This window comes from Lissotriton vulgaris, chromosome 5 (genome assembly GCF_964263255.1).
Source record: "Lissotriton vulgaris chromosome 5, aLisVul1.2, whole genome shotgun sequence".
Lineage (NCBI taxonomy): Eukaryota > Metazoa > Chordata > Amphibia > Caudata > Salamandridae > Lissotriton > Lissotriton vulgaris.
Window position 1 is genome coordinate 1,747,480,512 of NC_141693.1, and position 144,179 is coordinate 1,747,624,690.

Genomic DNA, 144,179 nt, shown 5'->3' on the forward strand with positions numbered 1-144,179 from the left:
GGTTGTAAATCTGGTACACAGCGTTCTGTTTTACTTTGCTTTCCTTTCTATCATGTAGAGGATCCTGGGTAAATATAACGGTTTCTGTAAACCAGTACCTTTCAACCCTAAACTCAAACTGCTTACTGCCTGTTACCATAGTAACAGTTCATGGAACACTTAAGTGAGCACAGAGGTTAGAAGTTCACAACACAATGTTGCTAATCGAAACAGTTACTGTGCTGGAGTTTTAAAAGTTTTCCATAGGAACATTTAGTCGTGGCTATAGACTCTGGTAAAGAGCTGGTAAAGAGTTAGCCTCAGTATCATACTTCTAGTTATAAATATAATTTCTATTTTTAAATGTTTTATAACAATATGATTATCACACTAAATATTAGTGAAATGTTGTCAGAAAAAGAAGACATAAATACTTTTGTTTTATTAGTTTTATTAAAATATCAATAAATAACTAGAGACGTAACTTTAACATAACAATATAATAAATAACTAGTAACATAACTTTAACATAACAATATAATAAACAAAATGCGAGATGGACTCCAATGGAAGAAGGGAAGGTAATCTGCAAAACAAAAATGAAAATAAGTGTTCAAAATTAGATCGATGTGTCTAAATGAGGTCAAACATTACAAGTTAAGGTAATCGTTGGAGATATTTTTTAATTTGCACATCTGCAGTGTGCCTGATACATTCCACCTCTCTTATAGGCTCGCGTTCAAGAGGTGTCTGTACGGAAGTGCCTACTGCTTCAGATTCACAGTATGGATCAACAGGTCTTTAAAATGATTCAGAGATGAGATAGAATTAGGTGAGAGATCAAGTCATTATACAGGACAATATTCTTTGGGGCTTATTTACAAGCCCCTTGCACAACTTTTGCATTACTTTTCCCAAGTTAAAAGTGATGCAAAAGTGGCACAAGGGGCTTGTAAATAAGCCCTTTTATTTCTAACACATTTAATTGGAGGCATTGTATATTTAGGCCGCTATGCTTACCTTGTGTAAACACTGTTACCAACAGAGTTCACAACTTGAACTCAGCTTTGGTTGTACACGGCAGAGAGGACAGCAGCGTCCATAACTTTGAAAATGAAAGAGAAATGATGTGAGAGAGATTGAGAGAGAGAAAGAGAGAAAAAACAACATTAAAACGTGAGAGAGAGAAAGTTATAGATGGAGCAGTTAATACTGGAGAAAATCTTCATAGCTCACCTTTTGCCTTCGTTGTGTGTCCAAGCACGTGCTGGTTCACAGTGCACCCTTCAGTTTAGTGTTCTGAAAGATAGTATATAGAGAAAGTAATAGCATAGCACATACGACTGCACAAGTATATTTTTGGTTTATTTATTTGTACACTCAGGATAATGTATTTCATTAACTTCCACTGTAAGGAGGTGTCTGTGCGCTGTTTTTCTTCCAAAGTACTATATCCTATGCACTCCCACTGCAGATCGGGGAGTTCTCAATATTGCATACCTAGACTGTTGCACCCCATTTACTCGCAGAGTCCGGAGGTGAGTGCTTTTTCTTGCGAACTCAGAGGCAGTTTTACAAGCTCCTTGCGCCACTTTTCCCATGTTAAAAGTCACACAAAAGTGGCGCAAGGGGCTTGTAAATTTGCCGCTCAGACTGTTGTAACCTATCTATTCTCCCTGCTCAAAGGTATTTGTACATTCCTACGCAGTGATGCTGCTGCACACTACCCACTTTCTTCTTTCACAGATGACTTGTCGTTGTTTTAGAAACAAGCTTCTTTGCTCACCTTGTGCCATTGGCGTGATTCAAAGAGGGTGCACCACGTGTCGAAGCAGCTTTTTCAGACGTTGTTACGATGGCCACGCATCATCGCAGAATCCACAAACGTAGAGTTTTGGAGGTGTTTGGGGGTGGGGGATGACGCCAATTTGTGAAACAAAACCTGTAAGATAAAAAGGAAGATAAGATTGTGAATCATTTGTTTATGAAAGAAGAGTGGAAGTGAGAGAGTGACTGAAAAGAATATTCGCAGCTTACCTTTCTGTCACTGGTGTGTTTTTCACCACGTGCCAGGACATAATGCACCCTGAAGCTCTACATATAAAAGATAGTTAAAGAAACATGTTATGATTGGTATTTGTTACTATCTTAATGTGGAGTAGAATCACTTTGCACTTTCACGCACCTTCCCTCCCGCATTTAAAAACAACAATTTGTACAGTTTATATACCAAACATTTGACCGATTATAAAAACATTCCTGCTATTGTAAAAAAATGTTTTTAATGCAATAAGATACAGTATATAGGACTGCGTACACCTAAATTTCTGGAACGCTTTTTTGTATCCAGTGTGCTACACCCCATCAACTCCCTCCGATGCACACCCAAAACTCACTGCTCACCTTTTCGTGGATAGGACACCTTCTACGTCATGCAGTCCTGCTCTGCCACCAAGAAATCTAATATATGGTGCTGAGTCTTGATATCGGTATGACTAACTTCATACTCGTGCTCCCATCATCATCGCAGGTTCTTCACCAGCTCAGTCCTTGCGGTACCACTAACTCAGTGACCAAAGAGGCCACGCACCTAGTGGTGGGCCCTTGTAGTCGGTGGTTCGGGCCTACAATAGGCGTCCAAACCACCAGGATGGACCATCACCACGATTGGGAAGGGAGCAACTCTAAAATATCGTATAGCGCGTGTTCTCCGTCTTTCTTATTGGTTGGGTCACATTTGTAGTGATGCATGTGCTAGATGGGTGTGGTGTGGGTGTATAGCAGGCATGAGGGAGTGTGTGTGTGTGTGTGCCGTTTTTGACAACTAGACCTGGAAATAAGAAATCAGTACAATGGAAATCTGGGCAATGTTGCGTTTTTTTTTTTCCTGGAAGAGTAAGCGAAGTGCGCTGGTCTGACGTATGCCAGTGCTGCGTGAGAATCTGAACCATGATTCCAGAGCTATGGGCGTGGTTCTGTTGTGAGTTATATGAAAAATCAAGTGAATCTGGTGTCCGTTTTGGATGTGCTGACGTCACCCGTGTCTTAAAAGCAAATGTATCATTATGTCTGTAAATTTCCACACATGGCCAATATAAAAGGTACGGGGTAACACTGTGTTGTACCTTCCGTTATATTACTCTCCCATATCTTTTACCTCATTGCCTTTATTGTTGTATTAGCGCTGTTGTATTTCTTCCCTTTCTGTACTGGGACATTCAAGTCACTATGAGTCACCATGGAACTCCCATTTGGTATAAATGTGTACGGGGTATCACTGACTCTATATTCATTCATAGTTGCACACATAAAAGATGGTGGACATGACGCATTTCTGTGATTATGAATGTTTGTTGTACATTCAGTGGAGTGTTGTACCTTTAGTAATACAGGGCTGTGAACGCTTTAAGTTGCAGTTTTTGGCACATGAAGGACAGCTAATATATATACGTATGTGGTCATTCAGGTATGCTGTCAAACTTGGTGCTGGAAATCAGTGATCGAGGCTTGGAATTGGTCCACATCCTGTTATTGTAGACTAATGACGTAATCTACGCGTGCCTGAAAATGTACTTTAAATACGGTGCTCAGGTAAATTGCTAATATAGTTTTGGGTTGATTTTGCGCTATATAAATATGCTAAAAAAATAATTTACAAAAGGAGGAATAGTCCACACTTACTGTCAGAGGTAAGATGGTTGCATACGCTATTTATAGCACAATATAATGTGGTAGAGTGTAGAAGACGCATTTTAGAAACAAAATACATACACAGACACAGATAGATAGTTGAAGTGGGTACAGGCACATGTGCTCAACTCCATTTTATTATGTTGCTGTTGGTAAGAAGTAGAATAGCAATCATGATATCATACACAGATATTCAATTGTAAACGGTTTATGACTTCTGCTGTACTAAGGTAGGAGCACTATATGTGAAATAATACACAGAAGATTCTATCGTAAAGGGTTCATGAGTTGTAGTACACTGAGGTAGGGGCGGTTTATGTAGAGTCTGCGATGAGGCATGGTTCAAGCAGAGCGCACTGGTAAGAATGTCTTTTGGCAACTGAATTTTGCCCTAATAAGGCCAAGTGGCGATTATTTATGGTGCACTGAGTAAGTGGTACGTGTGGTGCTCAGCGTGTGCTCACCCTGCGATGATGCGTGGTTCAAGCGGTCTGTACTCAAAATATTGAGTGTTGCATACTGGTCTGCATCAATTTTGAGGTTAAAAAAAACTACCATTGATGGTTATCAACTGCTCTGCAAACTAGGTATACTGATTGCTCCCCATAACAAATTAAATGATTGCATTTCCCGCAGTGCATTCTAAGTTACTCAAAATGGGGACGTATGTCTGGTGGCGATGTTAAAGGTGATACCCCAGAGGTACTTGATATTACCGGTGGTGGAGGTACATTTTGGTGTTGTGTTGTACTTTCTTTGTAAACATAGTTCACAGGATGTAGGGATTAAAGGTGCTTGTGCATACTAGCAGTGCCATAGGAATATTTTTTGTCTGTGTCTTAAATAAATCAAGGCTAAATTCTCTACTGTCTGTAGTGTAGATACAAGGCTGAATTGAAGTTGTAAACCCTGTTGTCCTCAGTGTAGATCTTAGGGTGGACTGCATCATCTGCAATCATGATTGAAGTGGAAGATAGAACATATATGCAGCGTAAATTGTATTATTCAACTAAATCTATAGGTTATATAAAATATGTTTTTGAAGGAAGCATAATAAAGGGATATTGTGTAGGGTTTGATAGGTGTTATACATAGTTTGTTTTGCACTGAGTTAGTGGTATCTGAAACAACGAGGTTCTGTGGAGCCTGCAATGATGCACGGTCCGGGCAGGCCAAACTGATAGTAATGTTTTTTGTCTTGTGAATTCTGCCTTAGTACAGCCACATGATAATGATTTTTGGTGCACTGAGTTAGTAGTACATTTGGCGCTTAGCGTGTACGTATCCTGCGATGATGCATGGTCGGAGGGTACAGTAATTGGACTAATGTGTTTTGTCGATTGAATTTTGCATGAATTCCATTTAAAAGGGAAAGTATGTCTCATTGCTGACATAAAACTGATCACTCTTCTTACTGATGATTTATGGTGCACTGAGTTAGTAGTATCTTTGGCGCTGAGCTTGCACGTATCCTGCGATAATGTGTAGTGCAGGGGACCGTACTTGGAGCAATGTTTTTTTGCCTAGTGAATTCTGCTTTAATAAGGCTATGGGGAGATGACTTGTGGTGCAGTGAGTTAGTGGTACCGAAAGAACTCAGTGCGTGCGAATCCTGCGATGATTCGTAGTTAGGGGGGGGGGGGGGGGGGTTGCAGTGGAATAATATCTTGTCTACTGGAATGCGTCATGTACAATCGCATTCTACCTTAATCGTGAGCCCTCACAATGTAGATCTAAGGCAATAGTCATCACTGACATCAAGAAATAGTTTTTGTCGAATCGTTTAACAAAACTGTTTCTGACTTAAAAAATCAAGGCTAACTTGAATGGTGTCCGTAGTGTAGATGGAAAACTGAATTCAAGTTGTGAACCCTGCTGTACGCAGTGTAGATCGAAAGCAGTAGTCATACAAACATCGAGGAAAGCTTTTTTATCACATACCTTAACAAAATATGAGGATATAGTACAATTGTCTCTGCCTTAAATAAATCTAGAATGAATTTAATGTTGTCTGTACTACTTAAGCACTTCTGGCATCAAGTGGTAAACTCTGTTGATCGCAGTGTACATTTGAAAGCAGTACTCAGTACAGACATTGAGGAATGTTTTTTGTTGCATCTTTTAAGTAAATTGTCTCTGCCTTACATTAAATCAAGGCTAACTTGAAACATGTTGACCAATAAATATCTATGACGGATAGTAAATCCTTTCACACTATCCAAGTAACTTTTACTCTATGGTAGTCTCATATCGTTATACCACAAACTCTCCTAATGAAAAAGGAAAAATAAAGATACACACAGAGCAGAACAAATGTCAGCATATTAGAAAACATCAAAATGTGTGTAAAATAGTGTACCACAGTACGGTTTAATTTGACTCACCCTTAACCGTTATGGAGTAGACCTCACCTCGCCTGGCGCTCGCTCAGGGCTAAGACATAGCAGCAGTGTTTCCGGTTGTTGCAATGAACCAATCATCGTCAGACATTTTTGGCAAAACACAAACAAGCGGCTCCTCTCTGGTCCGCAAATGGCCGTCTTAGGCCGCCCAAACGGATATGCTCACCACCTTCCCCTCGGCTCAGATGACAGACCGAGGCAACGACGGACAGGTTGGTGATACACTATCCAGACTCTTCAAAACTAGGCTCGAGATCCCCCCCTTTTTTGAGACCCACATTTCATGTCAGACTTACTAATAACGAATTTCCAACATGCGGGATACGCTTCTCGAGACACATTTCTAAGATCAAAATACTTGTGTCCCTCTCTTCCACACCCTCTTTACGCTACAATCGTACACACTTGTGAAGAGAGGTGTATGGAAATCTTCCTCATTTCATCCAAGCGCCTTAAAGTCACATCAACCAGAGGTGTCATGTATCCGTCTCTATCTCTGTGCCTTTACTACAATCTTGCCAGCAGTCATTGCCTACATTGAGTTACACCACAAGTATCGCACTTATTGGCGATGTCCATACATGTTATTTTTTTCATGTTTCTTTACCCTTGTTTAGAGTGTGGCCTCTTAGCCCAGAGCGAGCGCCAGGCGGGGTGAGGTCTTCTCCATAACGTTTAAGGGTGAGTCAAATTAAACCGTACCGTGGTACACTATTTTACACACAGTTTGATGTTTTCTAATATGCTGACATTTGTTCTGCTCTGTGTGTATCTTTATTTTTCCTATTTCCTTAGGAGAGTTTGTGGCATAACGATATGAGACTACCATAGAGTAAAAGTTTACCGGTAGGTCTACATCATCTTCACTTATTGGCGTTTGAATCACTGTTGCAGTAGTGTACATCATAGGTCCTGATGAAAGCCTGTCTAGGCTGAAACATGTTGACCAATAAATATCTATGACGGATAGTAATTCCGTTCACACTATCCTCACTCTGCTTTTAATCATGCTGTAATGATGGTCACACCCAATAAAGCAGTTTCTTGTCATCATAACAGGTATTTTTAAGTTTCACCACATTCACTTTTCACACTTTCTTGAGCACTGCAACCTTTTCCCTTCAGCCTACTAATTCTACCTACTGGCTGTCCTTCTCACTGGAGGATCCGTTACTAGCACTCCTCGAAAGAGATCTGATGAGGTGGCTAGCGGATCCAGTTTTTAATTTTCAACCCAGATGACGAGGCTCCGCCAATGGGTGGGCTGATGGGTATTTTCATACTCCCCTCTCTCCTCTGGACTATCCTTTCTACACACTACAATTGAGTGTTTAGCATCCCGATAGGATTTTCAGAGACCCTTAGCATCTTTCTTGTTGTTGTTTAATTGTTTAGTTGGAGGACAGGATGTAAGCTGGTCTATAAACATCACTTCCCCTCGGACCCCCTTCAAATTTTGTTCTTTGTAGTTTTACAGTACAATTGTCTCTGCCTTAAATAAATCTAGAATGAATTTAATGTTGTCTGTACTGCTTAAGCACTTCTGGTATCAAGTGGTGAACTCTGTTGATCGCAGTGTTCATTTGAAGGCAGTACTCAGTACAGACATTGAGAAATGTTTTTGGTCGCATCATTTAAGAAAATTGCCTCTGCCTTACATAAATCAAGGCTAACTTGAATGCTCTTGGTAATGTAGATGGAAAGCTGAATTCAAGTTGTGAACGAAGGCAGTAGTTGACACAGACATCGAGGAATGCTTTTGGTCACTTATTTTAACAAAATCTGAGGACATAGTACAATTGTCTCTGCCGTAACTAAATCGAGACTGAATTCAATGTTGTCTGTAGTGCTTCTGTGCTTCTGGTATCAAGTAGTGAACTCTATTGATCGCAGTGTACATTTGAAGGCAGTACTCAGTACAGACATTGAGGCATGTTTTTTGTCGCATCTTTTAACAAAATTGTCTCTGTCTTACATAAATCAAGGCTAATTTAATGCTGTCCGTAGTGTGGATGCAAAGCTGAATTCAAGTTGTGAACCCTGCTGTCTGAAGTGTAGATGGAAGGCTGCAGTCAGCACAGTTATAGACAAATTATTTTTGTCACATCCTTTTACAAAATCGGAAGACATAGAGTACAATTGTCTCTACCTTAAATAAAGCAAGGCTTAATTCAATGCTGTCCGTAGTGTAGATGAAAAGCTGAAATCAAGTTGTGAACCCTGCTGTCCACAGTGGAGATCGAAGGTGCTGTGGCATTGAGTTCGGAATGGGCCTGTATCGAGGAGGCACATGGTCATGGCGGCAGGGTGAGGACCGTCGCTGTGGCGGAATCTCTTCTCTTTGCAGAAGTGAACCACGCCCAAGGAGTAGGGTAATTATTTATAGTCTTACGCCCAATTTGCGTACGTTGGAGCAGCCCACTCCGCTTCTGCTATAAGGGAGGGGGGGACACAACACAGCTACATGGCCAAAATATTCCCCAATGTATGGGATAATATGGTTGCGTCCATCGTGCAGTACACTACAAGTATCAATAGCATATCTACACACGGAAACATTTTTGGTTTCTATAGTGTGTTGTGTGTAGCATATCATTGGTAGTTTTAGCAGTGTGTACATTATTGTTGATGTGCGAGATCCTTCCCTTGTACATAGTTGATTGCCACATCTTTGAACATTGAGCTAGTGTGCTGTTGAGGGAATATATTATCTTGGGAAGGTCCGTTGTCCTGTTTTGCGCTGTGTCTGAGGTAGTAGGGAGGGGTCGGTCAGGGGGGTGGTTCTTTCGGTCGTGGCGCTAAGTGTTTTTTTTTTGTTGGGTGTTGGAAGTGCATAATTAGTACCTCTATTACATATTTGTCTTTAGATATGGGTGTGAGTTGGATGTAATTCACACAGTACATAGTCAACGTTCTTAGACTAGTTAAATGTTGATATTAATTTGTTAGTAGTAAATGGAACGATCACCTTTTTTTGGATAGCATTGTAGAATTGGTTTGTTTTTGAAAGTTTGGGAAGTGGTGTTTTTGGGGGGGTTTTCTACGAGAACGCCTGGTTTGTATATTATTATTGTTAGTTGTGGTTCTGGTTTGTAGAAATTTTCTTGGAGGAAAGAATACATTCAAGAGTGGTAATATTTGTAGTTTTTACTGCATTGAGAATGAGATGATAATTGAAAAAGATGGAAAAAAAACAGATATGCTTATTGAAGATTATAAATAGGAATTATCATTTAAAAAACCTAAGAAGTTCACTGAAAAAACTATAGGTTTCAAACAGGTGATAGTTAGGAATTATCATTTAAAAAACCTTAGAAATTCACTGAAGAAACCATATGTTTCAGGCAATTAATATAGTTAGGAATTAGCATTTAAAAAACCTTAGAAAGTCATTGGAAAAAACATAGATTTCAGGGGCGTTATAGTTAGCTGGACATTTCTCTCATACAAAACCATTGAAATTCCCCTGTTATAGTTAGTTCAGCTAACTAAGGCTCATGAACCCGCAGTGCACTGCTGATGACGTCACATATTACATCACTCATTACATGGTCAGTGATATGCTATGTGGGGTAAATAGCAGGGCATGACGAGGGTATGAGCTATAGTTACCTTAGGACATGCCTTCTTAATGCACTGTTATCCTTGCATATGACATCACTTATACCATTTCACATCTAAGCTTTCACTTATGACATCTCAATTGAGATGATCTTTCAGAAGACTTTGCCTGGTAGAGTCTCGAATTATAGTTAATCTAGTATGGCAAGTGAGGTGAGAACACTGTACGGAGGTGCATGGCTTATAGTAATTTGAAGGTAGTGTGTTAAGTTGAAATGTAAGTTACAAGTCAAACTGTGTGCATAGGTGCACAACATAGTAATTAGAAGGTGAAGTGTTAATTCTAAATTTAAGTTATAACTATAACTTCAACATTTCTAATGTTTGTGTAGTTTAAGTATGGTTAGTATGGAAAGAATAAATACAGTTTTCCTAATTATAACTTATAAGCGCTAACCTTTGTTATTTTTTTAATGAAATATATTGTTTTTTATGCTTGTAATGAAAATGTGTTTCAAATCATTGTGACAGAGTCCTGGGGTCCCCAACCCCACAAAGCTGCTCCTGCTTGGTAGGAGAGCAAAGTATTTACCAGCCTGTGCTCTCAGGCAAGGTAATGCTTTGATTGTTCCCAACCTGTGGGTGCAAACAAAACTGCTCCCATGGGGTTGGAACAATGTCAGCTCCCGCTGGACCCACAATGGGTGAAAGCTGGGGAGCCAGATTGGTTGAGGGGCCCTGGGCCTCTCCCCATAGCCGCCAACTTGGGAGGTGGGACTCGCCATAGGTAGATGCCGGTGGGCACACCACTTTAATATAAAAACAAAGAAAATGCTGGTGTGGCTGCAGAGGCTCTGAGGCACCCCCTGCGGCCCGTAGAAATGAATAATCATACGGGGTGCCCCTGGTGGGCACTAGGGCACCCCACTTTAAAAAGAAAATGATTGGCTCTAGTTTGTGGTGTGTCCGGGTGGGCTCCGGAGGGGCACATCACCTTAAGCAACAAGCCGGCTCCACCAGGAGCAGGGATTTGGCGGACGCCTCAGGGCTCCCCGCAGCCCTTTATAAAAAACAGAACAGTTGATGTCCCAGTTAGTAGTACCGGGGCAACCAGAAACAAAATTTAAAATATGAAAAATTAATAATAAATGAGTGGCCACAATCGCTCATTTATTATTCACTCCTCCTTCGTGGAGCCCCCCATAATGCCCTGGGAGGGCTATTTCCATATATTTTGTTTTTGTGATGTCCATAAAAGGGGCAGGAACATTACCAACATTGTTTTAATGTTGTGGGGGGCTGTAGGCAGTTCTGCTGCACCCCTCAACATCACTTGAAAAAAACAGTAAGTCTCCTGGGTCATTGAAACCATGACACTAGGAGAACTTACCATATATTTCAAAAGTATTTCTCAGGCTTCAGTTTTTTCTCAGCAGCTGGGATTGCAGCGTCACCTAGGGCTGGTTGTTTGGTTACAGTTTATGGGATACAGTGTATCTCATAAACTACAAGGCCTTTATGTGGTTGTTTTTGTTATTGCATTTTTTGGATGTTAAAACGTAGAAGGAAAATATATTGTTTGATTTTTTTTAAGGAAAACCAATATATCTCTGGCTATTATTTTCACATTTTGCACCCCAAAATGTAAGAATAAAAACTATGTAAAAAGAATGAGTCACAGAGATGTTGTTTAATAAAAATGCATTAAATATTTATTACGTAATGAATTATAATAAGCATTTTATTGCGTGTATTTTCTAAATATATATTTGATTACAATGATTACCCATTTTTGGAGAAAGATGATAGATCTGCTTTATAAATAGGATGATGGGTTAAAGGATAGGGTGTTGGTTGTTGGGTTTTGGGCAGTCAATGCCCTGCTGCACAGGGGGAGAGTTGGCTTTACTTATGGTAATAAAATATTATGTTAAAAAAACTAGAAATTCACAGAAATAAAACAAAAGTCAGTGTAATATTATAGTTAGGTAAATGTTCAGTAGCAATGTCATGTTTAAAGTCTAAAAACCACATAAATTCACCAGTTGTAGTTACCTCAAGTAACTATAACTTGTCTCCTGTGTTAACTATAACTCGCATCTTCGCCATGCACTGCTAATCACCCCACATAGTACATCACTCATGGCTACCTTTATGACATCATTGATAATATTACTGAAACATTTCCAATGAAGTTATTGATTAGAAAACTATGCTTGATGGGATGAAAGTTATAATTACCAAAGGGCATGAGGTACAGTTACTTGATTGAGATAAATTTAACTATATCTGGTGAATTTCTGTGTTTACAGTTTTAAACATTACGTTACTACTGAGCACCTAACTATAACGTTACTTAAACCTTTGTTTTTTTCAGTGAATATATATACATATAATTAATCTTCGTTTCACCTCATATGTTAGTGAGAAAGAGGTAGAGTTCCTTGATCTGACTATTTATGTGGTGGATGGGACTCTTCAAACCAAAATATTCAGGAAGAGCACTGCTTGCAACACGGTGCTGCATGCTTAAAGCTTCAACCCAACAAAGCTTAAAAGCAGTATACCCTATGCAGAGAATCTCCGCATGCTAAGGAACTGCAGCAATGCTGAAGAGCTCCATATTGCCCAAACAGAGTTAGCAGGGAGATTCTTAAGGAAAGGGTATAGCAAAACAACATTGAAGTTTGCCAGAGTAAAGACCAATATTAGTCCCAGAGAAGCCAATTTTTGCAGAGGGGAAGTGGAAGAACACGCAAAGTGACACAGGGCAAACCATAAGGTTCATCACAGGGTTCAGTGAACAAGACCAAAAAAATTAGTGCAATTTTCCAAAATCACTGGCACTTGATTTACAGTGACCCGATCTTAGGTCCCATGATACACAAAAGACCTTTGTTGACATTCCGGAGTGCCCGGTCCATTAGAAAGGATTTAGTTAACAACACTCCTGGAAAAAAAACAGCAGGAGACTTGGCTAAGTGGGAGCAAAGGGTTCAGACATTGCCACAAGTGAAAGGCATACAATTATGGAGTAAACACAATGGAGGTGCCTCTGCCAGTTTTAGCCACCTACATGCAGGAGTGAGTATGCCATCTATGCACTTAGATGTAGCTGTCACAAATTATACATTGGAATGACCATATAAGTGTACACCAAGGTATCCTTCCAAGCCATTAAGCACAAGGATCAAATGTATCCGGTGGCACGACATTTTGAGCAGGTCCACAACAGTGACGTTAACAACCTAGAATATTTTGTGCTAAACCAAGTGCAAGCGAGACCAAGGAGAGGCAACAGAGAGAAGTATCTGAGGAAGTTAGAATCCAGATACATCTTGAGATTCAACACAAAGCTTCTAATGGCTCAACATGGAAGAGGATTTATATGTCCACCTGTAACATGTCTTTATGAGAAGGAGGGGGTTGTTTTAGGTGTTATCCTTAAATCCTCACATTTAGTCCTCCGTTGAGGATAGAAGCAAGCTTTGAAATAGAGGTGGCTAATGCAAATAATTTCCCAAAATGATTCAGACAATGATTTTAAGTTTGTGTATTTTTTAGTCTGTTTGGGGAAACATGTGTGTGTGTTTGCTTTTGTTTATGTTAGTGTTTCTGTTGCCGCATTTCAGTTTTAATGCAAAAGAAAAGAAGTAAGATTACTGTTTATCTGCATAGCACTTATGAATGACTGGGTGACAATGGCTACTTTTTATTGATCATTTTTTATTTCAGCAGAGAATTTTATAAAAATAACAACAATGACCTGAACCAGAGCTTCACTCACAACATGAGTGAGTGTGAATTTGAGTTTTTAGACCTGTGTGGAAAAAAATGGGGCCAGAAAGTTACCACTACCCTGTTTACAAATCCTACTGTGGGTAATAGCATGCTACACACCCAGAGCTTCCATTCAAGCTCCCTAAAAAGTAATATACCTTTTGAGGAGCTGTACAGAGCGAGGAGAATATGTAGCACAGAAACTGAATATGCTAACACATAAGTTGAAATATTGTCAGGCTTTAGGCAAAGAGGATATACTGTTGGCATATTTGAAGGCTGCAGCAGGAAGGGCACGGAAATGTAGACGTGAAGAAGCACTTTTTCAGAACAAAGAAAAAATGAAAAAGAGGGGAGGCAGCATGTCACTGAACATAGAATAATTACAACCTACAATAGACAGCATCTACAGGTTAGAGCTGCCCCTAACCACCATTGTCATTTGGTGCAAAATTAACCATTAATAGGTACTAAGGTCACTAGACGCCCATTGATAACTTATAGTCTATGTAGGATTGTCTTGCCAAAAGCGAGGTCAACAACACAAAAGTGCCAGAGACATGGTTGAAACCCAAGAATGTGTTTTTCAAATGTAAAAGTTGCAAGGCATGCAGACAGGAAGAAATCTCTAACAGATTGTGTAGGCAATGGAGTGCTATAAAGGAAAGGATTACCTGCAAGCCCAGTTTTGTGATATACATGCTTACATGTCCATGCTCTAGAAAATATATAGGGAGTACCACTCTCCCACCGTATAAGAGAATGCTACAGCATATGAGGGTAATATGTAATGCAAATATCACATACTTGGTGCCCAAACATTTTGAGAAAGAGCACCAAAGCGATGAAACCAAACTAAAATATAGTGCGCTTATTGATTTACCTAAACAACAAAGGGGAGACAACAGAGAACAAAGATTAACAAGATTAGAAGCTAAATTAATTTTGGATATGGACAGCAGACAACCTAATGGGTTAACTGTCGATGATGAACTGTATCGTTCTTTCTAATTAACAGCAACTATGTGAAATCCTTAGACCCTTCATGATTTTTTAAGTATACCATTATATTGAATTGTATTTTATAATTATAATGTCATTTTTTGTAGATGCTATATCATGAAGGACTGGATGAAATTGATTTTCCGTGCAAATGTATGTGAGGATGGATTCTTTCGGGAGGACACATGCAGTAGAAGGACGTTAATTTGTGTATCGTTTCCTCATTACCTGTGTGTCATGTATTCCATATCGACTGGGATGCAGCATATAAGATACATTTCTCTCGTGGTGCTAATTACCCACTAGGCTGTTAAAAGAAAAAAAAATACAAGAAAATCTCCTAATTTACCAAGGATATTTGAGCATTTTAATTTTCTGAGAAGGTAGTGACATAACTGTACAAAACAGTAAAATCAATAGTGCTATACTTGAATTTAAAGAACATACCAATATTATTTGGTAATATCCTTTAATTTAATTTCTAAATTTGTTTCTCTTGGTGATTGTAATACATGTTTAATATTTGTTGGCATGCTATTTAGCATTATATACTGTGATTAGTGAACACTCCAAGATGGCAAAATGTATAGCCATGGTGGTCCAGTCCTTTACTTATGTCTACATTTTATGTTTGCACAATGATTGGTGTAAAGTGGTTTAAATGGAATTGAAAACAATGGCGTCACTATTGTGAAATAGGCTTATGACGAAATGCATAGATATGCGTGGCCATTAAGTGCAGATTGTGTAAAAAATAGCTGAAGTGCCATCCTATTCATTCATGGGGAAGAGGTGTTTATATATATATATATATATATATGGAATTTTTCCTGTGAAAGGCAACTTGTATACAAGTTTGGCGGCTGATTCAAAAGTGTAATTTGGCCAAGAACTACATTGAAGGATTAACCTGACATTAGGTGAACAGTAAGGGTGGATTCTGGGTACTGTGGTCCGAGTTACACAGTTATGTTAAAGACATTAATGAAACAGCACAGTGTTGGGAGACAGATATGATGGAAATACTACATTTTCAAGGAATTGTCCTGAGGTAATTGGAATGTACTTACTGACACTGTCTGTGAAGTGAAAAACGAACTATGAATATATTTGAAAACCCACTGTCACCTTAAATTCGAACTGATGGGTACTAGTCCCTCTTCAATGTTTGGAGTTACGTTTTTTTAAGTGCTAACGAACCCATCCCAAGTAATGCTGCATATGATTAAGCCTTGTGGAGGTGAAACGCGTTATGCAAAACTGTCTCCATTAAAGAGATTAAACAGCACGGTTGGAGTGGCCTGTCTCGAGTTACTTACTGTAGCTTGTATTTGGTGAGATATATATATATATATATTCACTTAAAAAACCATATGTTTCAGGTCATATATAGTTAGGTATTAGCATTTAAAAAACTGTGCAAATTCACTGAAAAAACCATAGGTTTCAGGTCATATATAGTTATGAATTAGCATTTAAAAAAACATTGTAATTGCTCCTATATAGTTAGTTGTACTAACTATATTTTGCGCACCCGCAATCCACTGCTGATGATGTCACATATTACATCATTCATGACATGGTCAGTGACATCACTGATGACATCACTGATGACATCTCAAATGACATCACTGATGACATCTTGAACAATCATGTTCCCCCATGGCTAAGATATATAGACAACCTTTTCTTAATTTGGAGGGGGTCGGAGGAACTAGCCATACAGTTTATCGAAAAACTGAATGTTAACCATCTAAACCTTGAATTTACTGCTCATACGAGCAAGGAATCGGTTGTCTTTTTGGACACGGAGGTCTTTATATCCAATGGCGCCGTGTCCACTAGACTTTATCGCAAGCCCACTGCGGGTAATTCACTGTTGCATGCATCTAGTCACCACCCCCAGCACTTAATCCACAGCATCCCCTATGGGGAGATGCTCAGGATCAAGCGCATATGCAGCACTGAAGATGAATGCAAATTAGCCCAGGAGGCATGTAAAAAGAGATTCCTTTTAAGATGTTACAATGCATCGATTATAGACAAGGCCATTCATAAAACCAGAGACCTTAGCAGGGAACAGGCATTAACGCCAATTAGGGTTGAACCCCAGACATCCAAGGTCAGAGTCATCTTGACCTTTAATAAACAACATGGTGCTATTAGAAAAATCTTTAAGCGACATTGGGGGTTATTCCTAAGGGACCCAATAATTGGGGGGGATCTGACTCAGCACAATCGGTTGCCACAATTGACCTTTAGAAAAGCAAGGTCCATGGGGAATTGCCTCGTGAAAAGCAATCCTGAGATCAAAGCACCTTCTAACTGGTTATCCAAACAAAAGGGTTTTTTCAAATGCCTAATTTGCAAAGCATGCAAACACGCGAAAAATGGAAAAACATATAACACCCCTTTTTTACCTCGACCAGTTAAAATAAGAAAAAGAATTACCTGCAAAACAGAATATGTTGTATATGTTTTAGAATGCCCATGTGCACTACGATACGTGGGCAGTACAAAACTGCCCGTGCACAGAAGAGTCCTTAAGCATATTCGTGCAATTGCCAATAAAGATCAAGCATATCCTGTAGTGAGGCACTTCGAGGTAGTTCAAGTTCAAGTTCAAGTTCAGTGATTTGTATAGCGCACTACTCACCCAGAGGGTCTCAAGGCGCTTGGGGGAGGGTGGGTGCGTTACTTATCGAATAGCCAGGTTTTTAGCTGCTTTCTGAAGGAGGGGTGGTTCTGTGTGAGGCGGAGGTGATTGGGGAGAGAGTTCCAGGTTTTGGCCGCTAAGTAGGAGAAAGATCTTCCTCCCATGGTGGATCTATTGATGCGCGGAATTGTGGCGAGAGCTTTATTGGATGAACGTAGTTGGCGGGTGGGTGTGTAGAAGGACATTCGTTTGTTGAGGCATTTGGGTCCTATGTCGTGGAGGGCCTTGTGTGCGTGGGTGCGTGGGTGAGGAGACGGAACGTAATTCTTTTGTTGATGGGAAGCCAGTGGAGATCTTTCAGGTGGCCGGAAATGTGAGCTTGGCGGGGGATGTCCAGTATGAGTCTGGCTGAGGCGTTTTGGATGCGTTGGAGTTTCTTCTGTAGTTTGGCAGTGGTTCCGGCGTAAAGGGTGTTTCCATAATCTAGTCGGCTAGTGACTAGTGCGTGGGTGACTTTCTTTCTTGTTTCGGTGGGGATCCAGCGGCAAATTTTTTTGAGCATTCGTAGGATGTTGAAACATGATGATGAGACGGCGTTGACTTGTTTGGTCATCGAGAGGGAGGAGTCTAGGATGAAGCCCAGGTTACGAGCGTGATCAGTAGGTATGGGTGCTGTGCCCAGAGCTGGAGGCCACCATGAGTTGTCCCATGCAGAGGGGGATGATCCTAAGATGAGGACTTCTGTGTTGTCCGAGTTTAGTTTTAGACAGCTGTTCTTCATCCATACGGCTACTTCTTTCATTCCCTCGTGTAGGTTGGTTTTGGCGGTGTTAGGGTCTTTGGTGAGGGAGAGAATTAGCTGGGTGTCGTCGTCGTAGGAAATGATGTTGAGGTTGTGTTGTCGCACGATGGATGCGAGGGGACTCATGTACACGTTGAAGAGGGTGGGACTGAGTGATGATCCTTGTGGTACGCCGCAGATGACTTTGGTGGCCTCAGATTTGAAAGGGGGGAGGCGGACTCTCTGGGTTCTTCCGTCGAGGAACGAGATGATCCAGTCCAATGCTTTTCCTTGTATTTCGACGTTACTGAGGCGTTGTATGAGGGTGTTATGACAGACTGTGTCGAAGGCAGCGGAGAGGTCTAGTAGGATGAGGGCAACTGTCTCTCCGTTGTCCAGTAGCGTTCGGATGTCGTCAGTAGCGGCGATGAGGGCGGTTTCGGTGCTGTGTTTGGCTCTGAAGCCGGACTGTGAGGGGTCAAATGAGTTGTGGGATAGAGAGTCGCAGAGGTCTTGGGAGGGAGTGATGTCGTTGGTGCCGGCGGTGGGGTTGGTAAATTCTTTGACGATGTTGAATAGTTCCTTGCTGTTGTGGGTGTTGTTGTCGAGTCGATCCTTGAGTGCTGATTTTTTGGTGGATCGGATCAATTGGTGGTGTTTGCGAGTGGCGTCCTTGAAGGTGGTGAGGTTGTTGGTGGTTGGGTTTTTTCTCCAAGTTTTCTCGAGGGTACGACATAGCTTCTTGGATTTCTTAAGGTCATCGTTGAACCAGGGGGCCTTTTTGTTACCTTGTTTGATCTATATATATATATATATATATATATATATATATATATATATATATATATTTGAATGTTCTGAGGAGGTGGTTGTGAGGTACCATTTTGTCCTACCTTCATGTCCAATTTCCATTGGCTTTTGTCATGAGCCAGCATGGCCTTCAGCTCCTTCTGGCAAATGGCCTTCATTTCCACATAAGTAAGAGGCTTGCCAGGGCAGACAGATCCACCTCTGCACTTCCAAAAATCAAATTTATTTGATCCATAAATAAATAAATAAATCCTATCTTAGTCGTAAATGAACAAAACTACATCCTGGCAATTAAAAATCCTTTTTTGACCACAAATAGTGAGAATTGTTAGGGCTGAATGGTAACAAAGTTTTATCCAACTGGTGAACACCAGTGTCAGAAATTGGGTTGTTAATTAATGAAAGGCTACCCATGTCAATTTAGCAAACACAATTGTATTAGGTTATAACCAGGGTATTGACATTATGTGATTCTGCATAAATAAGGATTTGCCGCATTTGTCACATAATCCATCTTCTGCTGCATACTTTAACAAAAACCTTTCCTAAAGGTTGAATAATCACCTTTCAGTACCCTAATGCTGTATTTGAGTGTTTAAGTGACAATAACAGCCTTTGCTAAGACAGTTTGAAAATGGTTAAACTGTCAAAATAATGAAAACTGTCACAAAATGTGCCACATTACATCACATCATTTTTCTTTTTTCCTGCTAATTTAGTCAACTCAGCTACATACTTTTGTCTTCACCTGCCATATAACTCCAGTTGCTTTGTTAAAAACACAGTTGTAATAGAATCTTTGATCAATCCTTGGAAGCAATGGCACAAGAAGCAGGCAATTTCACAGAGAAATGTGTTTTTAGTTGCAGCAGTACCACACAACTCTAAAGTTAACACACAACACAATAAAAAAAAATGACTCTTAATGTGCCCAACTGTAGTATTCCTTTAAAAAAAACTTCATCTCTGCTGAATGTTTTATTTAATCGAATAACATTATGAGGAACCTAGGGTGAATTTACTCATTATGGCTTTCAAACAAGTGTGACAACTCACATTAACATCTAACAAAGTATCAGTTATTCTGTTATTTTTAATACAATTCTAAAAGCAATAAAAATTAAAAAAAACAGTATTAAGCAAAAAGACACAGAAATGTGTCAATTATAGTAGGAGGAATTTGGGGTATGGAGTTGTAAAGTTTACAGGTAAATGGTTAAAAAATGGCAAAAGGAAGAATGAAGATTCAATAGTAGCTTTCAGATTATGGGAATTACTCATAAGAAGCAATTAGAAGTTGCCTTGCACAATAAATGAAAACAATGAAAAGTTACCTGCAAACACAGACATTTCTGCCGGACAGAGTCTTAGGGCCTGATTTAGATCTTGATGGTCTTACTGCCATCCCGCCTCAGCGGCGGTCCAAAGTACTCCATCGAGTGGATGGCAGCCAGCCCACCCACTCGCCGTATTTAGATGTTTTGGCAATAGGCAGGAGACTGCCACATCAACAGGTTGTTGGCTAACAGTAATTTGACCACGCCAATTTAGCTGTTCCCATTGTACTAGCGGCAGAGTCCTGAAGCAGTTGGGCAATGTTGGCATGGAGAAAGGTAAGTACTGCATCTCACTTCATATATATGTTGCAAATATGTCAATATGGCCATGTAGGTAATGTGAGCTGGGCATTGTTTTTACATATAGCAGTACATCCCAAAAACATACACACACAATTACCTGTACATGCACACCCACCGCAAAAGCCTACCTTAAAATTCGTTGACAACGGGGTGGCTAAGCATCGTGATCAAGTAGCAGCAGCACAGCAAAGACCTGGATAATGGTGTTGAAGACGGTGGTATTGCCTTGAAAAAAGATGAGTTTTCACCTCATTTTCTTTGTTTCCCCCAACCTGAGTTTGGAGATTTCCTCACCACAGTTGCCTTGAGGGAAAGGCACTTTGTAATCTGGACAGCGGGAATCTCTGTGGGACTGCCTCCAGCAGACGTTTCAGCCTTTAAAGCCACCGACGCGGGAACCAGATCTAAAAACAGTTGGGCGGACCGGCAAATTTGTGGCAGAAAGACCACCAAAACAGCAACAGCAGAACCAGCTGCGCCAAAATCTAAATCAAGCCCTTAATCTTTTATGCTATCACACACCAATGTGGTCAGCTGGCCCTTTTTAGAGCATTGAGCCCTTCTGCCATTTCTGTCCCTGTAGCAGTTTCAGACCCTGGGATGCAGGAGGAATTGTTTCTTCTTTTCCCAGCAATTAGTCAGAAGTGTCTTTCTTCCAGATGATTCTTCTTTGCTGCAAGCATGTTCTGGGACAGTGGTAGTGAGGCACCAGTTTGCTGCAAACATTCCCATGGTCTCTAATTGAAAATGGTTCCAGCCTTCCTCTGGATGCAAGCGTCTTATCCTAATTCAATCTGTTCCCCCATGAAGATGAGGATTTCCCTCTGTCAGTGGAACTAGATCACTTGTGGTGCTTCTGGATGATTTCAGTTCTTGAAATCCCCATTTGGGCTCTCCTGTTCAAAAGAAAGAGCTGTGAATGCTGTGCTTTGTGTTGTCCATGTTTGCTACCCCTCCAAATCTCCACATGACTAATCTCTGCTTAGCGGCTACTGTTAATGCCACTCTAGTCTTATTGCTCCTGAGAGAGTCATTAACAGTAAGCATGGGCGCAAAATCCATTCCGCTCGCGGATTTTGCGGATTTTCGGCAAATTCGCGATCCGCGAATTCCCGCAAATTTGCCAAAAATCTGTGAATCCGCGAACGGAACGGATTCGGGGGGCAAAAGTTCAAGCTTCAAGCTTGTAACTATTTTAGAACGGCGCGTGCAAGCTGCCAGCACCATTCTAAAATAGTTACTAAGTTAGCTTCAACAGGAAGCACTAATAGATAAAATGCAGGTGCTCGAGCACCTGCTTTATTTTATCTATTAGTGCTTCAAGATGAAGCTAACTTAGTAACTATTTTAGAATGGCGCTGGCAGCTTGCTGGCGCCATTATAAAATAAAACAGGAGTGGGGCAGAGGGCAGAAGGTCACAGAGTGGGGCAGAGGGCAGAAGGGCACAGCAACGAGTGGGGCAGAGGGCAGAAGGACACAACAACGAGTGGGGCAGAGGGCAGAAGGGGACAACAACGAGTGGGGCAGGGGGCAGAATGGCACAAAAACCAGTGGGGCAGAGGGCAGAAGGGCACAAAAAACGAGAGGGTGGCAGTGATGAACCAGAGGGCGCATCGCGGTCTCGCACAAAAAAAAACCAAGTGAACACGCCAAGCGCCCCGCGAACACGCAAAAATAAAAAAATCCGCAAATTCGCACAAATTCGCAAATTATGCTGATTGCGAATTCGCAAAATTCGCCCATGCTTAATTAACAGCCAACAAGCATGTGTATGCAGCCCTTGGAGAAGGACCAACTGGCAAACAAGTTCTAAACCAGCTTGTTTTCAGACAGCCCAAAGAACACTTTAAAAACGTTATTTTCCAACTAATTGTTTCAAAATCTATGTTCACCATGAGATCAGGTTTTTAATAAGAGGTAAATGATAACTATGATGGAACGCTCTATCATTATTCAAGGCAAAGAGACAATAACATTCATAACTAGGCCTGCTCATGAGAAGTGTAGTTTTATCTGCACAGTGAAAACCTGCTTTTTGTAACTGTTCACTCTAGAGACATACTTATAATTAATATGTAACCTATCTCCCTTTGCCTTATTAAGCACCCAGCCCTAAGGGATACAATGGCACATGTTAGGGGTTACTAAGATCATTTATGAGTCGATTTTCAGACATGGAAAACCCCTCTTCTTTGCCAGGAAACAATGGAGTGTTCTCAACTGCAGTCCAGCCAGGTATCACTGAAATAGTAACGATGCATACAATATTGAAACACTAAAATATTGTAAAATAAATAGTGTTAATAAAAAGGCCTCCTTCCTATATTGAACTAATAAAACCACACATATCAAGAAAACAAATATGATTGTTAAAAATATCAATTTTCACATATATCGAAATCACAAATATCGGAATTAAAAATATTGTCACCTATATATAAACATATAATAGGTTAAAGATATTGCTTCACATATTATTGACCACAATAATATTGCCGGAATAATTAAAATGTAGCGAATAATTCAAAAACACTGTTTACGTAAAGCGATTAAAGTTCACATAAAACATTTTATAAACATGTTTAAATAAAAAAAATATATATTATATCACCAAAATATTTACAATTCTCACCAAATATATAATTAAATTCATAACAATATAACCAAAGAAATATTTTCATTCACTCCAAACATTTATACATCAACTTAAATTATTATGTAGATATTTATATATATAAAATTATATAAACTATGTAGACTATATATATCAAACATTATCAAAAAGACCCTAATTAGTGTCCATAGAATCAAACTATAAACAACCTTAACCAATAAATCCGGCAAACAATTAAACCAATATAAAAGGCACACTAATTGTATCAACTAAATACTTCTAAAACAACAGATGCTAAAAGACAAGGAAACTCTACATTCTCTGACACTTAAAGAAGAAATACATACATCTCAACATCTACGCAGCCAAGTAAGTAAAACTTAATTTTAAGCTAAAACTTACTTGTAAAATAGTAAATACTTAACAAAACACTCTCCAATTTCTATCTCTTTACATGTAGTGCCTAAAAGAAAAAAACACCTATCACTAAGCAGCAACAAACATAAAACAAAGTAAGTATACAGAAGTAATTTAAAAATATAAACTCACCCCAACAGTTAGTAAAAATAAAACTAACGACCTCCACCTCTACAAACTTACAACAAATAGACATTTAAACTGAAACTTGTGTTTTTTTCTTCCAATACAAAAGAAAGCACCTGCTCCAAATTACAACACCCCAACCAAAAAGCTGAAAGACTGTGTGACACATCTAAAAAGAACATACATGCGAGTATAAACAATAGAAGTAGTTGCATAATTTCATGTGTAAAAAACAAACATATAGACAGTTTTTTTTATTTATACTACTTTCTGATAAAATGACACAACAAACAAAATATATAACATTCGAGAATGGAAATCAATTAGTAAGTCCCATGGGTTACTCCTACAACCAAGAAAGTGCATCGACAGAAAATGTGAATTTGAAATGTACCAAATATTATTCTAATACATGCTATGGGAGAGCCTCTACAAAGGATCACGTTTTAATTAATGTAAGAGAACATGACCACCCTTCAAATGCGACCCAAACAAGCTTTCAGGAACCCACAACCAAAATCCTACTTCAAGCCCCTAAGTGCATCACAAGCCAACTACCACCTATACAGACTTTAAAATGTTTAATTGCATGAAATAAAAAATCCACCACCGATACTCCTCCTGTCCCTAGAAGATACCATACGTAGAAATATATGAACATTTAATAGTGACACTTAATGAGGAACCGTTCCTTTTATATGACAACCTAAACAAGGAAAAACAAATCCTTATATTGTTTGCAGGAAAAAACTTACTAAAACTAAGGGCCTCATTTAGTTCTTGGTGGTAATGCCTGCAACCCACCGCAGTCCCAAGTGCTCAGTCGAGCTGACAGCGGTCTGTCCGCCATATTTAGATGTTGCTATAAGGAACAAAGGTCTCTGAGTGAACATGAACGGGATAATACTCTAAGTGCACAGTAATAATGCACAAGGAGTATTCGATCAATCAGCCAGTTTATTTATATAAAAAAATGATTAAAATAGATTCTATAGGCGTATATACCCCTACGGGCACAACACAACAGGTATTGCATAAACAAACAGGCAAAAGAACAGGTGTGTGACATCAAGAATTATATAGAATAAGAAAAAACACACTTATCATTAAAGAAAACACTACTCCATCCAAGGAACAATTTTGCATATTCATGCGGTCAGAGTGATTTAGTCGATGACGTTTCGATCCCCTAATCATATGGGATAATCATCAGGAAAATACAATGTTTGCCTGGCTACATATTTTGAATATAAATTAGTAAATACACATGCCATGCTGTGTAAAAGGCCAACTTGGATGACATACTATGCGTACAAACATGCGCAACAACTGAGAATCAGTAGGTGGTCAATTTACCTAATCAAGAATGAAAATCGCGTTCCCATACAAGGTATCAATAGGGGTGCCAAGGTTTAATGATCCAACAAGTGAAGAATGAACCTCTCAATCGAGGGCTTCTCAGAAAGGAATGCAGCCAGCCAATGCCTATAATTGGAGCTTCTCAATAGAGGGGCTTCATAATAGGAGACTGAAAAATTAATGCGTTAATCAACCAGTGCATGTATAACTAGGACTCTAATAAACACCCAATTCAAATGGGTCCACAACGTACCATGGGCCAGGGCTCAAACAACCAACTTGAAGCCACTGGATGGCTACAAGTAGCCATCCAAGTAGCACCCAGTAGTAACAATTCAGCTGCCGTTGAATAAACAAGGCTCAATTCCAGAGATCCATAGTCAAGGACAGATGAAATCTATGAACACAACCCAAGGAAAAGGGAGGCCAAATGGAAATAATTAGAAGGGCAGACATGGTGATATATATAAAGTGAAAAGACAACAATGCTGCACCTATGCAATACAATATTGGAGGCCCAATCCAAAAAAAATACAACCAATAGAGAATATTGACACTGTAGGATATGCCTGAAGCTAGTGCCGCTTCATGTATATGACGGGGACAAAAGAAAGACACACAAGGGCTAGTGGCAGATTCTAATACGGAACCCACATAACCAAACAGTTGTGACTGGCAGTCATGCTTACTGCTGTGCACTGTACGGGAACTGAGTAGGCAGGCAATCATCCAATGTAAGGGTAGTGTGCATGTAAAGGATATAGAAATTAATGAGGAACGTAGCATAAAGGTCCTTAGACTAACCTCGTAATGTGGCGGCTATATTGGAGGCAGGTCCGAGAGCGGAGAGGCATATAGTTAAAGGGAGTGAGTAAGATAATTAGGAAGGAACATTTCTTGTGCTGATGTACCAAGGAAAACATACAGGAAATTATAAGCAGTTGGGTCCATATAATAATGGAGCATACAGATAAGGGAAGAATGTGTTTTTCCAAAAAGGGCCACATGACCCTTACATGTAGAGAACCATTAACCTAGTTTTCCATCAAACATGAACCATTAACTTAGGTTAAAGCATATCATAAGTACAGTGTTTCAGAAAACAAAATATTGAGGTTGGCATTCCTTTAAGGCGCTGATTACAATTACAGAATCGGGTGGGTGCATCAGGGCAGTCTCCCGAACGCCCAATTATGAGTTGGGCTGTGGGACCACCACAGTCCCTCTCCAGATGCTAGGGAACCGCCGTTCTCTGGTGGTGTTGCAGCAGTCATGAGGCCACAATATGTGGCCCGCCAAACATCTTGCGCGTTTCTTCTGTGCCGGCAGTTTCATCGAAGTTACTCCTCCATAAACACCAAGGCGAAGAGGAAACAAAGGGGGCCCTGCATGGCCCGCTGTGCCTCCTCTGCATGGGGATGCTCACAGGGCGGCACAACATATGCCCCCCTGTGTGCATGCGCCCAAGTTCCTCGATGGCATGGTCTTTTCAGGTCATGCTGTGCCAGAACTGTTTTTGGAATACCCATTTCGTTGCCCATTTTTGGAGTATGAATGGCAAAAACAAGCCCACCAGACAAGAGGAAACTCTTAATCTGACGGGAAGTCTGACCATGGCGTTAGAGGTGCGGGGGAAGACGGACCCGGCGCCGTACCACCAGAGTTGCAATCGGGCCCTCAGTGTTCTCAATGCAGTTTGACATTTCCATGAGTGGAACTTGCTGGGAACTTGCAGTGCATACTCTATCTCTGGACATATACAAGAGTACAGAATATCACAGAAATCTAAAATAAACAGTTAGCAAGGAGATTCATATGAGAGCAGTCCAATCCTCAAGGGGGTTGACACCGCTGAGGACACTGTCTGTTTTCTGGATCCATTTTAATTCCTCTTTAATGAGAATCGCTGTGAGGTCACTTCCACAGTCTGGTATTTTGACCAAATCAATTATCATTCAATCAAAGCATATGGAGTTACTCCAACAGTCTGCACAAAAAATCTGTTTCCAACTGCCTTTTCGTGGTGGTCTTTCTGACACAAAAAGGATGTCAGATATTCCGACGGGAGTACCTGCCTTGGCACCACCTCCATTTGGGATTGCGATTCCGATCGCCGCCCTGTAGACATCAGCTGTCCTGTTCTGTCAGAGGCGGCGGTCTTCCCCTCAACTGCTTAGGATTCGCATTGAAATTCCGTGGTCAGGCTGAAGGCCTGTTGGGGGTCGGACCGCCACCGACAGCGGTGGTGTACGGTCCGACTGGCATCATAATCAGGGCCTAAGTGTTGAATATGCTACAAACAACCAATTTGTCTTTGAAATAATAAACAAATGACAGCACTAGCCCATGTCCCTATCACAGAGGTAGCTAACCACTACAATTTACTAACTGAAACCAATTTCTACCAACAAAACAAAGAGAAACTAAGTCCCCTAATGGATTATTTGGAAGACACTTGGGTTGGCAGACTGCATTGCACGAGACACAGTTACCAACCCAAATTCCAAATATCAAGTTAGAATGACTATGAGAGCACCTTGGCACAGAAAGCAAAAACAAACAACACAGTAGAAGGATGGCACACTGCCTTCCAATGCACACTAGCAGAACCCAACCTACACTCTATAAATTAATAGAAGCATTACAAAAAGAGCATAGCTACAAACAACTAAGAATGGAAAATGCAAAAATAAACCAAATCTAATAGACATCCCTTGAAGCAATCCAAAGTACCTGGGAACCATAAAAAAAACGAAAAACAATAAACTCTTAGAAACCCCCCAAAAACTGAAATCAAAGTTAAAAATAAAGGCTTATTTTAAATCAAAAGTGATTCCCTTGCGAAAAAAAGGTAACTCCCAATGCCCATAGGACACGTTTGTTGACAAAAAACTGTGAAGTAAACAAGAAATCCCACACGTAAAAAACATAATATTTCCAAAAATAAAGAAAATACGTAACATAACATAATGTAATGTAAAATAATGATACATTACAAAAACAGTGTATGTAAACCGCAACCTAACATTAGTAAAACATATTACTATTAATACAATGAAATGTACAAAAAACCACAAACAACACTATGACTAATCATACACTCTGTAGCCCCAAAAGCCCTTAAAAAAACCTTAAAAAAGGACCACCCTGTTCTGACTAACAGCAGTACCTCCTTACTGTGACCTGAATCCTGGAAAATGTATTTTAAATGACACAAATAGACTACAAAATATATGGTAGTGGTAAAATTTGTTGCCACTAAATGAAAATAAAAAAAGACTATCTCCTCATAGAATGAAAGGGAAAATATGTAAAAATGTTGAATATATGTGTTACAGAAATGTGAACAGATATATTAAACAAGTAAAACATGTCACAGATGTTATAAATAAAAATTTTAAAAAGTGTAAAGTATGAATTAAATAATAGTATTAAATATATACAATTATTTAACGTATAAAAAACATTTCTGATAACATGATGTTGAAAATATGCATTTTTGGGAGGTATTGGACACTAAAGGGGTTATATTTACTATTACCACTCCAGTGTAACCCAGTTTGGGGAAGGTGTTGGATACTAAAGGGTTAACATTTACTATTCCCATTCCAGTCTAAAATAATTTGGAGAACGTTTTGGACCATAAAAGGGTGACACTTATATTTCCACTCCAATCTATACCAATATGGGGAAGGTGTTAGAGACTAAAGGGGTGCCATTTACTATTCCCACTCCAATCTATACCAATTTGGAGAAGGTGTTAGACACCATACAGGTGAAATTAGCTATTTCCACTATGATGTATAACATTTTATGCAAAATGCTACAAGCAAAAATATCTTTATACACAATCACTACTCCATACTCTCACAAAGGTTTGTATATAGAAAAGAAACTAAAATGTGCTTCAAAACACACAAATCAAAACAAAAAACTTATATCTTAAACATTAACATATAAAGATTATCTTTAACACTATTAATAATTGACATACTTTTTGATTACTTACTACCATTTCTAAACTTTAAACCATAAAATAAAAATAAAAACTCATAATCTAAAATTATCAAGCATAGAAATAAAAAGAAATGCATAATACCAATTTTTTAAATATAAATAAATTGCTTGCACAGCAGCTTTATAATTTTGAACATAATACATTAAAAATATGTAATTATATTTTTGTTCAAAAACAACTTTAAAAAGATGTTGGTACCATTTTTTAAATTAATTTACTTTATTAAATTCAATTTTAATACATATTTTAAATGTTAATATTTGTTTTATTTACATATGTATTTTACTATTTGCAATACAAATATTGTTTTACATTTATTATAATTCATATATATATTGTACTTAAATATAAATATGACTGATAACATTTATTATTTTAATACAATTTATTTATATATTTTACTATATTGTCTCCCCCCTGCTAATTGCAATGAAAGCCAAATTACTGCCTACAATAGCGTACGGGAGCATTCTGCACCACGGGAAAAGCGCCACCCTCCTGGACGAAATACAAACTAAAGTCTATAAGCGGGTCTTCTTGTTACCGAATAATTCTTCCCCAGCACAAGTTAGACTTGAATTTGGATTACAATCTCAAGTTTTACTGAAAAAATATGAGGCCATTAAATTCTGGTACTATGTCTGGAGGAACAAAGAGAACAAAATGAATGGTGCACTTTGGGGAGCGATCCAGACAAGCCCGAACTCTGAGTACTTAAAATATCTAAAGCTCTCACTAGAGGAAACTGAGCTCGGAGCACTGTGGGAAACAAAACTCCCAGCCCCTTCGTTTAACCAGGTAGTCAAAAGGACTGCCAAGAAGCACTCGTTCCTCAGCGACAAAATCATTTTTAGTACCCGGTCTCACGCCTGGATGACTATTAAATCGTACACAAGGACAGCACCAGCCCCTTATCTAGACACAGCATTTTCGTTGAACTTTAAACATAAATTCCTCCATTTAAGGCTGGGCATTTTACCCACACGACTAGACCAACCTAGATGGAGACCACAAGTAACAACGGAATGTGATCTCTGCGGTGCAGGTAACCAAGACTTTATACACATAGTCTGTATCTGCCCAACCATGTACCACAGACGGCGGCACTGGCTTAAGGACAAACTCAACGAGCTAGGAGTCCGTACCTGCTGATCCGCGATAGTCCAGGCCTTATGCTCAGCGGACGCCCAACTGATCTGTAGATTAGTAAAATTCCTGGACAGTTTCGCGGAGAAAACAAGGCACACTGCCGCTTGCCGAACCCCTAATTGAGATTTAATACCATTGTTGATAGATAAACCTGTATCGCAGCAAATCCTGCTATGACTGGTCGGACTCCTTGTAACGTAACCTTTCTTTTAACTCCTTTCCCTCTCCTTTTCCGATTTATTTCCTTGCTAATATTTTAAGAATTTTGTTTTAAATGTTGTAGTATGCTACAAATTGTAATGGTTTTAATTAACCGAACAATAAAGAATTTACTTACTTACTTACTTACATATTTTACTATATTAATTTGCATTTCATTTAAATAAATAACATTAAATCTACGTTAAAATATCAACCTTTTAAAAATCTCCCCGCCCTTATCCCATAAAAAACTATTATACTGCTGCTATTAAAAAAATAAAATAAAATATATATATATATGTATATATATATATATATATATATATATATATATATATATATATATATATATATATATATATATATATATATTAATTTTATACATGAATCCAACTGATAACACAAATTTTACCAATTTCATAATCAATAAATGATCTCAGGATAAAGCACACTACTGTAAATTACATACAAAATAATACTTAAATATGATATTACATATAATAATATTTTCTAAATTGATATTTGTTACGATATTGTAAACAACACTTAAAACGATATTTTGACCTTTGATATTCCTATTGACCATATTTTTAACATCCTGAAATGTTTGACACAATTGCATTTTCTGCACCTGCATGCCATGGCCTTACTTGTAAGTGAAATAAGCCAATTGGGTGTAGCCAATTTAAAAGTGCAGTTTGGGGGACACAGCATGTGCACAGTGACACTGACTGGCAGTCTCATAATACACATTCATAATACCAGCAAAACTAAGGTCCAAAAAAGGAGAAGGGGCAGTGTTACATACACAGAAAAGACGAATTTGCTGCAATGATAAATGCCAGATAGTGTTCTAACTTCATGCCTGGTTGGACTCTCTCTTCACATAATGAGGATTGAACCTGCCGCGGACCGTGGAGGGAGTTCCGTGGGGCAGACTGGCGGGACGGTGGAGGGGCAGGGTGAGGGTTGGGAAACACCGGAATATGGATGATTGGAGATAGGTAAATAATTAAATTAATAAAACAAATTTTGTAGCGTGCCCTGCATCGCATTTTGAGATGCGAGATGCAGGGCACGCAACGAAATTCATTTTTTAAATTTAATTGTTTACTTACCTGCAATCATCCATATTCCGGTGTTTACCACCCCCCACCTTGGCCCTCCCCACCCCGCCTGTCCGCCCCATGGAACTCCCTCCACGGGCAGCGGCTGATTGTAACAGAAAATCAATGGATATTCCAGGACTTAGCACTGGGCAGAAAATGTCTCAAAGTATTTTACAAAAAGAAATAGAGAAATATAGACATGATTCATCCATTAAAAAACCTTTCTGCTCCAGTACTAATGATCAGTTAATATCTGCTTAATTGTAATACTGATACCATAAAATGAGGCACTGCACCCCCAAGGAATCTCGTTTTCCTGGATTAGTATGAGTTTTTGATACGCTGATCCTGACACAAGTAAGATCAAAAGGCTTCACAAGCAGGTGACTGACAAACTTAGCTTCCAGATGCGGATAAATGATGAAAGTGTTGGCAGCGAACACGGGGATAGAATCATGGGCTAGAACCTTAATGAGCAATTATAAAAGGGCGATTGTATCTATCTGTATTTCATCTTTTTCTTCTGCATTTCATCATAGTATGCAACCCCCCCCCCACGTGCACACACAGGACATTCACTCCTTTAGTCGCTCACCCATTTCATTCTTCCCTGCCTCTGGAGGCATTAAATCCAATCAGCCTAACAGAGACCAGTATAAAGAGTTGTTTTCTCAGTCTCAGTACCCTAATGTGCACGTTGCATAATTTAAGGGTGGTACATTTAATACAAAGTGGCACATGTAGCAAAGTTAGACCGGTGGGGTTGGCTAGCTTACATAAATAATTCCTAAAAGAGCTCCAGTCTGGCCTAGAACCAACTCTGTCTACATTCTTAGACCAAAACGTAGCTTGAATTGAATTTGTCTAGGGCCGGACAGGCTTTGTCCTCCATTTCCCTGGTGGACCTGGAGAGCCTTGTAGACCAGTATTGAAAGCCCAGGGCCAGTCCTGGTGCCTCTGTCACTTTATCCACGAGATTATTTGCAGAAGGCATGGGGTGGCGTAAAGAGAGAGAGTTAGAGAGAAAGAGAGAAAAAGAGAGAGAGAGATAGAGCGAGAGAGAGAGGGAGAGAGATGGGGCAGGTAGAGAGGAAGTGATCAGATAGGAAGAGAGAGGAGGGAAGGGGAGATGGATTGAAAGAGTTATAGCGCCAGGAGACGGAGACAGGAGGGCTGGTTTGAGCGTTTTTGCCATGTCGGCTTTTAGTTTCCCAGTCCGGCCTTGAATGTGTCTCAGCAGCAGCTATATAATCCGATCATAGCAATGAAAGGAGCAAGTTGCAACAATATTGTCATTTGAGTCTTATCTCGTATTTTAGGGCCGTCCTCTCTCTGTTTTGGCCCATTGCTATTTTTGTTTTACATTTTGTACAAACACATACCACTCTGTCCCAAACGCATATCTTGTTAATGCAAAACAAACTTATTTTGAGTTTTACAAAATGCTAAAATATTAGAAAGTTGATATAAATCATAACAATCACTTCACAATTGAAATTTGGCCTATGATGCTTGAAATATTGAACAAAAAGATTAGCAATGACAAATCCCCACTTCGGCCTTGTTTAAATCGTTTTTGCTCCAGTTTTCACCACTGTGCCTGTTCAACTCCCCCTTTTGTACCGCTTTGTTCGCCATAAGTTAGCAGGGTATGCTCAGACGTGAGTCCCTTGCTCACTTTGCCACTGGATTCAAGCAAGCCGGGCTGAAGACGGCTGGAATGCCAGAAACCGGTCCTAGGAAGCTTGAATCCGGTCCTGGGAAGGCATGGCTTGGCAGTTCGGGCTGGACTGTTCCCATGAGGCAAAAGGTCAGACTGATTTGCATATGGCCATGTCTGAACTGGGGTGGCAGAGTGGGCTAAAGAACGGTGATGGATTAAACCCAGATCTGTTGACTGGGTGTGAGTGTTTGATTGGTTCAGATGCTCCGTCCATCACCACCCCCTTTTGTACCGCTTTGTTCACCATAAGTTGGCAGGGTATGCTCAGAAGTGAGTCCCTTGCTCACTTTGCCACTGGATTCAAGCAAGCCTGGCTGAAGACTGCTGTAATGCCAGAAACCGGTCGTAGGAAGCTTGAATCCGGTCCAGGGAAGGCATGGCTTGGCAGTTCGGGCTGGACTGTTCCCATGAGGCAAAGGTCAGACTGATTTGCATATGGCCATGTCTGAACTGGGGTGGCAGAGTGGGCTAAAGAACGGTGATGGATTAAACCCAGATCTGTTGACTGGGTGTGAGTGTTTGATTGGTTCAGATGCTCCGTCCATCACCACCCCCTTTTGTACCGCTTTGTTCACCATAAGTTGGCAGGGTATGCTCAGACGTGAGTCCCTTGCTCACTTTGCCACTGGATTCAAGCAAGCCTGGCTGAAGACTGCTGTAATGCCAGAAACCGGTCGTAGGAAGCTTGAATCCGGTCCAGGGAAGGCATGGCTTGGCAGTTCGGTCTGGACTGTTCCCATGAGGCACAGGGTCAGACTGATTTGCATATGCCCATGTCTGAACTGGGGTGGCAGAGTGGGCTAAAGAACAATGATGGATTAAACCCTGATCTGTTGACTGGGTGTGAGTGTTTGATTGGTTCAGATGCTTCGTCCATCACCACCCCATTTTGTACCGAGTTGTTCGCCATAAGTTGGCAGGGTATGCTCAGACGTGAGTCCCTTGCTCACTTTGCCACTGGATTCAAGCAAGCCTGGCTGAAGACTGCTGTAATGCTTGAAACCGGACTAAGAAGCTTGAATCCGGTCCAGGGAAGGCATGGCTTGGCAGTTCGGGCTGGACTGTTCCTATGAGGCACAGGGTCAGATTGATTTTGCATATGGCCATGTCTGAACTGGGGTGGCAGAGTGGGCTAAAGAACGGTGATGGATTAAACCCAGATCTGTTGACTGGGTGTGAGTGTTTGATTGGTTCAGATGCTCCGTCCATCACCACCCACTTTTGTACCGCTCTGATTCGAAACAAAGCACACAAATTGTAAAATAAAAAAACAGGTTCTTAAACTGTTTATCCCCAATACTCAGTACAGCCCAAGTCTAAATCAGGGTTGTAAATCCAGTGTAAATGTAAATTGAGTCTGCAAGTTTGTTGATTTAATTTACAACAGGATTATGAGCCTCAAACAAAAATTAAATATGTCTTTGATTTGCAGAAAGCTAGGGCCATGATTGTATGTCAGAATTACGCATGCGTTTAGAACGCATACCTATTTCAAGTCGTCATTAGTACTAACATGTCTGAACAATGCATTTCTTTTGCAAGCAAGTTGTTACGACTTGCCCTAGGGGCGCTGGACTGTGGACTAGTATGATTCACTAATCCAACTCCAGTCTGTGCATCAGTAGGGAAGGTGATGGATTTTTAATCCAACACCTCTGCACCAATGCGCCCCCTAAAGCAAGTCGTTGTAATGACTTTCGTGCTAAACGAATGTGTGTTAATAACACGTTTGTTCAATTGCTGGCGCTGTAAAGGCACAGCGTGATTCTGGTGTCATGTTAAAGGCTGTTTCCCTAGGGCCATATGTACAAAATCTTTTTTTGAGGTCGCAAATTGCCTGATTTGCAGAATCAGGCCATTTGTCACAGCAAAAGAGGGCTTTAAAATGTACAAAAGCGAAATTGCGATTCGGTAACCTGTTACTGAATCACAATTTCCTTTTTTGAATTAGTATTTGAAAGAGACGTGTTTAAGGCATCCCTTCCTAATACCAATTTGTAGTGGTATGTATGAATGTTTTGCAGCCAAATTATGGTTGCAAAGCATTAATTTTTTACCAACACCTGAAGGGTGGTTGTAACCATTCGCAAAGGAGAAGGGGTCCCCATGGGAGCCCTTCCTTTTTGTGAATGTTGCTACAAATATTTTCCAAGGGCAGGCAGAGGTCCCACTGACCACTGTCTACTCTTAAATAAGGAAACTTAAACATTTCATTTTTTTCTTTTTAAACGCATCTCGTTTTTCTTGAAGGAAAATGGGAAGGAAAATGGGCTGCAATTAAAAAAAAAGTTTACTTTATGAAAAAGGAGTCTCAGACATGGTGGTCTGCTGACACCAGCAGACCGTCATCCCTGTGATTGCTGCAATTTCTAATGGGCTGCAAAACTGCGACCTACTTCATCAATATTCAAGAGGTAGGTCTATCATGACCACATTAGGAATTGCTATTCCCAACTTCTATGTTTCTGTACATTAGGAATTGTGATTTCTTAATTACAATTCGCAAAGAATTGCAATTTGGAAATAGCAATCCTTGCCTTCTGTACACATGGCCCCCTAGCCTGTGGATGTCAGAGAGCTCAACTTGAGTGCTCCACTTAACCCATGGCTAGCAGAGGACAACAAACTAAGCTACCCACTAACTGGATCATTTTGCAAAAACTGAATCTCCCAATACTAAGATACACTTTGGCATAGCTCAATGATGAGTGGTCCTCTATGTTTTTGTGGTCCGCTCTGCTTTAATTTATATTTTGCAGAAACAAAGCCCAAAATGGTGTTTTCTACAAATGCAAAAAATAATTTCGCTGGCAGTCTCGTTGTATTCTCCTTTAGCATGAGTACCATTGTTGATTTTTCACACTTGCATCTGGCACTCCTTGAATGGTGGACCCTGGCTGGAAGTTTACATCAGGAGGTGCTCCTCATCACAAATGGCAGGGCTGTGGCGGGTGGGGCTTAGCCATTGGGTGACCACTGGTTCCCTTACCTCTAAATAAGGCAGAGAAGCCATAGATTTGGTGGGGCAGACAGGGCTCCTAGTATTCCAAACCCTAAATGAGGTCCTCAGTGGAGTACCAAAACAAATAAAAAAAATTAAAAAACTTGAACTAAACTTGAGGCCTCATAGTGACATTTTAAGGTTTCTGGGGTCCTATACAAAACATATTTTGAGTGCCCCTGTGTACAACAACTTTTAATTTTATTACCCATTTCCTGCTAATTCGAGCCCCAGTGAGGCCAAACAATACTTTGTTTTTCTTTAACAGGATTACACACAAGCAAATGTAATGTGTTTTGCATTCTTAGGAAGACATTGAGTACAGAGACAGAGTGAGAGGCAGGTAGGGGTAGGGAGAGAGATTTAGACAGAGTAATAGAATAGACAGAGGTCAAATTGCGTGGAAGTTCACTTGTTCAGGGCACCGCTTGGAAAGTGGGAGCCCTGGGCAATTGCCTACCTTGGCCAGGCCTTAAAATGTAATTGCTGCCCAGGTATCTTTTTCAACCCTCCACCAGAGCCTCCACCAACGAAAGCGGCCAAGCAGCTTGAAAGATACTGTAAATCCCCTTAACTCTCGATTCCTTAATCGCCAACGCATGCAGAATGTAACTTTGATGATTTGTGTATTATTCAATCACGTTTTTCCTGGCAACATGATGTGTTTATACAAGAAATTATACAGACATTGTTGCTCAATATGTAGGCTGTTTAAAGCGTTCCTTTGTTCGGCACAGTTGTGATTTCTCTTGCAGCTACAGTACATTACCTCTAAGAGGGCATTTAATTCTGTTAATAGTCAAATAATGGCTGCCATCTTTCAGTGTAATGAAAGGGGGGAGCGTGGTAAAGTGCTGCGTGGGAGGCGCCCTTACAAATGTTGCAAACACATCCTGGGGCATCTCTGCAGGAATCGCCTACAGCCATCTCTGCTGCTACCTTTACAATGTGGGCAGGCATGGGCAGACTAGAGGGTTTCACTGAGACCTTGCAGCACACTTAACACGGAGAGAGGGGAGCAGAATATAATGAAGGCACTACGCACAGTTAAGAAAAACATACTAGCTCTCCGCACTACAAGGTAGGCTTTGCAATATCCATACCACCATATGCATATGTACAAATCTATCCCCAAAAACTCTCATGGTCTGGGACTGCCGGCCACCCCCCGCCTTAGCATGCAGACCAAAGTTACACATTCTATAGACCAACAACAGAATTCTTTGGAAGGCAGGGGGTCTCGAGCCCGAGACCTCCCGGCCGTATTTATTAAAATATGAAACAAAATTACAATTTTTAATAAAATTAACATTTAGCGAATTATTAAATGCACACATCAGAACATTAGATTTACATCCATTTTGACAGGGTATGATGCGCTAACCTTAACAAGTATCTAATACAGCGTGGTTCCTAACCGAATCTAACATCCTGATATTAAATTTGCATTTTTAATAATTTCTGGTCATACGGCAAGGTCGCTAACCGGTGTCAGATCCTTTTAACAGCTACGCTCTCACGTCCGAGATGCGCATGCGCAACCAGGGCCCGTTTACCGGCGTGCGCTCCCTGAACTCCATTTAACCATAACAGGAGGGCCCTTACACTCGCGCACCTTGATGACGTCATAGTGTATGTGAGGGGTAGCTACCAGCCTGAGGAAAGCGTAGACTCCCTCCCCCGCACCCTTGTAAGCGATGGATATCCTGCCCCTGAAGTTCTGGGAGAGACCAGTGGCCCCTCCCCCTGGGCGGCCCCTTTCGTGAATGGAACCGCCCCCCCTAAGGACCTTAAATTGCTGCTCACCGATTATGACCTTACCGTCAGACCCACATAATAAATACGACAGTTACTAGACTAAATAGGGAAATGAGGCCTAAGGAGAAAAGGAGTTAATGCAACCACAATATACATCCAGCAAACATATACATATTAACATCGCCTGTAACGTGGGAAAAAAGGCCTAAGGAGGAAAAGCTTTATGCTTACGACATTGCATATCATTACACCGTATATCTACCAGTGTCCATACCAGAATTCTGCTACCAGGGGATAGAGGATGGGGAAAATGAACGGCCCCCTCAGTGGGGCGAGGAGCGAGCCTGGGAAGCGCGGGCGCAAAGAGGACGCTTCCCGCGCTTCCCAGGCTCTTAACCCCATCTATGCCGGGTCCCGCCCCCCTGCCCCGGAAGCGCAAAAACTGCTTCCGGGGCACGGGCGTGACGCGCAAGCCAACCAGGATCGGGGGAAACCGGGGTGGCCGGGCCCAGCCATGTGCGCGTGGGGGCCGATTGCCCCCCCTTTTCTCATGGTCTGGGACTGCCGGCCACCCCCCGCCTTAGCATGCAGACCAAAGTTACACATTCTATAGACCAACAACAGAATTCTTTGGAAGGCAGGGGGTCTCGAGCCCGAGACCCCCCGGCCGTATTTATTAAAATATGAAACAAAATTAAAAATTTTAATAAAATTAACATTTAGCGAATTATTAAATGCACACATCAGAACATTAGATTTACATCCATTTTGACAGTGTATGATGGGCTAACCTTAACAAGTATCTAATACAGCGTGGTTCCTAACCGAATCTAACATCCTGATATTAAATTTGCATTTTTTATATTTTCTGGTCGTACGGCAAGGTCGCTAACCGGTGTCAGATCCTTTTAACAGCTACACTCTCACGTCCGAGATGCGCATGCGCAACCAGGGCCCGTTTACCCGCGTGCGCTCCCTGAACTCCATTTAACCATAACAGGAGGGCCCTTACACTCGCACACCTTGATGGCGTCATAGTGTATGTGAGGGGTGGCTACCAGCCTGAGGAAAGCGTAGACTCCCTCCCCCACACCCTTGTAAGCGATGGATATCCTGCCCCTGAAGTTCTGGGAGGGAGAGACCAGTGGCGGCCCCTTTCGTGAATGGAACCGCCCCCCCCCCCCTAAGGACCTTAAATTGCTGCTCACCGATTATGACCTTACCGCCACAGGCCAGCATAGTTGACTGACTATCTAGCGAGCCTGGGAAGCGTGGGCGCAAAGAGGACGCTTCCCGCGCTCCCCAGGCTCTTAACCCCTCCTATGCCACGGTCCCGCCCCCCTGCCCCGGAAGCACAAAAACTGCTTCCGGGGCACGGGCGTGACGCGCAAGCCAACCAGGATCGGCGGAAAGAGGGGGGGCCGGGCCCAGCCATATGCGTGTGGGGGCCGATTGGCCCCCCCTTTTCTAATTATGCTCACTCTCTACCGCCTAAATCACGTATAGTATAGTATAGTATAGTATAGTATAGTATAGTATAGTATAGTATAGTATAGTATAGTATAGTATCGTTTGTTGTTCTTCCCACCACGCTTCATTTTCACAGTCAACCCATGGCCAGTCTACAGAGGGTAATCCCTTCTTGAGAAAGTTTGGGATAGCAAGGCATGATACCTGCCAACTCACACTGTGCCACCGTGTGCCACATGATTTTAGCTCCCCTCACACGATGAGGAGCCGAAATGGTGGCAGGAAAAACGATCTGAAAACAACTGTAAACAGTGGATTTTCACCTCGTTTTGGGAAGCGGTAAGCAGTTGTTGTCCATTAAGAGATAGGACATGGGTGACAGCCTCAATGACTCTGTGTTTTTATTTTTCTGGGGGAGGCACAGGGAGAAGGTGCTTGGAGAGGGGCAGAGTGCCTCTTATGCAGCTCTCGGCGTGAGGCCCGCACCCTTTAAGGCCCTGCCTCCCCTCACATGGTGGCATCATGTAAGTTGGCAGGTATGAGGCATGATAAATACCTTTCCAATGTAATAGGTGTTGTTTAAAAGTGCTATATTCGATGGGATCGCAGAAATCCGAACCCATCACAGGCGGAGTGTTGTATCTGTCTGTCTGTCTGTCTGTCTGTCTGTCTGTCTGTCTGTCTTTCTGTCTGTCTCTTTGAGTATCTTATAGATCAGGAGGAGGCCCGTGGTGAAAAGCGAAGCCATATGGGACAGTGGCGTAACATTAGTCTCTGCAGCCCACACAGAAGCCCCTGACCTGAGTGCTCTTGACTGGGTAGGGGTTGGTGTGCAGGAGCACCTCCATGCACTTTGCAGAGGACTCCTTCAAGTGTTGTTACACCACTGCTATGGGATCTTTAGAAGATTACAAAAAGTGACTGGTTGGAAAGCCAGGAGAGCACAGGGAGCAATGACCCCTCTTTCATTTAGGTTGTGTGTTTGACCAGCAGGAGAGGATCTATGGAAGAGCAGAATTGTGTACTCAGAAGAGGTAGCCAAGGGGGGGCGTGGCTTGGATGCCGCGCAAGATGGCCGGCTAGGTGCTGAGCTCCGCCGCACCGTTTACCTCACAGCCTTCTTTCCCGATGTGAACGGGACACTACCTACGCCTCTTTTCCAGACTTTTACGTCGGAACATCGTGGGAACGAGCAGAGCGGCTTTGCGGCTTTTGGAGTGCCGCTTTTCATCTCTTCCGCGATGTTTTCTACCGTCCCTCACGGAGCCGCCATCTTAGCGGTTCAGTGAGCTGCCGGACCTCCGCTTCCACCACCCGCCAAGACGACCTCTGCTGCCATGCCTCATTCAGCATTAACGACCTTGGGGGTGAGCAAGTACACTTTTTGGTGACTGTTTTTCTCCGTTGTGCTTACTTTTGCACTTTCTCTTCTGAGGAGCGTCTGCTCGAGCTCTGCTCATGAGGCTCCCTCTGTGAGACCCGCTTCCTCAGGCGCTTTGCCACTTCAGTGTTCATAACTGACGGTGTACCACGGCTGGCCTCCATCACTGTGTACTGACTTTCTGCCTCACAGCTTATTTCTTCAATGTCATGTTCAGCGCCCTTTCTCTTCAATACTACCAGCATACACACCATTCAACTCGCCGGCGCTTTCCAATGCAATTTACCAGCGCTTCCTCAGGCAGATAATTTCATGTTATTTACCTAATTTTTTGGCGCATTTAGATCAAATACCTCTCCTGCTCTTTCTGCGCTAGTTTCTCATACCAAGTATGCTTTGAACTGGATAAGTGTTTTTTGGTGCAACCCTGTCATATTCAGCTCATTGACACAAGCAGTCATTTCTATGGTGAGACTACGTAAGCCCCAATTTGTCTTTACGCCCTCGGTGAATACTTCGGTGGTTTCTTCATCTGGTACAAATAAATTGCATTGTTCTACAAAAATGTCTTCTCAAAAATCATCTTTGGCTCATACACCTGCCAGTAAGCCTTCTCCACCTGCTACGTCGGGCAAACGCCTTAAACAAAATTCTCCTACACCAGAGGATAATCCTTCAACCTCTTCTATAGATCAAATTTTGGAAGAGCTGCGAGCAATGCGTCCCTTTGTTGAAAAAACAAGCACGGATATGCAGTTTTTGAAGGACAAGTGGGAGAACATGGATGCCCGAATTTCTACTGTCGAACAGCATATCCCTGAGCTTCAATCCAACACGCAACGTATTGTTGCCTTAGAAAAGACTGTCCTCTCTCTACAAAAGCACACAGAGGATTTGAAAAATCGCAATAGGAGGAACAACCTCCGTATTTACAATTTGCCGGAAAATCTTGTGGGTGACAATCCAGTATCTTTCTTTACCACTTTTCTGCCGAAACTTCTGGACTTACCCCCCTCTACCTCCATTAGTATACAGAGGGCTCATAGACTAGGCGCAAGAACGGATTCTTCTTCTAAACCTCGTGGAGTCATCATCCTATTTTTGAAGTACACAGACCTCCTTCTGATTCTTTCAGCAGCAAGGAACAAGAAACAAGTGACTTGGCAAGGTCAACGAGTTTACTTATCTCAAGATGTCTCTAATGTTACTGCCTCCAGACGTAAATAATTTTTAGCTATGCGTCCCTCTCTGCGCTCTCTGGGTGCAAGATATGGCCTGTTTCACCCTTGTACTCTCAGAGTCACTTACCGGAATAAGACTTGGTCATTTCAGGATCCTGGTGAACTAAGAAATTTTCTCTTTCTGCAGAGTGAAAAGGGGATGGACGCCTCCTCTTCTACTCTGAATAGTGGCTGAACTCTGGCTTTTGTTGTCTCCATGTCCTGTCTTCTACTAGCGTTTTTTTAAGTTCATGCGCTTCTCTGTACTCTTTATCTTTATCTTCCTCTTACTTTTCTTATCTCGCTTATCTTCTTTCTTCATATCTCTTCTTCTTTACATGTCTTATATATACTTACTTTCTCTTTCTACATTCTGGTTCTAGATCATATTTACCATGTTCCATATGTTAACAATTTCTTTTTTCTTTTCCCCAGACGGATATGTGTGTTGGACGTTCCCTTCACCATCTTGTTTCATCCTTTGTTCCTTTATGTGAGGTCTCGGTGTGGTTCTGCTCCTGATCCTGGTCCATCCGTCTTGTAACGCATCACCACTTCCCCACCTTCCTCCTGTGTGTACTTCCCCTTCCAGGTATGTTCATTACAGTCATCCTTTTGGATTTGTACTGTCTTCTATGCCTTCTCTCTTTTCTTCCTTCTTCCTCTTTTGATGCTCTTCTTTCCCTTTCCCTACCCCTCTCCCCTTGCCCTTTTCTTTTTCATCCTCTACCTATCCTTCCTTCTATCTTTTTGATGAACTTTATGATTATTACTTTTCTAAAGTTTGAATTATTAAATGTACAGTATGTTTTTGCATTTTTCAATTTTGATCAGTTTACTACTCTTTCACCTTCAAAGTTGTTTCATGGAATGTGAAAGGATTTAATCACCCTATCAAAAGGCAAAGAGTACTCTCACACCTATCCTCTTACAATCCAGATATTGTTCTTATTCAAGAAACCCACCTCTCAGATATTGAATCCTTAAAACTAAAGCGATTGTGGGTTGGAACTGTTTTATTCTCTCCTGCCTCTCAAAAAAAGAACGGGGTGGCTATTTTGATTCACAAACGCCTTCAGTGTAAAGTATTATTAGAAGAAAAAGATGATGAGGGGCGTTGGATTTTGGCTAAACTACTCATTAATGCTATCCCAATTACGGTGTTCAATGTTTATGGCCCTACATGTTTTGACTCCTCTTTTTGGCCCTCTATTACAGCAAAATGTGTTCAATATAAGGATGATTCTTTCCTATTGGGTGGAGACTGTAATCAGATCGTTGATCCCTTTTTAGACCGTAGATCTTCTGTTCGTTTTTCCCCTCACAAACCACATAAACAATTCCTTGACACTATCACTCAAACTCATCTTGTAGACTCATGGAGACTCACTCACCCAGATGTTATGGACTTTTCCTTTTTCTCTCCTCCTCATGCTTCTTTCTCTCATTTGGACTACATTTTTCTATCTTCATCTCTATCTCAACACCTTATATCCTCTTCTATTGAGCCTATTGTTATCTCTGACCATGCTCCTATTATTACTGTTTTTGACCTTCTTCCTCCTACTCCTAAATCTTCCCGTTGGCGTTTTAACCCTTCTCTTCTTGCTGATCCTCTTTTTTCTTCCTCTTTTCGTTCTTTCGCTTTTGAATTTTTTCAACTTAACTCTACACCTGATACCCCCCCTCATATTCTTTGGGATTCCTTCAAGGCCACAGCCCGAGGTTTTATCATTGATTTTGTCTCTAAAAAGAAGAAAAAATTCCTTCAAAAGCGTAAAGTTACCCTTGCACACATTAAATCGCTGGAACATCAATTCTATACTTCCTCTACTAAACATATGTCTCCTGAACTTCTTAAGGCTAAGATTGCTTTTAACAAGCTTACTACAGATTCAGCCTCCTCTTTTCTCCTCCGGAGCAGCGCACGATACTATGGAAGTCGCAATAAATCAGGTAAATTATTGGCTAACCATCTAAAATCGCGTAAAGAACGAACTAATATTGACTCTATCTATTCCCCCTCTAATATTCTTCTTCATACAGATGCAGAAATTTTGGAACAATTTCACTCTTTCTATGAATCTTTATATACTCCTGAGAACCCCCCTACCCCAGAGCTTATTCAATCTTATTTTGATAACATACCTCAACCAGATACCTCCCACCTTAATTTTTCGGCCGTTGATACTGATCTCACTATTTCAGAGTTGTCCACTGCTTTATCTTCCCTCACTAAAGGCAAGACTCCAGGACCTGACGGCTTTCCAGTTGAATTTTACCTACATTTTTCAGATCTCCTTTTGCCTAAACTTCTATCTCTTTTTCAGTCTTTTTGTTCTACTGGATTAGCCCAAGGCTCATTTCAGGATGCTACCATATGCCTTATTCCTAAAGACGGTAGAGACCCTAAATTTTGTAAAAACTATCGACCTATATCTTTAGTTAATGTAGATTATAAGATTTTTGCAAAATTATTAGCTCTTCGCCTTGACCCGCTCCTACCATATCTCATAGGGAAAGAACAATGTGGTTTTGTTAAGGGCCGCCTTACTTCGGATAACTCCAGACTCTTCCTTAATGTTTTAAGTAAAGCCCCCTCACTATCAATTCCCATTGCAGCCATTTCAGTAGATGCTGAGAAAGCCTTTGATCGGGTTGACTGGTCCTTTCTCATGGCTTCCTTAAAATGGCATGGCTTCAGTTCTAAATTTATATCTTATATCTCTTTGATCTATTCTATGCCCAAGGCCTCTGTTCTCGTCAATGGCCAACTCACTTCCCCATTCACGCTTCAACGCGGAGTTCGTCAGGGCTGTCCTTTGTCACCTCTTTTATTTATTTTGGCACTTGAACCCTTCCTTACTTCCATACGTAATAATCCCTCCATTTCTGGATTCCCGTATGGTAAACATCACCTTAAAATATCTGCATATGCTGATGATATCCTTTTATTTATTTCAGACCCAGTCACCTCTATTCCCTCCTTATTAAGTGAATTTGAAAAATTCTCTTTGGTTTCAGGTTATAAAATAAATTCTGACAAAACAGAAATCCTTCCCTTAACCAAATTTTGCCTTCCCCACTTCTTCACAGCCACCGGCTTTGCTTGGAATTCTAAGAAAATTAAATATCTTGGTGTTCTTTTTTCCAACTCTATTTCCTCTTCTATTCAACTTAACATGAATGCGGTCATATCTAGAATAGCATCACTACTCTCTTCTTGGAATCCTCTATTCCTATCCTGGTGGGGTTGTCTTGATTCCATCAGGATGATGATTGCCCCGATTTTGATCTACTTATTATCCATGCTTCCAATTCGTATTCCAAATTTATATTTCCGCCGCATTGATTCTGTTTTATCCAAATTTCTCTGGAAACAAAAAAAGGCTCGTATATCTCTCTTACACCTCCGTAAATCTAAACTTAATGGTGGAACCAACTTTCCAGACTTTCGCCTTTACCACAAGTCCTTCTCACTTCGACAAGCTTCCCGCTGGTTATCTCAGGAAACCTCCCCTTTTTCTCCCCTCTGGCTTTCTGTCGAACAAGAGTTATTGCTTCCTTACTCTTTACAAGAGGTAATTCGCTTCACTTCTAAAGCCCCATGTCTTAACCCCCTTTTATTCAAACATACCTCTTCTCTTTTACGGCCTTTAGTCTCATCTACTTCGGTCTCTCAGGAATCCTTCCTACTATTACCTATATGGTACAACTCTCTCATATTAATACATAACAGACCTATTGCATGGCCCTCATGGAGAGCGAAAGGTATCATCTGGGTACGTCATCTTTTTGATGGCTCATCCCCCTGCTCGTTTCCTAAATTCCAATCTCAATTCCACTGCCCTCCTTCTTTTGCAAAGAAATTCCTCATCCTTATGGAAATCATTCTAGATTGTTATTATTCTCTTCCTTCTGAAAGCCTACCAGCCTCGTCTCCCTCTCTACTCACCGTCCTCTCTACTACTCCTAAAGCTTCCCTTATTTATCGGTATTTCTCAGCCCCTGACCCGGACCGTCTCAAATCGAAATTGGAATTGTCTTGGGAGAAGGATTTGGGTTCCTCATGGTCAACTTCTCTTTGGGACAAAATATGGGCCAGATCTTTGAAGATTTCCCGTACTGCCTCTCTTACTCAATCCCTCTTTTTCTTCTATCACAGACTTTACCTTTCTCCTCTTTCTATTTCTCGCTTTCAATCCAACTCTGTACCTAATTGTTGGACCTGTAATGCTCCCAATGCAGATCTTCTACACCTTTTCTTCCTCTGTCCCCCAGTTCGCATTTTTTGGACTCAGATATGTTCTCGCCTCTCCCGTATTTTCAACATCTCTATTCATTTTTCTACCTCTTTCAGACGATTTGGATCTCCCTCCACATTCCCACGGTCTTTTTGATCTCATGCTAGCCCTTGCACTGCAGCACATTGTTTCTAATTGGAAATCCTTGAACACTTTGTCTCTAACTTGTTGGTGGAATTTAGTATGTCAATCACATAGACTTGATGTTGCCTTTGCCTCCTCCTGCAAACCCTCCCGAAATGTTGAACTTTACTGGTTACCTCTCACTTTATATTTAGATCGATCTGCCAAAAAGACATACTCTCCACTTTCCTCAGATAATTTCAAACCCCCTTGAACACATGTACTCTTGCCTGTAGTTTAGGATATTTTTCGATTTCACTATTGTGATTTTTTAGCTTTATACATGTTTCCTTTTTGCTAAAGTTCTGATTTCAAGTAATTGCTAAATATTGTGTATTTTACTGTACTTTCTGACTGACATCCATTGTATTTTCAATTTTCAATTTTTTATTCATTCTCTCTGATATTACCATGCTTTTTTATTTCCCTCCCTCCCCTCCCCCCCTCCTCCCCGTAAAATAATTCAAAATGCTTTGCTTTTCATTGTGATATGGGTTACTTATGTTTAATGTATCCCATCCTTTAGCCTTTTTCTTATATTTTGCTGATGTCACCTTATTGTAATATCTGATTTTACTCTAATAAAGCGTTCAAACATAAAAAAAAAAGAAGAGGTAGCCAAGCAATTTCTTGCGATCTGCTATGTCAAATGAGTCAGCTTGTATCTTTTATGTTCATTCTAAAATGTAGATTTTGTCGATGGTAAATAAAGGTGGGAAGGTGTATATGTACTTGGTAGAGGTGGGTGAGCTAACAAATTACCAGGCAGAGCTGAGCCAGAGCCGGGCCCAGGGTCTTGCTTGGCTCATAGAGCCTATGCAGGAGCATGCAACAAACATCACGTTAATATGAATTAAGGCTCTTAAAATTCAAAAAGGTGTTTTTCTTTAATGCGTGGATGCTTTGACATTAATACTTCACATGAACGGCCAAAGCGGCCAACATTGGACCTGGGGAGCCAGGTTTGAGTCTCAGCGTCAGCTCAACATCCTGTGGTTCTGGGCAAATCACTTAATCTCCTGGTGCCTACTAAAAATGAATGTCTCGTGTGTAATGTACTGATGCTCATTTAAAGCACTCCAATCACTTTGCATCTCGATGGAGACAGCCCAAGATATTTGGTGGTTGCAGGTGAATTCTAAGTTTGATTTAATTTTGAAATGTATATAGCGCTCGAATGCCCAGGGGCATCTAGGCGCTACAACAGAGGAATCTGCTGGAAATGAGCAGTAGGAGGTAGGATTTAGTTTGAGAAAAGCCAAGTTGTCAGTGCTTTTTTGAAAGAGAGTAATGTTGGGCAATTTTTTATGGCTAGACGGAGTACGTTCCACAGTTTTACGGTGTTCAGGAGAAAGCTGCTTCCTCCCCAGCAAAATTTTCTGAATTTGGGTGTCTGGAGAAGTTTGCTCTGAGCTGAGAGAAGCATTCCACCAGGATGGTCCCATGAGAAATGCTGTTTCAAGTGCGCAAGTCCTGTTGCATGTACAGCTTTGTAGGCTAGACACAAGGCTTTGAATTCTGACCTCGTTTTCACAGGGAGCCAGTGTAGTTGTTTTAAGCCTTGGCACACAGACTGGAACTTAGGGATATTGAGCAACATACTGACAGCAGCGTTTTGAACCCGCTGCAGTTTGAGCATGTGCTGTTTCTGAAGGCCCAAGTAAAGGGCACTTCCATAGTCCAGTCTGACCGTTGCTAAAGTTGTTACGAATATTTTTACTGCATCTTGGGGAATGAGCGGTCTCACTTTCTGGATTAATTTTAGTGTTAAGTGAACCTGAGAGGCGACTTTATTGGTTTGATGTTGAAAGGTAAGTCTGTTGTCGAAGATGAATCCCAGATTTTTGACCTTATGCACTGGAGTGGGAAGGGTTCCCATGTCCAGAGGCCACCAGTTCTGAGAACAAAAGGGGGTATCGGATCCCAACAGGAGAACCTCTGTTTTACTTCCGTTAAGCTTTAGGCAGTTTGCGCTCATCCACTGGTCTACGCGGGACATACATTGATTGAAGCGAGCAGCCGTTTTCTCCAGATTGCTTGAGATGGATACTACAATCTGGGTATCGTCCGCGTAGGACACCAGTGAGAAGCCAAACTGCCTGATGACGTCAGCTAAGGGGGTGACGTATAGATTGAACAAAGTAGGGCTCAGGGAGGAGCCCTGCGGCACCCCACATGGAAGTATGAATTGTTCTGAGCGGTATTCGCCGATCTGAACAAATTGCAGCCTGTTGTTTAAGTAGGATTTAATCAGACTTAGCGCTGAGTTCTTAACTCCCACCTTCTGTAGCCTTTTGATGAGAATGTCATGGTTCACAGTGTCAAAGGCTGCCGAAAGATCCAATAGGATCAAGGCGGCCTTTGCACTGGAATCCAGCGTGGAGCGTAGCTCTTCTGCTGCCATGACCAGGGCAGTCTCCGTGCCGTGCTCTTGACGGAAGCTGTATTGCAAAGAATCCAGCAGATTTTCCAAGGACAAGAAGGCAGTGAGTTGGGAGTTTATGGTCTTCTTAAGGACCTTAGCTGGAAAAAGGATCCTCACTATAGGTCTATAATTATTGTGGTCACTAGGATCCAAATTTGATTTTTTCAAAAAGGGTAGGATAGAAACCTTCTTTCATGCATCTGGGAAAATGCCTGACCTGAGAATCTCAAAAAGTAGGCTGAGTTGCTCACTGATGTCATCAGATGCCAGTTGGAATATTTTAGGAGGGCATGGGTCTGATGGTTCCCCAGATTTAACTGATCTGACTGTATGTGAGATTTGGTCTGCATTGGGTGGAACAAAGGAGTTCAGATCGTGACCAGGTCGTAGGGGAGATATGGTGGAGTGATTCGCTTGAGGATCAATACCCTTTTCTGTGAGGGAGTCAAAGATGGATAACACATTGTCCCTAAAGAAACCTGCTAAACAATTGCAGAATGCCACAATGCTCTTCTTTATTGGTGGAGCGGGTAGTGTACTAGTTAAAGTATTTTACTTGAGTTGCCAGTCTGCCTAATTTTCTCTGTAAAGCAGCCACTTTTTTTGTCCAGGATACATGTTTTCTATTTGCTCAAAGACTGTGTATATGCAATTTTTTCGGCTTCTGCGTCGTTTTTTCTCCAGCGCCTCTCTGATTTTCTGCTGTCATGCGGCAGACTGTTCTCCCTATTCCACCAAGAGTTCACAGTATTTTTTCTTTGCATTGTAGTCCCAAATGTATAAGTACAACTAAGACTACCAGAATGTAAAGCAAAATCCTGGTTAGCTGCTTACTTATGGGTCTAGGAAACGTGAAAACCCTACCTTTGGAGGGAAGGACTACACTAAGGCCGAGAACAGCTTTTACGGATTTGGTCTGCAGTTCCCTGTGGGCGTATCCACAGTTAGAGTACTGGGAAGAATAAGGGAAGAAACGTGGCCTTAGGGCCAAGACTACTGGTTTTAGAACTAGAGAACCATGTATAAGTCTCAGCCTCAGCTCCACATCCTATGATTCTGGAAAATTCACGTAATCTTCTCCGTGCCTTAAAAAACGCATGCAAATTTAAAGGGGGACAGTCAGATGGCTTACTTTTGACCGTCCGTACTTCTTCAGAGGAAGATTTACACCAGAGGAGCAAATTTTTCTTCATGACCCGAAATTGGGTAGGCAGACCAAGAGTTTGGTGGACAGGGTACTCTGTTGCGATGGAGTACCCTGTTCACCAAATTCTATACCGGGTACTTAGTTGTTAACAGAAAAGCAAATGCAACTAAATTTATAAGCACAGAGATCACTACCACTTCCATTTATTTTGAGCAACTTGAGACATCAAATGATCAATACATGACTCAAAGAGCAGTTCTTACTGCCTCTTATTGCTACAGCGCTAGTCATTGATTTTGCTTAAGCAGGTGTAATGGAGAGGGTGGAATAAAGAAGGAGCATTATGCAATGACCTGGTTCAACTATCAAACCCTAAAATGATTGTACAGTCACTATAATAACCTACAATAAAATGCAATCTTAGCTGCAGCTCACACAACAATACTAGTTACAATTTGACCATTCACACACACTGATGAACAGTTGATAAATTACGACGCACAGCAGGTGTCTCTTCCTTTCAATCAATCATTCTTGATCCTGTGACTTTTACTACATGAGTCCAAAATTTTGTCACCAACTTTTACCTTTATTTAATGTATTATTATATTATCTGGAAAAAAGGACTCCTTTTGGTTTCTTGAACAAAATATGCATGGATCTCCTGGAAATAGATAATATGGATGCCAATTAAATGGCATTCTGTTAGTGTAAAAATTCCCTCAAGGGTTATGAAGTACTTTTATGAAATGAACTTGTTATTAAAACACTTTTGGGGTATGCCACAGCCAAATCTATGCCATTGCAATATTTGCATCCCTCAATATTTGCATCCTTATATTTGATTGAGTGGCTATTGGCTAAATTGCTAAAACCCAAATATTTTATTCCAGTACCTAACCATACATAGCATTTCACCAGGAATATGGGAAGAATCCAATTAGACAACGTTATACGGTCTAATATTTAATGGCTACAAACTAACTTCAAACATTTTCTTCAGTTATTTTCTTTTAAGTCAGAGATACTCTGTCTCTCTACATTTCATTTGTATGTTCCAGCGTTTTAAGTAAATGTTTTTGGCAAAAACAGTTCACACACTCCTTTCTGAAAAATTCATGAAATGATTAAAAAATGCCTCATCTATAATCTGAAAAATTCATGAAATGATTAAAAAATGCCTCATCTATAATTCTCCACCAGTGGACAATAACTGTTCCAAAACATCTTGATTCAATTCCTTCATCTGTGCTTTCTGCTTTTGTTTTGGGGTACTGTGGATACAATTTTTTTCAATATGTTCAATTTGTGCCTCTCTAAATGCAGTTTATTCCTATAATCTAGGCGTCAGATGAGGTATCAAAAGTTTTCACACTATGGCTCAGATTTGATAAGATTTTGCGTTGGTGGTGCATCACTTTTGTGGTGCAGTCCGATGCAAAATCCTTTCATAATAATAATAATAATGATATGATTTGTTATGCTCATGGTTACTCCAGAACAGAGTGTCCCAACACTATGGAGCAGACACAATAAGCACTGGATAACCCAGATTAAGGAGGAGCTTAATCTAAACCGAAGAACCAAGGGGCATATGTACAAGCCACTATCGCCACGGAACGTCACTTCTTGATACGTTTCCGTGGCGATAGGGGCCTCGCCTTATTTACAAGGCAGCGTTAAGCCACTTAATGTGGCTTAATGCTGCCTTGTAAATAAGGCCCCCTTTCACGCTATGCTTAGTATGAAAGGAGTGGGCAGTGAGTGTTGCAGTGGGTGTTCCACCGCAACATCCATTGATTTTGACTGTGACCCCAATTTACAAGGGCAGCGTAAATAGGAGGCAGCACCAAAATTAAGACCAGGGAAAACTGGTCTTAACTTGGCGAAACGAGGAGACATGCTTTTTTTCTCCTCGTTTTTGCTTTTTCCGTGTGTGCTGCCTTGTGCAGCACACATGGAAAAAGCAAAACGCCTTGGATTTTTTATGAGTATGAAGTTGTCCCTTCCTGCACATAAACAATTCTTTAAAAAAATAAAATGTTGTAACTTCCATGTGTGCTGCATTAAGCAGCACACATAGAAGTGACAAAATGGCATTTCAGGACTGTTTATGTGCAGGAAGGGACACCTTCCTACACATAAACAATCCTCCCCTGCGTTGGCGCTACACTGCTAAGTGTAGCACCAGCGCAGTGGGAAACGCAAGGCTGCACCATATCCTAGTAAATATGGTGCAGTCTTGCATTTCTGAAGTGGCGGAGTGAGGCGTTAAGCCATGACGCCTAAGGCCTCACTCCGCCACCTCCTCATACATATGCCCCAGGTTTTTCGTTTCTTAAGGAAATGAAGTTCAGAAGACGCCTGCTGAACTTTCATAGGCAGGGCATTCCATACTTTAGGAGCCAAATAAAGGAGCTACCTCTCACTTTTGCCATTTTGAATTTTGGGACAGCTGCACGTTTCGCTGCAGCTGATCTCAGGTTTCTGGTGGGTACAAAGATATTCACCTTTGACTGAAGATAGTGAGGACCATGAGAAGAAAGAACCTTAAAACAAAAACAAAGTGCTTCGAAAATGACTCTATGTTTTATTGGGTGCCAGTGTAGTTTCCACAACACGGATCTCATAGAAGCTCGCTTGGGAAGCTACAACAGTGCCTGAGCCGATGTGCTCTGGACCCTTTGTAATTTCTTAAGACAGGTCTGAGCCACACACCTTTAGGCATTTACTAAGCATGCAAAATTGACTTTCGTGGCTTGTGTGGTTTAGTAATTGCATAGTAATGAAATGCAGTGTACAGCATTGCCTTGCATTACTTTGCACCGAGAAGGCATTACATGGGTGAAGAATGGGGATTGCCATGCAAAATGGTGCACCTACTCGACAGAGGTGGAACAGGGAGAAATATCTTTATTTCTCCTAGTATCTTCCTCTTTCCATGGCTGCTGCATTCTGCAGCCCAAAAAGAAAGAGGAATATGACGCTAAAGATTGATTTATGTGCAGGCGCACACAAAGAATCCTTCCCTTAACAAAGATACCCTTTCGCCTGCGTTAGCGCTAGGCAGCAAAAAGTGCGCCAGCGCTAGGAGAGAGCAGAAGTGCTAGGAGAAAGGCACATTTATGTTCTCTGCCTTTCACACAACCCAGTGCTGCAAAAAGTAAACCTGGGCCTATATCTTTCTACTCATATCTTCTGGGATTGCACTAAATTACTGTAAACATTTGGAGTATTAGTTGAGGGGGGTGAGAACCAGTCTCAAATAATACTCACAATTGTTGTCGGTGAACCATTAAAGTCACAGAAAGAAACCTGTGTTTAACCCTTGGGAGCTTAGCACAAACCAGCCAGGCTTAACATAGAGGCAATTTATAAATATTTATGTACTACTCAAGCAGTAATGAAGTGAAAACGCAACACAAGAAAAATTCCAAACCAAATTAGAAAAATAGACAGTATTTTAATAATAATTTTAATAAATTAGATGACACTAAATGAGAAAAATGTAATAAGTAGAATCATAGATATGAATTTTTAAAGTCTGTATTTTGTATTGTATACAGACTTTAAAAATTCATATCTATGATTCTACTTATTACATTTTCACAATACTACAATAGGAACATTTTACAATATTCTTTTGATTAAAACTTACGATGACCTTGAAAAAACCGAAACAAAATGGCGGCTAAATTAAATAATCCTAATGTCGACATAGATAGAGTGTTGGAGATGAGTCACAATCTCTTTATGGCTAGTAATTTGAAAGCACAGCTCTTCAAAACCCTATTTGACCTCTATTATACCCCGGACAAATTGTTCCTTTGGGGCAAAAGAGAGAATGGCCTGTGTCCCAGATGTTCACAAGGACCCGCGACTCTTATCCACATGTTTAGCAACTGCTCTGAGCTGGTCTTAATTAAAAGTATGATCTCAACCTTTTGGGAAGAGCTATTTGACCACAAATTAACCGAGTCGGAAACTCTTTTCTTATTGGGACATGATAACTCCTTAAAACTATTGAAGACAGAAGAAAGACTGCTATTTATCGGTACAGCTGTATTAAGGTTAATTTTGTCTGCTCACTGGAAAGAGCCCGACCCCCCCAGCTTTCAGATGTGGCTAGCTAGATTTTTTGCGGTTTATAGCTATGAAGTGGCCATTTATGATACCAGAGGATTTAAATCAAAGAAACGGGGGGATGCAATTTGGCTGCCAGTCACTAAATGGAAAGCAGGCCTAACCCCCGCTTCTGAGACTATTTGATTTGGCTGATCCCATTTAAATACGGTTAATGATTTTGTCGGATGGGATTTTTTTACATCTTGCCCTAGATAACACTTTCTCACACCCCTTTTCTTCCCCTTGCTGTTTTGTGCCATTTTTTCCCCTGTGTTTTTTCTCTCATTTAGTTATGTATCTCTCAAGTGTTTATACGGTATTGTATTTATAATCATTACTCCATGATCTTGTCTTATCTGCGTGTTGCTATTATGTTCTGCTGTTTTTTTACAATGTCTCTTGCTGTTTCCTGATTCAAATAAAATTTACAAAAAAAAAAAATGAATTTTTAAAGTCTGAATTGAAATAATACCAACAAGTATACAGCACCAACTACGGTTATCTGGTCACGCTAGACTGGGTCAAAGTCAAAAGTTAACCTCAACTGCTATGGAGCACAGTTTCATCCTGATAGAAAGTTTACCTTCTCACTTAGAAACGTGTATGTAGAAAAAGTGGTAATTGGTGGGGCAAACTGTGAGCTGGATTCAAATCAGGGCTCGGTGATGGTAGGCAGCTGAACAATGGGGTCCCGATGTGGTCATCGATCAAGGTGGGAAAGCTCGAGCAGTCAAAGTTCGATGTACATTTTATGGAAGGCCTTGACATCTATGGGATGCTCCTAATGTAGCTCTCTACATTTGGATTTAGAAGCTTTTCGGGAAATCATATCTCTTTCAGTGGGGCACACCAGCAATCTGGGCCTACCTGCGATTTGAAATTGATGGGTGCAACTTCGACGGTGATCCATGTCTCCATTGCTTCTCCTGGTAGAAAGTTGTCAAAAAGTGTTTATGTCCCATTTCTTGCAGTTTGGGGGCATGAGGAGCACACTCTAATACCAGCTAGGCATCCAGGACTTGGGAAGCACCACTTGGTGGTTAGGATTCAATGCAGCAAAGGCCAGCATCAGGGTCCAGGGAAAGTCCACTTGGAGGTTAGCTGGGTAATTTCAGAGGGAGAGGCCTCTGGAAGCTCGCTGTATCTCTGTAACTCAAACCAGAAGGCAGCCAACTGACCCTTGGAGTTACTCTGGGTCTTGGACTCACCACATACAGGTCCAATCTTCCTTCAGATTATCGGCCAGCAGGTCTGGGAGTGTTCTGAGGAGGGTACTGGTGATGCCACATTGCTCACTTTGCCACTGGATTCAAGCTAGCATGGCTGATGAGGGGTGTTACCCTGAAACTGGACTCAGTATGCTTGTTTCCGGTTCAGGGAAAACCTGGCTTGGCAGTTCGGGCTGGACTGTTCCAATGAGGCACAGGGTCAAGGCTTATTTGCATATAGCTGGGTCTGAACTGAGGTGGCGAAGTGAACTAAAGAACGATGATGGATTCAACCCTGATCTGTGACTGGGGTGAGTGTCTGAAAAGTTTCAGCGCTCAGTCCATCATCTCCATGTGTTTGCGATGTCACATTCATGCCCAGTGCCAGCCTGTGGGTGGGGGAAACTCCTGGTCACTCCCTAACCAATGGGGTTTAAATTCCTATGGGTGACCCTACCCACTTTTTCAGCACTTCTTGGTGTTTTAATGTAAACCACACCTTTGTACCCCTCACTTTCTTAACCTACTGTTAGACCTATCAGCCTTGGGGAGGTCTTTCCCCAAAGTTTTTACCTTCTCCTTTCCTGTTTCAATAAATTAGTTTTTGTTGGCCTTAGGACTCTATGCAGTTTACCACGGCTAACCAGTGATAAAATGATTGTGCCCACTCCCTAAAACATGGTACAATCGGCTTACACCTGACTGTCGTATTTTATTTATATATAGGTGCCTTAGTAAAGAGGAATACCATAGACCCAGGGCTGGTAAATTAAAAACTACTAGGGCACTGCAGCACTTATTCTACCACCCACTCAAGTACCCCTTTAAAACATGTCCTATCTCTGCCATTGCAGCCTGTGAGCAGTATTAAACTGTCAATTTGACTTGGCAAAATACACTTTTGTGGGGAGAAAACTCCAGAGGTTTCCTCCACTTTGAAGCTGGAACCAGGTATGCAATTAGGATTTTAGGCCAACTCTTCAATTCACTTCTGGACCTGTGGAAGGACTCTTGGAGGGCTGCCCTGCTGCCTGAGGGCAGCTATGTACTTCAGAGGACTGCCCTGTCGCACCAAGAGGACTGCCCTGCTGTCTGATCCCTGCCCTGAACCCTGGGAGGACTATCCTCCTGCTTGAGACCTGTTTTAATGCTTGAACACTAGACTTCCAGAGTAACTCCAAGCGCTAGTGCGGCCTCCTGATCAGAGCCTCAGGGACAGAAAAGACCCTAACCATCTTGAATCCACACCAGGACCCAGCCTGAGCGAGTCCTGACCCTTCAAGTAGTGCCGCTCCACTCCTAGACCCAAGGAATCCATGATGAAGGCACCCAGATAGCCCAAATCCAAACCTTGGGATTTAAAAAAAGTCGGTCAAAAAGTGCTCTGTGAACTGAGAGGAGACCGGGATCTACCTGCTCACCGATTCACCCAAGGTACATCACCGGTTGGCCTGACTTCCCTGCTGTTCCGTCTACGTCCTTCTCTGTAGCAGCAAATCCTTTTCAGTGGCTCTTCGCAGAAGGGGTATCCAACCTGATCGAGCTCTCATTGTCTACGTCCTGCTAGAGGTTTTCAACTTCCATAAAAGGTACCAAGTCTGAACATAGAAATCTTCACGGCGACTTTTTCTAGTGGCTCCTTGACTATGACAGCTCTTCCTCGGACACTGCCAGCTGGCTTGCTTAGCTGAACATTACCTTCTCTGACATTTTTCTTCAAAAATTCTTCTAAGTTGACGATAAGCGGGACCTGGCCCAATCCACTTACTGTATCCGAACAGCGCTCCATCGAGGTAATCCATAACTTTCCACATTGTACTGGTTTTGCGTGACTAGATGCCCATGGGTGGTGCTTTGATCTTACAGGTGCCATCTTTAACTTTGAACTTAAACAAATTAATTACTCTAGTTCTATTGATTGGGTTTTTGTTGTTTTGGTGTCAATTCATTTATTATAATTCACTCTAGTTGTATACATTAGTGTTGGAATTTTCTTGTGGTGTGTTCTCACTTTATTACTGTTTAAGTGCTGCATAAATTCTTTACACATTGCCCCCAGGTTAAGCCTGACTACGTTTGTGCAAAGCTACTAGAGGGTTAAGTACAGTTTAACTTAGTGACATTTGTGATTCACTCTGACAAGGATTGTGGCAGTTGCTTGAGAAGGGCTCACACCCCCCTCAACACATAACCCAATTTCTCACACCCAACATGGCAGAATCTGTTCTCCCCTGGTCGGTGCTCTCTCCCTCCACCCAGAGCTGTGGCTATGATAAAGGGCCTCGTGGTCACTTAAAACCAATTCTGGGGCAACTCCCGCTTACACTGGGTTTGTAAATTGTAAATTGATACTTGTATAGCGCACTACTCACCCACAAGGGTCTCAAGGCGCTTGTACGAATACCGCTGTGGAACCCGTCCTGGCTTTCCCTGTGAGGCGTCCACTCCTGGGCACCCCCAGGGTGAAGGCCAGGCATCCTTAGCGTTGTGGGGGCCGTTGTGGAGATTAAGCAAGCTATTGCCCAGAGTTGCAGAGTGGGACTCTATGATTGGAATAGGCATCGAGGCGAGAATTATCAGGTCCGTGGAATTTTGAGCCCAAGACCCGCCGAGGCAGGGAATTGAACCCTGGTCCCGGACTAGACCTCTGCATCAGGGTCTGCCACTCTAACCATTGAGCCACACTTCTCCACCGGTTTGGAGGCATGTTGGCTAGTAAGACAAAAGGGAAGCAGGCCTAGGTGTGAGCTTTTTCTCCCAGTGACAGTGAAGGCATCCTCTGAAGTTCAGAAAGGGGCTGGGCACAGCCCCTAGGCCATCCTGCTCAAGGAAGGAAAATACCTCCACACAACCAACCAGACATAATGCAATTTTATTCAACTTGCTTTACCCTGTTGAGATGTAGCCTCCATTAATAAGAATGTAAACTTTCACTGCAACGGATCCCCTTTTAGAGTAATGTTGACATATTGTTGGGCACCCTCGTTTAGCTGAAAATCTTTTAAATCATGTACCCCCAATTAGTGTTGAAAGATGCAAGAACACAAAATTTAGCAATGGCTAGAGTATAACTGAATATCAAACCACGAAGGTAACCTCTCTGAGATGACCATTTAACTGCTATTTCATATATTATAACAACTCTTAAAATGCCATTCTTCAATTTCATTTTTATACATTCCATTTTATCATGCAAAGGACATTTTCAAACAGAGAACTAAAGTGATTATGCTAGCACAAGTTAGCTCAATATTTTGTAAAGCCTGGTAGAAATACTGTCAGTTGCAATGGAGCATTTCTGGAAGTTAGTAAGCCCCATCTAGTCTAAAACTTACAATGTTGCTCAGGAAAATCCAGTGTACTAGATCAGCAATGCCAGTAATGCATACTGCCTAAATATTATGTGGGTATTATTAATCTGCTGAAATGTCATAGGCTGAATAACATAGGACAAAATATCGACGAGGTAAGTATATATAAAAACATCTATGTTTACTATACTTTCAAAAAAAAACTTTATTTATCATTTTGGCATATAGCAAGACAGATCCGATACAGAAAGTCACTGTCAGTGATGATAAAGTAAAAGCAATAAGCAGAAAGAACAAATTATTAACATTACAAAGTGGGCATGGGATGAGCTGTGTGGTACAAAACGTTCAGCAGATCATTAAACAGAAAAGTCCCGCAGGTCTCTCCCGACACCCGTATTATAGCAGCTGACCGCTTGTGGCCAGAACCTAGTCGCATTGGAATCAACAAACGTAAAGAGCCATATTATCAGTGAGGTGCCCACTTTGTGAGGGATATGAGAAACATGTGAAATGATTAATAAGAGGAATGGTACCCATAACCCCACACCTTTTGGGACCAAGCCCCATTCCAGTTGAGTTTCAGAGGCTCACTGAATAGTTCCCACAAAGGATCTGTAGGGGCCCCATATGTCTTTGGGGTGGAAGAGCTAGGAAGAATACTGGCATAGATTTTTATTACAATAATCTAGGCAGCGCAGCCAGCCCTGTAAAGTAGGATTTGTGGCCCCAGTAGATAGCAATTTCTCTTTTGGCTAATAACAAACTGAGGGATGCAAATCGTCTCACGTTTTTGGGAAAGTTGACTGTGTAACCCAGTAGAGCCTCTTCCGGTATGGGAATAATGGACAGCTTTGTCATGGCCCCTAGTGTGCTGTGTACCTCCTCCCAATATGCCTGAAGTTTTGGACAGGCCCATGAAAGCTGTGCAAAATCCACGTGGGGGGCAGCGCATTTGGGCCAAGTGTGTGGTCTGGACGATCTAGCTTGGGTGTTTTGGCGGGGTGATATAAATTCTACATAAAAACTTAAAGTGGAGTAATTTATGCCTACTGTTGACTGAGAATTCCTTCGTTACTGCCCAGCACTTAGCACACTGATCATCCGTGATGGGGCGGCCTAAGTCTTCTTCCCAGTCTTTGCGGACTTTGCCGTCATTAACCGGCCTCATCACAGCACATGTTTTATATAGTTTAGAAATTAGATGAGCCACGCTCGAGCTCTCAATTATCAGTGAGAGGTGTAAACGAGTCCGGTTCGAGGGGGAAACCTTGAAGCGTGGTGCGCAGAGCTGAGCGGATTTGACTCCGCACAAAGCTGTCCATAAAAGTGACATCATGGAAATGGGCATCTTCTGATACCGAGAAGATATCCCCCTCTGGGTATAAGTCATCCATTTTGACAACATCAAATTTGATTAAAGTGTGCTGCACTAATCTTTCACCGGTGATTGGCAGCCAGTGGGCATTGGGAACAGGCAGGGCGGAGGAGTACAATGTGGCTGCACCGGTGACCGGTTGCAGCTTATCCCATGCCCTACTGGTATTGAAAACTGTCTGTATATCATTAGGGTCTCTGGGTATGCCCTTGGGCAGCATGGTGGACAACTGCTCAGGAAGTACAAAATCCGCCTCAGTGCAGAGAAATGGGATCCTGGCATCCGGGTGGTACCATGCATAGGCATAGCAGCATGGGTAATACAATTGGAGATCCGGCACACCATACTCTCCGCTGTCATATGGGAGAGTAAGTACTTGCCAATGGGTGCAAGCTAGTTTGCCCCCCCCCCAGATCTGTCTGATATGGTGCGTGAGCAACGTCGAGAAAAATTACTTTGGGAGAGGTATGGGGATATTATTAAAAATGTATAGAAATTTGGGGAGCACTACCATCTTGAGGATTGCAACCCTGCCGGCAATGGACAAACGTAAACGCAGCCATCTCTCCACTTGAGACTGAAGAGAGGTTTGGGGAGAAGGATCACAACCGCTTTCCGAAGAGTGGGGGGCAGTATTTGTTTCTCGAGGGCCTCTGCATAAAACTCAATCAACTGCGGGGCCAGAAGCTCCTTGTATGTCTTGTAAAATTCCCCTGTAAAGCCTGCTAGCCCGGGGGCCGAGGAACACCGGAGGGTATCAATGGCACTGAGAACATCGGCATCGGAGATTGGTTCTGCTAGGAAGTCCTGTATACTTTTTTCCAGATAGACCAGTGCAATCTCGGAAAGATACGCTTCTTCCTCCGAAGGGTCATGCCCTGCTCTGGTGGTATATAAGGCTGTGAAGTAATCTAGGAATTTATTGCTAATCTCTGGGGTGGAGGTGAGTGCCTGATTTGCGGAAGAGCGCAATTCCTTGATACAGGCTTTACTGTAAGTGGGACGTAGCATCTGTGCTAACACTCGGCCGGGTCGCTCTCCCTCACCGTACTGCCTGGTGGTCTGGTATTTGCCTAGGTATAATATCTCGCTGTCAGCGGCCTCTTGGAATTCTAAAAGAAGCGACAAACGTCGACCTGTCGCACCCGGGTCGGGTGAGTGCACTGTTGTGTTATCCATGTCTGCAAGTTCGCGTTCAATGCGAGAAATTGTGTTGCGGAGAACTTTAAGTACTCCGCATTGTTTGGCGATACAGAAGCCTCTAATGTATGCTTTGAAGCCCTGCCATAAGACTGCCCAAGTGTCAACTGAGCCAGTGTTGATGGCGAAATAGTCTTCTATGGCTTCGTGCACTTCTGCGTTAAAAAGGTAATCGTTAAGCGTGCGGCTCGGAAAGTTACATTCACGCTCAAATCCCTCCGGCCGGGGGACCCGCAGGAGAAGCTGAACAGGAAAGGGGTCTGAGTATGTCCTCGGAGCGTCACAAGTGATTGGAGCAAGTTAGAAACGCCAGGGGAGACAAGCCAGAAGTTGATTCTCGTCCAAGTGTTGTGTTGGCCAGCATAATGCGTATAGTCGGTGAGTGTGGATTTGCGCAGGTGCCAAATATCTAGAAGAGATAGGTGCTCGCAGAGAGCCAGGAGAGCCTGCCGTGCCCGTGCCCGCAGTTTAGTGTCAGGGGAGGTGGCTGTGCTGTCTAAAGTGGGGTTAAGGAGGAAATTGTAATCCCCACCCAATAATAGCAAACAAGGCTCCAACTTTAATAATTGGGCATGTAAGGAGTGGAAAAAGTCAAGAGAGTCCATGTTCGGGGCATACACACACACCAGAGCAGCGATGTGTCCCATGAGAGACCCCGTGACAATGACGTATCTACCTTCACTATCCCTTATAACGGAATCTAAGCTGAAGGGGACCCTTTTGTGAATGAGGATGGCCGTGCCCCTGGCATAATTACTGTAGTTGACAAAGTACATGTGCGCCCCCCAACTTGCAGCAAAGCAGAGCGGGTCAGACATATGCAAATGTGTTTCCTGCAAATAGGCAATGTCTACGTTGTGTCTGAGGAGATAATGAATAATGTGTCTTCTATTGCGATTGTCATTGAGACCCCTGAGATTCCAGGACATCAGAGGCAAGCCTGAAGGCCCATCTACATTACCCAGCCGAGCGATTGGGAGAACTTGTCAAGCATGTCATATATATGCAACAACAGCAAAAGAGAAACTGTGACAATGAACTATCCTGCAAACACTTAAATGACAAGAATTATTCCCCCCCTGCCCCCACCCAACCTTACTCCTACAAAAGCAAGGCAACACCATAACGAAAAGCAGTGCACACAATACCAATTGACTTTACACTGCAATGAAAAACCCTAGAACGGTACATCTGTGAGTTAAAAAACAAACCCAAGGCATACACCATGAGGGGTGGGAACGCTACCGTAGTCAACCAGCTTCAATAACAGTGTCCCCTAGTAGTCTTATTGTAATGAAGAATTAACCCCACAGTGTGGTTAGCCAGTGCCAGACCCGGAAAAGCGGTCTATACTGGCATCCAACCCGCTATGCGGTGGGGAAGGTCCATCTCTGCCGGCTTCAGCACAATTGTTGTTTCGTTTGCAAGCGTGGCAAAACTCCTGCACCTCAGCAGGAGTATCAAAAATACAGGCGCAGCCACCCACATCAACCCTCAGCCGGGCAGGGCACAATATACCATATTTTAAACCCAGGTTCCTGAGGGTGGCCTTGACTCCAGTATATTTACGACAGGCCTCTTGCACCATGATAGTAAAGTCTGGGTAAAAAGATAGTTTGGAGCCTTGCCACGTGGTATCCTGGCGCTCACTAGGCTCTGTCGCTGTCTCAGAAGTTCATGTTACGTACAATAATGGGTCTTGGTGGGCAACCTGGATTGGGCTGGAGTCCCAGGACCGTGGCACTCTCTCTGTTACCAAACCGGGGATGAAGGACTCCTTCCCAAACAAGTATGTCAACAGAGTCTCAACAAAGATGCAGATGGAGCAGAGAAAACGTTAGCATGTTCCGCACCTTGTCCTCCTTCCGCCATGTTGGAATCTTCCTCTCGAGCCCTATCTGTGAGCTTCTTGAAAGGGTCGGTCTTCTGCTTGGGGTCTTTGTGGCCCATGCTGCAGCACAGCAGCCCACGTGAAGCGATCAAAGTGCAAGCTTTACCTGTCTGCAGTAGGAATGGTGGACCAGGCCAGGCATGCTGGTCGGGGACTGTGAGGAGTGGTGTGGAGGCTCAGAGCGCTAATGGCAAGGATGGAGAGGCCACCAGGCGGCCTGGGGTATATGGTTTCTGGCACCCAAGGAGTGGAAGTGAGGGCTCAAATGTCCAAGTGAGATGTGGCAGGCAGATCGAAGTCTTGTTTTTTCCGGGGACCCTGGGCCTCGCCGTGGACACGGGGAGAGCTGGCCATGGATGGGAAATGAGGCACCGGCTGTCGTCCCCACTGGCCAAGCCTAGATTGTCAAGCAGCAGGTAAACTGGGCCCCCATGGTGAAGTGCAGGAGGCCTGGATTAGGTGGACCTCCAGGCCTGGAAGGTGATTGAGAGCGATCGCACTGGGGATGTAGAATGTCTGCGCTGTAAGGCGGAGATGGTCGTGTCGGGATCACACGGGTCTTCGGGCCGCCCGGAGCAAGTCGACGGACCGGGGAGCACAGGCAGTGCAGCAGAGGGGCCTGGTGGGAGAGGAGCCGCGCCACGGGGCAACCGGGCACAGTAAGCGGCGGGCCAGCACTGATCCACCACCCTGCTCTGTACCAGCACCCGCCCTCCCAGGCACTCGAGCAGGCCCTGTCCCCGCGAGGCCACCAGGAAATGGCAGGCGCGAGCACCGACGATCTGTAGCAGCCAAACGTGGCTGCACCACAGTCCAGTCGGGTTAGTCCCAAGGGGAGGACAGGAACCGCCACAGGCCCACACCCGGACAACTCACCGCAATCATGGAACTCCAACCCAGCCGGCCTCAGATTCAATGTATCTTCTGCACTCGCCCGCCTCCTCGTCTGCACCAGCGCCAGAGATCGATGGGGAAAGCACCTCTCCGCAGCTGAATTAGCCCGCCATGCTCAGCTAGAAATCAGCGATCTGGTGCAGATGAGCCAGAGGGCGATTGCCACTGTGTGTACCCGGAATAATGCATGGAAGCTGGATCGGCTTACGAAGCTTCAATGCTGTGTGGCCATGTTGGTCGGCGGCTTGGCCATGGCCCCTGTTTACTATACTTAGCTCCACTTCTACATACCTTGACAATCTTCAGAGTATGTCTATGTGTAATTAAGGGTATAAGAAAATAAAGTACTTTCCTGTGTTTACTTACCTTCTTGATATTTTGGTCCTCGAAATTTAGACTACAATAGTTTGCAAGTCTATTTTCCCCACATGATATGCTGACATACAACCACCAATAAAGCTGCCAGGAAATTACAATTCTACAGACAACCTTCAAAACATGATAGTGCAAAAATGTAACATATATCATAAAAAAAAGCTATGAAACTGTCTGAAGAGCTATGAGATGGTCTGTAAATGCAAACACCCAACTTCCGCAACTAAAGCATTGATAATATTACTAAAGGAAGGGTTATGTACTGTATCCTCCACAAGTAATGACAATGTGTTTTCTGCTGTCCCGTAAGCAAATTTGACTTTACAGTGATAAAATCTGTGTAGCCACCAATTTTATGTATTTATATATTCATCAGGCTGTTTTTAGTGCTGTGATAATTAGCATTATCGTTTTTTCGTAATTTGTATTGTTTTTCCAACACACAGCAGTATATAATACACTACAGACCAATCACAGATTACAACAAATATTGTCAAACAATGTTTACTGAAACATTGGGTATCATAAAACCAGGTACGTGAACAGCAGGTCAGGAGGCGTATTTTAATAAAAGCACATCATGTCACTGGCGGATCTGTAGCACTGCTGTAGCATTACCTGCAGTCACAAAGGTACTACCTAGGCATAGCCGTCATCCGGGTAGCATGCGGGCAGCCTTGTGTACAGAGGTTGCCCCAAATAGTGTCTGCAGGTCCCTGTGATGGCCGGTCTGTAGAGTTTGGTGGACACTCCGCGTCAGAAGGTCTAATCCCCCAGTGAGGAATGTCTATTGCAGCCATAGCTAAGTAAGTGCGGTTGGGGCTCCATATTTCCCCGAAAGGGGGGTAGGATGGTACGGGGAGGGGGGGGGGGGGTTGTAGTTCAGCCTATACTTCGTAACTCGTATTGTAGAGGGCCAGTCTTGCACGCGGGGCGAGTGAATGCCTTTCCAGCGCATGGCGATTCTCCTGCGAGCAGCAGGAGTGCCAGGGATGCGAGTCTGCGTATCCTTGGTATTAGGTCTTTGAGACAACTCAAGAGAGCCATAAAGGGCAATCGGTCTAGGCAATAGTCCAGCATGTTCAACAGCGTAGTCGCCACCGCACTCCAAAAAACTCTGCACAGCTTGACACGACCAGGACAAGTGAATGAAAGCAGCATAGTCTTGGCCACATCTGGGGAGGTTGTCTGCCTTGTGTTATCTATTTTAGCCCATTTTTATGCAGGTGAGGAGTAGGTGCAATGTATTATTTTGATATGGAATAACTTATGGTGGTGGTTTAATGAAACAAGTTTGGTCTGTGTGCAACATAATTGACACCGTACCTCTTTGATGGTGACGCCTATATCACACTCCTGTATGCCTAAAGCATGGACTGTGTTCAGTGGTCTGACTGATGAACAGATCAGGTAAAGTCTGCAGGCAGACCCATCAGTGGACAATTTAAGAACTGTCAGTGGGGTAAAGCCTGCTGGTTTCTATGGAAAACCAGGAAGGTGCTCACGGACCATTCATCTCAATCTGGTGTAAAGAAACTGATCTAGTAGGGTCAATCTATAGGTGGATTTTATGTGCTCTGTGGGCACAAATGTCCCTTGGTAGTACATGGCACTGAGGTCATGCATCTCCCAATGGGGCAGTGTGTTGTGCACCAATATTACTGCGGTCAACGGAAACAGAGGATTCTGGAGCTGTGGCAGGATCGGGGAGTAAAGAAATGGTGACCTAGTTTCTGCGGCAACCGCCGCCATGCCCAGCTAATCATAGCAACAGTCAATATTTCCCATTGGTCAACGGGTATGCCCTTGGAATAACATTTTGAGGGTGACCATGTGGACCAAGGATGAAACTTGTGCCAAACTTACTGAACATGCACAGCCAAATAGTATAATTGGTAGTCCGTATTTCCAACCCACACTTCTCATAAGACAGCGTGAGCATGTCCCAACTGATCCTGTGCTGTTTGCTAGCACACATCAATGTTAGTAATGTACTCCGAAGTGTCTGAAAGAAGTTTTGTTTCAGTGGGACTTGGATGTTTATAAAGAGATAGAGAAAGTGTGGGAGCACCACCATTTTCAAGATAGCAATCCTGCCAGCAATGGGCAGAGGTAACCTAATCCAGAAGGCTATCTGGGAACATAGCCAGCCACAGTTAAGGCGAATATTTGTCTCTCTGTCCCTGTGAAGCACTACGCCTAAGTACTTCACTGAACCATCAGACGGACAATTCCAAGTCAATTTGCAGGTAGACTAGGTGAGTGGAAATAATTCAGATTTAGACCAAATAATGGATAATCCAGAATTTCTGGTGAATCTAAACATTTCTCGGACTATGGGGGCAATGTTTTCCACCGGGTTTTTAACAGATAATAAAATGTCATCTGCATACTTTGATAGTAGGAGGCGGCCCTTGGGGGAAGTTGAGCCCACGGTGGAGGTGTCTCTCCAATAAGACTGCCCCAAGAGAGCCCATTGCTAGGACAAACAGCAGAGGTGAGAGTGGGCACGCAGGTGGGGTGCCCCTACATAAAGTTAAGGGATCTGATGTGAGGCCATTGATCTGCACTATGGCAACAGGTTTTGTGTATAACAACTGCACCAGCTTAGTAAGTCCCTGCGACACTCCGACTTTAGGCAGCACCTCCATGAGGAGTGTCCATTCCAGTGAATCAAAAGTCTTTTTGGTATCTAAAAGTGTCCGCCACCAGTGTGAAATTTAGTACATTCAAAAGCTCTTCATAGTTGTCGATCTGGGGGGCAGGAACTGTTCCATTAATACTCTTACTCTAATGGCTATCACTTTAACAAGTATTTAATCATCCAGATTTATTAGTGATAATGGTCTATATTGCTGTGGGTTCTTTGCCTAGTTTGAGCAAGACCAGAATTCAGTAACCCCATTTTTTAAATGGCTAGTTTGAGCAATAGCATGATCACCACTTCTCACAGGGATTGCAGTAGGATCCCTTTCTGAAGGGAACTCCATTTAGACCTAGAGGAGGAAGGGGGCCAAGACTTGTTGGTGGGTTTTATAGAATTCTCCTGTTAGACCATCGCCCCTCGGGCTTTGTGGTCCGGCAGTCTCTCAATGGCAGCCAGGATCTCTTCTTTGGTAATTGGGCAGGCCAGAAAGTGATACAGGAGGATCTTCGAGCCATACCATTGCTACGTCATTTAAGCAGGGCAGGAATGGCGGTTGTAGTCACAGTCAACTGTGAATTGCATCGCTGGCAATAGTTTCGAACAGATTTGAGGGTGATGTCTTCATTCATCATCAGTGTCTCTCCAGTTAATGTGCATAGTTAAGGTACATGATTTTTGTGCCTGTTAGACCTAGCATATTGTAGCTTAGTATCCCCTGTCTTTTTGCCTCTAATCTCCTGTTTTTGACTGTGTTCTGCATTTAGATTTTGCTGGTGTTAGGACTCTGGACACTACCACTGCTGACCGGTGCTAAAGTGCACGTGCTCCCTGTCTAAAATGTAATGATATTTGGTTCCTCCATGATTAGCCTATTTGATTTACTAGTAAGACCCTAGTATAGAGTATGTGTGTGCCCAGGGCCAGTAAATCAAATGGTACTAGTGGGCCTGCAGCACTGTTTAAGCCACGCACATGAGTAGCCCTGCAAACATGCTTCAGAACTGCCAGCACAGTGTATGTGTGAGCAGTTTTAAACTGCCATTTCGACCTGGCAGGTGCCCACACTTGCTAGGCCCAAACCTTCCCTTGTATTACTTGTAAGGTACCCCTAGGTAGACTCGAGGTAGCCCCATGGGCAGGGTGCAGTATATTTGAAAGGCAAGAAATGTGCTGTGTTTTACATGTCCTGGTAGTGAAATACTGCTAATTTCGTTTTTCACTACAGCAAGGCCTATCTCTCCCATAGGTTAGCATTGGAGTTGCATTGTAACATCTTACAAGTGTATCAGCCAATTGGGAGCTGATAGAAAATTGGATTTTGGTGTCTCTGGACTCACAATTTAAAAACAAAACTTTTAGTAAAATTATTTTTTAAATTGTAGGGCTGAAAATGCCACGCTTAGAAAGTTGGAATTTTCTTACTTTAACAATCCTGTGCCTCTGCCTGTCTCTGAATACACGTCTGTGTCAGGGTGACAGTTGGGCTATTTGTGCATTCACTCAATGCCTTTTAAACTGAATCCTCATGGCTTGACTTTCAACACCTCATTGACACCACTCAATAGTAAGGCACTGAGGTACTGGACCGGCAACTGCAGCATCACCCCCCGGCAGCAGTAAGGAACCAACACATCACCTCCCCTGCCTGGCAGTAAGGTACCAACATATTTCCTCCCCTGCAACACTAGGGAACCAGCACCATACCAGCCTCCGTGACATCTCACCTCTGCTGTGTTTTGAATCACCTCTGTTTTCCATGACCCCTCAAAGGTACTGTACTGGGGTCTGCCCGACTCCGTAACTGGCCCTCACTCCATCGAGGTCAGACTGACTTTTTGGAGTCATCAACAGCCACCAAATAGCCCTGGTTGGAGCTATTTTTTATTCAGAAGAGCTACACATGATTGAATCTTTAAAAAGTGATATCTTTATTTGTGTATGTTGGGTTTTTGTCATGTGGGATTCACATAATTATTGGCTATTTCTTTTAACTTGTGTGGTGTCCTTTTGTAGTGTTTTCACTGTGTTACAGTGTATGTTTATTTATTTATTTATTTGCGGGTTTGTATCGCTTGAATCAACTCTTTCCGGAGTATCTCTGCGCCCAAAAAAACCCCAAAAGCATGCTCAAGAAGTCAATGGATAGCGGTTTAGTTCTGAAACAGAAATGTTTTGAGCATCTTCCGAAGCTCAAATGTTCAGGACATTGCCTCAAAGCAAGGGGAAGCCTATTCCATAGAGTGGGACCAACTAACGATAAGGCCTTGCCACCCTGTCTGGCCTTTCTCACAGCTGGCACTCTCAGGAGAAGCTGGTTACTGGACCTAAGGGACCGAACCGGATTGTATGGAATGAATTTATCTCCCCAGTGGGATGGCCCTAATCCATTTAGGCTCTTGTGGATTAAACAACAGGTCTTGAATTTTACCCTGTTACGGACTGAGAGCCAATGCAATGTCTCCAAGAGGGGTTTAGACGGTGTCCTAGGGGGGGCATTTAGTACCAGCCGGGCAGCAGTATTTTGAATCATCTGGAGTTTGGCCAATACTCCATCATTGGCCGATAGCAGGAGGACATTGCAATAGTCTATGTGTGTGTGTTTGTATACAAATACTTGTAATGTAATGTAAAGGCACATTTTTATAGCGCGGCTATCACTCCAAGGAGAATCTTGGCGCTGAGTACCGTAGCCAGATGGACTGGGCGGCTGACTGCTGAAGTTCAGAGGACCTGCGCACTTACACTAAAGTTTTACAAGCGGTATCCGTAAGGTTGTATATCCAGCTTTTCAGGGCTTTCCTAAACTGGCTCTCTGCGGGGATTTACCGGAGCTGTGGTGGAAGCTTGTTCCACGCCCTAGATCCCAACACAACAAGGGATTTTCCCCTCTTGGTGACAAGCTTGAATCTTGGGATCACCAGTATATTCAGGTTTGAGGACCTAAGGCTCCGTGATGGCAAATAGCGTCTAAACCCTTTTGAGAGGTACTTAGGCCCTTGCAAATGGAAGGCCCTAAATGTGATAATCAGTATTTTAAACAGGATGCGCTTGTGTATTGGCAGCCAATGAAGGGCGTTAAGCGCGGCCGAGGCGAACGACTTCCTTGGCTAGCCAAGGACCAGGCGGGCGGTTGCGTGCTGGACCATCTGCAGCCTTGCCGGGGTTGCCGGGTCAGCTAATGGTTTTTTCTGTAAAGGCTTTACAGCTGCGAGTTTCCATTCCCTGGGGATCTCGGCGGAGGACAGTGAGGATTTGCCTCTGGGATAAGCCTGACTGCTCTGTGCCAAGCATTCAAAAGGGTGAGCAAGGGTTAGCTCAGGTGTTTAACTTATTTACCTTGACTAGAGTGATGGGTTCTGTCTGGCTTAGGTGTATAACTTAGCCAACCAGAAAACACATTTCTAACAATGCCTATCCTCCCGAAGCTGTGATGTCAGTGTGCTTCCAGGCTGCTATACCTCCCCAGACTGTCTGGACTAGACATACTTGCCCAGATATTTAATTTCCCTGTCTGCTAGGTAACTATAGGATTGAAGTAATTGATGACGGTCCCAGAGGTAAGACACCATTACATTGGTGGGACAGCATCATCGAGGCGCGTTATATCCTGTTCTGCCCTATCCAACTGCCCCTGAATGTCTTACAGTACCCCCACCTGTTTGGCTATGGGTATTCCGTAGATTTAGTTTTTTAAAGTGTCCCACAGAGCTGTCTGGTATTATACCAATCTCTCTTTGAGTGGGAAATACTCTAGAACTGCCTCCCAAACCTTGTAGTGAAAAACTGCATCATGCAATGCATCGCTTGGAAAAAGCCAGTAAGGCCGGGACTATCTAGAGCTAGGGAGCGCAAGGGCTAGAATGACTGGGGAGTGGTCAAAGAGTGTGCACGGCAAATTAATTATGTCAGCAACCCATGTGGCTGCAGTTTTCAAGATGAGCCTGTAGTCTATGTAGGATAGCATCCCATGTGGGGCAGAGTAGAAGGTATTTTCCTTCGACTTTTATGCTGGGCACGCCAGATGTTTAAGACTGTCTAATGCATCCAACAGTATTTCCAAAGATTGTGGCTTTGGGGCACTTCTGGGGCCAAAGCAGTCTAGGCTGGTGTCTACAACCAGGTTCATGTCTTCTCCCTACAGGATCATGTTCACTGGTGTTTGTGTAGGTATCAACAGTAGGTCTTGGAAAAAGGCAGGTGTATCAGTATTAGGTGCATAGGCATTGATTATAGCTACACTATGGTCCACTACGTATCCGACTAAGATGACATATCATCCTTGTGGCTCTTTATGGTGGCATAGTAATTTAAATTTGACCCCCTTGTGAACCAGTGTTCAGACACCTCTTGCGTTAGACCTATTGGATGCAAAGTACCTGTGGAACATCATTTCGAGGCATGTGTAGTGGGCCCAGTGGGTGGGAAGTGCATTTCTTATAAGCAGGCCACATCTGCACCATGTTGTTAAAGGCAGGTAAGGATTTGTTTACCCTTACGGGGATTGTTGATGTCATGCATGTTTCACAATATGAAGTGCAAACATATAAAAGGGTTAAGGGTTATGTGTGCCAAGGAGAACCATGTATCCTGACCTCAGTGAGTGATCCGTGAGGTAGAAATGAGTCATGTTAGCCAAAACATATAGTCTGTGAATTAAATGGAAAACATGCGCTTTCCAGTCACCCCACCCACACTAAGAACCGCAACATCCAGTGGTTTCCATCCCCAGTTTCCCAAAAACATTGGCTATGGTGGTACATACCATGGGTGGTGGCGAAACTCCACTAATGTTCTCCCGCTATTATAGCATCTGCATTAACAAAACACACACAGTCAACAGTGGGGGCTAATAACAATAGTCAACACAGCAGTGGGTTAGCCCAGCCGAAGTGATAAACAATGGTCACACATAGAGGTTTCCAGTTAATGGTCCAAGGCCCGCCATAGCCCACTCTAATATGAGCCATCGGGCAGTCGTTTATTTTGCTTCATCTTGAGGAGACGTGCCCTTGGGCAGAGTGGGAATCCAACCCGACTTGAGATGCTTCTTACAAATTGATCAGGCATCCATGGGGTTAATGAACACATGGGATTTTCCTCAATGTCAAATTTTAGGCACGCTGGTTATAACATTCCTTATCCGATTCTCTTTTCATGTAGCGACTTCTTAAAGTCCATTCATTTTTTTCAGAGCCTCCTGGACCATTAAGGTGTAGTCAGGGAAAATGGAAAGCGTGGATCCCTGGTACTGGAGAGGTCCTCGTTCCCAGGTCATGCGTAGTGCGGCATCCCAGTCGAAAATGTTGAGTAGGCAGGTGATGAGGGTCCTTACCAGGGTCCCAGTGGGCCGACCTGGCCCAAAGACCTGTGCACTGTCTCCACCAGAAAGACCTCTGAGAAGGTAGACCTCTCAAAGATATCTGATAGTAGTATCTCGACAAAGTCATGTGGTCGCCGCATGTTTGTAGTTTCAGACACCCCAGCAATATGGATTTTTTTGCAGTGCAATCTAGCTTCTAAATCTTCATTCTTGGCAACTGTCATGGATAGCTGCTTCTCTATTTTAACTACTTTGTCATTGTGGAGGTAGCATCATCCGCTCTGTGATTCTGTCCAACCTGGTGGACATACAGTTATTTTCACATCGATCTTCTGGAGGCCAGCTTTGAGGTCCCAAAAAATGGTGCCCTCCTCTGCGTCTGGTGGTGCCGGAATCTGTTGGGCCACTCTGCAGGCATCACATTGCAGCTTACTTTGCCTCTGATTGACCTTCCCTATGGGGGCCAATAGTCGTGGGGGGTGATACCCAAAAGACCCCTGGGTATCACCCATATACACCCTGCAAAACACAGGATAGCACTGGATCAGCGCATACAGAAAGAGGGTTCCCAGCCTAAGCGATGCAACAAGATATCAGCCTAGCAAAAGTGCAGAGGTAAAAGTCATGTGCAGGTGCGTGGGCAGAGAAACAAATCAGTGCCAAATTCAGCCCAGTTGGGGCCTACTCACAGTTTAGGAGGGTTGTCGACTCCTTCCCTTCTCCAAGGCCCAGTTCCCTCACAGGCCCAACCATATGTCAGAGCGCGGCCTCAGTAGGCCTAACAATGCGCAAATCAGGATCTGACCGGGGAGGACAAGCAGGTTGGCGGTCAATCTTTGGTCCCCTAGCTCAGCAGGAGACCCACCACTGCTGCCTCGGTCTCTCAGGTAGCCCCTGTCACTTCTGGGCCTCCGAGGTCAACAGCAGTGCTAGTGAGGCTCTGGGTGCAGCCCACTTTGCGGTGCAAGCCCCACAGGGAACCTCGCAGTGGGGCCCAGTGACATAAGCCCAACTACAGGTCACTCGGGCCCTGACACCTACCCCCATGCTGCAGTGCAGGCCCCCTCTGTGGTGAGGTTAGCGGATCTGGTCACAAAGCTGCGCCCTAGCAGCCATCTTGGTTGCCAGCAAAGCTACGCCCCCAGCTGTAATTCCTAAAGAATGTGAGGCTTTCTATATTTACATATACTTCAGCTGAGCCAATGGGAATGAGAATGGGACTGGGAATCTATCAAGAAGAGGGGAGTAGAAGCCATCCTTTCAACAAACAATAGAGATTAGTAGATTCCATGCATTCCACACACAGGTAAGAGTAGCAAAAGATTTGCATCCACCATAGTAGAAGGAGTGACACCAAACTATTGGGTTTGAAATATCGAATCCAGTATTTCTACTGGCACTCCATCTTTGAGTCTGGTTATTAAAGTACCTAGATACTTCCCTTGATGATATGGCGGCAGTAGAGCTATCCCTTCAACAAGCAGTAATGAGTACCAGAACCTTCCTTGCAGTCACAGGAAAGCATGATAGAAATCATCCCTTCCATACAAAGGAGAGAGTGGACAAATCTTTCATTCCACATTCAGGAGAGAGCGGTGGAAGCCGCCCAACTCTGGCCTCAGCCCCTACACTGCTATGAATGCTCATGTCTCACTGGCAAATCAGGAGAGGAAGACTGAGGTTGAAGGGGGTGATCCTCAGCCCTGTACCCGTGTGAAATGAAACCGAATGCCTACTGTCAGTATCAGTCTTTGTTTTGTACTTTGAGTGAATATTTTCAGAATGTAAAACTTCATAACAGCATAAACTAATGTCAAATAAACACGACATTCAAGTAAGAAATTAACAAACACTACATCGAAATAACAAATTCATGGTTTCTCTCCTCTGCTCTAAAAATCTGCAATCCAAGTGCAGCGTTCAATAAATGACAGCAGATCGCTTTTCAAAATGTAGTGCAAATTTGTCTAAATGTACTTCTATTTCTAGTTTTCTTTCGTTAAAACAGATTGAACTGTTATTTGTTATTCTTTCACAATCTGTCGCATATCAGACTTTCATGCACTTCAGCCTCATTAGTTTTCAGAAATTTTTGTTCTATAAAAATATCATGAACTCTTTTCATGAATAAATTATTTTACCAATGACAGGAATTCGCAACAATAGATCTTTCCTTTAAGTAGGCAATTTTGTGACAATAGGCGGCAATAGAGTTAAATTAGTCTGTGTTCTTTGAGAGAAGTCCCTCAGCAGGAGCGGAAATATTTGTTTTCTGTCAAAACTATGTCAGCGTGGAAAGCAAAAAGGAACATTGCAGTACATAGAGGTAGTAAAGTACAATGTTATTAACTCTTACCACAAATACAGCAAGACGGCTGGTCAACCTAGGATAAAATCTAGTTGGGTTTTCATATTAACTAATAACTAACTAAATGAATACATTTTAAAAATGAATGCACGGACATGATTTCCATTAAAACATTTATATCTAAATGGCCTTATCAAACAATTAATGAAGATATTCTAAAAAACATTACTTGATTTTATTCTCTGTTGAGTGGAGGGGCTCAGGCTAGTAACATAGATTAAAAACATTTCCGAATCACTCCAAAATAATTTTCCACCGTGAAATGTGCAGGTTTTGCTTACTGTTGCACGTTCTGAATGTCACTTTCTCTGCATCTGCTTAGTGTGGACATGACCCACAGGGGATGGAGTGATTCACACAGTGGCAGAATAGTGTGGTTAACAGAAGGTAATAATAAAATTCACAGATGCAGAGCATCGTGGTGTGAAATTAACAACCAATTTCCTAAAACATCAATTGAGCAGGGACAAGGTGATCAGAAGAGCGAAAAGTAGCATAATTGTACAGAGTCTGTAGTCTTTGACCAAATATATAACAATGGAGAGAACAGTCAATAGAACTAATAGTGACATTGAGTCAAAAGTGACTTTCCTCTTTTAGAAGATATTGAAAGACTGTATCATGCTGATTGATGGCTGGCGGAAGGGCGTTTTAGGCTCTTGGGGCGCTTGCTTTTGTGTTTAAGACTGCTTACTTTTCAGTGTTTCGAGGAGCAGGTTGTCTTTACTTCTAAGGAGGCGTTCCCCGAAATGTTACTTCATGTGTGGTGCATGCAAATTTAGGTTTAAATCATTTTATTGTAGGTATTATAGCTGATAACACATCAACAAGTATGACGGAAAGCAGAACCATTATCTATAAGTAACTCTCTGTTTCGTTAAAATGTCTGCAGCATTCGGAAACTTACAGAAACTATCAGCCAGATTCATCAAACCAAAATCCGCTCGCAAAGGGCCTTTAGGCCCATAGGAATGAATGGGAAAACCATTCCTTATTTGCGATTAGCAAATAGCGAATCGCAAATAAGGAAGTAGTAGAAATCGCTAAAAATATTGCGATTTCTACATGCATCCCGTTTTGCGAGTCTTTAATAGCGATTCCTTAAAATTCACCATTAAGGACTCGCAAAACATGACTTTGATGAATCTGGGGTATATTGTGATGTTCTCAAGACATAAAAGTGACATAATAGTAACATTCCCAACTCCCACCCGTTCCCCCCTCCACAAACCCGGTACCCAAGGTGTGGACTCTAAAAGTGTTGATGACAGGGAGATGTCTCTAATAGATGTATCTATGAACAGTAGAGGAATTTAAGGGCATATTACCAAGGGCAAGTGTTGCTGCTTTTTCGGCGAATTGTGCCGAGAAAGCGGCGATACTGCTAGAGCCCTATTAACAAGGGCATTTTAAAGCCTGGCCCAAGCCCACTTTGCATGTTGGCGATAAACATCGCTAATGACATGCAAAGTGGGCGTTCCCACGTCCAACCACCTGAAAAATGTGGTTGGAGGTGGGAACACCCTATTACCAAGGCAGGCGTTGGGAGGAAAAGACCTGCGATTAACTCGTTTATCGCAGGTCTCCCAACGCCTGCTCCGACCAGGCGTTAGGCATTGATAACATGGGGTTGTGGATCATAAAGCTGAATCCACCCCCCCATATTATCAAGGCCCACATTAGCGCGTGAAAACAATGTTTGTTTTCATGCGCTAATGTGCCATATCGCCGACTATCGCCGGATTTCAATTCGCCTACCTGATGCGCATTGATAATTGCACACTAAAACGGCGATGAAATCTGGCGATAGCCGGCGATACGGGAATGTGCGTTGTGCGTTTTCCAACGCACTCCTTGGTAATATGCCCTTTACTCGCTAGCCGTGAGGCGGAGGATGCAGAGGTATTTTGGGCAGGCTCCCTCCCTGAATTAATGAACTATAGTAGAGCCTTCAGAGGACGAGCTTTGCTATCTTGAATTACTATCTTAAATTCATTGCTTTCTTAAATTACTCTTAAATGTGCTACTATCTTAAATTCTATGTCAAGGGTGAACGGTTTAGTAAGGCGCCTAATTTGAAACTGAATACCTGTAGATGTTGCGTTGATGTGGAGTTGAAGCTTGAGGTTTTTGGCAAAGTCTACACCTAGTGATGTTGCAGATTCATCAACTGTAGGTTATTCAGTTCAGTATATCGAGACGGTTACACCAAGTTTGGTTCGGGATAGTGTAGGCTTGTGGAGAGATTAGAAGGACTGCAGTTTTTTCTGGGTTAAGTTTAATGTGATGTTGATACATCTTCAGGGGAAGAGCTGGATGTCATTGGCCTTCAAGTGAGACGAAAAGGTGGACTTGGCTAGAACATACACTTGCAGCTCCATGTAGAGGTTAAAAAGTGGTAGCAAGAGAATACAACCATTGAGAATTCCTAATAGATAGATGCGGCAGTAGAAGTGATGGCAGCCTTTTTGATACATTGGCTACTATTTTTTAGATAAGTTGAGGACTGATTCATTCAGTCCTATTCTCATCTAGAGAGTTTTGGTGAGGGCATGATGGCTCTTGTCGACCATGAGAAGGGTTTTAACAAACACATTTGGAAATTCTTACAACTGGCTTTAACAGCATGGGCAAGATTGAGGGCTGGATCCAATAGATCTGGGTATTATATGCAGACCCAACACCAAGAGTCTGCACAGGTCGATTGATTTCAGTTGTATAAAACATCTACAGCAAGGGTGATTTCTGTTCTAGGGCGCTGGGGTCCCGCCACTCAAATTTCCAAAGTTAAAATGCATTGCTTCGGGCTTGCAATGCTAAAAGTATCTGACTGGCTGTTCCTTGGATACAGAATGAGTAGAATCAGGCAACAAACAGCAGCCCACTGCGCATGTCCGGGTGTACCTTTTTATATAATAGAATTATAGCAGAGGGGCTGCATCAAAGAAACAAATGGTGTCGAAGGAATATTGTGTCGCAGGGCGATGGAGACTGACGCTTTCCGTGATACCCTCTCCCCTCATGTTTTGTTCCAGTTAAAGATCCTGTTTCACAGTCTGTCTTCCATGTTTATTTTTAAGACAATTCCTGCCCAGAAACCTATTGTCTGAGCACTGAGGAAGCCGATGGATGGGGAATGTTATTGATTTATATGAATTTATTTAATGCAGTCAGAACACTTGTTGACATTAAGTGTTCATTATTCAGCACACGCGTTCGGTGCAGAGTGCAGACTGTAGATTTACAAGATGAGTGTCAGCTCCTGCGCAGCAACAACATTCGTAGCCCAGAGGTAATTATTCTTGCATTCAGATGTCTACATTTAATGTGTTGGATTTGATCTTTCACAGTACTGCTTGAGCGTCTTTATCTTGAAGCACTGCTCACTTTAACCTGCAGTTTTTAACTTTCTAAATGGTGCCAGCCAGCCTTGTTATACTCCACCCGCTTGTCTTTGATTTATCTTACTTTTATATTGCCTTTTCCATGGTCATCTACTGTGCAGTGTTTCTATGATGTCATTATCTTAGAGCAAAAAACCCTTTACTATCAAATGTGTTAAAATGTAAATGTGAGTATATGTGAGTATATGTATGACTGCATCTTTGCATGCTCGCATGAGTATATTTGCGTGTGTATATGCAAGAGTATGTCTTTGTGATTGTGTTCCTTTTGACGCTGCTGCTCAAAACATATTTAAGGTTCCCCACATATTGCTGGAAACTGATGAAAAATATAAGGACACCAGAGAAGCTTCCACCACTGCACCCTTGTCCTGCCAATGAATATACCCCGTTCCGTGTCTATGCAACAATGATTTTCAGACATAAGCTTCTGCTGCTTGAGCATACATTGCAAAATAATCCTTTTATAATCGTTTGTTTACCACACAGTGCCATCCTGCAGTACCAAGTCACGAGCAAACACTGTGGACATGCTCATTTATAAAGTGATTTGTCCGTTTCAAACAAAAACGTCTTGCTCACAGAATGCAGTACACCTAGAAAGAGCAAAATACGAGGAGAAATTATTAATTTCTCCTCGTATTGCCATACTAAGACCAGATTTTACCTGGCCGCAGTTTTTGGGGCTGCCCCATCCTTGTAAATATGGGGCAGTGTGAAGAAGCAATGAGTGTTGCGGGAGAACGCCCACTGCAACACCCATTGCACGCCCCTGTAACACTAGGTAAAGCATGAAAAGAGGCCTTATTTACAAGGCGGCTTTGAGCCTGGTTAAGTGGCTTAATGCATCTTTGTAAATAAGGAGAAGGGGATATTGCCACCAGATCGTCACTGACCTTCTGGTGGCGATATCCCCTTGTAAATATGCCCCTGAATGTTATATGAAAAAATAAATAAGTCTTACCGTCTAATATACTGCTAAATTACTTTTTTTTTTAAATCTCGTGAAATTTACAAACCCCCTTTCCTCATGCTATCTTGTGCGCATGTAGCAAACCATTTTTCTGACAGGCCATCACAGACCATCACTATAAGTGACAGAATCACACAAGTAAACACATAAAAGTATTTGTTCAAGAGCAAATTAAATATATGCACAAACATCCTTCAGTATCGTTTACATATGGCCGATTATTACATAGTCTGGCGTTATCAAGCTTACACATGAACACATGTCTAGCAATGAAGTAAACAATGACAAATGACAAGCCCAGGCAATGTTTGACATGAAATAACAGGCAATGCAATCAGACAACATCGCAAAACTACTTAAAAGTTAAAAATCAATGAAGTAAAGTAATTAGCAAGTGGTGAAACCTTTACTCACATACCCTTTATATTTCAAATATTAGAATGAAAGAAGTGTGAATTTTCACTGAGACCACAGTGTCCATGAATAGATGTTCAGTGCCTTCAAGTGCTTTAAAAAAATATACATTCCTAAGGTGTGATATAACAGTCTAGGGAGAGAAAAGCCTGTTGACAGACTAGACTCTGGGGAACAGGGAAGGGATGAGGGACAATTCATGCGTGCATAGAAGAGATTTGCTTCAACGACGGAGAGTTAATCCTTCAAAGTAACCTCATTGGTCAACCATCCTAACTGATAATTAAGTGTGTATGGCACAGCATGGTACCAAGGTACATAGCCAATGTTGTTGAAGATGCCAGTTTTTCAGCATGCCTTCAGGTAAAATACCACCATAGTGTGATAATCTCTCCTTTTTTAATTTCAATAAGTTTTATTGTTTTTACATACACATAAACGTACACATAAAACATACACTTCTCATGGAAAACTCGTTACAGGGTTTCAGCCAAGGCTCGCTGAATTGTGATTGCCGCCGAGCGCGAGCTCTGTCCTTGTGAGGTCCTTCCTGCTGGGCTGCCTTTCATCACATCTGACCTCGCGGAACCCGCTTCGCGGGTCCCGCTTCGCCCGTGTGCTTGGGCTCACCATTGCTGCTTTGCTGCCGTGAGAGGGAACTTTTGGAACTGCGGGGAGCAGGGCTGCGAGCGCCAGGTGAGGTTCAGGGACTCCATTGCCCAGGAGTCCCTGCGCTGACATCATCACCTGCACCTGGACGCTCTCCCTGCTTGCCCCGCCCCCTGAACACCGCTGAAAAGTGCCGGTTTGCTCCGTGTGCGGTGGGAGACATTTGCTGATTGCCGCCGAGCGCGAGCTCTGTCCTTGTGAGGTCCTTCCTGCTGGGCTGCCTTTCATCACATCTGACCTCGCGGAACCCGCTTCGCGGGTCCCGCTTCGCCCGTGTGCTTGGGCTCACCATTGCTGCTTTGCTGCCGTGAGAGGGAACTTTTGGAACTGCGGGGAGCAGGGCTGCGAGCGCCAGGTGAGGTTCAGGGACTCCATTGCCCAGGAGTCCCTGCGCTGACATCATCACCTGCACCTGGACGCTCTCCCTGCTTGCCCCGCCCCCTGAACACCGCTGAAAAGTGCCGGTTTGCTCCCTGTGCGGTGGGAGACATTTGCTGATTGCCGCCGAGCGCGAGCTCTGTCCTTGTGAGGTCCTTCCTGCTGGGCTGCCTTTCATCACATCTGACCTCGCGGAACCCGCTTCGCGGGTCCCGCTTCGCCCGTGTGCTTGGGCTCACCATTGCTGCTTTGCTGCCGTGAGAGGGAACTTTTGGAACTGCGGGGAGCAGGGCTGCGAGCGCCAGGTGAGGTTCAGGGACTCCATTGCCCAGGAGTGCCTGCGCTGACATCATCACCTGCACCTGGACGCTCTCCCTGCTTGCCCAGCCCCCTGAACACCGCTGAAAAGTGCCGGTTTGCTCCCTGTGCGGTGGGAGACATTTGCTGATTGCCGCCGAGCGCGAGCTCTGTCCTTGTGAGGTCCTTCCTGCTGGGCTGCCTTTCATCACATCTGACCTCGCGGAACCCGCTTCGCGGGTCCCGCTTCGCCCGTGTGCTTGGGCTCACCATTGCTGCTTTGCTGCCGTGAGAAGGAACTTTTGGAACTGCGGGGAGCAGGGCTGCGAGCGCCAGGTGAGGTTCAGGGACTCCATTGCCCAGGAGTCCCTGCGCTGACATCATCACCTGCACCTGGACGCTCTCCCTGCTTGCCCCGCCCCCTGAACACCTACTTCCCTCATTAGGAGTTGCTTTACCCGCAGCGCGGGAGCGCGCGGGAGGGCGCCGGGAGAAGCCCGGGACAAGGGCGGGACCGTCTAAGGCCGTCATAGGCCGGAGTAGGCCGGGCTGGGCCTACTCTCTTGGGCTGCTCAACCAAACTCTGGTTACACCTACTGTTAGAGGCCCCTGCTGATTATGCCGTCCCGGGCAAGGGAGAGCACCCCATTGAAGCCGGGAGGAGCTAAAAATAGGACTCTAGAGAATTATTTCTCTCGAGCAGTGGGGGAGGGGGACAAAGAGGGTAACCTGTCCAGGTTAAGGGCAGAACGGAGACGCTCTATAGACAACCTGAAAAATACCCCCCTTGGAGATCAACTCATTACGCCCAGGGAGGAGTTGTCCCGAATTGATGATGTCCCATTATTGCTGAGGGATTGTACTAACATTTCACCTGCTGCAGTTATGAGTATAGCTCCAGCTATTAGTCCCAGCCCCAACAGGGTGACCATTGATTTAATTTCCCAACCCCCCCCAGCCCCCAAGATCAGGAAGGGTAAATCTAAGCCAGTCACCACACAAGTAGCCTTTGGACCCCCTCCAAATAAACGTAGAAGGAAATCGAAGGGAGGTCAAGGAAGGAACAAACCAAAGGTTCTACATTCGGACTTTGGGAAGTTTCCAAAAATCCCCGTATTAGTTGAGAAACCATTGGCTGATTCACATCCCACACCCATTGCTCATGATGATTTACCTCCTGCCACGACAAAAGATACTGGAGCTAGTATTGCCAATATTCCCTTGTCTGTTGTCCCGCTTGGAAATCTAGAATTTTTGCTAAGGTCTCTATTATTACCGATTAGCGAAAGTATAAAAAAGATTGAGATCAGACTAACCATCCTGGAGGCCACATTAGGTAGTCTGAAAACTCCAGCTGGTCGACAGGGTAGGCAACCAGATTCTATTCCCCCCACTGTAGTCCCTCAACAATCGGCAAATAGTGCTGTAAACCCTGTCCCTCCACAAGCCGCAAATGCGGCGGCCTCACAACAACCCCTAAATTCAAAGCCTGTATCATCTAAGCCCCTTATTGCCAACATGCCCAACCCTCCGCCAGGACCTGTACCTCCGGCACAGCCGGTAGATAATACTACCCCGACCCCACTAATGAAGCTCACCCTGAGACCACGTAGACCTAATCTACCCCCAGAGACTAACGCCTTCACTGTAGTCATGGCGGGTGTTCCCCCACTCGAGGAAGGGGAAACCGAGGATTTTTGTGCCCTGAAAAGTAGGGTAATTAAGTGGTTAAACAAAAACAGACCCCTCCCGACACATTTCAATAATGAAATTATAATGGTAAGAAGGGTACCATGGGTGGGTAGAACACAAAAATCCATTATAGGGGATTGTATACTGGTGAGTTTTAGGGATACAGGAACGGTGTCTTATATATGTCAAGGGAAAAATAGATCTAGGGAATCTACCATCCAAACCCTCCATGTGTCGTTCTTTTTTCCCATTGCTCCAGTCTCATTCCAGCCTCCCCAAACTCATGACAGCTGGGAGAGGGTTGGTGGGAGGGGGAGACACCAGGCTTTTAACCCTAGACCGACATTTGGCCGACCGGAACAACCCTTTCACACCTATAACCGGTTTAATTGTCTGAATGGCCTAGAGGGGGTCGATTGACAAATAGATATTGTCCCCCAGGGATGTACAGAAAAGGGCGCTCTGGTAGAGGTGTTGGAGGAGCAAAGCCCCAAGGTTCAGCAAACCTCAGTGGCTGATGTGGGGGAACCTAAGTTTGCTGCACCTAGGGAAATAGTCACAGATAGTACAGGAGGGGGACAAGGGCAGGCAACACAAGGCTCAATGAGGGAAATAACACCAAGGGCACAGGGGGGTGCCGAACGGAGTGGAGAGGGGGTGAGACTCATCTCATGGAACGTAGCAGGCATAGCGGGCAAATTCAACAACAAGGAATGGGTTGATTTCATCAGAAAATTTCATATTATATGTGTACAGGAGACATGGGCTGTGGAAAATAATTACCACCTACAGGGGTACAAGTGCTTTTTTGTTCCCGCCCGAAAATCCAGCTCAGGGAGAGCAATGGGCGGTTTGTCCCTCTATGTAGATCTAGACCTCCCGGGCACCTGGTCCTCCCCAGACTGGACCTCACATGGGATCCAGGCAGTTCGGTTCCATGGAAAGGGGTTAAGATTCTCTGTCTTTAACATCTATAACACTGAGCTGGCAAACAACCATACCCCGGTATCAACTGAACTCGATCATAGGTTAGGACAAGAAATCACATCCCAGAATAAAGGCCCGTCTCACGGGCTGCTCGTGGTGGGGGACTTTAACTGTCACCTCTGCCCGGCACTGGCCAAAGCAAATACAGATTGGGCACAATGCCCAATTGAGAAGGGGCCGCATTTTTCTCACTCGCCTATGGGGTCTGCTCTTAGGTTGCTTCGGCTTAAGTATGACCTAGAGCACACCATTAATATGATAGACCCACAGTCGGATGGTACACTCCCACCAACGTTTAAGGGCAGGGGCTGATCATCTATCATAGATTACATCCTGGTTTCGAGATCCCTGGTTAACAAAGTAATCAGTGTAGGGATAGATTGGAACAGCTTCAGTGACCATAACCCGCTTGTCTTAACGCTCATGTATAGGGCGGGTACTGGATCCAATTTCCATCGTTCAATTGAGGAGAGGGTCACCGACCAAGGCAGGAGACTGAAATGGTCTAAAATACATGGGATGAAGTTCTACAAAAACTTGAGTGACAAGGGTTTGCTGGCCATAAATCACTGTTTGGATCTGGAAGTCCAGGGACCAAGGTTACTAGAAGCGTTCGATCATATTGCTAACCTGATCGATGGACTACTAAGGTCCAGTGTGTCCACACGTAACCTGGTCAACTCCCAGTGGTTTGATAAAGATTGTTCTAAGGCACTGAGGGAATTGAAATGCTCTCTTAAGTCAAAACCACGGGACCCACAAAAAATTAGGGCGTGCAGAGAAAAATATAAAAAAGAGACCAAAAGGAGGAAACTCACCCTGCAGGCAGAAGCATGGGCAGATCTGAGAGAGGCGGGGGAAAGAAAGGACCTAGCGGGGTTTTGGAGAATCATTAATAAACCAACATTTCAAGAAAATGATTCTCCAGAGATAGGAGCTAACATCCTCCCGGAGCAGTGGGTTACCCACTTTAGGAGTTTGTATAACCATGAGCCGGGCATCCAGGCAGAGCCATCAGTAACCCCATGTCAGGGTACCCCGGTAGTATTTACTCTTAAGGAGATCAAGGCAGGGATGGAGAGTCTAACTAAGAATAAAGCTCCGGGCCCGGATGGAATTCCCCCTGACCTGTTTCTTAGTAATATAGAACTATGGGCCCCACTGATGACTAGGGTCTTAAACACTGCTATCACCCGCGGTCTCCCCCCATCATGGTCTAAAGCGATTATCGTACCAATCTTCAAAAAGGGCAACAAGGACGATCCCAAGTGCTATCGCCCTATTTCCCTGATTGACGTCTCAGCTAAACTTCTGGGAAGGGCAATCCTGAATAGACTGTCCGAGTGGACCGAAGAGAACAACATCTTCTCGGACACTCAATATGGGTTCAGGTCAGGGAGGTCCACTAGTGACCAATGCCTGAACCTATATATGCTGACTGCCAAATATACCCTGGCCAGTGATGAACCCATTTACATGGGATTCATGGACCTGGCAGCAGCATTCGATCACGTCAATAGAGGGAAGTTGTGGGACATGATGTCAGGCATGGGGATCGAGAGTGGTTTAATCGCCATACTGAGAGAGCTGCATAGTGACACCACGGCCAAGGTTAGATTTAACAGGGAGGGTGGATTGTCTGACTCTTTTCCATGTAAAAGTGGAGTCAGACAAGGTTGTATTCTTGCCCCTTTTTTGTTCTCCTTGTACATTAACAATCTGGAGCAGTTTCTTTTGGGCTTGAAGGCAGACTCCCCAAGGGTCGGGTCGCGGCATATCCCTGTCCTGCTTTATGCAGATGACACGGTCCTGCTTGCACGCACACCCCGAAGCCTACAAACTTTGATAGATGGTTTTGTCAAGTTCATGAGTAACCTGGACTTATCTGTTAACTTAGGCAAATCTTACGTGCTCCTGGCAGGCAAAAAACCTTCCTCTAAATTCTCTTACACAATAGGCACCCATTGTCTAGAGGAGGTTAAAACGTTCTCCTATCTTGGAGTAACCTTTGATGGTGCTCTTCAATTCAACTCCTTGGTGGCAGAACGTTGTAGCAAAATGACTGCCTCTAATGGGGCAATAGCTGGATATGGCAGGAGGCTGGGCAGATGGAATCCGGAACAGGTGATGAACTTGTACGGCTCCATAACATGCTCCAAAGTAAGCTACGGGGCAGAAGTCTGGGGCTTTGTGAACACCACCAGAATTGAACAGGAAGAAAACAGACACTTGAAATCTATCCTGAGGGTACCACCCAGTACTGCTGGATTCATAGCTCACAGGGAGTTAGGGAGGCCATACTTGGTCGATTTGTTAAAACTTAGGCCAATTGTGGCCTGGCTAAAAATCTGGCTAAACCCAGACGCGCATTTAAGCAGAGAAATTCTATTGGACTGCTTAGGTAGGACTCACTGCATGCGCATCCCCTGGCTCAAATAGGTGAGAAACACCCTTGAGGATCTAGGTTTTGGAAACCTCTTCAGGAACCCCACAACCATTACAGCACAGCACAAGAAACAAGTAGGGGAAATTTTCCTAGAGCGGAAAACCCAATGCCGAGCTGAGGCTGAAGGAGAGAAAAAGTCTGTGAGGGCTTATAATCTGGTGAAGAGTGTGGAGGGTATGGAGCCCTATCTGTATCTTGTGCACAATACACAGGATAGATTTCTTATGTGTCGTCTCAGATTGAACTTACTTCCTTTTATGTTGGCTTCACCAGCTGGTTTCACCACGTCAATTGAGCAGAAGGGACCCTGCGGCTGTGACAATCGGTCTCCGCAGGATTCCCTTCATTTTATCTTGCTTTGTCCCTATTTTTCTATGCCCAGGCGTAGATTCCTAGTAAATATTTAAAAAAAAGTCCAACTGGAACACGCCAGGGATGCACTAGTCTTCTTGCAAAAAGCTTCTGACCCACTAACCTTGTGCTGCGTTATGAATTTTATTAAGGTTGCGGTCCGACTAAGGATGACAAGGGGAGAGGAATGAAAGTCTTGGGACTCTCTATTTTTTAACTCACTGCCCTGTATGCTGGTATTTTTATTGTATTATCTATGTACAAGGATCTAGATCAATATTTAATGCTTTTTTATCTATGTATATGTATGTGTGCTTTTATGGTGTTTTTTAATCACCGAATAAAGATTCTTGAATACTGAATTGTGTGGCGCAACTTTAGAGATGTTTCCGTGCAAGGTTGACCCCCTTATCCAATTGACCCCTGATTAGGTTAATCTGCTGCTCACACTGGGGTTCTACGCCCTGCAACATACTGCTATAATTGGAAACCAATTCTAACAAAAACAGCAAATACAATCATGAACTACCCTTAGGATATCTAATCCTATAAAGTTTTGGAAGACTGCCCACTGGAGTAGTTTGTGAGAAGCAAGATCCATTACTGGGTTTATATCATGTCGAGGAACATGAGACCAAAGAGGAAGCTGAACTGTCTATGGGTGAGGATGGTACAATTGTGACTATGCAACCAGCGTGTTCTTTTCCAGATTGCTGGAACTAACTTTGTGGTTGGAGACTTTAACTAAACAAACTGAGATCATGGTCAATTTTAACAAAATTAGTTAGTGAGCTCCTCGAAAATGAGCAGGCCCTAGGTTTCACCCTGGCACAGCATGGACATAGCCACCCCTAAAAGTCTTCACTACAAAGTCCTATAGAATATGACCTTAGAGGAAAGTGGTGCTATCTATTTATCACCTATACTCAACATCTCAGGCCTTGAAGCATAGGAGGAAATCCGTTATCATAATATATCCACCAAATTCGTACCCTTAGGACCAGGAAACAAAAAATGCCTTGAATATGCTAACATATGGTTAAAAAACGATTGAGATGAGATTAATGGAATCAGCCGCAAACTTGACACCTATGGTGCAAATCAATACCCTCTGCAAGAGATACCTTCAGAGCTACCACAGTGCGATCAAAATATCTAAGTAAGCCTAACTATGCAACTGCATTGCCCATGTACAAGGTACAGCAATGGCCCCTCCAATCAACTAACGACTGAATCAGGGTCAATGAACCAGGATGATATCATAACTTGCTTGAACCACATGTACCTCATGATGGATAAGAGGTTCCAGTGCATAAACTGAGACAAGTCTGTGGTCATGCTATTAAGAGGGGCAATGACAGACCATCTGTCTTTCACCTGGACACCAAATCTTGGTTGACCTCCATGAATTACTGCAAAAGTGTAGAATTTGGAAGTCCGTTTCGATTCAGAACTTCTCTCCTCTGTCAGCTGACAGCAGTGAACAAGAGCATTGATCTGCAGCTGGACACTGGACTTCAGACACACTCACCAACACATTCCAAAGGTTCCAAAACAAAGCTGCTAGAATGTACCTTAACCAGAAGAGAGGAAATTATGTCAGACATGCCCCAAAGGCACCCTACTGACTCCCGGTGGAGGGCAGAATACAATTCAGGTGTCTTTAAATCACACAAAGTGTATTGGGTCAAGGGACCAGTGTCTCTAAACATATTTGCCTCCAATGTGTCCTACACAAGTCAACTACACTCCTAATCACCCAAATAACCTTAAAATGACTGAAACATAGAAGGAAGGGCCTTAGAATCCAAAATCCTAGGTTTTGAGGGCTTCTACTCCAACCATATGGCATAAACCAACACCATGCACTTTGAGAAGAATTTGAATAGAAAATGTTCTAGGCCTGCCTGCAAATGAGATCAGTTGTTTAGAGGGTTAAGATGAAGAAAATAATATTGGGCCTCCATTTCTGTAATTGGACATTAACTCCCTCCTATTATCAATTCCAATTTCAAAGCTTTATTCGACAGAATGTCATAAAAGCAGAATAACATCCTATCACAACCATTATAAATACTACATAACAAAAGAAATTACAATGTTAAAAAGTTATTAAATCTTTGTAGCTGTCATTTGTAAAGTTAAAAAGTTTGTTAAAAGACTATTTAAAAATAGCTAAAATTTATACATAAAACAAGATCAATCATATGTTTTTGGAGGTCTTACAGTTCATTAGCTAACTTCTGGAGAGTTTAAAGAGCTAGTGCGTATGATCCAAGCCCACCTTAGCAACAGCAATCGCTATACACGGGGAACAGTCAGTCTCTAATATTCTCAGAGCTTCAATATACCTCCGGGTGTCTAGGTTGGTACACGTTGGTTTTAGCCACTTACGACGAGGGCTTGTGTAAAGAGGGCATACAAACAACATATGGGCTACATTCTCGGACAAATCTGTACAGTTATGACATTTGTCATCCCGGATTGCAGACCATTTGTAACTGAAAGCTTTTACAGGTGGAGTTCCAGTTCTAAACTGGAAATACAGCTTTCGGTCAAACGGATGGTCTATAATATCCCAGTAAACCTCACAAGCTGGGCAAGGTTTAAAATCAAGGAAACGTCCTGTTAGATTAGTGGTTGTACAGGTACTGTAAACGGACATCCAGATCATTTCCCAGTACATTTTTTTTCCAAATTATTTTCGATGGTAACCTTGAGACATCTGCGTCTTCCCATGGATAGTCAAGCCCCAACTTTCGTAGTAGGCCCCTTATCTCTTTAAGCCATGGGATAGAATGAAAGCGATCTGCCCTAATGATATCCTTTAATGCCAGGGCATAGTGTGCTAATTCCGGAGTTGTCCAGATACGCCTCCAATAAAGTAGAGGCCGTAGCCGAGCTATATCCTCAATTTTTTTCCAGCCAAGATCATATACTAGCGGTATGGTAGGAGTACTTTGGGGGACCCCGACTAAACAGCATAGAAATTTGTTCTCCGCCATTGTTAGTTGGTTCAGATTATTAAACCCCCATAGTTCTGAACCATACAAAGAGGCACTTATAACCTTCATGTTGTAGATCTCTAGGGCAGGTGTGATTGGCTTGGTAAAGGAAGCTTTGTGCTTTGTGGCTAAGGCACCCGCAAGCTGGTGAAATTTTAGAGCAGCCATGTCAATATGACTTTTCCAGCCCATATTACTCTGGAGAGATATTCCTAAATACGTGAATGCCTCTACCTGCTCTAATGGAGTTCCATTAAAATTAATTGTACCTTTGAAGGTTTTTCGCTGATTCAGGGACATGAACTTAGTTTTTGAGGTGTTTATCTCAAGTCCACGCAGTTGACAAAATTCTCCAAATGCATTCACGGCCTTTTGGAGCCCACTCGGTGTCCGGGAAATAATCAATGTGTTGTCCGCAAACATGTGAACAGGCACGCGGGCCCCAGCCAGAACGGGGGCATCAGTGGGGGAACGGTTAAGATGATCCACTATGCAGTTGATGTATAAAGAAAACAGCGTGGGTGCCAGTACACACCCCTGCCGAACACCATGCTCGACAGGAAATGAGTCGGTCACCTCACCCTGTTCCCCCATCTGATTCTGGCGTAGTTGTTCTCATGTAAGCGGACAAGTAAAGTCAATAGTTCCGGGGATATCCCTGCTTCAGCGAGAACCCACCAAAGTTTGGAACGGGGGACTAAATCGAAAGCCGATTTCAGGTCTACGAAGACCGCATAGAGTGTCCCCTTGGTTAAGGCTACATTCTTCCAGGAAAGTGTTATGAAGTAAAAGACCTGGTCAATTGAACTAGTACAAGGCCGGTAGCCAGCTTGGTATGGGGACACAATATTATGTTCTTCTATCCATGTTTGCAATTTATTTTGCACTAGACGACCAACAAGTTTTGGGCTGAGTCTATAAGACTGATTGGTCTGTAGTTACTGGGTAGAGATTTGTCACCCTTTTTAAAAACTGGAATTATTTCAGCGCCTTTCCATGATGGTGGGATTGGCGCACCCCTAGCCACAGAGTTAGCTAAACACTCAAAGTACTGACACCAAGATGATCTATCACTTAAAAACACGTCAGCGGGGATGCCATCCATGCCTGGGGCTCTTCCCCCGGTCACGCAGTCTAACGCTATACTGACATCTTTAGCTGTAAAGAGCTGACTTTTATCAAAAATAGTTGGGGGTAGTGGGCAGTCTTCTTCAGCTCGGTTACAAGCATATTGTGGTCTGAAGAAATCTACCCATTGTTGCTTGGCAAAGTTATTTTGGGGGGGTTCAGCTACACCTCCTCTATCCCATTTCACAATGGCCCAAAATTGTTTTGAGTCCTTTGCTCCACAGGCTATTTTCAGATCACGCCATTATTCCTCATCCCACTCTTTTTTAGCTATTTTTTGGGCTAGTCTATAAGTTTCCCTTGCTATTCTCACTCTTGAGGGATTCCTACTCCTTAATTCTGTACTCAAGTTTTGACGGGCTAATTTACAGGCGTTGTTATACCACCCCTCCTTGGGTTGTTTTTTGTTTCCCTTGGCTGTTTTATGGTTTTCCTAAAGATCAATTGAAGTTTTGCGAAAAGGTGGATATGGGCCTCAAGCATTATTTGTGGAAAGTCTATCTTACTGATGTGAGTGTTCAAATTAACCACTTCTTCAACAACCATGTTTTTAAGGACCTCCAATTTCTCAGGGTTCTCAATAAAATTACCCCATTTAATGTGACGCATGTTATTGGAGGCAACAATATCCAGGGTGACTTTCCCACACCCCAGGTTCTGATCTCTAGTCCCCTTCTGTGCTTGGAATTCCAAGCAAAGTGGATTGTAGTCACTTTCCAACCTATTTTTAACAGTCATATCTATCAGGCTATGCCATCCTCTTATATCCACCAGAAAATAATCTATGCGACTAGAGTGTCTACCATTATCAAATGTATTTTCTCCTAGTCGATCAGACGGAGTACACCCATTTGCTGCTCTAAGCCCTCTCACTAGGCATAGGGCCTTAAGCTGTATCGCTACGGCTGTCTATCTTCTTATGGCAGGTAATTCAAGCTGGGGGACATCCCATTTATTGTCTTCCTCAGCAGCAAGAAACTGATCCTCTTGTCCAAGAGGTTCAAAAGTAGTATTAAAATCTCCACCTACTATGATAGACATCTGTGTTGGGAGGGCCTCGAGCAGATGATCAAGATCAGAGATTACCTCAGATGTTTGTCCCCCTGCTGTCCCCCTTGCATAGATATTATAAATAGCCATCCCTGACCATTTGCCCATGTGATTTTTACTGACAGAATGTCATTCGAGGGGGGATTAATTTGTTGCACCCTACAGCATAAGGATTGGCGGACCAAAATTATCAAACCCCCAGCCGGTCGGCCTTTAGATTTCTTGGTGGCAGGGGCGTGAAAATTAAGAAACCCCAAACGATAAACTGGAACCATTGACCAGGTTTTGCTGAAAAAGAATGATGTCATACTGGTCAACAAAACTACACCATTCTGGAAATATTAACTTATTGTCAATTCCAGCAAGGTTCCACGAAAGGAATACCAACCCTGCCTCACCTTGTAAGCTGCAGGATTTAGTTACTGGGGTCACACCCTCAGTCACTGAATGGTGTTCTATGTTAGTGGGCATGTGGCAGTGCATCTCTGGAGGGAGCCCATCCGGTTCTTGGCAGTAGTTTTCCCCAAATGGGTCCGAGCAAATTAATTGACACAAATCCCTGCTCTCTGTGGGCTGCCCTGTCTGGTAGGATCCCTCCAGTGGAATTATTTGTGGAGTACGGGCCTTGATAGTTTGTGTCCTAATCCAATCCTTAGGACCATACATTCTGCCAAACTCTGTTTCTTTCATATCTATAAATCTTTCAGCCCTCAGGAGTCAATCACATTAATTCAAGTCAGACAAAACCCTGAACCGATTTTCCAAGGTGATACCTCCATCCCTAGTATGGGCACCCCTCCCTAGTGTCCTTAGCACAGGTGTCCGTTTAGGCCATAGTCTACTGTAGTTCACTACACTCCATCTCCTACTGTAGAAGAATTCCAGTGTTAGTGGGATCATATCCCTCCTATTACTGCTATACTATTCCTTTCACTCGTTAGTGCTCAACAGTACCTCTTAGCCTACATACTTCCAAAACACCCTACAAAATAATCAATACATTTAATTGACCTCTTTTAGCCACTACATTTTGGCAAGATTATTTCTATTTTTCAGACATATTTCATGAGGTTATATTAATTAGCAAAAAAACTGATTGGACAAATGTACAAAGGATTGGAGAACCTGAGACAGTGAGATAGCAATGGAATAGACATAGCATAAGTATTTGTAAAACGCACGTTCACCCGGAAGTATCTTGGCACTGAATAACAGATGTTTATTGTTACCAAACTCAAGGGTACTCTTTTTATCGACTTCAGATGGATGAAAGGCAGTGTGGACCCACCAGGATTTGAACCTGTGACCATGAGAACAAACACAGGCCCTTAGAATAGACACATTAGTCCACTGAGCCACCAGATCCAACTTATGGAGCCACCTGACTAACAACATACATTACTATTAAGATCAAATTGTTATCTTGTCCTTTTTTTGCACGTGGGAACATTTCAAGGCTGTTTTACTATTATTACAAAATGGGCGAAATCCCTTTCCTAAATTAAACTTTACTTTCCATTACTAAGTTTGGAGCTTTTTTTTCTCAATACAGAGTGCATGGGCCTCATTTGTTCTATAGAATTATAAGGTGTTTTGCATCAAATGATGAAATAAAAATGATTGCTTAACATTATCCATTAGTTTGCAATTATAGTTCCTTGGGTGCTACGGCAGCATACTAAATTTAAGAGAGAGCAGTATTCATTTCTTTCTCTCACACTTGGTGTAACTGCACTGCTTTTGAGCTTTGTTCCTAATCACTTAAAAAGGATCTTGGGATGTGAAATCCTACCCAAATTGTTCTTTAAAGACAAGAAGCCTTATTATGAAATGCTATTAATCTATTTTAAGGTCTGATATTCTGAATAAGGAGAAGGAATTAAAACGTGTTGGTGGAAAAAGAGAAAATGAAGAACTCTGCTTTGAAAAAAGTAACATTTCTTGTACAATTAAAAATATATATGTTTTTGTTGTTGCTCTCTCCCCACCCCTTTCTAACTCACTCAGGTTTCTTATATGAAGAATAACCTTGCTATTTATTTTATGTGACATGCCATGAAGAAGGCATAATTTCTTTAACCTTATAAGTGATATTCCAACCTCTTTGAACCCTCTCCCTGGATGCTCTCTCCTCTTCCCTTTCTAACTCACTCAAGATTCTTATATGAAGAATAACTATGCTACGTGTTTTATGGAATAAGATATGCCAGGAGGAGGGCATAACAGCATCAACATTTTAAGTGAAGTCACACTCTCTTTGACCCCTCTGTGAGAAGGTGACCTGGTATATGCTGTCCACTAATTAAAGTGGGCACCTGTACCAGTTCACACAACCCTTATGATGTATGAGGTCAAAGATAACCTTTAGAAAGCTATCCTAGTAGTAGCTGTGGAGAGCAGCCTTCAGGCTTAATCTTTAAGGAATTTAAAGCAGCATTTTTTTTACCAGAATATCACCTCCTAAATGACTAAATGAAATGAGAACCACACAGTAGTTATATAAAAATATGAATTTACCAATATAACACTTTCTACTAGTCTCTATGCGAGACTAGGGCCCAAAGTACATAATACTGAATCAATAGAGTATTAGTAAATAGACATTTATACAGCGGGCTTGAGGAAATTTTACCTGGCTGGTGCTACTAGAATGGGTGTCCCTAATCTGTAGATGAGGGGGGTTCTCTGGACAGTGGGCCCTTACAGACCACTGACTTACCTGACCTCTGCAGCCCTAGGCTGACTGAGGTAGGGTAGAGATGGGCAGGATACCTGCTCCAGACTGGGTACCACATTGGAAGGGTACCCTGCCATCAGGGCTGTTGCCAGGACAGGCCTGGCCACCTCTGGGACAGTTCTTCCACAAGGGGTAGGATCAGTTCCCTGAGGAAGCTGACCCTTACCTATAGTCTGGGGGGGGGAGAATACTCTTCTTCAATCCCTTTGCTCTCTGGTAGAGTAGAGTGGGCCATTTGCTCAGGCTCCACTTCTCCAAAATTTCCCTGGGGTTGGACTGAGGCCCTAAGGGTCCCACCACCTTTCTCAGGGAGGCCTAACATTCTTAAATGGGCCTGGTGTTCCATTTCAGCCCAGGTTGAAGTTTCTAAATCATTGCCCAAGAGGCAATCTACAGGCAGGTTTGGGGATACTGCCACTCTTTTCGGGACAGTGACCCCTCACCAGCTGAGATTTACTATGGCCATGGGGTGATTTGTCTTGATCTCATCAATGTTGGTTACCTGGTACTTAAACTCAGGTAAAAGCTGCAGGGGGGTACTAAGCTCCCTGTCACCGTGGTGACACTAGCCCCTATGTCCCTATAGGCCACAGCTTTCTGACCATTGATCAGAGCCTCCTGTATGTACTTGCCCAAAGAATTGGGACTGACAGAAAAAGTGGCCTATGCCACCATCACAGACAAAGGAGGCCTGTGAGGGGGACCTTGCTAAGGTAGGGCCCACCTCAGTTCCCCAAGTAAACCCACCTACATTTTTAGGGGCACTATTACCACCCGGGGGATTGCTACTTGTAGTATCAGGAGGAGTGGCAGTAGTGCTTGGAGGAATATTTTCCTTTTTTCTGACCTTTGGATATGTGGGATAATTTTTTCAGTGGCCTGACATTTTACAGACAAAGCAATAAGGTTTCTTTTAAGGGGAGGAAGGAGTTTGGGAGACACCCCCAGAAGAGGACTTTTGGGGGCCCTGTGGTGTTATCTTTTGATTTATCCCCACCTTTCTCTTGGGTCTTGGAAGAATCTTTCTTTTGGTCACCACCCTGATTCTTTGGTTTTACCCTGATTCTGACCCATTTATCTGCCTTCCTTCCCAACACTTCGGGAGAAGTCAGATCTGAGTCAAACAGGTACTGGTGCAAAAGTTGGTTTTAACAATTATTAAGGATCTGCTTCCTCATAATCAAATTGTACAAACCTAAATAGTCATGCTCTTTGCTTCCAGGTATCCAACCTTCCAGAGCCTAAGTAGCACGATCTACAAAGTCAACCCAGTCCTGAGTCTGTGCCTTCTGGGGGTCTCTGAACTTAATCCTGTACTGTTCAGTGGTTAAGCCAAACCCATCAATGAGAGCACTCTTCAGGACTGAATAATTGTCAGCATCCTCTTCTCTAACAGTGAGGAGCTTATCTCTACTTTTTTTCAGCAAAGGAGAGACACAAGATAGCTGCTCACTGCTCTTGAGGGACCCTTTGTACTTTACAGACCCTCTCTAGTGCAGTTAAACATGTGTGGATGTCATCCCCAATTTGATAGCAAGGAACTATCTCGTTCAGGTTCATATGATCATGAGTATACTCTCTAACCTCACAAACAAAACAAAAATAATAATAATATTATTAAACAAATTCAGTTTATTGTAGCAGGAGCCAGGCCTATTGCCCATGAACCCGCTGTACCTTATTCTTCAAGGTGTACAACGTCTAAGCGCTGAAAGGTACTCTTAATAGTAGTACCCTAACCCAACCCTGTCAGTTCTAGGACTGGGCCCCATCGACAACAGCTTGCAGGTAGGTGAAGGAAGCAATTTGTCTCCCGCTTCGGTCACGTCTATGACCTACTCTCTGCTCGTGCCGTGTCGTCCTGACTACTATTAAGGTACTATTAAGACTACCTTTCAGCGCTTAGATGTGTTACACCTTGAAGAATAAGGTACAGCGGGTTCACGGGCAAAAGGCCTGGCTCCTGCTACAATAAACTGAATTTGTTTATTATTATTATTATTATTTTTGTTTGGTCCAGAAGAAGCGCGATTGGATCCGTTAAGGACCACTAGATGCGCGAAACATGTCGACCTAATTTCTTTCCCCACTTGAGCACTTACCCTGAGAGTTGCGGTTAGCTACACAACCGCCCCTTTTTATTTATTTTCTATAGGGACACTCCAGGGTCCACCCCATTTTAATTGCCCACCCAGACCCCTGAATAAAACTGGTTTGGGGGTACTGTGTGGCCATTTTAATTTCCCACCCTCACCATTTCTGCTATGCCCCCCGACCCACATGCACAACTGCGGCATCTCCAAAAAGAACTCCGCTAAAGAGCCCCCTTTTGGGGTCAGTGAGGGACTGCAGCGCCACCCACACGAGGAGCTACGCCCGATGATGATTCAGGGCATTGGTAAGGTTGTCTGAGGGCACTAGGTTACCAAGGAGAATTACTCACACTACACCACAATTTTCCCCAACCTACCTGGGAGTTAATCAGTAAGCAAACTGCTCTGTTCCTGCCTCTTTCTGTCTAGTTAGAACGAGTAAACCACATTTTGGGCTTACTATTTTTGAGGAACTTTCTACTCTATTTGTGTTATCATATTTGACTTTGGGAGCAAGGGTACTGGACCTCACCTTTCTACATTCCTTTCTCTTTTCCTATTTAAGCTCCCCATCCCCCCTCTTCAAGTTTACACAGTACCCTTCCAGCCACAGTGCCCTCCTGCACTCAAGTGACGCTGATCTGTTGGAGAGCGGCCTTATGCTTCACACAATGGACTCACTGCCTCAAGGACATGACACCACTGTTGGTACCTGGCTGGGTCAGGTGGTAGGTCTTGCAGGCTTCTCTCATTGGTATTGCATCAGTATTAATTCCCCGGGTGATATTTGCCAGCGGAGGTCACTGATGTACTTTCAGGAACTGCAGGACCAAACAGCCTATCTTACACACAATTCTTCCACTATATCCAGCTGTGCTGGCTCACCTCACGGCAGATGCACAGATCCCTGAATATAGCCCCCTTGAGGCGAAACTCATTATGGGAAGTTTGGGTAAAGCTGCAATCTCTTTGCTCTATCGCTCCCTAATGATCAACGCGCCTGATCTTTTCCTGCCCCTCCGTCACAGATGGGAGGGTTGGGAGAAATTGAGCTGGATTATGAGGACCAGCGGGTCACATGTCTGATTACGAAGGAACTAGTGATTTCCTCACGCTTGTGGATGGTCCAGCTGACTATCTCCATGAGACATACCTGTCCCCTCAGCGACTGCAGCGAATTGGCCATGCAGACCAGGCCATATGTACACACTACTCTGCCCCGACTGCTGACACCCTTCTGGAATGGGATGGGCCATGATTTTTCAGAGGACCTGGGTCACCCTGTTAATTTGGCTCCCCGGGAGGTGCTCTTGTGTCTCTTGGAGAGAGGGGCAAATCCCACTTGGAGAGGATTTTCATGGAGGTGCATCCATAGTAGCTAACCTAGATATTGCTCGTTACTGTAAATGTGCTAAACCCCCTTCCTTGGTGGTATCATGGAGACGTGTCGACTGGTGTGCACGCGCAAGAAACAACCAATTTACGAGGCTCGGATGCCCCAGAAAACATGGGAAAATATGGGGTGGATGGTGTGCTTATCATGGACTGCCAATGTAAGTTGTGTAATTATGCTGGAAGAATACCAATGCTCAATAATTAGGTCCAGAATTATTATATCGCCTACATGTAAATCTCAGTGGATGATGCTTTGTACTGTTAAACCAAATAAAACATGATTATTAAAAAAAAATCTGACCTACCGGGTGTGTTCTGTGGTAGATTGTCTGTTGGGTCAAAAGTTCGGATAACGGAGCTAGTAGAGGCTCCGCCGTAGGAAGTAGTGTGGTCCCTCTGCCTCTAAATGAGGTGTGGGAACCCTATTGGTGTATCCATTGTTTTGTAGTGGGTGCACCCTTTCAAACTCTGGATGCCCCACCCTCAGCCTAGAGATGGCCTTGGAATATGAAAGGCTGTCGGGCACATAGCTTTGGGTGAGGGTTTCTCTTCTCATTATCATTGTTGAACATATGCATAGAAAGTAGGTCTGGGTGGATTTTATTTTACGCCAGAGTCATCGCAGCATTACTCTTTTGACATGTAATTATTGGAAATTACGCAATTACAACTGTTTGCATAATTTGACACAAAAATCCTACCACATGAGCAGAAAAGTAGAAAACCTGATGAGTGCGAGCGGTGGCTGCTGTTCGTGTTCTGTTGCATTAAGTGCTATCTTGTTAGCGCAAAATGCATCCTTGGGTTCATGTTTGAACGTAAAGGTGCATTCCAGGCTAATATAATAGCACTAAATGCTAGGTCATGCTCCTCATTAATTAATTCCATGCAATTTTGCTCTAATTTTGCATAATTATGCTACAGCAAATCACACAATTTACGCACCCCCCTAGTAAAAGTACCACAAACTAAATTGCTTCATGACTCTCCAATTAAATCTGTTGTCACTCCGCAGTTCCACGCCATGGTTCTCCTTTTTGTGACCAAAGCTAGAATGAAGGGCTGCGTCGTCCATGCCTAGACTGAATCCCAAGGCCTACAGACAACGTAGAGCATGCGCATTAACTCACTGAGATACCTTAACAGGATAGAAATCTGCGCCCAGCAGTCAGATTAGAAGTCTCTGCAGCCGTGGCATTAGCCCAAGGGTGTTCTAAACTCTGACCTTCTGTTACATTATACATATCTGTCAGATTCATATTAATTTAGCTATCTTATAAACATTCCTAAATGAACCCTGCAAATTCAAGATTTATATCTGCAGCAGTTGTGCTGAGCTGCTGGACTATTTTGCCAAAAAGACAGCTGATGGGGCAAAAGGAGGCTGATTTACAAAGGAATTGGGAGATTATTTTAAGCCCTCTTTCTACAGAAGACCTTTCTGAGGCAGAGAATCTGCCATTTCCTGCATCTGACATACTTTAAGCACTGGGACAGGGTCAGTCAATTGAGTTAGTACAAGATAGGCAGCGTTAACTGAACTGTAAGTCCATTTGTATAGCTCACTGAGACCTCACTCAAGTGTTCTGGCGCTAACTAAAGCATATACGAACTATAGAGCAGCGCGATTAACCCTCTGGAACCTGGGCTAACTAACTTGTATTTAAAAATGGCTCGCTGTGGGATCAACTCAGCCTTAAGGCAATTTAGCTCAATAAAGATTATATCTATATTGGTTAGATTTTATGACTTTTCATTTATGTCTTTCGTTTACAAAAATGTTCACTGATTGTTCCCAGAATGCATTAGGCTTGTGAGATGCACTTTCTCGTATTAACACCAGACACATTAACAACCAGCTACAGAAATTCCTTATCTTTTTGTAGAATTTATATCTAAATTGCTCACATAACATACACTTGTCTACACATTTTGATTCTATTTTGAAAAAGTGATAGTGCATAAAGTGCAGTCATTACAACAAAGGGTTATTAGTGACACAGTCCAGTAAACACATTCATGGGAGGTGTATAAGCACATTATTCAAGTGTCCATAAATACACCTTGAGGTAGTTCGAAAGATAATTCGTCCACGAGCCTAACTTAATTATAGGCTTAAACTTTTCTTGTGAAACGAATAAATCTAATAAGTACTAAGTCTTTGAAAGGATGACTCCTCAAAGAATATAGGGGTTCAAAATATGAACTCCTCAAAAGTCTGTCCTATTTTGAAAGAATGTTGTTGGCCAAAGACTCACCCACATCTTTCTCTTTTTTTTAGTTTGATCTTTTTTATTTAAGAGTACACCTATACATGCGAGATACATGCCATCCAGTAGAAGACTATATTAAAGTATAGAATCAATCAGCAAATTAAAAAAAATAGAAAACAGTAAAAAAAAGAATACGAGTGAGTCAATAAAGAATGTAGTGCTGAATGCATCTGTGAAGAGCACCCAAGAGGAGGAAAAACGATAGAAAAGACAGAAACCGAGAGAAAGGGAAGGAGGAATTCAGGAAATAACTTTCATGTAGCAATATCCTTAAAAGTGCATTAAATAATTGCAACAATATAATAGATAAACAACAACCGCGATATTACTATAATACGGAAGACATAACGATCATTAAAAGAGGTCAAGAGGCATAAGGTACTGCAACGTCAGAAAGATAATCAGAGAGAGTTGATCATAGAATTTCTCGTTTACCAGACAATGGAAACGCACCCACACATCTCTATGCTGGCACCAAGTCAGGGGGCCATCTGTCAAACGCAGGCACAATAACAAATTCTCATTCTAGTACTTTAGTTCACCCATGGAACTATAACCAAGTGGCTCTGCAGTCTGGTATAGTGCCACATCTCATTCCGCTCCCTCCTTTCTGCGGGCTCATCCATTAACAATAGTCATTTCCTAGAGTGTGCCCTCCACTTCCACATCCCTGGAACTCACTGGCATTCTCCTCTGGGATGCCCTCCCAAACCAAGTCAGAACCAGTCAATGTCTTGCCAGATTTAAATATGATTTTATAATTCATCCTCTTGAATATGTCACCTGGACTCATACCAAATAGTTCCAACTCCCATCTCTTAACATAATAACTTTCACCTTCCCACATAGCCAATATCTGAATAGGAAGTATGTAATGTATTTGCACAAGAAGTGGTCATCATTGTTTACCGACTGCCTGTCACCATGTCCACGATCAAAGCATCATGTGTCATGAATATCTTTGTGTTACCACCCAACCAGCTTAACTTAGTATACTGCATATGGCTTCCACTGGAAGCCATTATAATTCACAGCACATTCCAAACCCAGTTTCATTGCTCTTTTTGCAGTGCTTAATTTGAGTCAGTGTTTCCCGGTGCTCGGCACCGGCAGCAAATAATTGCCAACACCCGGGCTTGTGACAGCCTGCCACTGGGTGGCGTTGTCTGCCTAACTGAGAAATAACCACAACACTGTTAATTAGTAATTCAACATACATTAAACATTATTAGAACATTGGAATGTTGGTAGCTCCATTGAAAACAATGGAGTGCTCCGGGCTTATAATGGCTGGTATAAGCCCTGAGCTCTAGCATTCCATTGTTTCTTTGTTTACAGCTCTGGCTGGGAACAAAGGCTTCAGGGAGCCTGACGGAATTTCAATCCCCTCGCGCTCCCTGAAGGCTTTGTTTTATTTGTTAGAACATTCTGCCCTCTAGTGGCAGAATGTTCTAATAACCTTATAGCCCTTCATAGCTGGGCTATACCATCTATTAAAGTCCCTCTCCCTTGGTAAATGCCCTCGCCTTTGGCTCGGGCCTTTAACGCTAGAGAGGGCCTTTAATAGCCGGAATGGCCCGCTACGGCAGGCTATAAGGCTATATTATTACCTGCCGCACAAGCCATTCTTATAGCTTTCGGGGGCCTGAAATAGTCTGAAATGTCACACGTGCAGGAGTGTGATGAGTAGTAGTTGTGTTGTTACTATCATAATGTGTGGTGCTCCCAACAGAGTCCTGGCACTTTTTTTTTTTTTTTTTTTTACAAATTAAGCACTGTGTGAGAGGAGTGAAAAAATGTGACTCTGAAGCCAGTGTTATAGTGAAAGCTTTATCTGCAGCCTCCCTGGGGTCTCCAGGCCCCGAGTGTATAAGTGGGTGCTCTTGAGAGGGGCAGGGTCACACACAACATAAAAACTGTAGGTGGGCACGTAACTACCAATAGCAGGGAGTTTTCATCCTCGAGGTTTCAATTGACTTCCTAGATGTCGTTCTCATCAATTTACAATCACATACCACAACTCTGCGAGAAGCAGCCCCCTACTTTATGGCTCCTATCTGTAATTCTGAATGCATATATGATATTTTACACTGTACTTCTGCTCCAAGGGGTAACAGGTTCAATAAATACAAGAACAAGTTGCTAGCAATGACATTGGCGTTATTTGACTAAAATAGGCTGACACTGAGAGCATGCTGTGGCTGGTTTACACCAGTCCGGATAGGTTGTCCGAGATATATATGGCTGTAGCTGGACTTGGGTCGGTTTGAAATGCCCATGGCAGAGAACCAAGAGATAAGGGGAGGGAGTAAAGAAGAACCATACTTAAACCTTGAAAGAGCGCCTTTCATCTCTTGGCTCTAAGTAGATGTCTTTCTGGGAAAGGCAGCTAATGATTCAAGGAAAGAAAAACAGCTCTGGGTATCTCTGCTGCGCCGAACGTGCTGTGGAATCTTAGTTCGTGCTTTTCATCTGCAAATTACTGCTCCTTGCATTCACTCTGTGAACTGTAATTATGTTTTATTGCTATGCATTTAAAACACACGGATGTTCAGACCCTTTGGTATGGCTAATGTTGACTCCTGCCTGTTTGCTCCGGGTAGAGGTGAATTCATGGGGTTTTAGAGCAGAGGTCTTCAAGAGACCCCCTTGTCTAACTCGTTTAGGCTTAAGGACCCCTTTTGACAAAAATGTATAGAATCTGGTACTCCTCATCATCAACAACTATCGACAATGATAACCTCCCCCCACCCCAATTCCCATGGCAAATAATTTTTACGTTGGGGAAATAATATTAACCTCATGGGTGCTGCTGATGAGCTCAGCTCGTCACGGCCGTTGGAACGTTCGCACGCGGGGCTAATTTCCCCGCTGTGCTGAACGTTCCAAAAACGGATGCGGCCATGACGAGCTGAGCTCGTCATGAGGACAGCTCCGCAGTACTCCATGACGAGCAGAGCTCGTCACCAGCATGCGGGCGCTGCGCGCGGCCCCCTCTCACCCCCTCCCCCGCAGCGAAAAGGTTAAACCGTGTTTAGCAAACCAAAGGTCAGTGACCATCGGGGAGTAGTCAAAGGTGTAGTTAAAAACAAAGGGCCTAATATATGAGTATTTGGCGTAGGGCAGCGCCACAAGTCTCTTGCAGCACTGCTCTATGCCTACGTGAAAGGGCAGGAATGCACCGTGTTTATGAAATACGGTGCATTTCTGTCCCTTTCCCTTGCGTTGGTGCACTAATTGCTGCCTAGCATCAAAATACTCAGGATTGTTTTTGTACTGAAAGGGGCATCTACCTTCACAAAAGCAATCCAGAGAGGTGTTTTCCACTTTCTATGTGAGCTGCAGAATGTAGCACTCAGGGAAAGAGGGAAGAAACGAGGAGAAATTAAAACATTTCTCCTCATTACGCCTCTGCTGGGGAAGCGTCCGTTTTTGGAGCTGCCCCAGATTTACGTGATTTTGCAGCAAAATCCATAGGTGTTGCATGGGAACCCCACGGAAAGCCCATGGAACACCTCCTTGATGCAGAGTAAGGCAACGCAGTGACTTGCACTGCTGTGTCTTACTCCATATCTATAAGGCCATGCAAAGTCAAGCAGGGTGATTTTGCACTGCCTCATAGGTATGGTTGAGAAGCTTACGCCACCAGAGCGTCAAAAAAGTGATGCTCTGACAATGTAAGCCTCTCATAAAAAAGCCCCCAAATATTTTGTCAGTTTTTTAGGTCTTTCACCATCAGATAGCTACATATAAAATAATGTCCAGGCAGTGTAAATTAAAAATACATTGAAAAAGTTGTTAGTGGGAAATGCACTGTAGTACATTATGAAACCTCTATTAGTTAATGTACTGCAGTGGTCTGTGTGTACCCAGAGAGCCACAGAATTAAATATGATTAGTAAAGTGGAGACTAGTGGTGTGTATTTTTAGTGCTACAAGGTCACAGCCTGTGACAGAAAGCACTGTTAATATGAAAGTCAATATTTAATACTTGCATTACACACAGTGTAAGATAGAATGCTGCAAAACATGCAAATAGTTTTATGATGAAATGGTGCTTCCAAAATGTAGATTTTCATAATACCAGAGCATATGTAATGCAATTAATTCTTTTACATAACTGTCCCTTTAACATGTCTTTAGGGGTACTAAGGGCTGTGAAATTGCAGTTAAAATAAAAGCAAGTTGTTCCCAGCCCAGTTGTTAACTCTTTGCACTATCACTCAAAAAACCAAAACTTTGTCATCACAAAGCTTGATTTTACCAATTAAAGCCAGAACCACTCCCAAGCATCCATTGCACTTGCAAATTTATCCACAGTGCACATTTGCATTTAACCTCTGCGATGCTCATGACGGCTCCCGGCCGTCATAAGTCACGGTGGGCATGGGCTGATGACGGCTGGGAGCCGTCATGACCACACTCGTGATCGGAATGCTCAGCACTGCGGAGGAATTCACGATGCAGTGATGAGGTTAATTCAGGCAAGCACCTGATAACATCTAAAGCAGCCCTCCCTCTATCTTTTTCCAAAAGGAAAGCAAACATTTTGGGTTGCTAGGAGCAAGTGAAGCTGGGGATGCACCACCCTCCCAGATCAACACGGCCCCCTGGGGATCGGGTCCCACAGATTGAAGACCTCTGGTTTAGAGGGTATATCTCTTGCTGATTAAACATATCCTATACAGTGTAAATGTATACTCCCCCCAGCATATTTAAAGAGTTATGCTGGCATCACTCATGATTGGTTCCCCAGTCAACTTATCCGCGTGTTTTGTTCAGGGCTGGACACCACACTTTCCATGAATAGCCAACCCTGATGCTCCTCTGCAGCTACACAACGACATGCTTGATGTCTAGCATGGCTAAAACTCCAATGCAGTTCCCGCCCGCATGGCTCCACATTCTCCCTCCCGCCATCCTAGTGATGGCTGAACTACGCAGTAGGAGGCTTCTCTGCTCTTGGTCAAATGGAGACGCTCGGAGACGCTCTCTCACTCTCGCGCAGCACCTCCCACTTGCGCCCTCACCTCCCCTGGAAGTCACAACCAACACCGCAGCAGCGCCGCAAGAGCAGCTCTGCATGTGAGAAGCCCTGGACTCCGGATAAAAACACGGACTGCGCCAAACTGCCCTGAACTTGCCTCACCTTGAGAGAAGGTGCGAGCTCCTGTGACCACAGTCACAGAGTGAGGGAAATGGTGACATGGCGGCACCTACGGGAAGCAAAAAAGTAGCACAGGGGAACATTCAATCGCTGAACTCAACCCCACAGTCATGGATGACGACTACAAAGACAGTAGGTGTAAAATGCGGCTCAGAAGTATCAAAGTTGATTAAGGACTTCTTAGGGAACACTTTAAAGGGACGGAGACGCCTGATAAGGAGCAGAGTGTGGTAGAGACTCCGCTAACCTCAGAGGACCCGGCAGCTCTAAGCCTGGAAACTCTGAATCAAACAAATTTTAATATTGCTCAGTTCTCTATGGAACCATGCCTATCCTCCTCACCAAGGGTATTTCAGTCGCTGTTCATTAATGACATAGAAGCAGGGGTGGCGGAGGAAGAAGAAACCCCTCTAAGTAAACCCTTGTGTGAGGAAGACTCTAACCAGAGGAAACACAGTTCCAACACAAAATAAAGACTGGAAAATTCCTACATTGTTCAAACTGATTTATCATGTCCTACATTGCATAGCCTGGAGGTTACGGGTTCCTCCAGTGTATCCATGCTAGAGGTTATGTTGATGCTCCAGAAAACCCTGCAGGGTATTTTAGAGGTATTATTTTTAAATAATGACATTTTAAAAACACAAACCAAGCAATTTAAGAATATGATTGGGGAGTTGACACAAATTAAGTAAGGCCAGTAGAAGCCCATCAGGAAACAAAAGTTGATGGGGAGGAAGAAGCTGTAAGGTCTAGCCGATTACAGAAGGATTAACCAACGGTACATATATCAATTTCCCCCTTGATCATAAAAAGATGCAGGGAAGGAGGTATTAAAAACAACACTTCCCGCGGTCAAGGAAGGGGAAAAAAGACCCACTGAAAGGCTAATCCTTAAACGACAGGATAAAGGTGTAACGCCAGAACAAAGGCCAGCTGGCAGGGTAGTGACTCCAGAATCCAAAAAGATTAGCTTCGCGGACATAGGAGTAACCGCAAGATGTCCTGATGTACAACTTAGGTGGACAAAGAGAAAAAGAGCCGCAAAGAGCGCTAATTATAACTTGAGGAAACATTCCTGGGAAAATAAAGAGGTAGTCATAGAAAAAGGGTTGGGTATGTCCCCAGGTGTAGGACCTAGTAACCCCAACCCCAAGAAGGGCCTCAGGAGGAGAGGTAGCGAAGAAGTACATAGGCAAAGAAGAGATGAGATGATAGATTGATGCCCACCAGGTTTACAGCCAGAAAGACGTGCAGACCTTTGGCTCTTTGTGTAACCTATAGGACAGGGAAAAGTTGGGAAAAGAGTTAAGAAACTAAACCCCCTAAATCGTTCCCAACTCCTCTCTTCTTTTTCGAAATGCCCAAGCCTAACATATGTTAGTTCAGAAGACATTAAAGAAGTGTGGGTTTTGGTAAACACTAAAGGGGAAAAAGTAATGAAGGTACTACTTCATTCTGCACTAGTAAAAGTAGCATTGGAAAAAGCAGAAGCTGAGATGCTAAAAGAAGGAATTAGAATAATAAAAAGGGAGTAAATGCTGATGGATAAACAGGGGAAACCTTTTCTCAGGAACCATGAGGGTTGGGTAATCGGCAAATAAGAATGATTAGCTCCGGATGGGGTAAGAAGGAAGACCTTGAAATTACATCCACTCCGAAAGATCTAGGGGGGGATGATGAAGATGTACTGGTCGGGAATAGATATAGAGAGCTTGCATATATGGAATGTGAGAAATATGGGTACTTGAGCGATATCGATTAGAACTAGGCTCATCGCACAGCCTGTCTATCTTATCTTGGAACGTCAATGGTTATAACAGAATAGTGCTCCAGGAAAGCTTTAAAAACATTCTTAAGAATACCGACATTGTTTGTTTACAGGAGACGCCTGCAAGAAAGAACATATCAGGTAGGCCATCAGTGGCCATCTGAGGCTGGCATCCACAATGATTGCTAGAGATTTAGAATCCCTTGAACTTAAATGTAATTGGGCACTAGGTAGTAGAGTGTTGACATTAAATAATAACTTAGGTTACGAAGGTATATGTATTGTCAATGTGTATATCCAGAAAGGAAAAGGAAATGATTATAAGGTGGACCTGGATTGCTTAAAAAAGGATCTGGAGGGCCTATGTGATATCTAACCCAGAGATGTGCTTTTGATTTATTTATTTATTTATTTTTGACACTTGTAAAGCGCTACTTATACCCTTAGGCGTCAAGGCGCTAAAACCATTATTGAAAGGGTGGGAAAAAAAAGAAAAATAGACAGGAGAAAAAAAATGAACAAAAAAACCGTTAAGCATGATCAATGATATTGCGATTTCAATCATAGACTGAACCCCTTAAAATTTGAGTCATGGCACAGAGAATTGTTAAAAGCCTACAATATAGAGACAGTTTTCCATTTGTGACCCCTCACCTCAAGATGTGGCGCTTAGACAGTTGCTGGGTTCTAAGTGCCTGGTCTGCACAAATGGAAGAAAGGAAGCGGATCGTCCCGCAAAACTCACCTTTACAATAGGGCAGCAAATGTGTCCGATTGACTATGTGTTTATTCAGACTTAGAGCTTTGATCTAATCAAACATTTTGAAAGAGTAAGGGTTGAAGATAGTGACCATTACCCAGTGCTGATGGATTTATATGTAAAAAGGGCTCCTCAGAGACAAAGAGCCTTACAAGTAGAGGTAGAATACCCAAAGCGACTTACAACTCGGACTACAGAAGAATATATAAAAAAAACTAAGTGCACTAAGTGCACTCCAGTTGACATTCACATTAGCAAATGTATTACCAGAGGAGGATATTACTTGGTAGGAAGATATAATAAGACAATTGGGAGAATGTCTCAGCTCAGGATAAAAATTAAATGTGGTAAGCATGAGTTAGCAAGTAAGGAAAAACTACACATTAATAACAAGCCATGGTTTGACGAAGATTGTCACAAAGTAAAAGTCTGCATTAGGCAAAAGAAAAGAAGCCTTCGAGGTAGATACAATGATGAACTGTTCCTGAACCTTCAGAAATCAAGGTTAAAATATAAAACAATCATAATAAAAGAACCTATAAGGACAGATGCTAGGTGAAGTTACTAGAGGTAATTGAAGAACAAAATGTTAAAGGCTTTTGAAAATTAATACAAGAAAGCACTTGTAAAGTTGTAGGGTCCTTGCAGCACTCCGTACCAGAGGATAAGTGGGTGGATTATCTAGAGGAAATTTATGAGAAGTGGCCAAGGACGGAGGAAACAAACACCAACATATGGCCAGGTGTAAGGGAAGAAGTGAAAGAGCATTTCTCCCCCAGCCACATTAGGAGTATAATAGGCAGGCTAAATTTAACTCGAGCCGCTGGCCCAGATAACTTGCTGGCTATCATTATAAAAAACGAATCCTGAGTGGTGGTCAGAGTTTTTTTCGAATATGTTCCAGGGGATACTTAATACAGGGGTCATGCCAGATAGATGGAAAGGGGCCATTGTAAGACCAATACATAAAAAAGGTGATGTAAATTCCCCTAAAAACTATTGTTTAATAAATCTCTTGGACATAGGTGAAAAAGTATTTGCTAAAGTAATTCTGGGATTACTCAAGGGCTCGGCATATAGTGCCCCCAGAACAGGGAGGGTTTAAAGAGGGAAACTCAACGATTGATCGATTCGATTCAACTTTACTTAAAAGACACATAAAAACAATACCATCTAATATAAAAGACATAAGATCACATACAAAAATGTTATTTTTTTTAAAAAGAGCATGTCGTTTAAAACCCCAAGATAATTTAAAACAGAGTTAGTATATAAAGGAGAGTTCATAATCAAGGGATATTAGGGCAGGGTTACAGAGGAAATTGAGATAAACATAATTAGGTAACTGTTTTTTTTGCATGGGGACTCGAGAGAACCCACACAAACACTAAACAGGTTATGTGCTGCGTCACTGTTTTTTTTCTTCTAAGGACCCAAGAACAGCTCAAGAACGTAGCCATATCAATGACTATGACTTCAGTAGTTCCGGTTTTAAGAATGTGCAGAGCTATTTGGTAGGATCTTGTACCAAGCAATTTACAAACTGGCTTGAGCCATTTCTGACGAGGGCCCCTATAAGCAGGGCACACAAAGAGGACATGCATTCTGGTCTCATCCTCAGTTAAACAAGTATCACATTTTGTATCCCGGTCTTCCCCCCACTTATTGGTGAAGGATTTTATGGGGAGTGTTCCCACTCTAAATTGGTGGGAAAGTTTCCTATCATCCGGACATGTGATAATGTCCCAGTAGGCCTCAAACTTGTACTTACACTTAAAATCTAAAAAAGAGAGATGTCAGGAAACCACTAGCAACAGGTGACAGGGACTTTGCAAAAACCTTGTCCCTGTAAATGGTTTTCAACTCTTTTTTTGACAGGAAAGAATTCTTTTCCGGGTCCACCCACAGGTGACTAAGGCCCAAATCTAATAGCAGTGCCTTAATCTTTAGTGTCCAGGAGATTTTGTTTGACTTATCAGCTTCTTTACTAGCCTTGACGGCTCTTGCATAAGGTGCAAGCTCCGGGGTGGTTCAAAGTCTTCGCTAATAGGCGAGTGGTCTAAAACCCGGGCCTCCTTAAAAGGTGTACATCCTATGTCTAGAAGTAGAGGCCTATAATAGATCTAATTGTGGTTTCCAGTTCAAACGTTTGCCCAAGGTAACGCCCAGATAAGCGAAGGAGTCAGTTTGTTCCAAGGGCACATTATACATTTCCACTCTAGCTGTCACAACTTTATGTTTGTGCAAGACCATGAACTTCATCTTATCAACGTTAACTACTAATTCATGGTCATTGCAGAACAAGGTGAATCGATCGAGGGCACGTTGCAGACCAGATTGAGACTTGGACAAGATTAAAGTGTAGTCTGCGAACATTAATAGTGGAGTCCTGGATCCAGCTAGAGTAGGTACATCTGTGGGATAATCCATGTAATATGAGATAACATTATTTATGAACAATGAGAAAAGGGTAGGGGCCAACACACACCCCTGCCTTACTCCCTTGCTCACGGGGAAGCTGTTTGTTAGCTCGCCTTGCTGACCCCAGCGTACTTCGGCGTAGGTTGATTCATGTAGTTTTACAATAAAAGATAAAATCTCAGTAGGCATCCCTGCTTCCCTCAAGGTTTCCCACATTCTAGAGCGAGGGGCTAGATCAAAAGCTGATTTAAGATCTACAAATGCTGCATAAAGTGTCTACCCTGCTAAGACCAGTGTTCCAGTAAATCATCATTAATCTAAAAACTTGATTGATAGTGCTAACATGGGAGCAAAATCCTGCTTGGAAGGTAGATAGTATATCGTTCTCGTCTATCCACCTATTTACCCTGCCTAGCACTAATCTCGCCACAATTTTCTGAAGAGTATCTATAAGGCTTATGGGCTTATAGTTAGATGGACAGGCGCAATCCCCCTTTTTATAAATTGGGATTATTTCTGTCCCATGCCAGGATTCTGGAATGGGGACTCCTTTAGACATGCCATTTACAAGGATTTGGATATATTTTAACCAGTTCTCCCAATCTTATTTATATATATATCCGCCGGAATACAATCCGGTCCCAGAGCTCTGCCTGCAGCTACTCCATCAAGAGCTCTCTCAATTTCCCCTAGTGTGAAGAATAGGGGTGAGTCTGGCTCTACGCAAGGCTGATGGTCAGGACTTGTTCCGGGCACTGAAAATTGGGCTTGATACTGAGCGACCCACACTTCTGGGGGAACATTATTAGTAGGGGCGGACCAGCACTACTATTGCACCATTTAATTAAATGCCAAAACCGACACCAATTTTTCCCACTGGTTGCCCCAAGGAGATCCCTCCATCTATTTCCGTCAAATGCCTTCTTTGCCCTCAGTAATGTAGCCTTGTAAAATGCCCTAAATTCCCTTATCTCCATCATAGATCCAGCCCTATTAGCTTGTGACAGTTGTCTAAAAGCGAGCCTACACGCCCCATCATACCATTTAGCGGCTTTATTGGTGGGGGCACAGTTGATCTTTTTATATTCTTAACGAAGTAGCTTTTTAACTTAATAAACAGGGACTCATGTACTTTGGTAAGGGTTGTCAGACTAGCCTCCCTGAAGTCAAGATGAGATAAGACTACAAGTGAATCTTCCAGAGTGGTCCTAATCTGTGTAAAGGTACCCTCATTCTCAGAGACCCGTGCCCATTTTAGTCTGCGGGTGTCGAGAGACATAACAACATCTGCCGTAACAAACTCTGTAGCACCCCTCCCCTGTGGCCGTCCTTTGACCTCTAGAGTCAGCAACAGTGGGTTATGGTCACTCTCTGGTCTGTTTACAACCTCCATATCCTTTAGTCTAGACCACAAAGGCCAGAAAACCGGGACGAAAGATAGTACTTAGGGACGAAGTCTCCTGGAAGGAGATAATATCGTAAGTCTCAATGAAAATAGACCAATTAGAAGAAGTGGTCTGTGTTAGTGAACCAGCAGTATTCCATGAAAGCAAACTAAGTGTACTCAAGACATTAGATTCACCCTGATTTGATAGTTTCAAGGCCTCTGCATGCACAGCTCCCCAGGAATAACCTGCTGAGGGCTTAGGGTGGTCACAGGGGAGGGTACAGGATGGGTAATTTCAACCTCCGTCACAGGAGACAGTCAATCGCACAAATCTAAGCCAGACAAGGGAGCAAATCTGTTAGCAAGGTTGAGATCAAAGGGGTCACCTATAGGTCTTTGTGGTGCGTGTCTGCTAGCACCCCCTTGCAAAAAAAGGTGACTCGATCTATAAAAAGAACCCTAGAGTCGGAACGAAATTTTCCCAGGTGGGCGCCATTGGTTCCTGCTCCCCAAATGACCCAATGAAAATCCGACGACATGGGGGTTATTAAAATTGGCAACTACACGGTCACCCCTCCCATCCTTAGTGGAGTGACCAACCCAAGATACACGTCTAGCCATAATCATTTGGTTACAGATATACCACCCCGGTGCCCCCTCAACCTTCAATTGGGCGCTAAGCCAATGCATAGTTTTAGACATTAACTGCTCGATGGATTCTGTTAGTCCCTCTAGTAGCACCGTTACATTCTTTAAGACCACCACCAGTGGAGTGGTGGCCGCTGGAAGATGTAAAGTGTTAGAGCACTCATTGGGACCCTTAGCAGTATTAACTAGTAGATGCTCACGATTAGAGTGCCCATGTGCGACGTTAAACTGGATCCCAGACCCACAATAGAGATGATCTTGATTGGGGTTGCTTAAGAACCTGCCGCCTGAGCTACTAACCACCCTCCTAGGAGTACTCAGAATAAGCTGCGCAAATTCACTTGACTGAATCCCAATCTCACCTTCATGACTACACAGTGGAGCGGAGTTGACCTCCGGGCCACTACCCTCCCCACTATGCTTACAGATCAGGGGAGGGGGGAGGCAAAGCAGGGGGAATATGTGATTGACAGGGGCACTTAGGGCATTGGTTACAGTTCCAGGAGGGCAGCAAGTTTTCCTTAACAAGTCCTCGATAGTATAGAAATTGGATGCAACACACGTTTGAAAGTTAGATAGTCTTACCTCAATCACAATCAGTCTGTCGAGGATTGGGGATATTAATGATGATATAAGTTCTTCTACTTTGAGCACCATTGCCTTGTGAGCATCGTTAAGAAGGGCACCCTGTGAGTCAGCATTCGGGACAGCAGGAGTGAAGGAAACAGGTGGAGGGGCTGTGGGCGAGGGGGCAGCTATACCATCATTCCTATTAAGCTTTTCCGTGAAGGTGGTTTGAGCACTGACCTTATAGCAATACGTGAAAAAGTACCACGGGACACGTCCTCTTGTTCCACCTCCTGAGGTACAGGGCTGGGTGGATCCTCTGATAATGTTAATACTTCCTGAGACACCAGTAATAATTCACTGTCGCCTTTTAGAGGATCAGGGGAAGCAGCCACAGTGGCCAAGGGGTGTTCCAGAGAGCGTGCAGATACCAAGACACCCAATGACGATCGATTAGTTTGCAGGAGATCTTGGGATAGACAGCGCTCCGTCAGAGCAATCTCATGCACTAGGACTGAGCTGGCTCTAATTTAAAGCTGATCCAATGTCCCAGTGACACTTCCCCCAGCCGCTCTATTTTTGCCCTTACGAGTGGTCATTTTGGCCATGGAAGGAAAATTGGTGGTTAAGAGCCCCCGCAGAATACTATCCAAGCTGAAACAGATAAAATCGTAGAATCAACAGCAACTAACCTGAGAAGCCGTAGTGGTTAGAGGGGGGCCCGGCCCGGCCTCTAACAGAGCGGAGATATTGATTGGTTAAATAGCCCTGGGCAGAGCAGGCTCAGGTGCGGGAAAAAGACACTGGCCCCCTGGGACTTGCAGCCCCTCGCATCAATGTCCTCCTGGGCAGCAACCAGCGGCGATCAACGGTTGATCACTGCTTTGCTCTCTGGTCCATCAGCAGAAGTCGATCGAGCAGAGGGGCAATTTGTTCTGATGCTTTGTGGACTTTTGCACAGCATTCGATCTTGTGAGCAGGGAGCAGCTGTGGTCAACTTTGGTAGGGTATAATATCCAAGGTGATTTATTGGCCTTGATCCAAGTCCTGCATACGGAAAACTGGGCCCAGATAATCTTGGATGAGGATGGAGGATTGTCTGGGAGGATCCAGATTGGTAATGGGCTGAGACAGGGGCGCATACTTGCCCCCTTGTTTTTTTCCCTGTTTATAGCTGACCTGCCCTTAAAATTAAGAGAGGTTGGAGGGGCTAGCACGAAACTAGGCGGAAACCATGTCTCCTGGTATTAAACGCAGATGATCTGGTAATTATGGACCAGACAGAGATTAATCTACAAAGAAAAATAAACCTGTTTAAAGAATACTGTCAAAATAAAAAATTAGTTGTGAACATGGAAAAGACCAAAATCCTATGCTTTGGAAGACTTAAAACAAAGTTCTCCTGGTATCTAGGCACAGACAGAGACACTGGAAAAAGTAACAGAATACAGATACTTGGGGATGTGGTTTGCGGTGGGCCTGAAATGGTATACCCACCTTCATGCATTAAAAATAAGGGTAACGGCTTCCGTGAAAGGATTAAAAAGATTTAATAGTGTATATGGAAAAATGTCCGATAGGCCGGTTATAAAGGCCTATCTAGCAATGGTCCCTCCATAATTCCTGTATGGCGCAGAGGTACTCTATTTAAGTGGAAAAAACGGTTGGGACAACGAGGAGGGAAATATCCTTAAAAGCTTGTTCTCACTGCCTAAGTCGTCTATGGTACAAGCAGCAAGATTAGAATTGGGAATCACCTCTAGGGCTATAACAGCTTGCATGGCTTTATTACGTTTCTGGCAGCATTTAGGATCAGGTGAGGACCAAAAAATCTCACTGTGGTGTAAAAATGAAATTGCCACATTGAGTTGATTTGGGCAAAAGAGACAAGAGCCTCAATAAACAAAGCATATGGTGTGTTAAAGCTAAAGTTGTGCCCTCAGTCCCTCCATCTAAAGATAGATTAGAAAGAACTTAGGGCACTGGGATTTGAAGTGTCTCGAACACATAACCAGGATCACCTCTCACGGAAAACCTCAGTTTCCCATATGGCCTTGGCATGGGAAAATGAGTTACATCACCCTTACGTGGACAGATTACCTAGCTGCCGGTTACGGTGTGAAGTGCTAAGATTGCGAATTGGGATAAACCCCTGCTACGCGTATAAAGGGGTTAAAAATATAGTGATAGACAGCAATGGTAAACGCACCTGCACTTTAGGTACTACCCGTGATATTTTACATATTTTATTAGATTGCTTGAAGATTTTAGATTATCGAAGAGAGATTTTACGTCTGATTTGAAAAAAACATGACATTAAAAATAGGATGCAAGCTGTAAACCTCTTAGTGGGAATGATGAATTTAGATATTGCCTGTGCCATTAGGAAATACTTAAATAAAGTTAAAGTGTTCCTCAAATGTAAAGAGTAATGATGAAATTTAGATCTTTTAGGCTATTAGGAGAAGGAGCTATTAAAGGATAGAAGTATTGTGTGTGACATACCTGAAGGTCTAAATGACCAAGAATGGAATAGTTGGTTTTAACAAATTTTAAGATGATATTTATTTCCTATTTTAAAGAAAATGTGTGTTATAGGCTTGCAGAAGATGTATTACATATTCTATGATACTGACTTGCTTATTTTTATTTGAATGATATGCTGTTATTGTATACCTTTATGGTTGTAAAAAAACATATAATGTTTTATTGACTGACTGACTGACTGACTGACTGAGGCTGCTGGTGAAACTGCCCACACCTACAAGTTGCATAAGAAGGTCAAATGTGTCTTCAGGGCGAGCGTTCTGTGGCTTGCAATTCCAAAAGGGCATTTTTACGACATTTAACAGATATTTAGACGCACACTTCGCGTGCAAGGTAGAGTATCTCATGTTCAAATTTAGGGGTAACTATTAATTTTAATGGGGTAACCCAGTGACCCTCAGAACCTGGGTAATACGTGTTATGTAAATAGTGGTTCTGTCGGATTTTACTCAATTTCTTTGCTTAATATCTACTTCACTTAGTATTTATTCATATATACCTTTTTCATTGATAATCATGGAGATACTTTCATGAAAAATGCACACACCACACGTTTTTACTGTGAGCAAAGTTGTAATTATTCAGTCACTTTGCAAAGCTTTTTTGAAAATTTAGGGGTAGGCAATCCTTATCATGCAGTTACAGGAACACATTTTAAACCTGGGTTTACTTGTACACCCCAGTAGGTGATAGCAGCCAAGATTGTAGATCAACTCTTTCCTCACGTTTATGACTCTGTATCAGATGTCTAGTGCCAAATTGTCAACGTCAACACCCCCATTTCAATGGACTCTCCCACTCACAGCATTCTAGCCACATGCCAGATACTCTGAAGAATGCGTGCTGCTTGTGCCTTTAGCGTTCGACCTAGCTACAGATGCATGAGTTTCCAGATTGTTCAGCAGCACATTCCTTAGTACTTTAGAGGCCAACTAGCATGACACCAGACACTTCAGAATAGGGAGACACTTAAACTAAGAACCCGTCCATTGGCTCATCCATGTAATGGCTGCTAGCCTGAGCAGGTCATCAAACTTTCTTGTCCAGCACACTCATAAGCAGTAACCTCAGTAATATAGTAAACAATGACAACCAATAACACATTGTGGACCAACGGGCACAATTAAAAGATCCCATGCGACTTGGACGTCATTCCACCGAATTTATTGACAACCATGCAAGCTTTCCATGGCCAATAGGAGGCCCTGGTGATACAAGGAGGTGCAGCCTAGGTGACATGCCAGTGGCAACAGTGCAACACACACATGCCTGTAAGGGTAGTAGCACTGTCTTTAGAGAAGAGAGAATTTTGGAGCCATTTTTATAAATAGATATAAATCAGTAGTCAACAAAGACTGTGTTCATTTCATGGCCAAGTCTCTTGCGGTCTCTTTAGTGTTACACCCACTTGGCCTATGAGCTGGATGTAAATAAAAGTGAAGAAAACGGTACAGGTGTTTTTTTGGCATCCATAGCTTCATATGGAGGGGGCACAGAGGTTCTGTACCATGCCATAGTAAGGTGTGGAAAGTACTGAAGGGATGTGAGGTGGATACTAGACTAGTTTCACATTTTTATGTGTGCCTGTATTCTGATAATTACGTTTTATTTCCAAGAACTACAATGTTAAATTCACTCTTCCAGTCAGCCAATCATGGTGAGGGAGTTCTATATAAAGTTGAGGATGAGTAGAAGTTGGAAATATATGGCTGTGTTATGTTTCCTGTTAGACCTCTTAGTCTTAGGGTGGTCTTCCCAAACATTTTGCCATCTCCACCATATTAGCTGAACTCCTTGTTGGCCTTTGGACTGTGCACTTTAACACTGCTAACCAGTGCTAAGGTATGCGTGCTCTCTCCTTTAAACATGGTGACATGGGCTTACGCCAACTAAGTCACTAGCAAATGGGTACTACATGTACCCAGTGCCTGCAACCTAAGAATGCTAGTGGGCCTGCAGCACTCATTGCGCCACCCACTTAAGTAGCCCTTCAAACCTGTCTCAGGCCTGCCATTGCAGTTTGTGCGTGTACTTTACTCTGGCATTTCGACCTGGCAAAAAAAAACATTTGCCAGGCGTACCCCTTCCTTTTTAATACATAAGTTGTACATGTACTTTTACATTTTACAGGATTACATTTCCTGATAGTGAAAAACTCTTAAATTAGTTTTTCACTATGGCAAGGACTATCTCTCACACAGGGCAACATTTGAGTTGTCTTATTACATTTTATAAGTGTAGTTTCCAAATTGGGATAGGAAAATTGGGATAGATAATTGGTTCATGTTTGGTGCCTCAGGAATCCAAATGCATTAAAAAAATCACTTGTATGGTGCCCTAATCCAAACAAACACACATATGGCTGTGGTATATTTCCACTTGCTTATATCTGTAACAAGAGGATAAGTACTACAAACTGTAATTTCACCTTCAGTTTTATCTGAAATTCAGAGCGCACTGTGGCCAATTTATTTCCTGTGGGCATCCAAAACTAGAGAGTTGGCTCTGGCTCTAAGAGTCTATGCATGGCCCGAGACTCAACAATGTTTGGCATGTAAATCATGCAACAAACATAATTTTAGAGTATGATAAGGTGTATTCAAACTTCAAAAATGTGTCTTTCGTTAACAAATGGAAGAGTTTCACCCTCATACATCTGTTGATGTATCTGCATTGAGAAGAGTTTATTGAATGTGAGTTTTTAAACATCAACTGACAAACATTACTGTCCTCAACCTGATAATAATACTATTTGTGAACTAAGAGCAAGTCAGGTGTCATGTGTAACCTATATGTGGCCTGCGCTCTTCTGCTAGATGAAGCAACAATATAGGCTATTAATCACAAGTGACGTTTCTGTACAGCGCACATCCTGAACTATGCTCTGATATGTGATAATGTACAAAAAAGAGGCTAGATGAAAATAGTTATTTGCCTAGGATCACAAAATGTTGTTACAGCTGGAAAGCCTGATTGATCTCATACTTTCCATTTTCACACTGTGCAAGTCAGCCACTAGATGGGCATCAATGATGAATGCTTTGCCCTGCAGGTTGAGAATAGAGTGTGGGTGGCAGGCAGAAACCACATTTTACTTCTGTCACTTTTATGCGGCATAAACCTTGTCTAAGGACTTACAACAGACACACATGTGATTTTGGTAAGGGTGCTTTGCTAGAGGTCACAGGATGCTGAGTCAATGCCGGAACATGGTTAGAAGCTGCAGCCTGTATGCCACATCGCCTTCTGTCAAAGCTTGATTCGTGTTGGGCTCGATTAAATACTCAACAAGAACTAGGCTTCTAGTTCGAACCTGTCTCCAGCTTTCGGGGGCTCACCCACATCTGAGAGAGCGCAAACTGACCTAAATGTAGAAGTGCATCACACTTACACGTAGTAAGCACAAGTCATGAAGAGAAATGCCATGAGTGCTGATAGTACCTACATCTATATTCTGAAATGTGTAGTTAATGTAGAGATTTAAGTAGAAGTGGAACTAATACAGAAATGTGTGAAACTATATGATTTTATTAGACATGATTATTCCTGAATCCATGTTGTGTAGCTGCTAAAATGTAAGATGGCATACGGAAACGTCGAACGTGGTAGGCCTTAGGGCCAGAGTTAGAGGGGAGGGGGAAGGTGGTTCATTTCATAACATGGATTGCACTAATGTTTTAAGTAATAACGTTAATAGACCAAGATTTATAGATGTGTTTACTGAATAGCAGAATAAGAGTACTAACATGCTATTAATTAAAGAAAAAGTTGAATGCTATAATCATTATGAGAAATGTTGTAGGCCTGAAAAGTTTAACAGTGATTTACACATACTGGTCTGGTCTGGAAAATGTTGCAAACCTTGGTTGGAAGTCTATGAGAATTGGGATTTTGGCTGCAGATGTCTGTCTGCAAGAGAAAGGGGGGATCCAATTATAAATAATATGAATAGAGGTTTGTTCAAGAGACGGACCAGACATGGAGGAGGGTTCCGGAATGTTTAAGGGGTATCAGCGGGCCGGAGAAGAGTCTGAGAAGCAAGGTCGACTCTAACCGCGAAGCCTCATCATGGAAAAAGCCCGAAGCTACACCACGTAAGGGGCGTCTCACGAGGGGCGTCCCAAATGTTGTTGTATTTTTGTATTAGGGACAGCACCCCTGGGTGGAGTTAGAGCAGATGCCTGAGGACCCTTTAGAGAGCGGATGGGTAGGCAGAGAGGGGTCATGACTGGAGAACTATAGGTTTTCACCAAGAGACTGAGAGTGGGTGACTTCCCTTGGGGGTCATTCACTGCTGACACCTTTTGTTAGGTTGGGATCTGGTTAAGTAGGGATACCATCTAGATCAGGGTAGGGACAGCCTAACCTGTATTTTCCCTCCGGCTGTAAATGACTGAGAGATCTCAATACGTGTCTATGCTAATAGCCCTATTATTTTTAGAACTGGTTCTTGTAGTTTCCGTTGCTCGTCTGAGGGCTTTCAGAGAGCACATGTATGTAGTTGGGCCCGTGTATCTTGTGAATCTCATTTTGAGATGCCTGTACCTGCAACTTATCTTGACCTTATAATAAACCTTTGAAAGCTAGAAGTTGTTTGTGATCTTTTGAAGCGGAGTCCTTTATTGGGTGAACTAACTTGGTAAGAGATGCACTTTCTTCCCTCAATGACAGGCAATAAAGGTTCAGTCGACCAGATCGGGGTTTTAGATCAATAGTGATAAGGTATTGATCGAAATCTCGCCCTTCCAGTTGGTAGCTATAGAGGATGGTTGCCTTCTTGAGGAAGGTGATCTAGGCCAGGTTAGATTACCCCAAGGCCCCTAGAGATCGATGATCGGAAGAACCGCCCGCCGAAGAAGGACCGGATGACGTGAGACAGAAAAGCAGCAGTATCGGTCGAGAGTGAGTATAAAGGGTCATGCGTGTTAAGATTGCGGTGTTTTGTATTGTATCTATGTTGTAATGTCTGGCGGAGTTGAATGCCTGTAGAGTGACTGTGGAACAGGTTGTGAGCGCGCACAACCGGTGGAAATCTTAAGTTCAAGGAGAGCTTAAGTGGTTCGGGTGTATCGGACACCCAGAGTAATTGTTAACTAGAGTGAAGGGGGTCATGAGGTACCATTGATCACCCGGAGGACCGAGATAGGGGGAACGTAAGAGTGAGTGCGTGAGTAACGGACGCTGGTCGGAGGTTACTGTGTGTGTAAAGAACCTATCAGAGGGACGATAGACATCTCGTCAGTTGTGTTGACAATTACAGATAGACTGTGGACGTACAGTCGAGGGAAGTGACCGCTTGGTCGGAAGTAGTCATTTTTCAGAGTATGAATGGGACGCATGCATGACCGCGAGGAGAGCTGAGAAAGGGGGGGTGCTGCTGCGAAGCGGAGACTAGTGACGTCAGAAGTGCCGCGCTGGGATTGGCCGGCCGGTGAAAGACCGCGCTGCGATAGGCCAGCTAGCAAAGCCGCGCTAGGATTGGTGGATTGTCATCAGGAAGTAAACAGAGTATTCAAGCTGGAAATCGTGCGCGTAATTATGAAGTGTTTTAAATGGTTAAGAGCGCTGTTTAGGAAAGAGCGGCGGGGATCGTATGAAGGGGAAGAAGCCCCGCCGGAGGGTACACCAGCTCGTTATATGGGGACAAATGTTGGGCTGCATACGATTCTGTGGATCTCAGAGTGGAGTAAGATTACAGACGGAAATGAGGAACTCACGTTCCCGAAGTACGGGACGTTCAGATTAGAGGTGCTACACAGATTAAAAGCAATTATGACTTCAACGAGACCCTTGCCTAGACCGACCCAGTTTGAAGCCCTTAATGCATGGATTAGGGCAGCGCATGAAAAGAACATGAACAGACGGCAAGAAAGAGTGAAACGTTCGGTAAGGGCAGTACAGGATGCCAAGTGGGATGCGGATGCTAAAAGATGGAGGGTGCATAACATGGAAGTAAATAAATTATATCCAGTGTTAGAGATGCCCGGGAACAAAAGCCCCCTAGAAGAAGATGACGAGAGCGAGACAGAGGACAGCCTGATAAACAGATTATTGACAGACAGGCCACCCCCGTATAACAGAGCAGGGGGAGATGTTGAGAATAGTGAGAAGGGGGGGGGCAATGCAGGAGAGCATAGGCCGCTTCCCAGTCCCGATTGGGATCCCGCTGCAAAGAAAGAACTGTCCCAGGCTAGCCAGGTGCAACAGGTAGTCGGGAGGTTTGTGGTGCAAAGGCCGCCAGAGACGGAGTGTGCCACATCCTACGCATTACCCGATGCACTACAGGTACCTGTTACCATAGGTCCTATAGTATCGATATATGACCCAGAGAGGGCTAGAGGGGAAGAACGGGTACGGAGGGACAGAGAAAGAGCAGAGATGGCAAGGAGGAATGATATGATCAACTCCCCAAGCCAGTTGCCGATACCAAGAGAGTGGAGCACCCCAGTACACACCGCAGGGGATCTGGGGGACATTAGATGGCCGGTGGAGATGAGGGGATCAGGACGGAAATCCTTTCAGGAGTTAAACGAGTACATGAAGAAGTGGGGTGAGGCAGTAGAGGCTCACAAGAACATCATAACTGCGGAAGCTGAAAGGGAAAGTCAGGACAGCAGAGCCCGGACTCACTGCGGGGCTGAAGAGAGCAGTCCGGAGTGGGGCGGGAGGCAGAAGGACAGTAGGGGAGTCACCCATTGGGCCCGGAAGGAAGGTAGAGCAGACCTAGAAAGCGGGGGCCCAGAGAACGGGGGGTTGTCTCGCCCAATACATAGTGGGGAAGACAGGAGGACTCGAGAGTATAGAGACAGCTTTAAGTGTATCCACTGTGTGCCCGGAAACCGAGAACAGAATGAGAGTTGCGAGAGGTCGCACCATAGTCCCTGTGATGACGGACATGAGCGCAGTCCAGGGAATATGGGGAATCAGGAAGGATCGTATCAGATACTGAGTGATACTAGGCCGAGAGAGAATGGAGACCGAAGGGAGAATAACAGAGAGTCCTACTGTGAAAAGAGAGGAGAGAGAGAGAATGGACAAAGTAAGATAGGAGGTAACAGGCCCGTGTTCCATCACCTTCCAAGATCGGATGGCCGAGCCTGGGACCTGGAGAGATGGGAGCAAGAGAGGACACTCCCCAACTCTCCCGAACCCAAACGTAGGGCTCGGAGTTGGGATGGGAGAGAAACTTGTGAGCCTCCCTCGAAGGAGTCATTACGAGCAGAGATAAAAGCCAAAAGACTAGATGTCTCCAGCCTAAGGTCAGATCTGGATGATATGGTAGATGGTACCCTGCCCTTAGAAAGAATGGAAATGTATGAGCAGGATGAAATTCTGTTCATGGCAAAGGACGTAACTCGAAAGGCGAGAGCAATCCATGAGAAATTAGTAGAACTAGCAGGCAAATATATGGTGGACCTGTCGAGGACCAAAGCATTACAGGGTAACCACAGACTACATTACACAGATCGAGATCTAGATGAGAGGAGAACCATCGGATTGAAAACACACATAAGGGAGCTGATCACTGGAATAAGGACATGGAGGGCCCTAGATAAGTGGGAAGAGAGGTGGTCCAAGAAAGGGACCGTCAGGAGAAGCACACTTGGAATGACACCAGGAAGACAGCAGGGAGTAGAGGCATACCCTTTGAGGGAAGTCGCAAATGGGACCTATGTCCACGTCCCTTGGAGTAGGGGAGATTTAGCTGCTTTTACCACCTCCTTTCCCAAACTGCGGGAAAACCCAGTGGAGTGGTACAAGCAAGTGGAGAGATTCGTAAAAATCTCAAAGGTCCTATGGATAGATCTAAACACGCTGTTTGACATAGTAGTGCCAGGAGATTTGTGGACCGCATGCAAGGTTAGCGCTGAGTGGCCCACCATAGAGCCAGAGAGAGATGCTAAGACTAATGGGCCGTCTGAGATTGTGATGGCAAAATTCGAGAGAGTAATGACTTGGCTGAAAGATAAAGTGCCAATGCAAGACATAGATTGGGTCAAAATTGACCGAACAAGACAGGAACCCAAAGAGACAGTTCACGAATACTATGAGAGATTGCTGAAGGCGTTTAAACAGTATAGCGGTCTGGATGTAATGGATCCAAAGGACATAGGGCAATTTGTGTCCAAGTTCGTCTTGGGCCTGAGACCGGATATTAGTTTAATGATACAGCAACACTTGATTTGTTGGCAAAATAAACCCCTAGACGAAATACTGAGGTATGCCAGGTACTGCTGTGATGAGATAGACTCCAAGGCTAAGAAACTAAAGGAGAAACTGATGGTGGTACAGATGCAGGCAGCAGGGAAGGGGGGACAGCAGCAACAGCAACCAGGAACAGGCACGGGAGGAAGGAAACAGTACAGTCAGAATAAGGGCAATGAGGAGAACTCCACCTTTAAACCTAGGATAGATATAACTGCCTTAAAGAAAACAACTCGGTGCCACCAGTGTAACGAGGTGGGGCATTGGAAACGCGAGTGTCCCTATAATGTTGAGATAGGAGACCAAGAGGTAGAAGAAGAAGAGACCCGGAGTGCGCCTACAAGAGGGGTAACGCAATACCAGGGAAAGGTGCTCAAAGGGGGGGGCCCTCCTCCCCGAGCCCAGTTCCCGCAGCCACCCAGAGTAGGGACCATGGGTAAGACGTATAGACAGATGCCCCTGTTTGTAGGAGGAGAGGAGTGCTATTATGTGGACCCACTAACTGGACAGAGAGTGGAAAGGGAAGACTGCACCCTCGGGGCAGCTCTGGAGGTAGACCAGAGGGGACCCTATGTTGAGGCCGAAGTGGCAGGGTTCCCCACGACATTTCTAGTGGACACAGGAGCCACTCGATCCACGATCAGGTCAGCCGCAGTTCCAGGCCTGCCCATGTCTGGAGAGACCATACAAGTGGTGGGGGTCGCTAACAGGAGAATGACCAGTCCTCTGACTGAACCCGTGCAGGTGAAAATAGGGAAGTACAGTGATGAGCATCAGTTTGTGGTTTGCGATTCTAGTCCTGTATGTCTGCTAGGAAGAGACCTTTTGTGCAAGTTAAATTGCACCATATACTGCACACCACAGGGAGTGGAGGTATTGACTAATGACGATGATGCTGACTTTAAAGTCGCAAATTCCAGAATATGTGTGGAATTGTATCCCACTCTGACAGTAGACGAGCTCCCCTGGGATCTGAGAGAGACAGTAGCTCCAGAAGTGTGGGATTTCACTGGGGAAGAGATTGGGTTGGTGAAAGGGGTGGACCCAGTGAAAATTGTAGTGAAACCGCATGCTGAGTTTCCAAGAACACCTCAATATAAATTGACTCCAGAAACGATTGCAGGCATAAAACCCGTGATCGAATCCATGATTAAGCAGGGAATACTGAAGGAAATCGTGGGTAGTCCATGTAACTCCCCGATTATGGGTTTGCAGAAACCAAATGGGAAATTCCGGATAGTGCAGGACCTCAGGAAGATTAATAACATAGTCGTTTCGTGTTGTCCAGTGGTACCGAATCCATCAGTGATACTGTTTCAGATACCGTTCCAAGCAGAATGGTTCACTGTAATTGATCTTTGTCAGGCTTTCTTCTCGATCCCTCTGGACGAGGAAAGCCATTTTCTTTTCGCATTTAAGCTGGAAGGTCGCGTCCTAACATGGTGTCGTATTCCTCAGGGGTATACAGAGAGCCCATCGATCTTCAACCAGCTTCTAAAGAAAAATCTTGAAAGTCTAGTGCTGCCCCAGAGGTCAGTTCTGGTCCAGTACATAGACGACCTCCTTGTGGCGTCAGAAACAGAGGAAGCTTGCAGGGAAGACTCTATTGCTTTGTTAAATCACCTAGCTGAGAATGGGCATAAGGTGTCCCCGGGAAAATTGCAGTACTGCCTGACAGAGGTGCAGTACTTGGGACACAGAATTGAGAAAGGTAAACGAAAAGTGTCACCAGACAGGATAGAGGCCATCATGAAGATGAATGCGCCTAAAACACAGAGAGAAGTCAGGATGTTCCTAGGAATGGTGGGATATTGCCGACAGTGGATTGCAAACTTTTCACTGAAAGCAAAGCCCTTGCAAAAACTGACGCACAAGGAGGTGAGCGATCCGGTACCATGGGACAAAGACTGTTTGATGGCGTTCCTACAGCTGAGAGAGGACTTGTGTCGTGCTCCGGCTCTGGGAATGCCAGATTACGATAAACCATTCTTGCTCTACTGTTGTGAGAGAGAAGGTTGCGCGCTGTCTGTGTTAGTCCAAATTCATGGGAATGCCCGTAGACCAGTCGCTTATTTCTCGGCTACTTTAGACCCAGTAGCCGCAGCGTTGCCCGGATGTCTCAAATCCGTTGCCGCAACAGGTGTCAGCATTGAGAGGTGTGAAAATATAGTCATGGGGCACCCGTTAGAGGTGCATGTGCCCCACTCTGTTGAATTGTTGATGACCAGGACCAAAACACAGCATCTGACGAACAGCAGGCTCACGCGCTATGAGCAAGTCATTCTTGCTGCAGAGAACGTGACCCTCAGGAGATGCTCTGTTTTAAATCCTGCTACCTTGATGCCACTTCCAAACGATATTGAGGATGATGATGAATGTACAGACCATGACTGCCTCGATGTGACTGAACTATGCACCAAACCAAGACCCGACATCGTAGATGAGCCACTGACTGACCCAGATGAAATTTTCTTTGTCGATGGCTCATGTGTAAGAGACGAAGTTGGGCAGTTGAGAGCAGCTTACGCTGTTTGTACAATTACTGGAGTTGTGGAAGCTGGATGCCTGGAAGGAGTACACTCCGCTCAGGTAGCCGAGATTATTGCCCTGACGCGTGCCTGCCTGGCAAGCAATCAAATCCGAGTCACCATATACACTGACAGTCAATATGGTTACGGGGTAGTTCATGATTACGGGCAGTTGTGGTCTCAAAGAGGTTTCATGACCTCTTCAGGCTCTCCCATTCGCAATGGAGAGTTTGTGCGCCTGTTGTTAGAGGCGTTGCAATGTCCAGCAGGTATCGCAGTTGTGAAGTGCACCGCACATACCAGACATATGGACTTCGTGTCACAAGGCAATAGATATGCCGACGAAGTCGCGCGGTATTGCGCGGAAACAGGGTACTCTTTCACAGAGGTGGAAGTGGGTGGAATAAATGTAAGGACTGAATTAGCCATGATATTAGAAACTGTTGATACTTGGGACGAACTGAAAGACATGCAAGAAAATGCTCCTGATTGTGAAAAAGAAACATGGCAAAAGGCAGGATGTGTGGTGGGTGAGGCCCATTTCTGGGTCTCAGCAGATGGCAGAGCAGTGTTGCCCAATGAGATGGTGAGCCCAATGGCCAGACACATACATGGTCCCGTCCACTTAGGAAGAGATGCTATGCTGAGAGTGTTTAGACAGACCTGGTACAACCCTAAGTTCAGAGTAGCAGCCGAAGCAGTGTGCCAGCGTTGTGTGACGTGTCAGCAGTTGAATGTAGGGAAAAAGACACCAGTTGCACTGAGCCACATTGGGAGGTCAGGAGGTCCATTCAATCGAATGCAGATAGATTTTATTGAAATGCCAAGGTGCAACCGCCTCCGCTATGTCTTGGTGGTTGTTTGCGTATTCTCCAGATGGGTTGAGGCATACCCTACACGTAGGTGCGACACCCTCACAGTAGCCAAGTTACTACTTAGGGAGCTTATTCCGCGCTTCGGGGTGCCGGCCTCTTTGGAATCAGATAGGGGAACGCATTTCAACAGCGAGCTTGTGAAGATGATTTGTGCGGCTCTGAACATAGATCAGAAATTGCATTGCAGTTATCGACCAGAGGCTTCAGGAATAGTGGAGCAGATAAATGGCACCATCAAGGCCAGAATTGCAAAGGTGTGTTCATCAACATCCTTGAGTTGGCCTGACGCGTTGCCATTGGTCCTTATGAGCCTCCGTAGTACCCCGGATAGGAGAACGGGTTTGTCTCCTCATGAGGTGTTGATGGGGAGAGCAATGAGGTTACCTTCTGTCCCAACTGCTGCACTGATTAACATCACAGATGATATGATCCTGGACTATTGTAAGGGGCTGTCTGACGCCATTCATTCTGTGTCCCTTCAGGTGCAGGCTGCCGAGGTACCATCGTGCCAGGACCCGTGTCATGACTTGCTTCCTGGGGACTGGGTCCTGGTGAAAAAACACGTGAGAAGAAGCTGCTTGGATGTTCGTTGGCGTGGGCCCTTCCAGATCATCCTGATCACGAACACGGCAGTGAAGGTGGGAGGCCTGCCCAACTGGATCCACGCGTCGCATACGCGGAGGGTTCCAGCACCTCTGGAAGACACAGCTCCTCTCTCGGATAGACGTCCAGCTGCGGACCGAGAAGCCATAGAGGGGGCCAGCCAAGCTGTAGAGGTGCCAGCGGAAGCAGGGAACGAGTCTGACCAAGCTGAGGACGGTCAGTACAGCAGCGAAACAGACGACGCTACTGAAGGAGAAAGTAGCTGGGAGTACGAGTCAGACACTGACAGGTCTGACAGAGAGCGTGAACAGACAAGAAGGAGAAGGAGTAGAAGGGTACGTGGAGAAGCGGATTGGCCGCAGAGAAGAAGCTCTAGTCTGAGGTCAACTCCAGAGAGAACCCTTCCTCCAATATCAGAGGATTCAGACCCGGAAGAAGGTGCTCAGGGCGCTGAAGCACCGGTCTTGAGGAGGTCAAGAAGAGTGCGTGTACCTAGCAGAAGATACTCCACCCCTGAGTGGACATATCTGGCGACAGATGTCTTCGAAACCGGTGACAGGGAGGATCCGAGCGGTGGTGGTGTCCAGTTCTGAGCCCATCGTCACAGTGGAAATACGACTGTTAGTACCCGGAGTCGAACAAGAAGGGTCACTGACATTCATGCTCCCCCGACCTCCCTGCCTCAGCAAGTTAAAACACATGTTTCTCACAGAATTGCAATTCCCCGATTTTGGTACAAAAATAACAGCCCATGAAGAGCACAATCTTCGTTTGGAAATATTGAACTTTGCTATCGAAGCTGCAGGCACAGGCCTGATAGTAGATGCTTAAAAGACTTTGTAAATAAGCGAGAAGAAAAGAAGATTACCTAGCGCCCAGGAAGCAGAGAATCTTAGGGACCTTCCCTTGAGTTGATGGAGAAGGGCTAGGGTTGTCTGTATTGAACTGTTAAAGGACTTTTGCGAGGAAGGTTGTCAGCTTCCAGTTGTGTGGTTCTAAGGACAAAAGGAGTAAAAGAGACTGTAAAGGAACGAAAAGAAAAGAACTTTGTGCCAAGATACGAGAGAGCCATACAGTCTGACGAAATGGAGGCCGGCACCCAGAACCGCAGAGCTAAATGTATAATAGGCACACTAATAGTAGGAGTAATAATATTAATAGCTTTAGTAGTAACAGTCTCTTATGTAAAGGGACGTGAGGAAGAGGCAAAGGTAACTGATGTGAAATCTGTAGAGGCGCTTACACCCACTGTTGCTGGTGAGAAAGGGGAAAACACTCAAGAGAAAGCGTCATTAGCTGCAGAAGCCCGCAGGTTACACGTAGATGAGTCCCAAGGAGACTTTAGGTCAAATGCTTATGCTAAACTTCTGTATGAATACGTGGATGCCATGGAGGTTAAGGACTGCTATGTTTGCATGCAGTTGCCGGCGTCGGTAGATGAAGGCATTCGATATCATCACCTCCCGCTGACATATGGCATTACATGTAGCTTGTTGCTTAGTATATTTTATGGGAGAGATAGTTTTGAATACTATTTCTCCAATTACGATGCAGTGTTACCAGAAGTCCCAAATTATAAACAGATGAACAAATGGGACTACTGGAAGAGTGAAGACAGGTTGGCAAAGTTTTTCATTCCTTGGATTACCTTAGATACTTCACATGCCCGCAGAAATAACCTGACATGCAAGGTGTCAGAAGTCGAGAAAAAGTTCATAGGGCAGGTGGATGATCGAAATAGGAGACAAAAGATTTTGAAAAAATCAGGACAATGGAAAACAGATTGGACCGAGGAAGAAAAGGCACACAAGAGAAAGGGTAGTAGTGGTCCAATAGCTTTAGATAGAACGCAGAGAGGAAAGTTATGTCTTCATAGAGCCAAAACGTATTATGAAAATGTATATGTGGGAGAAGTTAGGTGTGAACATGCTTTCAATTTAGAGTACTATACTAAGGACTTCCTGAAGGCAATGCAAGTGATTCCAAATGTATATTTTGTATGTGGAAGAAATGCCTACGTGAGACTACCTGACAACTGGTATGGATCATGTTACTTGGCAATTATCTTCCCTAAAATATATCATGCCCAAGACTTAGAGATCATCGAGGGCAAGACATCATCGAGGGGAAGGAGAGATGTAGGAGGTGTAGAAATGGTTGGAGATGTCTTTGGAGCTGTGTTCCCTCTTTTGGGATTAATCCTTAATGATGTTAAAATTAGACGACTGGCAACAGTCGTAGACAGGTTGTCTGCCAGCACTGCTCAGTCCTTGATGCTGGTAGAAGGAGAGATGCAATCGATAAGGGCTATGGTTCTCCAGAACCGTCTTGCATTAGACGTCCTATTAGCAAAAGAGGGCGGAGTCTGTAAGGCTTTGAAGGTCCAGGAATGTTGTACTTACATTCCAGACAATTCGAAGCCCCTTGAGAAAGTTATTAGGAACATAACTAATATTCACAAAGAGATCGAAGACCTGAGCAGAGAAAATGTCTGGGAAAAGGTGGGCCATGGAATAAATGAAGCTGGAGGTTGGCTCACCACCTTAGGCAAAAGTTTTGTGTGGAAAATACTAAAACCTATCATCATAATATTGATCTGTGGGATCGTGTTGTGGGGATTGGTGAGGGTATTCAAATGGTACAGAGCAAGAAGGTCAGAGAGGGCTCAGAGAAAACAGCTGCAGAGATTGGCTGCCATACAAGATAGTCAGTACCGGAGTCTGAGGGCTCTGGAAACACAGAAACGAGTTATGCTAGCAATCACTGCAGTTTAAATGTTAATGATGACCCCGAGAGGTCATCAAAGGGGGGAACTGAGAGAGCGCAAACTGACCTAAATGTAGAAGTGCATCACACTTACACGTAGTAAGCACAAGTCATGAAGAGAAATGCCATGAGTGCTGATAGTACCTACATCTATATTCTGAAATGTGTAGTTAATGTAGAGATTTAAGTAGAAGTGGAACTAATACAGAAATGTGTGAAACTATATGATTTTATTAGACATGATTATTCCTGAATCCATGTTGTGTAGCTGCTAAAATGTAAGATGGCATACGGAAACGTCGAACGTGGTAGGCCTTAGGGCCAGAGTTAGAGGGGAGGGGGAAGGTGGTTCATTTCATAACATGGATTGCACTAATTTTTTAAGTAATAACGTTAATAGACCAAGATTTATAGATGTGTTTACTGAATAGCAGAATAAGAGTACTAACATGCTATTAATTAAAGAAAAAGTTGAATGCTATAATCATTATGAGAAATGTTGTAGGCCTGAAAAGTTTAACAGTGATTTACACATACTGGTCTGGTCTGGAAAATGTTGCAAACCTTGGTTGGAAGTCTATGAGAATTGGGATTTTGGCTGCAGATGTCTGTCTGCAAGAGAAAGGGGGGATCCAATTATAAATAATATGAATAGAGGTTTGTTCAAGAGACGGACCAGACATGGAGGAGGGTTCCGGAATGTTTAAGGGGTATCAGCGGGCCGGAGAAGAGTCTGAGAAGCAAGGTCGACTCTAACCGCGAAGCCTCATCATGGAAAAAGCCCGAAGCTACACCACGTAAGGGGCGTCTCACGAGGGGCGTCCCAAATGTTGTTGTATTTTTGTATTAGGGACAGCACCCCTGGGTGGAGTTAGAGCAGATGCCTGAGGACCCTTTAGAGAGCGGATGGGTAGGCAGAGAGGGGTCATGACTGGAGAACTATAGGTTTTCACCAAGAGACTGAGAGTGGGTGACTTCCCTTGGGGGTCATTCACTGCTGACACCTTTTGTTAGGTTGGGATCTGGTTAAGTAGGGATACCATCTAGATCAGGGTAGGGACAGCCTAACCTGTATTTTCCCTCCGGCTGTAAATGACTGAGAGATCTCAATACGTGTCTATGCTAATAGCCCTATTATTTTTAGAACTGGTTCTTGTAGTTTCCGTTGCTCGTCTGAGGGCTTTCAGAGAGCACATGTATGTAGTTGGGCCCGTGTATCTTGTGAATCTCATTTTGAGATGCCTGTACCTGCAACTTATCTTGACCTTATAATAAACCTTTGAAAGCTAGAAGTTGTTTGTGATCTTTTGAAGCGGAGTCCTTTATTGGGTGAACTAACTTGGTAAGAGATGCACTTTCTTCCCTCAATGACAGGCAATAAAGGTTCAGTCGACCAGATCGGGGTTTTAGATCAATAGTGATAAGGTATTGATCGAAATCTCGCCCTTCCACATCTACTTCAAGCCCACTGAAAAGGCATACATGTTTGATACCTCCTCTTAAAGGGGCCCACAAGATAACAGATGATTGTAAAGCCTATGCTTATGTTTTGGTATGAAGGAGACTCAAAAGAAATACCATGATTTCTGGAAAAACTGGCAAACAACATATCCAATGTGTTCCCACATCCCGCTGAGCATCGCACTGAAATCTTGAAGCAGTGACTCGAAGATAAATACATTGAACAATGACAGCACAGAAAAAAGCTCCTAGACATTACACAGGCTTTTCAGTGAATCTAACCCACTTCTTTGAAGTACTACACCTGACATTTAAGGGATCTCTATGTTTTTCAAAAGCTCTGGTTGCTCATTAATCCTAAAATGATTTAAGGTTGCTAATGTTTGAAAACCCCACAATATTACATTTTTTAGGCCTTGAAAGACTTTACCAAAACATAACCATATACAGAAGCTCTCAGCCACCACTCTTTGGTCAATTCAAATGTCACTTAAATAAATCTCCTAGCCACCACAGCACAAAATATAGGTCAATGGCTGATCCTACTTCAGTCAGTTTGAGTAACTGCATTTTGTATTTACACTTGTATAAACACACCTAAAAATAGTCCTCCATGACGAAACCTTTTTTGACATTTCTATTCCCAAGTGAGTGCTAGCTGCTATGTATATTAGGCTATCATTAACTATCTTCATTTCGCTCAAGCTATTTATAGTTATCTTGCAATGATCACTCATCACTATCAACCAGGTTTGGTATATTTCTTTATTCTTATGAAAAAATAAAGCACTGAGAGTGTATATGATCTCGACTGAAGCCACCCCCTCAACTTTGTGAGAGACAAATGGTTCCCTATGAAACACAATCCATATAGGCGATAAAGAATTAAATGTGTGATGACACAATGTGCTTTTCAGATATAAAAAAGATCCTCATGCATTTCACAAAAAGGATACAGCTAAGGTAATAGAAATACATGAGAATAAAATGCTACTCTATTCAACAATGTCTCAAGCCAATGGTGGAAGAAGGCTGACCTGAAGCGCCTTTCTATATGTACGGAGTAAGTACTGAAAACAAAATATTTGCAAAATGGTGCAAGCCCCATTGCATGCTAAATCTTGAGCAAGCACCGTTACACCTGAAAGCATTGGGCTCCAGAGGAGTAACATTTACTATTTCCACTCCAGTAGGGAAAGTGTTGCACTTCAGATGGCTAACACTTACTTCAAACACATAACATATATTAAACATACCCTATTAATTTAACACAAATATAACTCTTAATATAAACATTATCAATTAACAAAAAGAATGTATATAAAAAAATAATTAAACAGTTAGCATAGTTATTAAATCATTTGATAACTAATTATAAATTATTTAAAAGAAATTGCCATTATTTATTACTTAATTACCTTACCACATTGTACCCCCACATCCCTAGCGATCCACACTTAAAAATATATCTAAAATTAATAAATGTACAACTTTTAATGTAATTAATAACCAGTGCTTAATTTGTAAAAGAATGAGTGCTGATGTTGATGCCCAAATCCCTACTCAGAAGACCAGGGTGGGCGCTATTAAAAGTCAGCACACCAAATATCAAAGCTGTGCAGTCTTGAAGCCTCTTTAATCCATTGCCCGACACTCCCTTTCCATTTATCTAACTCTTGCAGGTTCCTGGTTTCTGCCTTAATGAAGTTTTTTCCGGCTTTCTCCTCCTCCTCTTTCCCCCTTTATGTGTATTCCCACTCTTACTATTGAGACATGTCTGAAAAAAAAAAATGAGAGCCGGTCCCCAAAAATGAGTGTTGTGGCCCCCACTGGCAACCACCAGCTCAAATTAAGAACTGAGTGACTCAGTTTGGTTTGCTATAAGATGCATTATACACATTGGTACACATATGAACCGAAATGCCGAACTTCAAAGGTAACTTCAGTGTAGTAGAGTTACAAGTGTGGAATTTATGAACTCAGGGCGGAATCTCCACAATCATGATGGGTGGAATCTCCTCACTGCACTCTGCAGAGAGTGGCACGGAGGATATTCCGCCGCAAGTAAAAGATTCCACACTTGTAACTTTACTACACATAAGTTATCTTCAGTGCTTAATTTGTAAAAAAAATATAAGTGCCGGGCCCTCGTCAGCAGGCCACCAATGTTTGCACCACACATTGCCACTGTACTTACACAACTATTAACCACCACACTGCTACAAATTGACAATTCAGACTGTTCGAGGCTGCCAAAGATTTAATAATGGCTTTGGTGGCAGGTATTAGTTGTTTTTCACATATATTAAATTAACAAAGAACTGTTTTTCTGCTCATCTTTAAATTGCACAACCAGCGCCACCAGGTGGCAGCTGTTTTAAGTGCAGGTTAAAGGCTGGTGCTGGCAATTAAGTGCTGGTGTCCAGCACCGGAAACCACCGGCTCATATTAAGCACTGGTTATCTTTCTGAATCGTGCCCCAAGAGTTTACAACAGTCTCTACCAATGTAATCACAATGATCCCCCATATTTGCTCTATGAGCAAGTCAGCTTTTGCATCTGATCAGAGATCCTGCTGGGCATGCTTGGCACAAAAAAGTAGTAGCCAAACCAAGTCAATTCAAGTACTCTAACATGTATATTTTCATTTAATGTATTACAGATCAGGTAGATAAGTGACCAATTACCAATGCATGATCACCTCTTGTCTCCTTAAAAAAAAAGTTTTGTTGGCCTTAAAATGCGTGGATAAACAGTAAGCCCTTTCAAATTACCCAGAACGCTAATGAGGACGTGAAGACTCGTCCTCTTACAGAGGGCCCTGTTTTATTGACAGGTTGTTGTATTTCCGCTCACAATGTTATGTTATGTAGATCTGTAGAGCATACTGTCACCCTGGAAAGTATCTTGCATTGCAAGTATTCAGTGGTTAATTTGTAAATAAAATAAGTGCAGGGGCTCTCATCAGGAGGCAGCTTGCACCAGCCCATTTCCCCTGTTAGCGCCGCCTAATACAGAAGCAACTACTAACCATGCAAGTGGAGAGAGGATGTGGCGTAATGGCCAGAACTGATAACTTCGGCGCTAGGGAACCAGGTTTTTGTCTCTGCATCTGGTCAACGTCCTTTGATTCTGGGCAAATCCCTTAATCTTCCCATAAATAAATGTGCACTTAACTGGTCCTCATGAAAAACACTGATTAAGTGCGGGTGCTGAGCTTGAGAAATGACAAGCTCAAATTAAGCAGTGAATATAGTGTTGTGGAAGAGCGGCAACCTCCTCAAATAACTGATACTATCTTTGTTGTCCTCAAACAACTAGACAATGTGAATAACTGGACAATATACATTGGGCATGCACCGATTTCAGGGCACAAGTCGGGGGTACATGTGGGTGGATGGCGTCCATCCACTTTTTTCACAGGATGAATGCCGTCCACCCTGCCAAGACTTTGAGCCCCACTGAATAATGTGCTGAATTTGTCCCGTGTGATTTCCAAACCCCAGGACACGATCAGCAACGCCTGCACATTGTCTGCTTTCCATCTGCACAAGCAAAAACTTGCAGGCGGGGACGGGGCTTTCTTATTTAAGACTCCTGCTGGGTCTATAACAAATTTCTACGTATTCGTAAAAATTGCTATTTTAAAGATGATTACTTTAGTGAGGCTGAGATCCTATCAAAGAAATCACAGCAACGCGGATACCCACGCAACTTGGTCAAGCGCTCGATGAAACGAGCATGGTACAATCATCGCGACCTATTGCTGATCCCTAAAACCAGGAAACCAATGACCCCATACCCTATGTGACAACATTTGGGACTCGCAACAACCACATTTCTGGAATTATCAAAAAGCATTGGCCGTTAGTTGTAGCCACGGGTATCACGCAAGAGTTACCGCTGTTTTCCTTCAAGCGTGGCAAAAATCTTCGTGACCATTTGGTCAGAGCAGCTTTATGTATAAGAACGTCTCCTTGATGTATTTTCGGCTGAATTTTACATCGACAGTGGTTATGTGTATATTTGATCGATATAATGTGTAATTTCTATGTACTGTTTGTGATCCTTAGTAACTAGACTTGTTCAAAGGAAAACACTTCCATTTCTACACTGTACTATATCCTTCTTGATTTGTCGAGATTCGTGTACCTATATATGACGTACACATCTTTAATTGTTCTTTCTCTTCAATGCATTTCCAAGGCTAAGTGCTCCACATAATTGAACTATGGTTTAATAGCCTTTTATTATCAGCACCTATAATTGCCGATTTGCATCTGCGTAGATGCAGTTTTACTATACTCGAGAGATGAACAATTGGTGTTCTCCCTACTCTTTCATGACAGGTGGTACTGTCTTTTTTGCGTACCGGTGTGAATTGGCGATAGTACCAACTTCTTACTAAGATGGTGCCTTCATTTGTTGCTTCCCTTAGTCAATATGTGGCCCATGCACGCAAGATGCACTGCGTTGTTTTTAATTTTAAACATGGTGCCTTACTATCAGCATTAACACTTGCCGATTTATATTCACAGTTACGCAGTTTTATTTTATTTGAGTGATGAACAATGGTTGTTCTCACTCTTCTTTCTTCCTTTTTGTGATAGTCTGACACTGTCTTTTTAACGTACCGCCTTAATTTGGTAATAGTTTGCATTAATCTCTACTTCCTTCTTTTTTTTTTGTAAACAGTTCTTTATTTTTTTAGTTTTTTATTTCCGTAATTTTTTATTGCAAAAAAGATATATTTACATTTGGCATAACATGTACATGGGAGGAAGAAGTGAAAAAAATAAATAAAAGAGGGAGAGATCGCGTTTGCATTGGTAGCCTTTCTTATCCAAAATGGGCCCCATGCACGCTTGATTTGCCGTGCTGTTTCTATTTGGGAGGGATGAAGGGGGCAATCAAGACCGACTACCATTTTGTGTGTAAAAGGCCGCTTTATTTGAAACAGGTGCACATCACATGTATTAACCCCTGGCAACCGCCTCACAAAACTAAACCTCTCTAGACATCTAGTTACCTGACCCCTTAGGTTTGTGTCTCCCTCCACCCCTACGATCCCCACATGATACAATCCCCCCACCCTGCATATGCAGATATACAAATTCCATAACATCGTCATGTATCATTTTCTCCCCTACATCTTAACTCCAAACCTTGTAAAACCTGCAGACCTATCTGCCTTATTGCAACTGTAACTAACCCCTCTAATGTAACTCCACAACTGTTTTCCCTTTCCCCGCTCCCGCTCCCCAAATCCCCAAACATCAATATAAAGACCCGAACTCCAGCCAAACTTGGCCAACATCAACCCAAACTCCGCCTGCACCTGCTCCAAGCGACAAAACCATACAGCAAAATTTTTTTTCCCTGTGCACCTGTCCCAAACACATGCCACCTGCCCGATATTAACCGCCGCCAAACTCCACCCCCCCCAAAACCCTCACTTAAGGGTGGGCGGGTGGGACAAGCTACAGAACTACACACCCAGCCACCAGGTTACAATACCTAAAATGGTGGCTGGGCGGAAGAGGAGACCCGATAAGAAGCCGTTAATTGGGCTTATTTAGTAGGATTTGGGCTGCCTTTGGGCTCTCCCAGGCAGCCCATCCGGCGGCAAAATGGCCGCGCCCATGAAACCCCTTCCCCCTCCCAAACCTGCCCGGGGGGCAGACCTCGAGGCTCGGCTGCCCCCCAAATCCCCCTTGGGAGGGATGAAGGGGGCAATCAAGACCGACTACCATTTTGTGTGTAAAAGGCCGCTTTATTTGAAACAGGTGCACATCACATGTATTAACCCCTGGCAACCGCCTCACAAAACTAAACCTCTCTAGACATCTAGTTACCTGACCCCTTAGGTTTGTGTCTCCCTCCACCCCTACGATCCCCACATGATACAATCCCCCCACCCTGCATATCCAGATATACAAATTCCATAACATCGTCATGTATCATTTTCTCCCCTACATCTTAACTCCAAACCTTGTAAAACCTGCAGACCTATCTGCCTTATTGCAACTGTAACTAACCCCTCTAATGTAACTCCACAACTGTTTTCCCTTTCCCCGCTCCCGCTCCCCAAATCCCCAAACATCAATATAAAGACCCGAACTCCAGCCAAACTTGGCCAACATCAACCCAAACTCCGCCACCCAGGGAAAGTGGGGTAGGTGGTTACACCTCATCCCCCCTTTCCCTGCCCCCCCACCCCCGCCCCTTCACTTCGCTGCCCGTCACCAACCCTTACTCCCGTCGTACCCCCAACAACTTCGCCAACACCTCCCGAAGCTCCAACAGGTATAGATCCATTCCCATCCGGGACAAATGTACTCCATCACCTCTAAACATCTCCGGCGCATCATATTTAATGTCTCTGTGCCATATGCGCGTGAAACCCACATGACGACAAAAGCGAACCATCTCCACGTTGACCTTCCGCCTCGCCTTGTCCACCGCCTGCGGCTTCACCGCTCCTCGCCACACTCTGCGCGGGACCAACTCGGTCCACACCACCGTACACCCCGACCAACACCTGCGCAGCTCTGCCAGATCCCGCCGCATCGCCCTCATCAGCACCAAACCTGTCTCCCGCACCAAATCGTTCTCCCCCAAATGGAGGACCAACACGTCGGGGCACCGCCCCCCGCACACTAGACCATTCAGGGTGGTAACCAACTCTTTCCATCTCATCCCCCCCCTCCCTGACCAAAACACCTTGAACAAATCAGGATTGAACCCCAAACCATCCCCAAAATAGCTGTCTTGCGCTTGCAGCTTCGCCCTCTTCACAAACGAGTGACCCACAATCCAGATCAACATCTCTCGGGACGAGGGTCCCGCCACCGAACCTGGAATGAGAAACATATGTCAATCAACACTGTCCCCCCAATGCCAAAACGCGCGCACGCGCCGGGTCAGCTCCGCGCACGTAGCGTTGATAACAATCTGACGTCCACCTACCCAAGCGCATGATGGCCCCCCTCCCCTGTCCCTGACGGTGCGCCTCGGATGCCGCCCCAATTCGAAAAGAATGCGTGCCAAATTTTCGCCCATCCACTCCCCATCTCGCCAATGCCTTCCGCAACACTCCCAACAGCTGACGCCCCGTCGCCCCCTTCCCATTCGCGTGCCGAAACACCAGACCATTCGCATCCCCCACCGCCATCCATCTCCTGCCCCAAAGCACCGGGCATTCACCGCCCTCCCCCCTTTTCTCCATGGTCACCCAGGCCCCCACACTCCTCTGGTCTGTTTTGGACTTTCGTAACCACAATCGCACTTCCGACTGCGACACTCGGACCTCAGCCCAATCCACGCCCCGCTCAGCCTTGGAGCCCAAAAGCTCCGACACCCGAAAGGCCCCCGCAAACATCCACACCATTAGTGTCCCAAACAAGCATGCCTCCCTGTCATCCTTGCACACACGCGGCAGCATCAGCACCACTCTGCCTAACATTTCCACTGACACCGGCCGCCGCACTTCCCCCCCCCGCCCGCATTCCCGCGCCCAACCTTTCAACATCCTGGACCCCAATTCACCTGCGGACGGGGCGTATCCCCACAGTAGCTTACCCATGAAACCGATCCCTGCCAGCTTACCCGCTATCGTCACTCTCGACAACCCCCTTCCAATCAGTTCCAGCAAATATTGCACCACCTCTTCCTGCCTGTCCCTGCCGGGCGGCCGCCACCGCGCCCCATTCGCTACAAACTCCCCCCAGGCTGCCACATACGCTGTTCTGGTTGACTCTGCCAAGGATCCTAGAACCAGCTGCAACATCCGGTGTTGCCTATGTCCCACATCTGCGCCGGCAGCGGAGTCGGGTCCCGTTCCGCGTCCTTGGCTAACCCACGGAATCTCCCCCACTGCGAACGAGATAGAGCGTCCGCAATGTCATTGTCAACTCCTGGGACATGTACCGCGCGAAAAGCAATATCATGCCGCAAACAGCCCAGCACAAACACCTGCAGCAGCTTCAGCACTTGCTCATCCCTGGCGGACTGGCGATTTACCACCTGCACCACTGCCATATTGTCCACATTGAACGTCACTCGCCGATGCGCCAGCACTTCTCCCCACAGCCAGATCGCCACAATCAAAGGGAAGAGCTCCAGAAACGCAATGCTCCTCCCGCCTCCCGACCACTCCGGGGGCCACCTCTCTGCGCACCACTTCCCGTTCCAGTAGAGCCCGAAACCTTCGCTACCCGCTGCGTCCTAGAAGATCTGCACATCCCACACCAAGTCCACGTCCCGCTGTAAGGGCACTCCGTTGAACTGGTGCAGGAAAAAACGCCACATCCGCAAATCCTCCCGCACCCCCGCCGACACGCGCACGCGATGATGTGGAGGCCTCCTCCCCGCCAAAGCCCGGCCGAGGCGCCTGCAAAACGTCCTACCGACCCGCACCACCCTGCACGCGAAGTTGAGGTGCCCCAGCAGCACTTGGACATCCAACACCGTCACCTTATTCCTGGCCACCATCATCTGCAGCAGCCCCAGCATCTGTTGCTTCTTGTCCGCCGGCAGCCGTGCCTCCATCCTTTGTGAGTCTATCTCAATGCCCAAGAAGGACAGCGCCGTGCCTGGCCCCACTGTCTTCTCCGGTGCCAACGGCACCCCCAGGTCCACCATGATCTCCTGAAACCTGTCCAGAGCTACCTGGCAGTTCGTGGAGTCCGGCGCCCCGACCAAGAAAAAGTCATCCAGGTAGTGCGTGACTCCTTGGTGACCCGTGCATTCCGTAAAGAACCACTGCAGGAACGTGCTGAAACATTCAAAGAGCGCGCAGGACATCGAGCAGCCCATCGGTAACGCCTTGTCCACATACCAGCGGCCGTGAAACTGGATCCCCAGTAGGCCCCAGTCGTCTGGGTGAACAGGCAGTAGCCGGAAAGCCGACTTGATGTCACACTTTGCCATCACTGCGCCTCTACCCTCCTTCACCACCAAAGCCATTGCCGCCTCCACCGAGGAGTACACCACTGTGGCCTCGCTCTCGCTGATAAAATCATTAACAGACCCTCCGTCTGGCCACGACAAATGTTGTATGAGCCGGAACTGTCCTGCCTCTTTCTTGGGCACCACACCTATAGGGGACACTATCAAGTCCGTCATTGGCCAGTCCTCAAAAGGCCCCGCCATGCGCCCCTCTTGGACTTCCTTGTCTAGTTTAGCCTGTATCACCTCCGGGTGCTCCCTCGCCGACCTCAAATTGTCCGCCCACCGACGCACCCGCGGACCCTCGCAACCCAGCCGAAAACCGTCTCGAAACCCGCTCCGTAGACGTTCCGCAGCCCCCGCGTCTGGGTAATTGCGTAGGGCTGCCGTCAACTTATCCACTCTAACCGGCGTATGAGCCCTTCGGCCCAGGTCCCTTTCCACCCCGACCGCCCCCAGACTAATGCCCGCCCCCGGGCCGTGTTGCTCCCGCCGCCGTGTGTGCGCCTCCATACTGCTGCCCGGTCGGGCCCCAGCATCGCGTCGCCGGGTGCCCATACCTCCCGCACGCTGAGCATTCGTGTCGAAAACGGCAGTGCTCCCTGGCACACGCCCCTCTATTAAAATCCCAGCAGGGCCCGCGGTCCCGGGCTGGCTCTTGGCTCCCGCCCCCACCCCTCCACATGTGGGGCGCCCTTGAAAGGGCTGATATATGATCGGGAGCCCGCTGGCGGTGAAGTTAGTTTTGCCCGACCCCGCCAGACCCATCGTGTGCTGCCACAAATCGGAATCCAGTTCGCCCCACTGTGCCTCCGTGTCCCACGCCATTCTCGCCCTGAACTCCTCGTCGTACTGCGCCCACGCATACCCCCCCCCAGTAATCTGAGCCTTCCTGATAACGTCCATGTACTTAAACAGGGACACCGACCTCTCTGGGAATTTCTCGCAATACACACTCGCGAAAATCAGAAATGCCGCCGTCCAGTTTTCGATTGTAAGCGGCACCCTCGGGCGCTTCTGTAGCTCGTACTCCTCCTCTTTTGACCCTTCCTTCGACCGCACCTCCCTATGTAAGAGCTTTAACATTTCCACATACTCTCCCTTCCATATCTTTTCTTTAGTAACTGCCATCAAATGCGCCCCTAGCGGCTTCGTGACCCCCATATACGGAAGTCGTTTAAACTTTAACTCTTTGCTGTCAGGTTTTTTCGCGCCCTCCCCTGCTGCTGGCGCGCCGCCCGCTGCTGCGCTGTCCGCTGCTGCGCTGTCCGCTGCCGCGCTGTCTGCTTTGCCCCCTACATCCGGTTTCTCCACCTTCCCCTCCGGCAACCCCGAAGTGTCCCCGCCCAAACCCCCCAGCGCAGCCACATCCGTCCCCACACCCCGGTCCGCCACATACCTCCCTTTGCATAATCTACCACCCGCCCCCACCTCCCCTTCTCCCCCCACCCCCACCGACACCATCCGCGGCGCCATCCCGCTTTTACCTGCAAGCAACGTATCCCCTCGTCGCTCCTCGACTCTCCTGTCCACCGATCTACCTCTCGACTGTGTCCGGGCCGCCGCAGCACCCAGGCCCCGTGACACCTGTAACAAAGAACCAACACCATTACCGGACCCCCGTCCGCCCGGCCCCCCTCTCACTTCACCTTCCTCTGCACTATCCTCTCCTTCCACCAACTCCACACCACCCCATCTATATTTCCGGCGGGCCACCGGCGGCGCCGACCTAAACCTGCCAGAGGCCCTCTCTTCGCCTCTGCCCTCGCACAAAGTAAAATAGTCCTCTTTGGCGTTGCTCCAGGTATGCTGCTGTTCCCCAAGCCGCTTGGGCCCTGTGGGTGCTGGGACCGGCGAGCCCGCCTGGGGCCTTCTTGAGCCAGTCGCGCCGCGATCCCGCGTGGTCTCCAGGCTCGCCGCCGGAGGCTCCGCCTTCCCTTCTCCTTGGCGTCGCTGGGCCGCCCCAAGCCGTGCCAAGTCTGGTTCCCCGCGCCGACTACCTCCCTGTAATAAAAAAGGTATTGCTGGTGTGCTGGTCCCCTGCCACTGCTCTGCCTCGTCTGCCCAGCGCCACTTCCCCCAGCTCTCCCCTGCCCCCCCCTCCTCCTCGTCTTCGCTCCAACAGAGCCCCCCTACACCTGCCCCCGCGTCGCCCGCGGCTTCTTCCCCCGCCCGCTCCCCGCTGCCAACCCGCCATAAACCACCTCTGCCTGCCTTGAAGGCCCTGCCTCCTCCACCACCGTCTCCCTCCTTTCCGCCGCCATGCGGGCCTCCCTGATCCCTTCCTCCCATGACGAAAACACATCCAGCCCCTCCCACTCCCTTTCGCTCTCTTCTGACTCCAAAAGAATCGGGGACCCCCCCCTATGCCCTTGGTCACTCCCCAGTCCCCCCACAGCCGTCCCCACCTGGCCCCCCCCCTTGCCTGCGGCCCCCGCCCCTCCCCTTTCCCTCCTCTCTTAGCCTCGCTCCTACCCCTCTCCCCCGCCCCCAGCCGGGCCGGCGAGGGGCTCTCCAAACGCCTCCTCATGGCCTGGTCTTCCCCTAAGCATCTTCCCCGTCCTTGCCTTTCCCCCCTCCCCTCCCGCACCGCCCCCGCTCCTTCGTCCTTGTCCCCCGCCCCCCCCTCGCGCCTCCCGCTCTCTACTGAGGGCCCGCTCCGCCTCACAGCCCCCCCGCCAACACCCGGGCGGCCGCGCGACTCCACGCGCGCCCGCTCGGCATCAGTATCCCGCCGCCCGCCCACTTCCCCGCCCCCTTCCGCCCCTTGGAAACGCGGCGAGGCGCCCCTGGCAACGCGCCTCGCCCGCGACCCTCCGTCATCCGGGGCCGCGCTCCTGGCATCGGCGCGGCCCCGAAGACTCACCTGCAATTTTTGAGATTTCCTCGGTGGCGAGCAGGCCAGAACGGCCGCCGCCACCCCGAACGACGCCTGCCGCACCGGCCGCGCCTCCTGCGGCCCCACCAAGAGGTCCATCCGCCCTGCTTCACTCAGCAGGCGGATGGCCTCGAGTACACGAATATCCTCAGCTCCCGACATCCTAGCACCAACCTACAATAACCGACACAGCTAACCGCTAAATCACCTCACACGACAAGCTACAGAACTACACACCCAGCCACCAGGTTACAATACCTAAAATGGTGGCTGGGCGGAAGAGGAGACCCGATAAGAAGCCGTTAATTGGGCTTATTTAGTAGGATTTGGGCTGCCTTTGGGCTCTCCCAGGCAGCCCATCCGGCGGCAAAATGGCCGCGCCCATGAAACCCCTTCCCCCTCCCAAACCTGCCCGGGGGGCAGACCTCGAGGCTCGGCTGCCCCCCAAATCCCCCTTTTAAACGCCACGCTCACATCGGACGGATATATCCTCGTAGAGGCATCCTCTGCTTCAAGCGTACCTCAGAGCCTTGATTTCGGTAAGTTGTTGTACTTTAATACAAAAGGATTTTCCTCCCCTTTCGAATGCAGTGGAATTACCTGACTTATTTGATCTAAAGTTCTATGTGTGCCATCCTATGGAGGAATCTTACCTGTTTGATACACCTTATGGCCGATCTAACTTCTCTTCGGCCATCCTCAGTCTAGCTTTAACGCTTTGGGCCATTCGAGTGTAGTGTATTCATCTGATGGACGTAATTTAAAGGTCGATGTGCACCTTCTTATGGCA